The sequence below is a fragment of the Coenobita brevimanus genome, chromosome 52 (genome assembly GCF_032717465.1).
Source record: "Coenobita brevimanus isolate Jiangsu-jjx chromosome 52, ASM3271746v2, whole genome shotgun sequence".
Lineage (NCBI taxonomy): Eukaryota > Metazoa > Arthropoda > Malacostraca > Decapoda > Coenobitidae > Coenobita > Coenobita brevimanus.
Window position 1 is genome coordinate 879,249 of NC_137005.1, and position 144,179 is coordinate 1,023,427.

The 144,179-nt window shown below is 45.5% G+C and overlaps 1 protein-coding gene across 1 annotated transcript; it reads left to right on the forward strand.

Annotated features, from left to right (window-relative positions):
• The first annotated feature begins 62,326 nt into the window (after nt 1-62,326).
• jing (AE binding protein 2 jing) lies at nt 62,327-112,918 on the forward strand. The gene is made up of 7 exons (XM_080272868.1): nt 62,327-63,430; nt 84,568-84,747; nt 103,697-103,838; nt 104,095-104,118; nt 106,364-106,494; nt 112,184-112,251; nt 112,717-112,918. The coding sequence occupies exons 1-7, from the start codon at nt 62,342-62,344 to the stop codon at nt 112,907-112,909; spliced, it is 1,827 nt and encodes a 608-aa protein (XP_080128994.1). The 5' UTR covers nt 62,327-62,341; the 3' UTR covers nt 112,910-112,918.
• The last annotated feature ends 31,261 nt before the right edge of the window (nt 112,919-144,179 follow it).

Here is a 144,179-nt window from a genome sequence, read left to right on the forward strand (position 1 = left end):
AGCTGAGAGAGAGAGAGAGAGAGAGAGAGAGAGAGAGCGTTTTTACCTCATACGCGGCTTATTCCAATTTTCTGGCTGATTAACTCAAATTTATCTCATATATATATTTTTTCTCTTCTCGGGTCTTAGAAAAAAAAAATATTCCAGCCGACACATTTATTTTCATTATTATTTTTTGTCTTGTTATTTTTTGTGGTCATTAGCCTAGTTTATTATTATTATTATTATTATTATTATTATTATTATTATTATTATGTAGCCACCTCTCATTCGAACTTTTACAGCTCACTAAGCCAAATGTAATTATATATTCTCAGATGGGATGAAATTCCAGACTTATCCCGATCATGAGAGGGTTAATGGTTGATAGTGTTAGATGTGTGGCACCTGTCGCTCCCTAACATTTTGCCTATTACACCTTCCCGTCCTCCGTATCCAAAACTAAATCGCCATGGGAGAGGTGTTAGGGAGCTTCATAGACCGCTAGGAATTAAGTGCAAGGAAATAGAAGCGTTTTTAATATTTCTCTCTCTCTCTCTCTCTCTCTCTCTCTCTCTCTCTCTCTCTCTCTCAGTAATTTCGTCGACTCAGCCTTGTTTTCTTTTTTCTTTCCTCATCGGTAATTATCTTTCTTTTTCACGCGTCATTATTTTTTTTTATATTTACCTGTTCTTTCTCCTCACTCACTTTCTTTCTTTCTTTCTTTCTAGCTTTTTAATTCTGCCTTTACTCACCTAAGTTTGTCTGTCTGTTTCACCCATTTATACATATATATTCTCTTTCTTGTTCCTTATGATTTTATTTTTACCGATTCAGTTAAGCTGTAATTTATTCTCTTGCTTTACTCCTTTGTCTCATTCCGTCGCTCTCTCTCTCTCTCTCTCTCTCTCTCTCTCTCTCTCTCTCTAATTACTCGTTTTTATCACACGCTGCTTTGGGTACTTTCTTTAACACACTCGGACATGTAAAACAAAATCACTCTTTATAAACTCACAGATTACTAGAGTTGACCCCACCACGAGAGGGCTAGTGAGCACAATCGCGTGTCTGTACTAGAAAAAGAAATGAGATTAGCAAATTAACCCATACCTCCTTATTGTACCTTAGTCTTACGTATTACAGGTAGGACGAGGTACCTTGTTCTGCCTTTCCTTTCTCCTCCTTTCCCCTACCGTTTAAAACATATCTTAGCTACGACGGTGAAATGATCGCAAGCTTGTGAGTCCGTGAGCTGGAGTGTCGTAAGTTTATCTCAGCCTCTTCCCTGCGATGATGTGTGTTTTGGTGTTTTATTATCGTGATTGTGTTTAGTTAGAGAGGCTTTAGTTAGAGAGAGGCTTTAGTTAGAGAGAGGCCTTAGTTAGAGAGAGGCCTTAGTTAGAGAGAGGCTTTAGTTAGAGAGAGGCTTTAGTTAGAGAGAGGCCTTAGTTAGAGAGAGGCCTTAGTTAGAGAGAGGCTTTAGTTAGAGAGAGGCCTTAGTTAGAGAGAGGCTGTAGTTGGAGAGAGGTCGTAGTTAGAGAGAAGCTTTAGTTAGAGGGAGGGTTTTATTAGAGAGAGGCTGTAAGATAGGGAAAATAGTCTATAGGTAGTAGGGAGAGAATAGAGAAAGTGTCATCGTTGTGAAAGGGTTAGTGTAAGGCTGAAGCTAATTTACACACACACACACACACACACACACACACACACACACACACACACAGTCATTACTAACCTAAAATACCCCCCCCCCCCCGGAAATAATGAGAATAAAAGCAAAAATAAATGTATGTGTGTGTGTGTGTGTGTGTGTGTGTGTGTGTGTGTGTGTGTGTGTGTGAGAGAGAGAGAGAGAGAGAGAGAAAGTAGGATATTGTGTAAGCAGTTTTTTCTGTCCTCCCCAAACCTACTTCTTCCTCTTTTCCCTCTTTCCTCTTCCTCCTCTTGTTTTCTTGGTCTTCTTGCCTCTTCTCCTCTTACCTCCACATGCCAGTTTCTTCCTCCTCCTCCTCCTCTTCCTCCTCCTTCTCCTACTCCCTCCTCCTCCTCTTCCTCTTCTGTTTGTTTGTGTGTTTGTCATTCTCTCTCTCTCTCTCTCTCTCTCTCTCTCTCTCTCTCTCAACCCACCCACCTACCTACCTACCTACCCACCCACCAATACCTTTCCATCTCCCTCACCCTTCCTCTTCTCCCTCACCATATCTATATCGAATCTGTCTATCTGTCCTGTCTGGCTGTCTGTCTGTCTGTCTGCATGTATACCTGTTATCTATCTATCTATCTATCTATCTATCTGTTAATGTATCTGCCAGTCTTTATATCTTTCCCACTTCCTTTCCCTTCCTCTCCTTTTTCACCTCTCACTCCTTTTCCCTCTTTCCTCTCCTCTTCTCCCCCTTCCCCCTCCTCTTCTCCCCCTTCCCCCTCCCCCTCCCCACACGGTCTAGCCTTACTCCTGGCGGCCCATAATTCTCTCTCACTCATCCCTCCATCTCTCTCTCTCACTCCTTTTATTGTCTCTCCTCTCTCTCTCTCTCTCACTCTCTTCATTTTCTCTCCTCTCTCTCTCTCTCACTTCACTCAAGGTAAGACAGGGTTGGATATTCAGTCCCCCAGCTTCATGTATCTATCTATCTTTGTCTGCCTGTCTGTCTATCGGTCTGTCTAATTGTATCTCTCTCTTCTGTGTACATCCATATACATATATTAATCTATTTGGCTATCTATCCCTCATTTAGCATTTTCTTTACCGATATGATCTGAATGTTTTTATCTGTTTGTCTAGTTATCTCTTTATCTATCCATCTGTGTCTGTATGTCTGTCTGTCTGTCTATCTACCTGGCTGTATATCTATCTGTGTCCAGCAGTCTATTTATCAGAGTCTCTATCTCCATATCTTCATATATTTTCGCCTTATTCGAGGAACCTTCTGCTTTAACCTCGCTCTCAGTCGTTCCTCATCCCTCCCCCTCGCCTCCCCTCCCTCTCATCCTCCCCTCCCCTCTAACCCCCACCCTGCCTCTCATGTCTCTTTACGTATTCCACTACTTCCCCCATCCCCCTTCCCTTCCCTGCTCCTTCCCATCCCCACTACTTCTCTTCCTCTCTTCCCTTCCTCATCTTATGTCCTCTTCAATCTTTCCTTTTCACTCATACTGACTTCTTATTTCCCCGTTTTTTCACTTCCTCTCGCGTCACTTCCCCTTTTTGTGACCCCTCTTCCCCTTTCCTCTGTTTTCTCCTTTGTTTCATTTCCCCTCGTGTCACTTCCCCCTCTTCCTCTTTCACCCTTTCTCTCCTCACTGTACCATTCCTCCTTACTCCTCCCCTCTCTTTTTCATGGCATCCACTCCCTCTTTCCTCTTCCCCCCCACCTCTCTGACCAGCCCATTCTCTTCCCCACACTGATTTGTCTTTCTCTCTCCCCATTTTCCACACTTACTCTTCTCTCCTCCCCTCTTTTACCCCTTTCCGCCCCACTTTCTCCCCTCTTCCCCTGGTTTCTCCATGCTTCTCGTCCAGTTCCTTCCTCTTTCTCCCCGGTCTCCTCTCCCATTCTTCCCTTTCTGTCTCCTCTCTCCCCCTCTCTTACTCCCCCCCACTCACTCCCTCCTTCTCTCGTCTCTCCCGTGTCACTCTAATTAACACCCACTCCTCCCCCCTCCCCCCGCGTCACACAGGGGTCGTAACACACCCGCCACGTAACCCATCCGCGGGTCTGCGCGAGTTACGTCACATGCAATCAAAATACTCGCGCTATGTGTGTGTGTGTGTGTGTGTGTGTGTGTGTGTGTGTGTGTGAGAGAGATCATGGTAGTGGAGGGTGTATGTAGGCAAGAAAATAGTCACAGAACGAACTTGGCTCTCCCCCACCCTCCGAAACCACCTACTAGCCCATACAGTTCTCACATCAAGTAAAAATCCTATGTCATTGAAGTAAGAGAATAAAGAATAACATTAACAGAGACAGGGAGAAAAAAAAAAATGTTCCAGACAGGAGTATTTTTTGTTTTTGTGTCCCATTTTCGATTTTAATGGGACACGTAGTTATTTAGATATTAAAGGTATGTTAATTGTTCATCGAGGGGAGTGCCAACTGACGCTGATGCTCTTTGGAATAAATTTTGTGTGTGCAAGTTTGAATGTTTATTTTGTGCGTGGATGGTAGAGATGAGCACCTTAATGATTTCCCCTTCCATGGCATTCACGATTGATTGAGAGAGTGATTGATGGATTGATTGAGAATATTAAGCATTAGTTTATTGTATTTGCTTCAGCTGTAGATAATAATGATACTGGAACTGAAATCGCCAATCGTGCAGTGTAGGAGTTATGTCGTGCTGGTTTGTGTGCTTCGTAAATCCAGCGAGTTTACGGGCTGGGAGGGGAAAGAAGGGGAGAGGGAGTGAGGGGAAGATGAGGGGAGGAGAGGTAACAAGAACAAGGGATGTACTGAGGTGAGATGGGGAGGGAAGAGAGAGTTTAGGGAGGAGAAGAGGGGTGGAAAAGGAAAGGAATTGTTGAGACGATTATAAAAAGCTGAGGAGAGGAAAGGAGAGACGAAGATGAAAGAACGTTACGACTAGAGATGGGGAGAAGAGTGTTTTGGTGGGGAGGGGAGAGGAGAGAGGAGAGGAGTGGTTGTGTGGTGTGGTGTGCTGGGTAGGGAAGGGAAGGGAGGTGGAGAGGGGAGAGGAGGGAAAAAATAGGGATGACTGGTTTAGAGGATGTGAGATTAGGGGAGGGGAGTGAGCTGGGAAGGGGAGGAGGTGGAGAGAGGGATAGAAGAGGAAAGAGTTAGGAAGGGAAAAAAAGATATATGACGATGGTGAATTGAAGAGGAGGGGGAGTGAGGTGAGGAAAGGTAGGGAAGGGGAGGGAAGAGTAAAATAGAGGGGAGGAAGGGGGAGGAGAAAAGAGGGAAGGGGAGAGGAGGATAAAGATATAAGAAAGGAGGAGAAGGAAGAGGGAACAGAGGAGAGGAGAGGGAAAGGGAATCGAGGGGCAAGGTAAAGGGAGGAGAGGGAAGGGAAAGGGACGGTGAAAAGAGGAGGATAAGGTGAGTGGAGGAGAGTGAAGGGGTAGAGAAGAGGGGGTAGACCAAGGACTGACCCACTGCTGTTATATTTTCTAACGTGTGTAAAGTTGGTTTGCCTGTAATATTTGTGGCCCAGGTAATTGATATGTCATTAAAACTCATCGGCCCTTAGGTTTTTATTGCCCTATTTGTGGCTGCGTAATGGAGAGTGATGGCAGGGGGTGCTGGTGGCAGGGTAGGACAATGGCAGAGATGATGGTGGCAGGGTAGGACTGTGGCAGCGGTGGTGGTGGCAGGGTAGGACTGTGGCAGCGGTGGTGGTGGCAGGGCAGGACAGTGGGAGGGGTGGTGGTGGCAGGATATGGCTGGCAGGGGTGGTGGTAGCAGGGTAGGACAGTGGCAAGGGGTGGTGGTGGCAGGGTAGGACAGTGGCAGGAGTGGTGGTGGCAGGGTAGGACAGTGGTAGTGGTGGGACAGTGGCAGGGGTGGTGGTGGCAGGGTAGGACAGTGGCAGGGGTGGTGGTGGCAGGGTAGGACAGTGGCAGGGGTGGTGGTGGCAGGGTAGGACAGTGGCAAGGGGTGGTGATGGCAGGGCAGGACAGTGGCTGGGGTGGTGATGGCAGGGCAGGACAGTGGCAGGGGTGGTGGTAGCAGGGTAGGACAGTGGCAGGGGTGGTGGTGGCAGGGTAGGAAAGTGGCAGGAGTGGTGGTGGCAGGGTAGGACAGTGGCAGGGGTGGTGGTGGCAGGGTAGGACAGTGGGAGGGGTGGTGGTGGCAGGGTAGGAAAGTGGCAGGAGTGGTGGTGGCAGGGTAGGAAAGTGGCAGGGGTGGTGGTGGCAGGATAGGACAGTGGCAGGGGTGGTGGTGGTGGCGGCAGTGTAGGCAGTGGTAAGGGTGTTGGTGGCAGGGTGGGACAGTGGCAGGGGTGGTGGTGGCAGGGTAGGACAGTGGCAGGGTGGTGGTGGCAGGATATGGCTGGCAGGGGTGGTGGTGGGAGGGTAGGACAGTGGCAGAGTTGGTGGTGGCAGGGTAGGACAGTGGTAGGGGTTGTGATGGCAGGGTAGGACAGTGGCAGAGTTGGTGGTGACAGGGTAGGACAGTGGCAGGGGTGGTGGTGGCAGGGTAGGACAGTTGCAGAGTTGGTGGTGGCAGGGTAGGACAGCGGCAGTGGTGGTGATGGCAGGGTAGGATAGTGGCAGGGGTGATGTTGGCAGGATATGGCTGGCAGGGGTGTTGGTGGTGGTGGTGGCAGAGGTGGTGGTGGTGGTGGTGATGGCATGGATGGTGGTTGTGATGGTGGTGGTGGCAGGGGTGGTGGTGGTAGAGGCAGGGGTGGTATGGTAGTGGCAGGGGTGGTGGTGGTGGTGGTGGCAGGGGTGGTGGTGGTGGCAGGGGTAGTGGTGGTGGTGGTGGCTGGGGTGGTGGCAAGGGTGATGGTGGTGGTGGTGGTGGCAGGGGTGGTGGTGGTGGCAGGGGTGGTGGTGGTGGTGGTGGTGGTGGCAGGGGTAGTGGTGGTGGTGGTGGCAGGGGTGGTGGTGGTGGTGGCAGGGGTGGTGGTGGTGGTGGCAGGGGTGTTGGTGGTGGTGGCAGGGGTGGTGGTGGTGGTGGCAGGGGTGGTGACAGGGGTAGTGGTGGTGGTGGTGACAGGGGTAGTGGTGGTGGTGGTGGCAGGGGTAGTGGTGGTGGTGGTGGCAGGGGTAGTGGTGGTGGTGGTGGCAGGGGTAGTGGTGGTGGTGGTGGCAGGGGTAGTAGTGGTGGTGGTGGTGGTGGCAGGAGTGGTGGTGGTGGTGGTGACAGGGGTAGTGGTGGTGGTGGTGGCAGGGGTAGTGGTGGTGGTGGTGGAAGGGGTAGTGGTGGTGGCAGGGGTGGTGGTGGTGGTGGTGGCAGGGGTAGTGGTGGTGGCAGGGGTAGTGGTGGTGACAGGGGTAGTGGTGGTGGCAGGGGTAGTGGTGGTGGTGGTGGCAGGGGTGGTGGTGGTGGTGGTGGTGGCAGGGGTGGTGGTGGTGGTGGTGGTGGCTGGGGTGGTGGTGGTGGTGGTGGCAGGGGTAGTGGTGGTGGCAGGGGTAGTGATGGTGGCAGGGGTGGTGGTGGTGGCAGGGGTAGTGGTGGTGGTGGTGGCAGGGGTGGTGGTGGCAGGGGTAGTGGTGGTGGCAGGGGTAGTGGTGGTGGTGGTGGCAGGGGTAGTGGTGGTGGTGGTGGCAGGGGTAGTGGTGGTGGTGGTGGCAGGGGTGGTGGTGGTGGCAGGGGTAGTGGTGGTGGTGGTGGCAGGGGTAGTGGTGGTGGTGGTGGCAGGGGTAGTGGTGGTGGTGGTGGCAGGGGTAGTGGTGGTGGTGGTGGCAGGGGTAGTGGTGGTGGTGGTGGCAGGGGTAGTGGTGGTGGTGGTGGCAGGGGTAGTGGTGGTGGTGGTGGCAGGGGTAGTGGTGGTGGTGGTGGCAGGGGTGGTGGTGGTGGTGGTGGTGGTGGTGGACGTGGTAGTGGTGGTGGTGGTGGCAGGGGTAGTGGTGGTGGTGGTGGCAGGGGTGGTGGTGGGGGGGGTGGCAGGGGTTGTGGTGGTGGTGGTGGCAGGGGTAGTGGTGGTGGTGGTGGCAGGGGTAGTGGTGGTGGTGGTGGCAGGGGTAGTGGTGGTGGTGGTGGCAGGGGTGGTGGTGGTGGTGGTGGTGGTGGCAGGGGTAGTGGTGGTGGTGGTGGCAGGGGTCGTGGTGGTGGTGGTGGCAGGGGTTGTGGTGTTGGTGGTGGCTGGGGTTGTGGTGGTGGTGGTGGCAGGGGTAGTGGTGGTGGTGGTGGCAGGGGTAGTGGTGGTGGTGGTGGCAGGGGTAGTGGTGGTGGTGGTGGCAGGGGTGGTGGTGGCAGGGGTAGTGGTGGTGGTGGTGGCAGGGGTAGTGGTGGTGGTGGTGGCAGGGGTTGTGGTGGTGGTGGTGGCAGGGGTAGTGGTGGTGGTGGTGGTGGTGGCAGGGGTAGTGGTGGTGGTGGTGGCAGGGGTAGTGGTGGTGGTGGTGGTGGTGGCAGGGGTAGTGGTGGTGGTGGTGGCAGGGGTGGTGGTGGTGGTGGTGGCAGGGGTGGTGGTGGTGGTGGTAGCAGAGGAACAGCTGGAGGTGGAAGAGTACCTTGTGGTGGTGGCAGGGGTTGTGGTGGTGGTGGTGGCAGGGGTGGTGGTGGTGGTGGCAGGGGTGGTGGTGGTGGTGGCAGGGGTGGTGGTGGTGGTGGCAGGGGTAGTGGTGGTGGTGGCAGGGGTAGTGGTGGTGGTGGCAGGGGTGGTGGTGGTGGTGGCAGGGGTAGTGGTGGTGGCAGGGGTGGTGGTGGTGGTGGTGGCAGGGGTAGTGGTGGTGGCAGGGGTAGTGGTGGTGGTGGTGGCAGGGGTAGTGGTGGTGGTGGTGGCAGGGGTAGTGGTGGTGGTGGTGGCAGGGGTAGTGGTGGTGGTGGCAGGGGTGGTGGAGTTGGGAGTGTATTGATTCTTGGGCCCACCTCCCCAATGGCGTCTTGCTCGGCTAGGCTAGGTCTACCCTGCCCTCCCTCTCTACCTCCCTTCTTTCCTCCCTCCCTTCCTCCTTACCTCCCTTTTTTATTCCTCCCTCCCTTCCTCCTTACCTCACGTTTTTGTACCTCCCTCCATCCTGTCTTCCTCTCTTTCCTCCGTCCTTACTTCCATTCTTTTCCACTTCCTTCCAGTCTTTCCTCCTCTCGTGTCTGTTCTTTCTCTTTCCTTTCTCCTTTTCTCCCTTCAATAATCTTCCCCTCATGCTTTCCTCCGGTCTCTTCTTTCCTCACTCCTTGCCTCTACTTCCCCCCCCCCCTTCCATTGCTCTTCACTCCTTCCCTCCAGTCTTCTCTCCTTCCTTCTCTCCTCCCCCTTTTCCTCAAATCTTTCCTATTCATAATTCTTTTCCCTTTCCTTTTCTTTCAGTCTCTTTCTCCTCCTTTCATGCCTCCTTCCCACCAGTCTGTTCTTTCCTTCCTTCTCTCCTCATTTCCTCCAATGTCTCCTTCCTCTCCTTCTTCCTCCCTCCTACCTTCAGGTCTTCCTTCCTCTCCTCCAACTTCCCTATTTCCTTCCCGCCCACTCATTCCTTTTTATCCTCATTTCCTACCTAAGTCCCCTCCTTCCTTTCTCCTCCTTGCGTCACTTCTTCCTTCCTTCCTTATTTCCTTCCTTCAGCCATCTCTTTCTTCTCTTCATTATTCTTCTCTCTTATATCTCTCTCTAATGTCTCCTACTTTCATCCATTTTCTCTTCTCATTACTCTTCATGTTCTCATTACGTCATTATTTTTCTCTTCAATGTCCTGTCTCTCTTTCTCATCCTTTTTATTCTCCCTTCCCTTCATTTCCTCCTTTTCATTTTCGTTTCCCCCCTCTTGCCTTCCCTTATCCTCTCTCCCTCTTCCTCCCCACTCATCCACTCTCTCTTTCTCTCCCCGTCTTCCTCCTCCCCTTCTTTTCCTATCTATGTCCCCTCTTCCACCCCCATCTTCAACAGTCAGTTTTGTCAAGTTTACCGTAATGCTCTTCGTATTTCCCCTCTTCCTCTCCTACTTCCTCTCTCCCTCCCTCCCTCCCACGCCTCTTCTCCCCCTTCTCCCTCTTCCTCTTCCTCCCTACCTCCCTCCTCCTCCTCCTCCCTCCCTCCTTTCCTTCTCCCTCTTTTTCTTTCCGTTTTCCTCTCCTTCTTCATCTCTCCCTCCCTCCCTCCCTTTTCCCCTCTCCTTCTCCCTCCCTTTTTCTACAATGCTGCTGAAATTTCCCCTCCCCCTCTCTCCCCTCTCCCCGTCCCCTCCATTTTCATCTCCCTCGCTTCTCCTCCATCCCTCTTCCTCTCTCCCTCTTCTTTTTCCTCTTCCCCTTCCTTTCCCCCCGCCTCTTCCTCTCTCCCCATCCACTGTCTTCTCAGATCAATTTTTTTAGTTTTTTATAATGCTGCTCCGAATTGCCTTCTTCTTTATTTCCTCCCCTTCTTTTCTCCCCTTAAGTCTCCTCTCTCTCTCTCTCTCTCTCTCTCTCTCTCTCTCATCACATCTTTTTCTCGCACTGTCTTTCAATAACAAATATTGATAGATTTTCAGTAATGCTTCCTTGATTTCCTCTGTCCCCCTTTTCCTCCAGCATTTTTCTCCCTCCCACCCTCCCTCCCTTCTCTTCCCCTCCCTCCTTCCCTCTTCTCTCCCTCCCTCTCTCCCTCTCAGTCCCGCCCCTCTCCACCCTCTCTTCTTCAACACCCAGTTTTGTCAAGTTTTCTGTAATGGTGGTGGTGGCATCTCGAATGATTTTTTTTTTTCATTTTTTAGGAGGCTGGCTGTGGTGGTGATGTGGTGCCCCTAACACTGCCACACACCTGCACACACCACACACCTGCACACACCACACCTGCACACACCACACACCTGCACACACCATACCTGCACACACCATATACCTGCACACACCACACACACCACACACCATATTCCTGCACACACCATACACCTGCACACACCACACACCTGCACACACCATATACCTGCACACACAACACACCTGCACACACCATACACCTGCACACACCATACACCTGCACACGCCACACACCTGCACACACCACACACCTGCACACACCACACACCTGCACACACCACACACCTGCACACATCACACACCTGCACACACACACACACACACACACACACACACACACACACACACACACACACACACACACACACACACACACACACACAAAACCTCCCTCAATTTTCCTTCAGCCTCCCTGCACCTTAATCAACTTTTCCTCGCTCCCTCCATCTTGTCCTACCCAGCTTTCCCCTCCTCCCTCTTCCTTCCCCTCCTCCCTCTTCCTTCCCCTCCTCCCTTTTCCTTCCCCTCCTCCCTCTTCCTTCCCTCCCCTCCTCGCCCGCTTTCCTCCTCTTCCCACTCCTTCCTTTTCCCCCGTCTTCCTCCCTTCCTTCCTTCCTTTCTCCGTCTTTCCTCCTTATGAGTCTTTCCGTTCTCCTTTACCTGTCTCACCCACCTATTGCGACCCTTCTGTGTGTGTGTGTGTGTGTGTGTGTGTGTGTGTGTGTGTGTGCGTGTTCCTTACCTTCATAATCCCGCCATTCTTCTTGCGTTTATTCATCCCTGTAAAATCTGTTATTCATTCTTTTATGCCTCTGCTTCTCTCGTTCCTTCCCTCTGTTTCCTCTCTTCCTTCCTTCATTCCTTCATTCATTCATGTATTTGTTTTTCCTTCCTCAGCTGCTTCTTCATGCATTCATTCATGACCTAGTCGAGTCTGTGCCTCCCATATTTCTTCATTCACTTTCATTCACTTCGTTTATTCACTCATCCATCCATCCATCAGTTCGGCCATTCATTCATTCATTCATTCATTCATTCTTCCTTTCAGTCCCGTCATTCATTCATTCTTTCAGCCCTTCAGTCTTTCCCTCCTCCTCCGTTCCATCTTTCTTTCCTTCTTTCTCCCGTTCTTTCATCTCGTTCATCCTTTCTCCCTGTCTCCATCCTTTCTCCTTCCCTCTCCTTCTCCCCCCTCCTTCCTTTCTCCCTCCTTCGTCCCTGGCTTTCCTCCCTCCCTTCTTCGTCCCTGGCTTTCCTCCCTCCCTCCTTCTTCCCTCCTTCTTCCCTGTGTCTTTCCTCCCTGCTCCTTGTCTGCAGTCGTGTGTATGAACTGTCTGTGGTTCTGATACTGTTACACTAATCTACATGATAATCACACACACCCTCATCCTCTCATTCCTTTACCCCTCCCCCTCCTCAACCTCATACCCCTCCCTTCCCTTCCTCTCCTCAACCTCATACCCATCCCTTCCCTTCCCCTCCCCAACCTCATACCCCTCCCTTCCCTCCCCCTCCCCAATCTCATACCCTCCCTCCCCTTCCTGAACCTCATACCCCTTCCTTCCCTTCCTCTCCCTAACCTCATACCCCTCCCTTCCCTCCCCCTCCTCAACCTCATACCCCTCCCTTCCCTCCCCCTCCTCAACCTCATACCCGTCCCTTCCCTCCCCTCCCCCTCCTCAACCTCATTCCCCTCCCTTCCCTCCCCCTCCTCAACCTCATTCCCCTCCCTTCCCTCCCCCTCCTCAACCTCATACCCCTCCCTTCCCTCCCCCTCATCAACCTCATACCCCTCCCTTCCCTCCCCCTTCTTACATTTTTACTTCCCTGTTTCCTCCTCCTCCTCCCTTACTCTCCTCCCTTCCCTCTCTCCACCTTCCCACCCTACCCGTAATACCCCTCCCTCCTCTGTTCTCGCCCTTATTCCCTTCCCTTCCCAGACCATTCACCCTCCCCTATCCTGCCCCATCCTTCACCCCCCATCCTCTTCTCCCCTCCCTTCGTTCCCCTCTCCCTTTTCACAGTCCTCATTCCTCTGCATCCCCCTCCCATCCCCTCCTTTTACCCCTCCCATCCCCATGCCTCTCCACATCCCTCACCCCTCACTTCCTTCAGCCCCCGCCCCTCCCCTTACATCCTCCCCTCCCATACCTCCCCTTACCACCTCCCTGTATATCACATTCCCCTATCCGTCTTCCCCTCCCCTCCCCTCCCCTCTTTTGTGTCCGTCTCTCTCTCTCTCTCTCTCTCTCTCTGCCAGTCAGGGGGTTTCAAGGTGGTTTTTCCTTGGTGTTACTCACTGGGGAAGCCTTGCACACCTAACAACCCCCCCTGAATCCCCCGCCCCCCGCGTTGTGTATTAGTGTATTCTTGCTCCTCTCACACATTTATTCATCCTCGTACCTGGACGTTCAGATGTGCCGCCTGGCGTGTGGTGGTCAGCCAGGCACGTTCTGCCACCCACTCATTGGTGAACGGTAACGCTCACCGTGGCTCTCCAAAACTCCGTAGTGTCTTTCCTGTCAAGAGTTTATGCCCTGCAATATGCGTCGTGTGTCACCTTGAACTTGGCAGTCAGAAGGTGTACTGTATTCAGAATTTTCATGGTTATTTTATTACCTCAAGTAAATTTTGTATAATCTTTTGTTATACAACTTTTATTATGTGTTCTTGGTGAGGCATCTTTATCTTCCTTCAGGGTGAGGACTGCCATAGCCATTGCTAAGCCATTACCTGGTTCACGTCCATTGTTGATAAACATGTCGTCTGCCAGGGAGGCGGGACAGGTGACCTTGGCTGTGGCCAGCCAAGTGAGTGAACATGATAAGAGGGTGGCCGTCGATGCACACCATGTAATAGAGAACATTATTTTTGGACGTCCATTCTGTTGTGCACACTGTGTATAATAGTGTCCCGTGTGATGGCAGCATAAGGTAGTGGCAGGAATACATCCAATATAACCCCCACCCCCGCGTGCTAATACTAATTCCATCAGTACGGTCTAGGCTAACACTACGGCTGGACGTGTAACACACCGCCAGTCAACTTTATCACACGATACGGGAAACCTGTGTTGTAAATCCCCGATGCTGGAACTTCCCATGTCGTACCTAGGAAAAAACTAGACCTGGGAAGATTCTGCACTCTCCTAACTCTCCTTAAAAAGTAAATGAATGAATAAAGTCATGCATACAACAGGGAAGTAATTGCTACCTTGTTACGAGTCCCGGCCCCTAGATCAGTATTGTGGTCGTGACATTAGTGTAGCAGCGTGTAGGAGTTTTATGCGTGTTTGGAAAGGCTGTTTTATGGAGCAAACACAGTATCTGCCCAGTAAACAACCTTTCCGAATGACGATGATCGTAATGATGATGATGGTGGTGGTGGTGGAGGTAATGATGATGATGATGGTGGTGGTGATGGTGATGGTGATTGTGGTGGTGGTGGGTGATGATGATGATGATGATGATGGATATATTTCCTTTAAACAATTCAGGACGCGTTCATATCAAAACACATCATCACCATCTTTAGGCCCATATCCCCCCAGGTAAACCAAAGGACTCAAGCACCCCTTCGTTATTAACTTTATTACTGTATGTGAATCTTTACTATATTCCCTTATGGTGCCGTATTTATCTGTGTCAGTAAAGGAAGCATCATAAACGTACCAGGGAATAATAAAGAGTATGATAATAAAAATGAATCGTGCAAGAAAGGGCGTCAAGAACATAATCCGGATCTGTTAGTTCTCCCGGTCATAGTAAGCGATGCGTCATTATTACCACCGTAGTGTTATTTTTTGAGCGATTTATCTGACATATCACACCTCTTCACCCTATTATTCACTGCTGAGAGAAACTGTTGATACTGGAAATACTGGTTATCGAAAAAAAAAAAAAAACGGAGAATCAGGTTGTAATAAGCATGATCAACGTCTCAAGACAGCATGATAAACGCCTTAAAGAAATACCACCAAGCCTACCATGCCACCTCGAGCGCCGTCCTTAGTCGTCCTTGTGCGTGTGTGTGTGTGTGTGTGTGTGTGTGTTAGAGAGAGAGAGAGAGAGAGGCGGGATGAGGGTCGTGTGTTATCAAGCCGCCTCTTATCTCTCCGGAAATCCTAGTAATGCTGTGTTTTCCTGTGCTTGGCCAGGATGTGTGTTAGAAAATTCGTGTATAAACCAGTGAGTCAGGCAGACGGGCTTAGTTGGCTAGGGAGTGAGAGGGTGGGTGAGAGGTGGTTGTTTGAGAGAGTGAGTGTTGGGGGTTGTAGAGAGAGTGAGTGAGTGTTGGGTGTTTTAGAGAGAGTGAGCGAGAGTTGAGTGTTTTAGAGACGGAGAGTGAGCGAGTGAGTGTGATGTTAGTGAGCGTGAATGAGAGTTGGTTGTTTTAGAGAGTGAGTGGTTGAGTGAGTTGCTTTAGAGATTTAGTGAGTGAAGAGGTGTGAGGATTTGTGGTTTGGCGAGGGTGTGAGATAGTAGGTTAGGGAGTGGGAGAGTGTGTGTTGTTTTAAAGTGGGTTATAAACACTCATGCTCAGGATAACTCTAGTACTCTCTTCCAGTTAGTGCCAGACGAATTTGTGTGTCTGTGAGTGAGTCACAGGAGCCTGAGAACATCGAGTGAGTGGATGGGTAAGCTCATGGATTGGTGGGTGAGCGAGGAGGTTTGGTTAGAGTGGTTGAGTGTATGAGTGGGTCGTTGATTGAGTGTATGAGTGAATGGGAGTGAGAGAAGTGATGCGAGTGATTGTATGGAAGGGAGATGAGTAAGAGTAAATAAAGTGAGTTTTGTAAGTGTATTGGCAAGTGTGTGTTCATCATCATCATCATTATCCCAACCCTTATTCTTGCCTCAAAAGATAAATTGAGTTAGTATGTGCAAAGAAAGAAAGAGAAAGCATAAAAGTAGGAGCTGTCAACAATGTCCAGTGAAATTGGCCACGCCGTCCCTCACTTATGCCACCCCCTCACCCTCTATATATACACACAAATATTCCCTCTCTATTCTTAACTGGAGTCCTAGTGGCTGAACTCATTATTCCTTACCTTTGAACTAGTTATAATTTGTTACATTTGGACACTTTCCCCCACTGTGAATTCAGGAGCTACTCACACATCATTGAAGCTTTTGGGAATCCTGGCTCATACGGTCAGTTATTTTAGGGGAGGGAAAGCATAGGTAAGCTGTTAATTTCTCTCACTTACATTCACACCTGTACACAAAGCAGGGACGAGTGTGGCAGATAGTGGATGTGGCACAGAACTAAGTGACAGGCATTCGTAGCTGCGGCGGATGAGTGAAAGAACTGAGAAGACGAGTAGGAGGACGAGAGGGGACGAGTGTGTGAGTGAAGAGGACGACAACTGTACGAGACGCATCAGGGGATCTTTGCTGAGGGACGAGAGGAGGATCTCTAGGGAATAACTAGTTTAGGATGGGTATGGAGGAGATGGAGGAGAGTAGGAGGAAGGTGTGCATAGACTGAGGAGCACAGGTAGGGGGACGAAAGGAAGATAGGTGAAGGGGACGAGAGGAAGCAAGAGTGTGGCACGAATGTGGAGAAATTTTAGTGGTCAGAAGGAAATGGAAGAAGCAATACAGGAGTGACGATTGTAGGGGCTTATATGCCTATAGAGAGAAGTGAAGGTGGACGAGGGGAAAGACGAGAACTTATATGGGACGAGTGTAGGGGACGAGTGAAGGGGACGAGTGTGGGAGGAGCGGCTCTTCACGTCGATACTGCGGCACTAAGAATGACTCCCTCCTCCCTCCCTCTCCCCTCTTCTCTCCCTCTCTCCTTCCCTTCCTTCATTCCCTCACTTCCATTTTCCTTTACTTCCGTCTCCTATTCCTCCTCCCTCACTCTTCTATCCTTCTTTCCTTTTCTCCCCCCCCCCACTCACCTTCTTTCCTTCCCTTCCCTCTCATCTCACCATCGTAATTATTATCCTCCTTCCTTCCTCATCTCTCCCTTTCTAACTACCCCCTCCTCTCCTTCCTATATCCTTCTCTTCTCCCTCCTCTGACCTTGCCCTCCTCCTTCCGCTCTCCCTCTCTCGTCTTACATTCCTTCTGCCTCTCTTCTCCCTCCGTCATCTTTCCTTTCTCCCTCCTCTCCCTTCCCCCTTCCCTCACCCTTCTTATATTTTCACTCCCCCTCTCTATCTCCTCATCCTTTTCCTCCATCTCATCTCTCCTTCACCTTCCTTCTTCCATCCTCCATCACCGCCACACTTCTCTCTCTTTTCCCTCTTAGTCTTCCCATTTCATTCCTTTCCATTCCACTTGTCAATTTCCCTCTCACCTTCCTCCTCTGCTTCCACCTTTCCTCTCTTTCCCCTCCATCCCTTTCTCCGTCTTCCATTTCCTCTCTTCCTCATCCTCCCTCCTCCCTCCCTTCCTCCTTTTCCCTTCCTTCGCCCCCTCCTCATTCCATATTTTCCCCTCAGCCTCCTTCGATGTATTTACCTTCCTAATTCCCCCTCCCTCCCTCCCTCCCTCCTTCCCTCCTTCCTCATAGTGTTCCTCTGCCTCGCCCCTCCTGTCCTGTTTTCGTCTCACCGTCACTCATTCCTTTCCTGCAGCCTCAGCTCATCCATTTTTCCTTCTCCTTTTCATTTTTCCTCCCTCTTTCCTTTTCCTATAACATTTTTGCCGCTCCTGTCTTCTCATCTTCCTCGTCCTCTTCCTGTTTATGTCCTCTTCACTCCTTCGTATTCCTCATATTCCTTTTTTCCATACTTTTCTTTCCACTTTCCTCCACATGCATATTTTTCTGGTATGTGTAAAGGTATATGTAGAGAATAGATAGATAGATAGGTAGGTAGATAGATAGATAGATAGGTAGGTAGATAGATAGATAGATAGGTACGGTATATGGATTGACAGACCTTTAGACATCCGTAGAAAGATAGGCAGATATTGATTGATGGATGGATGGATGGATAGATAGATAGACATAGCTAGATAGATAGATAAATAGGTTATATCTGATATGTATAGATAGATAAGAGATAAATTGATAGACATAAGACATCGGTAGACGGGTAGGCAGATAGATAGTTAGATAGATAAAGTTAATCAGCTACATATCCATTCATAAATCCAATCATCACAACACAACACAGATACAATTACAAACCCAAGTGTACCCCTCCAGTGCCATGAATGAGAGGGGCAGTGGGGGCAAGGCTGGGTAGTAGCAGTGGGCACGTGAGAGAGAGAGAGAGAGAGAGAGAGTTCCTGCCCCGTCATGCCCTTGCCCTTATCATTGCACCTTCAGTCGTCGAGTACCACGGGGGAAGAGGGAGGGAGATAGGGAGGGAAGGGAGGTGGGATGAGTGACTATCAGGGAGAGGAAGAGGGGGAGTATTGGTGGGGGGAAAGGGAGCAGGTGAGGTTAAGGAGGGAGGAGAAGGAAGGAAGGGAAGGAGAGAAACGATGAAGGAATGAGATGGTGAAGGAAGGAAGAGGGAAGAAGATGAGAGGGAAGGAAGTGAAGACAGGAAAGGGAAGGAAGTAGTAGGGAGAGAGAGAGAGAGAGAGAGAGAGAGAGAGAGAGAATGAAGGGAGAGAGGAAGAATAAAATAATAGGATAATTATTAGGGTGAAAGGTGATAAGGAGTGGGGGGGGGGAAGGAAAATGGAAGAAGTGGGGAAGGGGGGAAAATGAAGAAGAATTTGGAGAGGGGAGGGGAGGGGGGAGGAAGGTCGGGTACACTTATCTATGGTTATCATTCTATCAGTCGTTTCGCGTCTATCAGTGTAGAGGGCAGGTGTGAGGCGTGATGCAGGCCAGTGTGCACCTGAGAGAGAGAGAGAGAGAGAGAGAGAGAGAGAGAGAGAGGAGGGTAAAAAAAAGATAGGTGGGGGAGAGGGGAGAAAGGGAGACTGTGGGGAAAGTCGGAGGGGAGGGGAGAGTGACTGGTTAGAGGGGAAGGAGCGGGGAGAGAGAGGCGGAGGAAGAAGCAACAGGTAGTGGGGGCGAGGGGAGAGAGAGAGAGAGAGAGAGAGGGAAGAGAGGAGAGGAGAGTATGTATGTATGGATGTATTTGTTTGAGGTTGTGTGAGGTAGAAGACTTAATTTTTGTGTTTTTGTACTGTGTGTGTGTGTGTGTGTGTGTGTGTGTGTGTGTGTGTGTGTGTGTGTGAGAGAGAGAGAGAGAGTTAGAGGGGGGCGGGACTGCAAGCCAATCTAGTCGCAATTACTTTCCTCATTTGAGTGTTAAGACCTTGGTAGTGGCGGGGTAGTAACACACACACACACACACACACACACACACACACACACACACACACACACACACACACACACACACTTTCCCCCTTCTTTCTTCACATTTACCAACACTGTGCACTCTGACCGTAAGTGTGAACTGTTCAGCGTAGTCTGCTCCTTTACACTCTCTGTATGGATGGATGGATTGTGTTTGTGTGTGTGTGTGTGTGTGTGTGTGTGTGTGGTGAGTATGTGTGTGTGTGTGTGTGTGTGTGTGTGTGTGTGTGTGTGTGTGTGTGTGTGTGTGTGTGTGTGGTGAGTTATGGCGTCGCTGCACTGTATCATCCTACCACCACTTCATCACCATCTCACCACCTCTTCATCACCATCTCACCACCTCTTCATCACCATCTCACCACCTCTTCATCACCATCTCACCACCTCTTCATCATCATCTCACCACCTCTTCTCTTCATCTCCTGTCCTCTTTGCAGTGTTTTGAGTGAATCTGAAATGTTTTTTTAACATTGCTATAATAGGCTAATATACCTCTTTATTGAGCCATCTCCAGGCCACTCTTTATTTAGCATTATTAATTTTACTGAAGGCTTTAGCTATAGCCATGATGAGGCCTTTCAGTACTATAGCCCTCTTCTCCTTCAAGTCGAGTATAACGTCTTGAAACAGGTAAATTTTAATACAATGAGACGTCGCCGAATTGAAGGGTCCCAGAGGTGAAAGATAGAGATGATGGAAATTGACGTGGGAAAATGGAGGGTGTTTTTTTAATGTAGGGAATTGATGGAGAAGATATGGGTTGACGGGCAAGGCCGAGAGTTGATGGAGAAGGGAAGAAAATTGATTGTTTGTTGATGGCAGGTGGGGTTGACGGAAGTTGGGAGTTGACGGTAATTGATGAGAGGGCGGAAATTGATGGGACCATACGGGAATTGATGGGAGTTGACGGTAATTGATGAGAGGGCGGAAATTGATGGGACCATACGGGAATTGATGGGAGTTGACGGAAATTGATGGGAGTTGAGGGAAAATTGATGGGAGTTGGCGGATATTGATGGGAGTTGACGGAAATTGATGAGAGTTGACGGAAATTGATGAGAGTTGACGGAAATTGATGGGAGTTGACGGAAATTGATGGGAGTTGACGGAAATTGATGGGAGTTGAAGGATATTGATGGGAGTTGACGGATACTGATGGAAATTGATGGGAGTTGAAGAGAAGTACAAGTGTTCACAAAAATGTCGTGATGGAAAAGATAGAGATTGATGGAAAGTGGTGGAAAGGGAAGTTTTAAAAGAGCTCCGAGTTGGGTGCAATAAAAGTTGATGGAGGGAAATGGCGGGCTTTTTGAAACGTTGGAGTTGATTGTGGAGTTGAAGGGAGTCGAGAGGAAAGTTTTCGTATATATATATTTTTTCGACTACCACTTACTACCACTACGACAACCACTTATTACCACTACCACTTACTACCACATATCACCTCCATCACCACCCTCCAGACCTTGAAAATAACCATCCGCCACCACAACAACCACTCTCTCCACTACCACAGCAACCACTCCCACCACCACCACAACAATCACTCTCCACCACCACCACAACAACCACTCTCCACCACCACAACAACCACTCTCCACCACCACAACAACCACTCTCCACCACCACCACAACAACCACTCTCCACCACCACAACAATCACTCTCTCCACCACCCACTACAGACCTCCACCAGCCACCTCCACTTCTACCACCTCCACCTCCACAATCGCCACCACCTCCACCTCCACTTACCTCCACCTCCACCTACCTCATCCTCCACCTCCACCTGCCACCTGTTGCCGGGCTCAGCCACCCCACCCAAACATCATTCACTCCACAGACTATTAATTCCACACCTCGACTTTGCTTTCTCTCTCTCTCTCTCTCTCTCTCTCTCTCTCTCTCTCTCTCTCTCTCTCTCTCTCTCTCGTGTGTGTGCGTGTGTGTGTGTGTGTAGCAACAGACCTTCACGTTCTTCACTTCACTTATATCTTTACTAAAATATTCTCGTCTGTCGCTTCGGTATTTTGTCCTTACTCAATTTTCTTCCATATTTTTTTCAACATCGCACCATAAAATGTATCATGTTTTGCTATCTTCCATTTCTTTTTGGCAAATCTCAGGGAAAGGTCATGCAGTCATACATTTGGTTCACATTTTCTTTTTCTTGTTTTTTCGTTCTCTTTTTGTGTGTGTGTATTTTTGTCTGCTGGAAGTTGAGGGTAAGGTTTTGTCGGGAAGTTTTTGCGTGGTTGGAGAAACAGTGCTTGTTAGGGGTTGTGGGAAGTGGTGTTATTGTGCCCTGCCCTGCCCTGCCCTGCCCTGCCCTTCCCTGCTCTGCCTTTCTCTGCTCTGCTTTGCCCTGCCTTTTCCAGCTTTCCTTTTCTTTCCCTCTCTAGTCCTACATTGCCTTCTCAGCCTTTGCCATAGCCTCCGTCTTACTTGCCTTACCCTGCTCTTCCCTGCCGTCCAACCCTTCCTTCCTTTCTGGTAAGTCCTGTCATGTCTTACCCTACCCTACCCTACCCTACCCTGCCCTGCCCTGCTTTGCCCTACCCTACCCAACCCTACCCTACCCTATACTTACCCTTCCCTTCCCTTCTCTTCGTGCCCTTCCCTGTCTTGCCCAGCCTTGTCCTCCTCGCTGTTCTATTCAGTGTGTGTTGCTGATGCCTGGAGTTGCTTTTATGGTGGTCAGTGTATTGCTAATGGTGATGGTGATGATGATGGTGATGAGGCCTTACAGATTAGGGTGATGTTATAGTGTGTGTGTGTGTGTGTGTGTGTGGTGAAAGTCAGTGTTGTGTCCTTGTGTAGTAATTATGGTAAGTTAGAGAGAGAGAGAGAGAGAGAGAGAGAAGGAATGATAGGAGTCAAGAGTGAGTGAGGGAAGGAAGACGGGAGAGTGGGGAGAAGAAAGAGACGGGGGAGGGGGGGGAGGCGAGACTGTAAGATCGATATTGGTGGGTGAGGAGAGGGAGGGGGGGGAGGGATGCAAACACACCGCCCCCTCCTCCCTTCCCCTCCCCTCCTCCCTCCCCTTCCCTCTTCTCCCCTCCTCTTCTTCCTTGTCACCAGCATCTTCTTCAAACTATCCCACTGCTTCCTCCCTCTTCTGCTGCTGTTGCTTCTTTCTCCTCCCTACTTCTTTCCTCCTCCTCCTCTTCCTCCACCACCACCACCACCACCTCCTCCTCCTCCTCCTCCTCCTCCTCTTCCTCCACCACCACCTCCTCCTCCTCCTCCTCCTCCTCCTCCTCCTCCATCTTATCTCTCTCTATTTCCCTTTTCGTCTCCTCCCTCAAGCCCCCATCTCTCAGTATCTCTCTCCATATCGATCAGTCTGTCTCTATATTTCTCTCCTGATTTTCTTTACTATCTCAACTTTCTTCCTTTCTCTAACTCTCATTTATCTCCAGCCTCTTCAGTACGAGGGGGTCCTTAAGCTGAATAGAAGGGTAGTTTGCCAGAGTGAAGCTTGTCCCATCCTGTTAAGTAATTTCCATCTTTACCCTCTCTCTCTCTCTCTCTCTCTCTCTCTCTCTCTCTCTCTAACTCTAACTGGAGGGGTTGGATACAGCCTTCATAATCTCCACTACTACAGATCTCATCTCAGTTGAATAAAATCGTCTGAAAGAAGAAATAAATAAAGTCATGGGGTTTTATTTGAGCTAGTTAAACCCCCCCAGAAATTCTAAACCCCTTCCCTTTTTCCATATATATTTCTTCACCTACCCAGACGATTTTCATTATAGGCTTGAGAACAGGAGGGGTTAGGTCTTGATAAACCCCCTCAGTACGAGAGGCCTATAGGGAGCTGAGGGAAAGCGTCTGGAGGGAGGGAGGAGGAGCTCAAAGACGTCACCCGGATGGAAGGGGTTAATAATAGCGTCCGTCGGCAGCAAGAATAAATAGCAAAAGTGACGGCAACAAGTATAAACAAAAAAACAAAAACAAACAAAACAATATATTCATTTTTTTTTCCTTGTGATTTTCCCCCCACTCTTTTCCTCGTGATTTTTCCCTCTCTTTTCCTCGTGATTTTCCCTCTTTTCCTCGTGATTTTTCCCTCTCTTTTCCTCGTGATTTTTCCCCTCTCTTTTCCTCGTGATTTTTCCCCTCTCTTTTCCTCGTGATTTTCCCTCTTTTCCTCGTGATTTTTCCCTCTCTTTTCCTCGTGATTTTTCCCCTCTTTTCCCTGTGATTTTTCTCTCTCTTCTTTCGTTGTGATTTTTTCCTGTCTTTTCCTCGTGATTTTTCCCCACCCTTTTCCTCGTGATTTTTTCCCCACCCTTTTCCTCGTGATTTTTCCCCACCCTTTTCCTCGTGATTTTTCCCCACCCTTTTCCTCGTGTTTCCTCTTCTCCCCCCCCCCTTTTTCCCTCCTGCAACTTGTTACCTCATTCTGGCTATCAGTCTGTTGCCTGACGCTGCATCCTGTGAGGTGGGGGGGGCGTAGACAAGAAGGGGGGGGCTCTCTAGGTGTGTGTTTCGTCCCCACTCACTAACACCATGGCTTCTCACATCGTCGTTCTCAGTGATTTTCCTGTGAGGTGCTACTGTTTTCCCTTTTCCTCGTCTCGTATGTACTGTTATGTTTTCGCCTCCACCCTCTCACCCAGCTTGACCCCTCCGTGCGTCGAGTCCGCAAGGTATATGGGTGCCCTGTGCTTCTTCTTCTTGTTATTTAGATGAAGGTGTTGCGTTGAGAATGAGAGGAGTTTTTTCGAGTTCTCGTTTTGTGTGTGTGTGTGTGTGTGGATAGAAAAAAACTTGGTAGCCACACACACACACACACACACACACACACACACACACACACACACACACACACACATTCAGCCTACTAATTTTAACCACTTTCAGAAAAAAACAAATTCACCTAAATGGCAACTTTTTATCTTTCTTTCTTCCATCACAAAAAAAAATAAATAATAATAATAATAATAATTTTTCCCGAAGAGTAAATGAGTATTGGGTTTTAAAAATGGGTGCTGATTTCTCGTGATATCTCGTCATTTCCGGTAATTTGCGTGATTCGGCCTTGACCTGATAAATGAATGGATAAATCAGCCTGTTAATCCCTTTACTACATTTTAATCCTTTATTGCCGGGTGATTACACGGGATTGAATGTATTTTTAGGTATTTATTTCACTTCCTGTAGTGGGTTGTATTAAATTTAGGAAATGGTTTTACTGATAAAGGAATTGGTGAAGTCCGTATCTAACCTGCCTGGTGCGGAAAATAAAATACACACACACACACACACACACACACACACACACACACACACACACACACACACACACACAATGTTAATCAAGTCTCTGTGTGTAATTTGTAACGTTGAATCATACTGCGTGGCGATAGAAGGAATAAGAGAAGTATGTTAAGGTGCACCGTAATGATTGATAAAGCCTGCATGTGGAGTGAATGGATGTGCTTCCCATTTTAGCTGGGCTCTGGTGGTAATTCTGTTTGTCTTTTCCTTTAATCTTGCTTGTGTGTTTCGTGTGCCGTGTGTGTAAGTGGGAATTGTTAGGGTGATGATGATGGTGATGGTGGTGGTAATTCTGATGATAATGATGGTGATAGTAATGACGATGGCTGTGATGATGTTAAGGACGATGGTGATGATAATGATGGTGATTTTTTTTGTTAAATAATGTATCTTTTGCTGTAATCTTGGTTCACCGCTGTGATTTATTGTCCGACGCTGCATTCTGTGAGTGACGGCCCCCAAACGACGTCCAGGCATATCTGTCCCTCCTCAGTGACGATCCCCTCCCCACAACGCCCATCCCATCCTTCGTACAGGCTACTTCTGTTTCTCGAGATCCTTTCCTTCGTTCCTCCAACTCTTCTTTCCTCCAACTCTTCTTTCCTCCAACTCTTCTTTCCTCCAACTCTTCTTTCCTCCAGCTCATCTTTCCTCCAACTCGTCTTTCCTCCAACTCGTCTTTCCTCCAACTCGTCTTTCCTCCAGCTCATCTTTCCTCCAACTCTTCTTTCCTCCAACTCTTCTTTCCTCCAACTCGTCTTTCCTCCAACTGTTCCCTGAGTCACTTCTCTCACAGTTCATCTTCCTTCCTGCTCCTCTTGCCCAGTTCTTTCCTCCGCCTCTTTCCCTCCACCCTTTCTCTCTTCAACCTCATCTCTTCTTCACCTCCCCTCTCTCTTCCAACTCCTGCTTCTCCTCCCAACTCTTATTTCCTCCACCCCTTCTCTCCTCTGCCTCATCTCCCCTCTAACTCCCCTCTTCTCCCCGCCTCCCCATTCACTCTGTCTCCCCTCACCCACCCCACTCGTTCCAGCCTCTAATGGTATAACACAGCATCCTTATAATCAACACAGCATCCTTATACTTAACACAGCATCCTTATAATAAACACAGCATCCTTATACTTATCATAGCATCCTTATACTTAACACAGCATCCTTATACTTAACACAGCATCCTTATACTTAACGCAGCATCCTTATACTTAACACAACATCCTTATAATAAACACAGCATCCTTATACTTATCACAGCATCCTTATAATCAACACAGCATCCTTATAATCAACACAGCATCCTTATAATCAACACAGCATCCTTATAATCAACACAGCATCCTTATAATCAACACAGCATCCTTATAATTAACACAGCATCCTTATAATCAACACAGCATCCTTATAATCAACACAGCATCCTTATAATCAACACAGCATCCTTATAATCAACACAGCATCCTTATAATCAACACAGCATCCTTATAATCAACACAGCATCCTTATAATCAACACAGCATCCTTATAATCAACACAGCATCCTTATAATAAACACAGCATCCTTATAATTAACACAGCATCCTTATAATTAACACAGCATCCTTATAATCAACACAGCATCCTTATAATCAACACAGCATCCTTATAATAAACACAGCATCCTTATAATCAACACAGCATCCTTATAATAAACAGCATCCTTATAATCAACACAGCATCAAAACTCCTCTTCTCGTCGGGTAAAGAGGTTCCCAAACACCTCTTCCGTAGCGATTTATTTTTTGGATATGGGTGGTTAATATCCCTTTGTACGTTATGTGTGGAAAGTATAACGATATTGGAATTATTTATGTAACACGGAGATGGAGACTAAGGGGAAACAAGCAAAATAAATCGCATAGGAAAAAGTGTTAGGGAGCTTCCTTTAGCAGGCAAGAATATAGACCTAAGACACACCGCTGGATGTACAAAGCTTCTTAAGATTATGGCAAAGAAGCCCGTAATCGTTTAACTAATTACACAGGACGCTCTTAACACCTTTTCCTAAGCGATTTATTTTGCATATCACAACTTTATATATATATATATATATATATATATATATATATATATATATATATATATATATATATATATATATATATATATATATATATATATATATATATATATATATATATATTTTATTGACCTACTTTGCCTCACATGAGGATATTGGGGATGTAAAATGTAGAATAATTCGCTGGTAAAAAGATGTTACGGATCTCTTATAGCCACTTGGAATATGGCTCTTAATTATGCAGAGAGAGAGAGAGAGAGTGTGTGTGTGTGTGTGTGTGTGTGTGTGTGTGTGTGTGTGTGTGCTCCAGGCGTGATTGACTAGGAAGGGCAGTCAGACATACTCCCACACCACGCACACGCAACCATTGATTTCCGTTCAAGGTCCCTGTTTTAGTGCCAGGAGCAAGGAACACCCTAATTCCTGTCCACGTGACCCCCTGATTTGACCCCGATTGACCCCTTACCCCTAAGTGACCTCCCCCGCCACCCCTCGTCACTCACCCACCCCCTCTTACTCACCATCCATCTCCCCCGAAAAAAGTCGAACCCAGAACTCCTCGGTTGCGGATCCTACCTTTCCCCATCCACCTGACCCCCATAATTAGACTGGTACTGACCCCTGACCCCGTAAATGACCCCCCCTCGCCCCCCCTCACCTCCCTCCACCCCACCCCCGCCGCGTGACATCGATCTTTGCGTGTTAAAGGTGGGAGACGTGAAGGGATGGTTGGGTACTGCCGCCCGCAGCACACACACACACACACACACACACACACCGCCCCCCGTGTGTGTGTGTGTGTGTGTGTGGGAGAGAGAGAGAGAGAGGATAACAATGCAAACTCCCATGCAACCAATGCTCTCTCTCTCTCTCTCTCTCTCTCTCTCTGGGTATATATATTTTTTCTTGTGTCGTTCCATAGGCTGTAACTTTGAATTTATTATGCAAGGATTGTTTGTTCTCGTCATTCATAATTCCTGTTTTCTTACATTCCTTCCTTCCATCCTCTATTCTCATCTTTCCTTCCTGCCTTCCTTTCTTTTCATCCTGCCATCCTCTTCTCTCCCTTCTTCCTTCATCTTCCTTCCATCTCATCTTTCCTTCCTTTCTTTCTTTCTCCATCTCTTCTGCACTGATTTCCTTCTCTTCCTTCCTCCCTTCCTTCCTTCCCTCCCTCCCTCCCTCCCTCCCTCCCTCCCTCCCTCCCTCCCTCCCTCCCTCCCTCCCTCCCTCCAGCTTCCTTCCATCTCATCTTTCCTTCCTTTCTTTTTTCTCTTCCTTCCGTCCTTTCTTCTTTCCTCCATCCCTTTCTTCTGCACTGATTTCCTTCCTTCTCTTCCTTCATTCCCTCCTTCCTCTTCTTCCTCCATCTTCCATCCTATCTTCCCTTCGTTCCTTCCTTTCTTTTTATAATTCCTTTCCGTCCTCATTTCCACCTTCCATCGACGCATTATTTTCTTTCTTTCCTGTTTCCCTTATCTTTTTCCTGTATTTTTTTTCCACATGTAACTGACCTCGATTCCTTCTTTTTCCTCTATTCGTTTTTACATCGTTTTTTTTGTCAAGTTTTATCACACGTATTTCCTCTCGGTTTATATTTTCTTCTTTTGCTCGTTCAGTTTCTCGTTCGTTTATTCTCAGTTACTTTCCATCCTCCTTTCCCGTCTGTCTTTGCGTGTTTTCCTCTTGTTTCCTGTTTCCCTTCCATTCCTCCCTCCTTCCCTTCCACTGTCTCTTTCCCTCCCCTTCCCTTCCCTTCCCTTCCTTTCCTTTCCTTTCCATTCGCTTCCTTTCCTTCCCATTCACTTCCCTTCCCCTCCTGACTTTCCTTCTCATCCTCACTTCCTTTCCCTTCTTTCCTTCCATCTTCCTTCCATCTTCCTTTCCCTTTCCTCCTTCCCCCTCCATCCCTTCCCTTCCTTTCCATCCGCTTCCTTTCCTTCCCATTTACTTCCCTTCCCCTCCTCACTTCCTTTCCCTTCTCTCCTTCCATCCTCCCTTCCCTTCCCTTCCATTCCCCTCCATTCTTAATATCTTCCAGTGATAACCTCTTTTCCAGCCTGGTCACCGAAAGCAATGATGTTTATTTGATTGTTATTATTATTATTAGTTGTTGTTGTTGTATTATTATTATTATTATTTTCATTATTATTATTAGTAGTAGTAGTAGTAGAAGTAGTATTTATCTTTTATTATTATTATTATTATTATTATTTTATTATCCCTTATATTATCAGGACATACAAGGTTCGAAATTATGGTGGGTATGGTTATAATGGTAGTCCACTGCGATTATGGTAGGGCTTGATATGGTATGGTGGTGCCGTGGGAGCAAGTATAAGATGTAGCACTATTGAAAGGGTTAAGTTATGGGAGCGGGTTGAGTATGGTAGCGGTGGTCATGGTGGTTATGGTAGTGGCGTGGGAAAGGTGATGGTGATGGTGGTAGGGATGATGTTAGCTGCCATGTTAGGTAGTTGTGGTGTTCATGGTAGTTGTAGTGGTCATGGTAGTTGTGGTGTTTATGGTAGTTGTGGTGTTTATGGTAGTTGTGGTGGTCATGGTAGTTGTGGTGGTCTTTGTAGTCAAGTGGCCATGGTAGTTATGGTGTTCATGGTCGTTGTGGTGGTATTCATGGTAGTTGTGGTGTTCATGGTAATTTTGGTGGTGTTCATGGTAGTTGTGGTGTCATGGTAGTTGTAGTGAAAGGTATGGTGGCAGGGAAAGGAAGGGAGTGTACAGGAAATAATCATGGTAGGTGTTCCGTAATCCTGGTGGTGGTATGGTAGCGGATGGTCGGTAGGATGTGATGGTGGGGTAGTAGATATGGTGTGAAGAGGGGTGATCATGGTAGTTGTGTGCAGCATGGTGGTTATGGTCGCGTCATGGGAGCCTTTATGGGGTATGGTAGTGGCAGGTGGTTGGTGTGGTAGTAGGAATAGTGGATGGCATGGTGTTTATGGTAGTAGGGGCAGGTGGATGGTATGGTACTGGTTCTTATGGTAGGAGTGTATGGTGGTCATGGTAGTGTCATGGGAGGGTAAAAGCGGAGCCTGTTGGGGTTGAGTATTGATTGCAGAGAGAGAGAGAGAGAGAGAGAGTAGCTGACGGTACTGCACTTCCCTCCCTCCTCTCCTCCTGCTCCCTTCTGCTGCGCCTGCTGCTGCGTTCCTCTCCTTCCTCTTCCGCTTTTCCCTCCTCTTCCTCTTTCTCTCTTTCTTTCTCTTCCCTCTCTTCTCATTGTGCTTCCTCTTGGCCTTTTCCTGCCTTGTTTACGTTTGTTCCTCCTCCTCCTTCTCCTCCACCACCACCACCACTCCAATTTCCTCCTCCTCCTCCTCCTCCTCCTCCTCCTCTTTCCTGTTCTTTTTCCTGCCTTCTGCGGTACTGCAACTTATTTCTCAGTCTATTTTTACTTCCATCTTTGTTTTCTTTTTCCTGTACTTCTGTTTCTTCATCCCTCCCCTCCACCCGTCCACTCCTCCTTCTTGTCTTCCTCCCTCTGCTATCCTTCCTCCCCATCTTCTTGTTCATCTTCCCCAGGCCTTTCCTTGTCTTCTTTCTTCCCCCTTCCCCTGTATCCTTTCCTTCTTCATTCCTACTCTGTTTTTCTAATCCCTCCCCTTCTTCCTCCTCTCCTTACTTTCCTTCCTCCCTTGCCATGTCTTCCTTCTGCTCCCTCTCCTTCCTGCTTTGAATATTTCTGCTCCTGCTCTGGTACTGTGTGTCCGCCTCCACCCCCACTCCACCCATCCCCACCCCCGCCACCCACTCCTGCCCTCCACACCCCCACCCACTGTCACCCTTCAGCCACACCCTCTTCAGCCTCCACCATCCCTCTGCACTCTGTCTTTCACCACCCACCTCTCCTCCACCCACCAGCTGAATCTGTCCTCTCTCCTTCCTCCACTCTTCCACCTCTCTCTCCTCTTCCACTCTTCTGTTTATTTCCCTCATTGCGCGTTTCCATTCTCCTTACTCACCCATGTTTCCAGGCACACAAATCACTTCTCTTTTCCTCCTGTTTTTTCCTACATTTTCTTGTCTCCTTTCTTTTTCCTCCAGCCTTCTCTCCATTCCATCTTCCACCCTTTCCTGCCCTTCTGCCTCTCCCCATCCACCTCTCCGCTCCACATCTTTCCCCTCCCTATATTTTTCAACGTTCATCATTCCTCCCCCATACCTCTCTCACCCTCTTCTGTCAGCCACCCTTCTCGCCCCACCTTCACCCTTCCTTCATCGCCATTCCCTTTTCATCTACCGCCCTTTCGGACTGTCTCTGTCACCTTCCCCTCTTCACCTTACCCTCACCACCTTGCCTCCACTCTCACCACCCATCCCTCCACTCTCACCACCCATCCCTCCACCTCCACCACCCTTCCTCCCCACCTCCCCCACCTCGACCTCCACCCCAGGCAGCCTCCACATTCCATTCACCATCAAACATCGTCATAGGGAACACTTACCAAATAAACCTGTTTCATTCCTCACTCCACCCTCTGCCCCGCTCCACTCTCTTCCCCGCTCCACTCTCTTCCCCGCTCCATCCTCTCTCTCTCTCCACCCTCATCCCCGCTCCACCCTCACCCCCGCTTCACCCTCTCTTCCGCCCCACCCTCTCCCTCCGCGTCGGCTACTGCTGCTTAGTGACCTTGTGTGGTAGGGCAGCTCAATGGGTGGGTCAGTTTGGGGTTGCCCGTATCTTTCGGGGACGCTCTGATGTGGGTTCGAGCACCATTGATTGCCACAGAATTTTTTGAGTGAACCCTCGCAAACTAAAGCCTGTACACAATAAATGGTCAACACGGCCTGCGCCACACCATTGTCCTCCATCATTGTCTCGTGTTTCACTGTTTGTTTCCTGTGTATGTCCCTGTCCTCCTCTTCTACTACCATCTGTTTTATCATGCGCCTTGTATCTCTCCTGACCTACACCATACTACTGTGTACTGCTTGGCTTCTGTGTCACCGTATGTGCACTGTATCTGTCCTAACGTCAACCATACCACTGTCTTGTTACGACTGTCTCTTGCTTCATCGTCTGTGCCTGTCTTCCCCTCCCGTTATCCCGTGAATGGCTTACCTGTGCCACCTCGTTTGTTATGGTGTGCATTGCCCTGCTGCCTTGCCTGTGGTGATGCTGTTACGGCCATCCACCTGTACCGTGGTTAACCCCAAGGTGATCTGGTGTTCGTTGTTGGAGCTATTCAGATGCTTAATCACACATACACCCCATCCTGCTCCTTTGCCTACATACAGACGCACTGGTAGTTATTATATCACATCGAGTTGCAAGTGGATCACCAATTATTTCCTGGTCACGGAAGCTGAACGTATATATGTATTTTTAAACGGCTCTTTCTTTACTTCATACCAGTCTGTTTACCTTGTGCCTTTTCCTACCAACCTGCTTTTATCATGTGGTTATCTGAGTATTATAAGTCTTCCAATATTTCCTGTACGTCCGTAGCTTTACTCATTTAATATACTCTGCAGTTATTTTTAGCAATCCAGACAAAAGTAATTAAAAAATATTCCTGATGTGGGTGGGTGTGTGCCGTCTGCGACCCACTCTTACCCTCCTTTGTGACCTTGTATGACCTTGTGTGCTCTGTGAGGGGTACTGTAGGCAGCCACCCTTTCTGTGGTGACGTTAGGGACAATCAGTTACTTGCTTTTTTGCGCCATTACGTTGATCAGGTGTTCAGTGTAGAAACTAATCAAAGACATTAATATCCTCAACCCTTTTAAGCACAGTGGCGACTTTTTCAATTTATTTTTGTTCCTCTTGGCTGAGGTTACACACGTACTTGAGAGGTTACGCAAACTGAGAGGTTAAATGTAGACTTCTTAAACCTACCTTTTCACGGTAAGAGTTCTTCCATTAGGTCATTAAATCGCCCAGAGGTAGTGCTTGCAGTTAAGATTATACAGCTAATTAGTCTCCGTTCGTGGCAGTATTATTATTATTATAACCCCCTTTTATTATTATTATTATTATTATTAGGGGATCTCCCATCTCAACTTCCAACCAGCCTATTTCGGGCATATGGTCATCCTTGGGTTTTCACATCCCAAAATGTCTCACATCCCTGTCGTTTTGTGTAGCTGTTGATTTTACACTGTTTTTGCTTTTTTTCAATAATCCAGACACAGAAATTAACCCTTTAATCCGTGGACGTCTTTTCCATTTGGGTTTACCTGACGTCAAATTTTATGCATCTTAATTAACACCTGTTCGTGGAGAAGTGGTGAATGAAAGGTGTCTCGCATACTCTACGTTGAATAGTCTATCGTAAGCTGAATAGATGAAATAGATACAACGTCCTGGGGCTGAAGGGGTCTGTGTTGCTTTTATAGATGCTTTGGGTCGGATTCTGTGTGACTTTATTCCCTAACACGTTTTCTTTTGCGAATTATTTAGGACGTTACACCACAGTATCCCCTGCCACGACTCTGATACAAACCGTTTCTGTGTTACAACTGTATTAATAACATGTGGGAAATGTTAAAGAATATACAGAATAAATCGCAGAGGAAGAGTTGCTTGGAAACCTCCCAGTGCCGCCTCAAGTAACTGGTAGACCTTCGCCTGGATCGTGTTGTGCCGCTGGTCGCTAAATTATCCTCCCGTGTTGGACGCTAAAATATTTCCCCCTCTGTGCTGCCTCGACCCGCACAAGCCTCATCTGCGTGCGGTTGCGGTCGGGAATAGCGTTGATGTGTACACTTGCGGTCAGGAATATCGGCGTAATGTACACTTGCGGTCGGAAATATTTATCGTTATGGAGTGGATCAGTGTTTACGCCCGTAGCTGTGTAATTACGGTTAGAAATATCGCTTTCTCTCTCTCTCTCTCTCTCTCTCTCTCTCTCTCTCAAACATTATAAACTCAATAACCTGAAAAAGTTGGTATATGATTCTCCTGACGTGTTTTGATGAGTGGCGTGAAGTGTGTGTGTGGAAATATTATACACTGATGTTTATATGCTGTTTATATTGAAGGGAGAGCTGTTTCCGCCCGACTTGGACCCTTCAGTATGTGGTATGGTCTGCGTGGGGCCGAATCTGTCCTAGTATACCTAGTTTCAGTATACGAGTTAGCGTAATTCATTCATGTTTTTCATACTTCAACGTTTCACGGTCCCGTAGGCTGAGATGGTGGTGGTGGTGGTGGTGGTGGTGGTGGTGGTGATGATGATGATGATGATGATGGTTATGGTGGTGCTGGGGGTGGTGATGATGATGGTTATGGTGGGGGTGATGGTGGTGGTGGTGGTGGTGGTGGTGATGATGATGATGGTGGTGGTGGTGGTGATGATGATGATGATGATGATGGTGCAAAGGAAGTACCGTCAGCGGCTTAAATCACGTACAGTCCTTGAGTGTGGGCCGTATATGAGCTCCCATAACGCATTTCTCTGAGCGACTTATCCTCACATTACACGTCATTATCCCTTTATGTTTGTGATGCAGAGAATCTTGATGTTAAAACTGCATGAGTAACTAGGAGGATGTGAAGGTGTACGGTGTAAAATAAATCGCTTAGGAAGGGGTGTTAGGAAGCTGGTTGGTGTTGTGTTCAGTGCGGGTCACAACCACTGCCGCGTTTGCTACACTGGATCGCGTTTGGGGTCGTGTGTGTGTGTGTGTGTGTGTGTGTGTGTGTGTGTGTGTGAGAGAGAGAGGGGGGGAGGAGGGGGTGTTTATTAAATGTGGAGGCGGGGCTTAATAATGGTAATAAAGTTAGTGGGGAGGGGAGGGGAGAGAGAAACAGAGGGAGGGGAGGTAGGCATGACGAGGGAGGGGAGGGGAGGGAGAAATTGAATGGGGAAAGAGACGAAGGAGGGGAGGGGAGGGGAGAGGAGTAAGGAGAGAGAGTGATGTAGGTCGGAAGTAAGAATGAAAGGGGAATGGGGAGAATGAACAGGGAAGGGGAGAGTGAAGAGCGTAGGGAAAGAAATGGGGAGAATGGGGGAAGGCTGAAAGGAAAGAGGTAAATGGGGAGGAAAGATAGAGAGAAAGAGAAGATCAGTAATTGAAAGTGGGGAGGGAAATTGGGAGACTGGGGGAGGAAAAAATGAGAGAGAGCGAGAGAGGTGGGGAGTGGGGAGAGGAGTAGTAGTATGTGATGGGAGGGGAAGGGAACGTGTAAAGGGAAGGGGGAGAGGAGCTGAAATGAAGAGTGGGCGGAGGAATTGTGAGGAGGGGAGGCTAGGGATGGGGAGAGGAGGGGAGGAGACGGGAGTGGAGGGGATGTAAGGGAAAGATAGGAGGCGAGGGGAGGCTGGGATGGGATGGAAGGAAAGGAGAAGGAGATGCCAGAATGAGGAATTGATGTGGGATGGAAGGGGTGGGGGGAAAGGAAGGGAATGGGGAGGAGAGTGGGGAGGGGAAGGGAAGGTGAGGGGAGAGTAGAGAGAGAGAGAGAGAGAGAGAGAGAGAGAGAGAGAGAGAATTAGAGTGAGTGGGTCGGTGGCAATAAGACAAAAGAGGTCAGTCCAGTAAAATAGATATCAAGAAACAAGAAAAAGTGAATGAAGGGAAAGAAAAAGACGAGATGAAAGAGGGAGGCGGAAAGTGAGAAGGGAGAGGGGGAGGGAGGGGAAGAGAGGGGGGGGAAAGGGGACAAAGGAAGATGATGAAGAGGATGAGGGTAAAGAGGGGAGGAGGGTAAGAGGGGAGGGAGGTAGAGGTTGAAGTGACGAAGGGTGAAAAGGGAAGGAGGGAGAGAGGAAGTTTGAGAGTGGGGTGCATAAGGAAGGGAAGGAAGGAGATATAGATGATTGGGGAGAGAGAGAGAGAGAGAGAGAGGACAAAGGAAGAGAGGGGGGGGCGTCGGGAGGGGAGACAGGGGGCCATGAGGGGAGTAATGATGCTGGGGGGAGGGGAGTAGAGGGGGAAGAGGAAGGAAAGAAAAGGGAACAGGAGGGACGAAGAGGAAGGAAGATTAGAGTTGGGGGAGGTAAAAAAGATGAAGAGAGGGAGAGGAAGAGGGGAGGGGGAAGAAGGGGAGGTGGCAGTAAAGGAAAGAGCGGAAGGAGGAAAATGAATGCGGATGAGAGGGAAGCGGAAGGAGAGAGGGAAGTGAGAAGTAGAGGAGGGTGAGAGGGAAAAGGAAGGGAGGAAGAGAAGGGGTAGGGGAGAAAGAACGATGAAAGGGGAGGAAAAAGAGAAGGAGAAGGGGGAAGGGGAGGGGAAAAGATGTGGGAGGAAAGGGAGTGGAGGATAGGAGGAAGGAAGAGGGGAGGGAGGAGGAAAAAGAAGCAAAGGAAGGGGAGAGAGACAGAGAGAGAGAGAGAGAGTAAAGACTGTAGTGGTAATGATGATGATGATGATGGTGGTGGTGATGATGATGATGATGATGATGATGATGATGGTGACTATCAAGATGCTAATGTGAGTGATAATGGTGGTGTTAATGGTGACGTAATGGTAATGGAAATGCCTACCCTTCCCCCCATCTCCTCCCCTCCCCTCCCCTCCCCAACATTGTGTTCGGACCGTAATCTCATTTATTGTCGTTTCGGAAGGGGAGGGGAGGGGGAGGAAGGGTAAATAGGGAGGAAAAGGAAGGAAGGAGAGAGAGAGAGAGGAGAGGAAGAGGGAGAAAGGGGAGAGGGAAGGAAAAAAGGGAGAGAAATAGCTGAGGTAGGGGAGGAGTGTGAGAGGGAAAGGAGAGAGGAAATAAGAGGAACAGAAAATGAGAGAGAGAGAGAGAGAGAAAAAAAGAGAGAGAGAGAAAGAGTCAGCCAGCATCTCCCCTCCCCCCCTACACTAAGATCTATGACAAAGACTCGTAAAGACTAATGCATTTATTGACCCTGTTGTTGTTGTTGCTGTTGTTGTTTTCGGTAATTGGATGTGTGTCTGATTTTGTGATGATGATGGTGATGATGATAATAATGTTGATGATGATGATGATGATTTAATGCTAGTCTTTTACTGCCATTATAGGTCTTTGTTATTATTATTATTATTATTATTATTGTTATTATTATTATTATTATTATTATTATTGTCACTTGTTTTTGTTATGTTGTTAAGTGTTTTGTTGTTGTTGTTACTGTTATTGCTCCCTGGTGTAAAGGATGCGAATGAGGAGCAGGTGGCTGGGGGGGAGGGGAGGGGGGAGATAAATTCTATGGAGGGGGGAGGAGAGGGGTGGGGAGTAGGTCGTGAGAGTAGAAGGGTTTTATGGGGGTGTAGTGGGTCGAGAGAGAGAGAGGGAGGGGGGAGAGAGAGAGAGAGTTACAGCTTTGGAAGGGAAGGGAAGAACATGTGAGAGAGGGGGGGGGGGAGGAAAGAAAGAGGAAAATGAGGAAAAATTTGGTAACTGACTTGTGGAGCTGTGTGGTTGCTGTGGTTGTGTGGTAGTTGTGGTGTGGTGAGTGGTTCTGCCTTTGTTTGTGGTAGTTGCGGTAGGTTGGTTGTGTGGTAGTTGTAATAGTGTGATGGGTTGTTTGTGTGGTGGCTGTGGGTGAGTGGTTGTGTGGTAGTTGTGGTTGTGGTGAGTGATTGTGTGGTAGTTGTGGATGTGGTTGTGTGGTAGTTGTGGATGTGGTTGAGTGGTAGTTGTGGTTGTGGTTGAATGGTTGTGTGGTAGTTGTGGTTGAGTGGTTGTGTGTGTAGTTGTGGTTGAGTGGTTGTGTGTAGTTGTGGTTGAGTGGTTGTGTGTGTAGTTGTGGTTGTGGTTGAGTGGTTGTGTAGTAGTTGTGGTTGTGTGGTAGTTGTGGTTGTGTGGTAGTTGTGGTTGAGTGGTTGTGTAGTAGTTGTGGTTGTGTGGTAGTTGTGGTTGAGTGGTTGTGTGGTAGTTGTTGTTAGGGTTGAATGATTGTGTGGTAGTTGTGGTTGTGGTTGAGTGGTAGTTGTGGTTGTGGTTGAATGGTTGTGTGGTAGTTGTGGTTGAGTGGTTGTGTGTGTAGTTGTGGTTGAGTGGTTGTGTGTGTAGTTGTGGTTGAGTGGTTGTGTAGTAGTTGTGGTTGTGTGGTAGTTGTGGTTGTGTGGTAGTTGTTGTTGGGGTTGAATGATTGTGTGGTAGTTGTGGTTGTGGTTGAGTGGTTGTGTGGTAGTGGTGGTGGAGTGGTTGTGTGGTAGTGGTGGTGGAGTGGTTGTGTGGTAGTGGTTGAGTGGTTGTGTGGTAGTTGTGGTTGTGGTTGAATGATTGTGGTAGTTGCGGTTGTGGGTGTGTGGTAGTTGTGGTTGTGTGGTAGTTGTGGTTGTGTGGTAGTTGTGGTTGAGTGGTAGTTGTGGTTGTGAGTGTATGGTAGTTGTGGCTGTGGTTGTGAGTGATTGTATGGTAGTTGTGGTTGTGGGTGTGAGTGATTGTGTGGTGTTCTGCGATGGTTGTGTGGTTGGTGTGGTGGTTGGAAGGGCTATGTGGTAATTGTGGTTCTTCGTGTGGTGGTAGAAATGGCTATGTGGTAGTTGTGGTTCTGTGTGTAGCCTAGTTGTGTGGTTTATTTGATTGTGGGAGTGGTTGTGTCTTGTGGTTTATGTGGTAGTGTGGTATGGGTAGTTATGTGGTAGTTGTGGTTGTGTAGTAGTTGTGGTCTGGTGCTGCGTGTGTGTGTGTGTGTGTGTGTGTGTGTGTGTGTGTGTGTGTGATTTTGGCGTGGAAGTTTGAGACAAGAGTATTGATGTGTGGTGGTGGTGGTGGTGGAGTCTGGTGTGGAGGAGGTGGAAGAGTACCTGAGCAGAGGCTGGTGAGTGGAGGGACGGGGAAGGGAAGTGGAGGAAAAGTGGAGGGTAGTGGATGAAAAAAAGTGGAGGGTAGTGGATGAAAAGTGGAGGGTAGTGGATGAAAAGTGGAGGGTAGTGGAGGAAAAGTGGAGAATAGTGGAGAAGTGGAGGGAAGGTGGAGAATGGAATAGGAGGAGGTGGGTAAACAAATAGAAGTAAGGAAGAATAGAAACAGTGGAAGACCATGAATAAGATAGGAAGAGCAGTGGAAGGGTGGACTGGCGGAGGAATGCGGGGAGGGAGGCAGAAAGGTTGAAAGGGCAATAGAAAGGGTGGAAGAGGAGTGGAAGGGCAGCAGAAAGGCTAAAAGGGCAGTAGAAGAGTTGACAGGGCAACGGAAAGGGTGGAAGGGCGGGAGAAAGGGTGGAAGAAGAGAAATAGAGTTGAATGTAAGGGTATGAAATGGCTCTGAGCGTCTAATTTATCAACACCGCAAAGTGATAAGATAAAGAGATTGCGAGAGGGATTGGAGTGGCCGCATAAGTGCGTGGGTGAGTCACGGCTGAGTGCGTGCGTGAGGGAATGAGTGAGTGCATAGTGGGAGGGGTGCGTGCGTGAGTGACCCTAATAACAAACGGTTTATTGATGAAGTAAGCGGGTGAAACTATGCATGCTTGAGAAGGTACAGTTTGAGTCAATATTATCTACAACTTCTTCACCCAAACCAACTTCCTTACCTTCAGATAAAAGGTTGTCTGCCCAAACGGGGATATGCAAGCAGATAGGAAAGGGTTGTGGGGGTAGAATCATCTCAACAAACTTCTAAATATATCCTCGACCATACCCCCAATCATACCCGGAATTAGCACGGCCATATACCCGGTTTATAAGACGGTTATTTAAGTTTATATATATAAGTGTTAAGTGTCGGGTGTCGTGGAGTAAAGGGGACTGATGCTGCACCCTTTTTTTCCATTGTCCCTTTTATTCATAATTCGATTTTGCTTTGAATGAAAAATATATGACCATTTACCCTCCCCCTTCCTGATCTGTTGCATATAAACTCGTCTTAAATAAATAAATTAATTAATGTCAGTTTCATGCCCTCGATCAGCTTAATTATGTCGTGTTGTAGTATCGGTTAATAGGCCTAATTAAATGCATAATTATGGTGTTAATGACGTAGATGTGAGTGTAAAGACGGAGAAAAGGGTATGAGTTAATGACCCACTGTAGTTGGTTTTAGTGTGTGTGTGTGTGTGCATGGGTGTGAATGTGGTAGTGTAATAAGGTTAAGAGTGTGGGTAAGGGGCAAGGATGAGGAGTGTGGCTGTGGGTGCATTGTTAATAGAGTGTGACTGAAAGAGTGAGTGGGGCCTAGAATGTGTGTTGGGATGAGAATGTTATTAGAACTGGAATGTGAGTGTGTGTGTGTGTGTGGACTGGGGAAAGTGAGAGGGAGTGTGAGAGTCAGGCATGAAAGAGTGTGTGTGGTGAGAAAGTGAAAATGAGAGGGGGTGGAAAGGATGAAGAAAGTAAATGCGAGAGACGCGAAAGGTGAAAGTTAGACGGAATGTAAATGTGATGGAAAGGGAATACAGAGCTGGCAAATAGAGGTGGAGTGTGGGTGTGATACGGTGAGAGAGAATGGGAAAGGTGAGGGAGGAGGGAGTGTGGGAGGGAGGGGGAGTGTGTGGGAGGGAGAGAGAGTGATATGGGAAAAGAGCAGATGGGAGTTAGTGTCTGCTCTCCCCTCATCCACATACTCACCCCCTCTCTCTCTCGCTCCCCCCTCCCCACACACACTTCGCTTACCCACGTACTCATTCACTCGACTCCCACAGTCTCTCTCCCACTCACCCCTCTCACTCTCTCTCTCCTTTCCACTCACAGTACACCTTCCCATCATCATCAGTCATGTCATTCACTCCGGGACAAAGGAATTTCTCTCCTCGCCTTATCCACTTTCTCTAGTCGGATGTGGATTTTCTCAACTCTGTAGCTCTTAACTTGACGCTCCCGTCCCCTCTCCACTCCCGTCCCCTCCCCTTGTCAATCCTCTCCCCCCGTACTCCCATCTCCTCCCCACTCTCATCTCCCCTCACTTGAGTCGTTACATCATCTACTCTCTTCCCCTCTTGCACTCTCTTCCCCTCCCCACCCCTCATCCTTTCCACTCCCACCTCCCCATTCCGCTTCTCCCCCTCCCAGTCCCACTCTACTTCCCTCTCCACTTGGCTACATCATCCCCTCTCCAGCCCCATATCCTCCCCACTCTGGTGCCTTCCTCTGCCTACTCCACTCCCTGGCCACGCTTCCCCACCCTCCCCATCGCAGTGCCTCAAGGTTCGTACCCTTATCTGCTGCCTGGCGTGTCGGGGCAGTGTTGGGGAAGGTCAGAGCCGTGGGGAAGCACTGGATCACGTGTGTGTGTGTGTGTGTGTGTGTGTGTGTGTGTGTGTGTGTGTGTGTGTGTGTGAGGGGGGGAATTTGACGTGATAGTGTGTGTGTAGGTATGGGATGATTGTATGATTACGTGTGTGTTTGTGAAAGTGTTTATAGTATGGGTGATTGTTTAAGGATGGGGGAGTGGCCAGGATGTGTGTGTGTGTGTCTCGTTGGTAGTGCTACGTGAGGATGGTGTGGGTGGAGTGTGAATATAGCTGTAGAGTTGAATTAGGAGTGTAGGTGGAGTGAACTTTGACGTGGTGGCATTTGGGTGTGGATGTGAGTGTGGGTGAATGGTTAAGTCAGCTTACATTGGGGTAGGGATGAAGATGGGGTGGTATTAAGGGGCGCTGAGGGCGGGTGGAAGTGAAGGTGGTGTTATCTGGGTGTGGGTGGATGTAGGCGAGTTGAGGGCGGGTGTGGGCGTGGATAGATGAGGCTGGGTTGAAGAAAGGTGATTATGAAATGAAAGTAGGGTGCGTTTGATGTGGTGATGATGGTGTAAGGAAATGGTAGTGTGTGTGTGTGTGTGTGTGTGTGTGTGTGTGAGGGTGTAAGAATGTATTGGTGTATGATAGTTGGAAGGATGTTTGAAGGTGGATGGGTGTGGATGAGAGTAGCTAAGTGTGTGTGTGTGTGTGTGTGTGTGTGTGTGTGTGTGTGTGTGTGTGTGGTAACTGTGGTATTGATGCTTGAGGGGTTGGGGTAAAGACCACGATAAATCATGTACGTTCCCTGAATGGCACCCGGGGAGACTTTTGCCCCGCCACGCCCCATCCCGACCCCCCCCCCCGTCCCACCCTATCCACACCCGCCCCGCCTCACCCTATCCACACCCGTCCTGCCCCGTCCCCTTCCATTGATATTGTGTTCCATTTCATTCACTCCTTCTCATCCCATCCCATCCCATTCCTGCCTCGTGCTTTGCCTGTCATCTTTCTCAACATCTCATCTCTACTATCACGCCATCCTGCCCCTCCTCCCCCTCTCCCCTCCTCCGCCCTGCCTTCCCCGCCCTGCCCCTCCCACTGTGAAGGATGGAAGAGGTTGTTCTTGACCCACCTTTTCTTTCTCACATCCACTTCCACTCTCTCAGTCTCTCTAACACACTCCTTTCCCAACCTCCTCTCCCTCTCCTTCCCGACCCTTCCCTCTCCCTCTATTCCTTTCCCGACCCTTCCCATTCCCTCTCCTCCCTTCCCGACCCTTCCCATTCCCTCTCCTCCCTTCCCGACCCTGTATCTAGCCTCCCTTCCTCTTTCACACATTCTTTTTAATCCTTTGTACTCCCCTTCCTTTCTTATTCATTCCTTTCCTTTCCATTCAGTTATTTCTCTTCCTCTCCCGTCCGCATTATTTCTTTCCTTCCTTTCTCATCGTATTCTCTCCCTTCCCCTCCCCTTCTTTCCCCTCCCCACCCTTCCCCTCCCCTCCCCTCCCCTCCTCGATCCTCCATTAGTTTCCCCCCCTCTTATTCCTCTTCCATTCCACGTTTTTCTCCTCTTCGTTTATCTTTTTCCAGTCTTTTCCTTCGTATTATTATCCATTCTCCCATTTTCCTTCCCTTCCTCTTCCTCCTCATTTTTCCCCTATACTCCTCTTTCCTCTCCTGACTTCCTCTTGTGTCTCCTCTCCTCCCTTCCTCTTTCCTCCCTTCCCTTCACTTCGCCTCTCACATTTCTGCTTCTTTCATTGTTTCTCCATTAGCTCTTTTTTCCCTCCTCCTCCTCCTCCTCCTCCTCCTCCTCCTCCTCCTCCTCTGCTACCACTCTCCCCTCCCTCCTCCCCATTTTTACTTCTTCCTGCCTTTCATTCCTCCTAATCCTCTCCTCCCCCCCTTCCTCCCTCCCCCTCCCCTCCCTTCCTCTCCCTCCACACTCCTTCCCCTCCCATCACCTCTCCATCCCTACTCCTACTCCTCCTCTTCCTTCTCCCTCCCCTTTTCCTTCTCCCTCCCCTTTTCCTTCTCCCTCCCCTTTTCCTCCTCCCTCCCCTTTTCCTCCTCCCTCCCCTTTTCCTCCTCTCCCTTCCATTACTTCTCTTCCACTTCTCCTTCACACTCTCCTCCTCCTCCTCCTCCTCCTCCTCCTCCTCCTCTCCCATATAAAGTGTACCCAACGCTACATTTTCCTTGCCTCCCTCCCTCCCTCCCTCCCTCCCTCCCTCCCTCCCTCGTGCATGCCTCTCCCACCTCCCCCTCCCCTCCCCCTCCCTTCCTTATGAGCCTTCCCCTTTATTCCACGCTGCTCTCTCTCTCTCTCTCTCTCTCTCTCTCTCTCTCTCTCTCTCTCTCCACACACACACACACACACACACACACACACACACACACACACACACACACACACACACACACACACTCTCTCTCTCTCTCTCTCTCTCTCTCTCTCTCTCTCCACACACACACACACACACACACACACACACACACACACACACACACACACACAGTAGCTGGGGACTGACTTTTCTTTTCCGCAGAGTTAAGGTAGAACTCTCCACAGGACTCTCTCTCTCTCTCTCTCTCTCTCTCATTTCCACGCACCACCTCCGTTCTTTCATACAGTCATTCTCTCTCTTTCATACATTCTTAGTGTCCCTCACGTGTATTCTCACTCTCCCACTCTCACTCTCTTTCTTCCTCAATCTACTACTTTCACACATTCTCCTGCCCACTTCCACACACTCTCCCTACCACACTATCCCTCTCCGCGCACTTCTTCCCCCACACTGCACACCTCTTCCTCCCTCCCTCCCTTCCTTCCTTCCCCTCACTATACCACTCCTATTGCCTTCCTTCCACTCATTTTCCACTCATTCCCCCTCGTTCCCTCTCCCTTGTTTCATCTTGCTTTCACTTCAGCATCCCTCTCATTCCCTCTCCACTCCTATCTCTTTTAATTTTCTCTCCTTTCCCCTCCCTTCCTATCCCATCCCCTCCCCTCTTCTCTCTCTCTATCCTTTTACTTGTCCTCCTCCTCCCTCCCGCCCCCTTTCCGTCCCTCCCTCTCCCTCTCCCTCTCTCCCTCTCCCCATCCTCCCTTTCCTTTTCTTTCCCCTCCCCTCCTCTCATCTCCTGTTCTTCCCCATCCTTTCTCCCTCCTCCTTCTCCCCCTCACATCCCTGCCACATCTACAATAATCCTCTCTCTCTCTCTCTCTCTCTCTCTCTCTCTCTCTCTCTCTCTCTCTCTCTCTCTCTCTCTCTCTCTCTCTCTCTCTCTCTCTCTCTCTCACTCGTCGACCTTCAGACACAGACAGACGCACGGGACAAGCACCTCGAGAGAGAGAGCGAGAGAAACACACACACACACACACACACACACACACACACACACACACACGCACACACACGCACACACACACACACACACGCACACACACACACACACACACACACACACACACACACACACACACACACACACATCCAGGTGCACTCCTTCGAACAAGCTTCCAAACATCTTCAAACTTAGGTCCAAACATAGTCATAGAATTTCCGTGAAGCAGATGTGTGTGTTTGTGTGTGTGTGTGTGTGTGTGTGTGTGTGTATGGATGGGTAGGTGGGTGAGTGTGTGTGTGTGTGTGTGTGTGTGTGTGTGTGTGTGTGTGGGTGTGGATGGGTGTTTGTTCGAGAGAGAAAGGGAGAGGAGAACTGCTGTGAGTGTGGAGGAGGTGGCGTAGAAGAGGAGAGAGAAGTTTGAGGGTAAGAGGAAGTGAGAGGAAGACAGAAGGAAGACAGGAAGAAGGCAGATGGAGTGAGGAGAATAGAGGAAAGAGAAGAATAGATGGAAGAAATAAGCGTGAAAGGCTTGAGGTTAAGAGGAAAACAAGAGAGTATGAGTCAAGAGGAAGACAGTAGGAGATAAGAGTATGAGAATATGAGAGGAAGAGGAAGAGAAGAGGAAAGAGGGGGCGGTGAAGGTGAGATATAACGGTGAAAGGGGGAAGGAAGAAGAGGAGAGAGAAAGAGAGAGAGGAAACGGAAGAGTATGAACGAGGAGGAAGGGAAGAGGAAAGAGAGAGATAAGAAGAGGAGAGTAGGAAAGAGGAAACCAAGAGGAGAAGAGTAGTAACGAGGCGGGTAAGAAGAACTAAAAAAAAAAAAAAAAGAGGAGGAGGAAGAGGCGAACAGAGGATAAAGAGGAGGAAGTGACGTAGCAGCCAGGAGGAAGAGACGAGAAAGAATACGAACTAGGAAGACAGCAAGAGGAAGAGTGTGAGGCAAGGGGAAGAGTGTGAGGCAAGAGGAAGAGTGTGAGGCAAGGGGAAGAATGTGAGGCAAGGGGAAGAGTGTGAGGCAAGGGGAAGAGTGTGAGGCAAGGGGAAGAATGTGAGGCAAGAGGGAGAGCGTGAGGCAAGGGGAGGAGTGTGAGGCAAGGGGAAGAGTGTGAGGCAAGGGGAAGAGTGTGAGGCAAGGGGAAGAGTGTGAGGCAAGGGGAAGAGTGTGAGGCAAGGGGAAGAGTGTGAGGCAAGGGGAAGAGTGTGAGGCAAGGGGAAGAGCGTGAGGCAAGGGGAAGAGCGTGAAGCAAGGGGAAGAGTGTGAGGCAAGGGGAAGAGTGTGAGGCAAGGGGAAGAGTGTGAGGCAAGGGGAAGAGTGTGAGGCAAGGGGAAGAGTGTGAGGCAAGGGGAGGAGTGTGAGGCAAGGGGAAGGGAGGTTAAGCTAGCAGATAATGCAGAGTATGTGTGAGTGCAGCCGTCATATCCAGCCAGGGGTACCAGATGATCCTGGACGCTGCACTTACTTCACCCCTCTCCCCTCCCCTTCTCCCCTTTCCCCTCCCCTTCTCCCCCTTCCCTCCCCTTCTCCCCCTTCCCCTCCCCTCCCCTTCCCTCTCATCTCCTTCCCGTTCCTATCCTCCATTTCACCTCATCTTATCTCCCCTTCTCCCACCCATCCTGTCCTCCTCTCTTCCACATTCCCCCTCACCCCATTCTCTCTCCTCATCCTTCCCCTCCTTTTCTTCCCTATAACCTCTTTCTCTTCCCTGACCCCTCTACTCTCCCTCTTTGTTCCATTGCTCCACTCCCCTCCCCTCTCTCTTCCATATCCCTTCCCTTTGCTCCCCTTCTCACTTCCATAGCTTCCCTGCCCCCCCCCCTCATCCCCCTCATCCTCAACTCACGCCTTCTGTCCTCCCCTCCCTTTACTCCCTTTCTCCTCCCTATGCACCCTTAACCAAGTAGAGAAAGAGAAGGAGGGAAGGAAGGAAGAGAGGAGGAGGAGGAGGGGGAGGAGCCACGTGAAGAGGTGGAGGAAGAGAGTAATAAAATAAAGAAAAGACAGGAAGATCAAACGGAAATAAACCTGGAAAAGACCTGGAAAGAGTAGGTAAGAGGGGAAAGAGGAAGAGGAAAAAAGAGGACGTGAGATGCGAAAGGATGATGCATAGGAATGTAAGGAGGAGAAAGACGTGGAAAAGGAGGTGAGTAAGGAAGAAACAAATAGCGGAGGGTGAACGAAGCATGGAAAAAGTAAGGAGAGATAGAGAGAGCGGAAGAGAGAGACAGACAGACAGAGAGGGGGGGCTGGAAATAAGGAAGAAAAGAAGTCAGGATGGAATGAATGAGACTTAGGAGAGGGGGAGGAGGGGAGAGGTTGAGGATGGGGGAGGGGATCAGTTAGCGCAAAAAGAAGACGAGGAGGAGGAGGAGGAGGAGGGGAAGAGGAAGGAAAGGATTGAGATGATTTTATGTTTTGATGTTGAGAGTGACAGTAATTAGGCACCTGGGAGGAGAAGGAAGAGGAGGAAGAAGAGGAGGAGGAGGGGGAGGAAGAAGAGGAGTTGGTGGTGAGAGCATTGGTATGTTTGAGGGTACCAAGAATAAGATGCAGGAGGAGGAGGAGAAGGAGGAGGAGGATGCACTTATACGGTAGCATATGGACGCATGGAGGAATAGGAGAAAGAAAAGGGGTAAGGTTGGGGATGGGGGAATTAGGAGAAAGAGAAGAGACCACTAATTCTCGACAGACATCTACAGAGGAAAAAGGAAGGCAAACAGGAAGGGACGGAAGAAGGAAGAGGGAAGGAGGGAGTGGAAAGAGACAGTGAAGGATAAAGGGAAGGAAGAAGCGATGGTTGGTGTGAGAAGAAAGGATAAAGGGAAGGAGGAAAGAAAGATTGAAGATAAAACGATGAAGAAAGGGAAGAGAGATCAACCAACGGTGCATGGGCGAAGTGAGGAAATGGGAAGAAAGATGAAGAAACGAGACAAAGGACAAAGGAAGGAAAAGGAAGGAAGAAAGAAGGAAGGCGCACGGGAAAGACGAAGTGTAGTAAAGGAAGGAAGGAAAGAGGGTGAAGAAAAAGGAGGTGAAAGACGAAGTGAGGGAAGCGAAGGAGCGAAAAGGAAGGAAGAAGTAAAGGAAAAAGGTTTGGCTCCACGGCGATCCCGAGTGAAAAGAGGAAGAAAGGAGAAGAAAATGAAGACGTATATGCCAGCCAAGCACAGACGAAGAGGGGGAAAGCGAGGGGAGAAGAGTAGAGGGGAGGGAAATAAGATACCCATCCCACGGCGACCTTGGGAGAAAGGAAGAGGAAAGAGGATGAAGAGAGAAGTTGCAGAATTCAGTAAGGGCAGTGAGAAGGTGGAAGAAAAGGAGGAAAAAGAGGAAAAGACCCCGATGACGGAAGGAACAAGGAAAGAAAAAAAGAGGAAAGAGGAGAGAATTTCGCCAGTCATGATGGAAGAAAAGGAAGAAGAGGGAAGATCCTTGACTTTGAAGACACGTAGAGGAAAGAAAGAACGATGTAATGAAGAAAAGGAAGAAGAGAAAGGAAGCGAGGAGGAGGAGGAGGAAGTCAGATCAGTAACACTTATAACAGGGAGAGAGAAACGAGGGAGAAAGAGAAAACTGTGTGAAATTGAAGAGGAAGAAAAGGGGGGAAATGAGGAGGAAGAGGCGACAATACGAAATCAAGATGGATCAACAGAAGAGGGAAGCAGGAAGAGAGCAAAGAGGGAAGAGGAAGGAGGAGGGAAGGAAGAGGTGGAGGTGGAGGCAGCGAAGGGAGAGAAGAGCAAATGGGGAAGGCCGGTAGCAAAGAGGGAAAGGAAGGACGGGATGATAAAGGCGGAAGATGAAAGGAATCCGCGAACGCCAGACGCAGCCGAGACAGCAAATGAAACGACGAGCAAGACGGCAAAAACCATAACACAAACTCGCCAGCAGGGACGCACAAAGAAGACAAAGAATGGCGAAAAGGTAAAGGATGGAGGGAAAGGAAAGGAGAAGAATGGAGAGAAAGGAGAGAAGAGAAAGGAGAAGGAAACTAAACAGAAGGAGGAAGAGAAGGGAAAGGAGAAAAATGGAGAGGAGAGGAAGAAGAAAAATGAGCTGAAAGAGGAGAAAAACGAGAATAAAGGGATGGGGACAGAAATGAAAAACGAAAAGAAGGGGAAGTGGAAGAGGAAGGAAGAGAAGGTAGAAGAGAAAGACAATAAGAAGGAACAGAAGAGGAAGAATATAAAAAATGATGAGCGAAGGGAGAAGAAGGGAGAGCAGGGAGAGGAGGACCATCAAGAAAAGGGGAAGAAGAACGAGGAGGGGAAGGATACGAGGAAGAAAGATAAGGGGAAGAAGAAAGAAGAGATGATGCTTAGAGAAAAGGGGGAGGAGAAAGAGACGAAGGGGGAGAGGAAGAATGAATGGAAACAGGATAAAGGAGAGAAAAACCGAGAAGTGAAAGGAGAAGAGGTGAGTGAAGAGAGAAGGGAAAAGGAAAAGGAAGAATTGATTAAAGGAAAGGAAAATAAAAGCAAAGAGAAGGAATGGGGGAAGGAAAAACGGAACAGAGAGAAGAAAAGAGGAAAGGGAAAGAGCACAGAGAGGAGGGAGGGGATGAAGAGAAGAAATGAAGATAGAAAGAAGGAAAAGAAAGTTAGAGAGGAAGAGGAGAGCAAGAACCAGACCAAGAAGGAACGAGGAGAACCAAGAAGAGAAAAGAATGGAGGTCCCTCAGGAGAGAAACGTAAGGAGAGAAGAGAAAAGGAAGGACAAGAGAGAGGGGAAGAGGGAAGGAGAAGAGGAAGAACACGAAACAGGGAACAGGGAGCCACAGGAGAGAATGGGGAAGAGAAATTTAGAGGAAAGAGAGTAAGGGAAGTGAGAGGGAGAGAAAAAGGAGAAGGACCGAACGTAGAGAAAGGAGAGAAACTCAAGAAGGCAGATGCAACCCAACCCACCCAATCACCCACGCCGTTGAAGGGGATCCGCAAGTTACCCCTCTCCCCCCACTCGTGCCCCCCCACCCCCTACGTCTGCCCAGGGGGGGAAGGGGGGCGGCCCAGGAAGCGCGTGAGATTGTGAGTGCGTGTGCGTGTGTGTGTGTGCCTGCTTTGTTGGCTTGTGGTAGTATTAGCGGGCCTTTGAGTGAGCGGGTCGTGTGTGTGTGTGTGTGTGTGTGTGTGTGTGTGTGTGTGTGTGTGTGTGTGTGTGTGTGTGTGTGTTGAAGGGAGCTTTTTGGTGAATATGCTACAACTAACTACGCTTTGGCTTATAAAGTTATTCACACACACACACACACACACACACACACACACACACACACACACACACACACACACACACTCAACGAACGCAACACACTCTCGGTTAAGACACATGCACTCCTGCCCACACTAACACTTGCACCCACACAAACGCACGCACTTAGGCAAACAAACACACTTGTACGGGTGTGACTGCGAGAGAGAGAGAGAGAGAGAGAGAGAGAGAGCGGGGGGGGGGTGCTTCTCAGAATACGCATGAGTGTTCAAGGAAGTGAGCATACCGGTAAGAGACACCAGTTTGTGTGTGTGTGTGTGTGTGTGTGTGTGTGTGTGTAGAGAGAGAGGGCAGTGGGCAGCTGGTGTGTGTGCCTGTGTAGGTGTATGTACGGGTATCTGTGTGCGTTTGTTGTGCTTGCATGTGCTGTGTGTGTGTACTAGGTTTGTGGGGGCGAGCTGATACGTGCGTGTGTAGGTGTGGGTGTAGAGGGGGTACTAATCTACACCCTTTTGATCGCCACTAACACGCAGCTGCTTATTTCATTATTTACGCCCACGCCCTCACCCTCACTCACGCACACCCTTCACACACACACACACACACACACACACACACACACACACACACACACACACACACACACACACACTGATGCCTTAAGCTTGTGTTTGTTTAGAAGCAAAGCAGATCCCCTCACCAAACAGCATAACTTCCCTCGCCAAACAGTAGCCAGGCTGTATTGTTTTCCTAGTTCGTTTTTTTGGTGTGTGTTTTTCATGCTTCTGTTTTTCGTGTTTGGTGTTTTTGTCGCTAATATATAACGCAGTCTGGCTTATGACTTTAGATATTGCTTCACTTAGGTCGTTCGTGAGCCAATAATAATAATAATAATAATGATAATAATAGCTAGTAATTAAAAGACACTGCTGCGGCTGCACATCCTTTCCACAGCAATTCTTCGTGACTGGTATCATATTCTAAAAGTTAATCTATTGTTACAACTCAGCATTCAGGATGGGGAGAGAGTAGTTTTGGGCCAAGTTAGGATAAAAGGAGTGTAGTAAACCAACTCTCCTCCCTTCTTGTCCATACCTTACCATCAATAGTTCCTGGGGTCAGCTAGAAATCGTCTGTAGGAGTATTGTAAAGGTAGACGATTTGACGGATCTTAACTCTCCGTCGTGAAGAGGTTAGACACGATCCACCATAGCCTCTCAGAACTACGCTGTCTTGTGCTTTATTGATTTATTAGTGTGTGGCTTTATTTAACGTAGGCAGAAAGCAGGCGTTTCGTAGTGAAGAGGTTATCACAGACATTTCTTTTATTATTATTATTATTATTATATTACTACTACTACTACTACCGGTACTACTACTATCATCATCATTCATCATTATTATTATTATTACTATTATTATTTAATTACTGAGGGTCATTTAGGGAACACCTGTGATTATTAGGTATGGTTAGCCTGCATCCCATATTTCAGAACGCAGTCAGCAGCCATGTAGGAAGACCAAGTACACTCCATCATCATCACTTACCAAAAATATTAAGAATTTCAGGGTCCTAATTCCACTCAAAATCACATCTTTTTTTTTACCCTCAGCTCAGCAAAGTCATGTGGCATTTATAGGAGCAGAAGAAGGTGCTAGAGTTGCGTGTATCGTGAGAGGGGTAATCTTGCAATAAAGTTCAGGCGCTTTTCTTTATCTCATCGCCTTCATTTTGCTCTTTTTAATAACACGTGCTTCATTTTATAGCCTGGGTTTTTTTCCTTCTCGTGTTCTTTATCCGCTGTCTGCTCTCTTTCTTCTCTCTCCGCTCTCTTTATCCACTCCCCCCTCTCTTCTCCATTCTGACCTCTTCCTTTCTTTGTTAGTGCCCTTTCATAATCACCCTTCCTCCCTCCCTCCCTCCCCCTTCGCTCCCCCTCCTTCTGTCCCCTTCTCCTTCATCCCTTCCTCCTTTCCTCCTCCTCTTTCTCCTCCATCCCCCTCTCCCCCTCGCCCTCCCCCTTCCCTTTGCCTTCTCTCTTCTCCCTTTCCCTTCTCTCTTCTCCCTTTCTCTTCTCTCTTCCCCTTCTCCCTTCTCTCTCTCGTACCCCTTTACCTTCCCTTCCCCCTCCCTAGCCCGTCTCGCTCTCCCTCTCCCTCCTCATCGCATTCTCCCTCACTCCCCCACCCTGTATAATTTATTCTCCACATTTCCTCCCTCCCTACATTACCCCTTTCTCTTCTCGCAAAATCCACCCTCTCCTTCTCTCTCTCTTCCACTCCCTCCCGCTCTCATTCTCTTACTCTTCTCTTTCTCCCCCTCTCCCCTCCCCTCCCCCCTTCCCCCTCCCCCTCACCTCCCCCGTGTTCATTCTCTTTTCCCCTCTCCGCCTCGTCTTTCACGTCAGTCACTCGTCTCTGCTCTTCGTCCGGTTTTATCACCACCTCCTCTGTTCATTCCTCTTCTCGCTTCTTTCCTTCCGTTCCCTTCCCTTCCCTTCCCTTCCCTTCCCTTCCCTTACTACTGTTCTTTTCCCTCATCGTCAATCCTTTCAGCACATTCTCCTCCTCTCTCTTCCCTCCCTCTTCATCTCTCTTCTCTCTCCCCTCCTTATTCTCCCCTCCTTATTCTCCCCTCTCCTCTCCAATCTCTTCTCTCCTCTCCTCTCCTCTCCCCTCCCTCTCCTCTCCTTTCCACTCCTCTCCTCTCCGCTCCTCTCGTTTCATCTTCTTTAATCTAATTTTCTCTCTCCACCCATTTTCCTCTCTCTTTTCCCTCCACTCCCTGCCCCCCCTCTCTTTCCTTTTTATTGGGGGGGATCCTACTCTCTCCACCACGCTCTCTTCCCCACACCCCCACTCCTCTCTCTCTCTCTCTCCATCCCACCCTCGCATCTTTCCTCTGTTTTCTCCCTCTCTCCACGCCTCCCCACTCCTCCCCACTCCCCTCTCCCCCTCCAGTTTCCTCCCCTCGCTGAGTACGTCGTCATCAGCAGATTCTTAAAGCTCCCTCTCCCCTCCTTTATCCCCTCTTCCTCTCTTTTTTCCATTCTACCCTCACTCTCCTCTTTATTCTTTCTCCTCTTTCTGCTGTCTTTCTCTTTTCTCTTTCTCCTCTTTTTACTGTCTTTCTCTTTTCTTACTCTTTCTTCTGTCTCTCTCTTTTTCTTACTCTCTTTTCTCTCTTTTTTCTTTCTCCTCTCTTTTTTCTTTCTCCTCTCTTTTTTCTTTCTCTCCTTTCTTCTGCCTTTCTCTTCTTTTGTCTTTCTCTTTTTTCTTTTCCTTCTTTCGTCTGTCTTTCTCTTCTTTCTCCAATCTTTCCCCTTTCTTTCTTCTCCATTTTCTCTTCCCTTTTCCTCCTCCTCTTTTCCTCCTTGATTTTCCTCTCTCTCCCTTCTCCCTTCCCTCACCTCTTCTCCTCCTCTTACCCCCTCTTCATACCATCCCCTCTTCTTTTTTTCCCCTCTTATTTACCTCCTCTTTCTCCCCCTCTCTTCCTCCTCTTTTCCTCTTATTTCTCTTCTTTTCTAGTCTTCCTCTTTTTTTTGCATATTTTTTTCCTTATAGATCCTAATAATCGGCTTCAAAATTTTCCCTGTTATTCTCTCTCTCTCTCTCTCTCTCTCTCTCTCTCTCTCTCTCTCTCTCTCCCTCTCTCCCCCCCTCCTTCCCTCCCTTTCTCTCGCATTTCCCCCTCTTCTCTCTTCCTCTCTCCCCTTCTCTTTCCTCCCTCCTCTCTTTTTCTCTCTTCTTCTTTCCTCCTCCTGTCTGTCTCCTTTCCCCTCTTCTCTTTTTTTCTCTCCACCTCTCCTTTCTTTTTCCCTCCGTCCTCCCTTCCCCATCTATCTCTTTCCTACTCTCTTCATCTCCTCCTCCTCCTCCTCCTCCTCCTCCTCCTCCTGCTTTCATTTCTTCCCTTTCCATCGATCCATCCCGAACATTTCCATTTTGCTCTCTCTCTCTCTCTCTCTCTCTCTCTCTCTCTCTCTCTCTCTCTCTCTCTCTCTCTCTCTCTCTCTCCCCTGATTCCTCCTAATTCTTTGTATAGACAGTAAATTAGAGAGGGGGAGGGGGTTGGTAAGTCTCTCTCTCTCTCTCTCTCATTCATTTTCCTTCCCTCTTTTCTTTGTCTCCCCTCCCCTCCCCTCCCCTCCCCTCCCCTCCCCTCCCCACCATTCTTCAATCACTCACTCTCATGTTCACTCTATTTTCTTGTTACTGCCTTCCACCCATCTCTTATATCACTCTTTCTTTCTTTCCTTCTATCCTTCCTTCCTGCTTGCCTTTCTTCCCTCCTTCCTGTCTTCCTTGCTGCTTGCCTTTCTTCCATCCTTCCTCCCTGCTGGCCATTCTTCCTTCCTATCTTCTTGCTTCCCTTTCTTTCTTCTATCCCTCCATCTTTCCTACCTTCCTTCCTTCTTTCCGTCCTTCCTTCCTTCCTTCTTTCCGTCCTTCCTTCCTTCCTGTTTGCCATTTTCTTCCGTCCTTCCTTCCTTCCTTCACCTGGTCTCCGAGGCCTCTTCAGACATGATCACTCCTTTATAGCGCTCACTTTAATTTGAGAGAGAGAGAGAGAGAGAGAGAGAGAGAGAAAGAGAGAGAGAGAGAGAGAAATGCTAAGTTAATTTACTGCTCCGGTGTTCATGCCCCCTCCCCCCCGTCTCTCTCTCTCTCTCTCTCTCTCTCTTTCCAGTTATCGTTCATATTAAGTCTGACTCACATTCCTCAGTTTTGCTCACCAGTTGAAGAATATGAGAGAGAGAGAGAGAGAGAGAGAATGATGATGGCGATAGTGAATGTGTGTGTCTAGTGGTGTAGTGATGATGATGAAGGTGATTTGGTGATGAAGGCATGCGTGAGAGTGGACGTGATGGGATGGTGATGACTGGGAACGATACAGAATGAGTGATGATGATGATGATGATGGGTGGTAGGTTGTGGTGAGTAGTGATGATGGTGATGATGATGATGATGATGGGTGGTGGTTTGTGGTGAGTAGTGATGATGATGATGATGATGGCTGGTGATGTGCTAGTGGTGAAAATGAGTGTTGTGATGGCATTGTGTTATAAGGTGTGGTGCGGTGTGGTGTGGTGTGAGTGCAGATGTGGCGGAGGTCTTGATTGGTTCAACTTTATCCCATTTTTTCATTCCTCCTCCTCCTCCTCCTCCACACACACACACACACACACACACACACACACACACACACACACACACACACACACACACACAAAACATTCTCCATCACCCTTTGCTCGCTCTCTCCCATTGCTCCCCCTCCCCCTCCCCTCACCTTCCCTCTTTCGTTCCCCTCTTTGTTTTTTCATTCATCAGCCAACCATTCCCCTCACTTCCTTCTCTCTCTCTCTCTCTCTCTCTCTCTCTCTCTCTCTCACCTCACACCTCTTTTTACCTCCACTTCATTTCGAGTCTTTCTTCCTGTGTCTTCCTTAGTATTCCTTTCCTTCTTCCCCCGCCACCATCCCTCTTTTCCTCCCCTCCCCCTCCCTTTTCCCTCCCCCTTCTCCATACTCCCCCCCCTTCCCCTTTTATCCCCTCTTTTCAACGCCTCATTTTCCCTTTCCCTTTCCACCGCCTTTCCCCTACCTTCCCCCCCACCCCCCTTTCCTCCCTCCCCCCTCCCCCCCCTCATACCATTTTCCTCCCAATATATCTCCCTCGTTTCCCGTCTCCCTGGCTCCCTTTCTCCCTCCCTCCCTCTTCCTTATCTCTCTCCCTCCCCCCCTTATCTCCCCCTCCCCCCACTAACAGGAAGGCGGGGTGTTTAGAGAGAGGCTTTTGCCATTCCTGTCTGGGTGGAAAGTTGTTATTATTATTATTATTATTATTATTATTATTATTAATTATTATTCGGTATTGTTATTTTCATTATTATTATTATTATCATTTATCTTAGTGTCTTGTCATTGTCGTTGTTGTTGGTATTTAGAGAGAGAGGGAGAGAGAATTGTGTGTGTGTGTGTGTGTGTATGTGTGTGTGTGTGTGTGTGTGTGTGTGTGTGTGTGTGTGTGTGTGTGTGTGTGTCCCATTGTTCACCGCTACCCCTGATAGATACGATTCCTTAACTACCATAGCCTCTCTGTCGCTACCATTACAGCGACAACTACCACCACCCCCACAACTACCACAATCATCACTACCACGACCACCACGTATGTTCCTACTACCACCACCACAGTCACCACAGCCATCACCACCATCACCATCACTGCTAAAACTGCCACAGGAACCTCCCAGATCATCACACTTGCACCATCACCACCCCAGCCACAACTATAATCACCAACACCACAACTACCCCAACTAAAACCAATAGCACATCATTTACCACCACCATAACCACAACCACCACCACACAGCTGCCTAAACAATTATCATCCCCACCACTACCACCACCACAGCCACCACTAGAACCATCACCACATCAGTTACCACCAGCCTCACCACAGCTACCACCACCACCACCACCACCACCACGACAACTATCACCCCCACCACCCCCACTCCACCCCTTCCTGACCTTGTCCTGTTTGGCTGTGTTGACACCAGAGCGACCTAGTTGCCTGGCGACCCCTAAACCTATTCTTACCCCCACCCCCACCCCCGCCATCCCACCGGCTCCTCCACCACCCCCACCACACCACCACACCCAGCCATTCCCCTCCCCCCATCTCCCCCGCCCCCCCTCCCCCTCGACACACAGGCACCATCCCTTCTCCCCTCACCCGCCAAGCCCCTTCCACCCCTCCCGTCCCCTCCCCTCCCCTCTTCTGTCAGGCCTTCCTCACCACAGTCTTATTTTTTTATGCAGAGCAGGAACCAAAAGCTTGACGCCCGTGCCCCTCTCCCCTGGTGCCCCCTCCCCTCTTCCCCTACCCAGCCCCCTCCTTCCTGTCCCCACCAACGTCCCCAGCTTCTTTATTATTCATGTCCAGGTGTCGTTGCATTACCGACGGGTGGGGCGGGGCGGGGCGTGGTGGGGGTGCGGCACGAAGATGTCACGCAGGGTGGGGCGGGGCGGGGCAGGAGGAAAATTCGGGCGGGGTGGGGAAAAAAAGACTTGGAATGGGACTCTGCGGGGGACGGGGGGGGGGGCGGAGGGCGGGAGCTGATTGACGGCTAGGAGGGGTGGGATGGGGACAGGGTACGTTGGAATGGGATGGGGCAGGAAAGTTGTTGGATGGGATGGGATGGGGCAGGGCGGTGGATGGGATGGGATGGGGCAGGGCGGTGGATGGGGGATAGTTTAGTAGGAACAGTGGTACTTGAGGGGGATTGGAGGAGGGACGGGGATGGGGGGGAGGGAGGGAATAGAATGCATGTGACTTTTGATGGAGTGAAGAGGAGAGGAGGGGCAGGGGGGGGAGGGGGAGAGAAAGAGTGAAATAAAGGAAACAAAGAGTAATACGATGCAGGAAGAGGGGAGGGGGAAGAATGAGCGAGGGGTAGGGGGAGGAGGGAGGGATGTGAGGAGCAATGGAGGGAAGGGAGGGAAAGAGGGAGGAAGGGAGTGGTGGGAGGGCGTTGGTGGACCAGTAAAGGGAGGTGTGTAAGATGAAAGACGAAGAGATAGAAAGAAAACGGGTGAATATATAAGAAGATCAAGATACACACACACACACACACACACACACACACACACACACACACACACAAACCCCCCCTCGTATAAAAAACCATATAAAAACAGATTTTGCTAATTATAATTTTAGGAAAAGAACTTAAGAACATTTTTAGGGGTGTACTTACGAATCTTCTAACATTTTTTTACTTACGAATGTTATTGTTAGGATACAGATGAATTTCGTTTGAGGTGAAAGCCTACTATGAATTTATTAGTTACGAATATTGAGTTAAAAACGAATATTATTTTAAGATGTGCGTACGAGTGGCTGTTCTTCTTAGCTTCTCCTGAATCATGTTTCTTTGGGGTACTTACGGGATTGTTAGTATCGATTACGTGGGTTCGATAGGTAGGTAGGCAGGTACGGTAGGTAGGTACAGGTAAGTAGGTAGGTGTGGGCGTCGATGTGATGGTATTCAGAGTCCCCGCTCGAGTAGAGGGTGCATATTGAGGGTGGGGGGAGTTGAAGAGATAAGGGCAGAAGCGGACAGACGAGAGAGAGAGAGAGAGAGAGTCACACCATCCATCACCACCCCACTTATCATGTTATGGACTTGTTAGTGAAATTTGGGTATTACATTCCGTAGATTTCACTGTACTCAAAATTTACACCTAGAATGTATACACAGAGCTAGACACCGGATTTACACACTGCCAGTTCTTGTGATTGTGTGTGTGTGTGTGTGTGTGTGTGTGTGTGTGTGTTTCTTATTTTTGCAGGAAGGACAGAGTGTGTGTCTGTACCAAAACGCCGGTAAAAGTTTAAATGAAAGAAGTGTGCTCGCGTGTGGATAGGTTTACCGCGAAGAGGCAACGATTTCTGCCCGACTTAGACCCGCCTCTTTTAACAGGGTCCATACTTGATAATTGTCCGAGGTGGGAATTATTACATCTTTCCACCAAGCAGTATTTCTACAAGGACAATGCTGAATCTTACACCGTTGGAACACGAGGGAATTTGTCAGTTTGTGAATAGGTGTGGTGATGCTAGGAAGGCTTGTGGTGAGTGTTGTGGTGTTGGGGATGGTGGAGGTGTAAGGAAGGTCAGTGAGTTTAGTGGTGATAATTGAGATGACTGAATGGTGGTGGTGATGGTGATTGTGATGGTTGTTGTGGTGGTGATGGTGATTGTGATGGTTGTTGTGGTGGTGATGGTTGTGGTGATAATGGTTGTTGTGATGGTGATGGTGGTTGTTGTGGTGATTGTTTTAGTGGTGATGGTTGTGATGGTGATTGTTGTGGTGGTGATGGTGATTGTGGCTGTTGTGGTGGTGATGGTTGTGGTGGTGGTAATGGTTGTTGTGGTGATGATGGTTGTTGTGGTGATGATGGTTGTTGTGGTGGTAATGGTTGTGGTGGTGATGATTGTTGTGGTGATGATGGTTGTTGTGGTGATGATGGTTGTTGTGTTGATGGTTGTGGTGGTGGTGATGGTTGTAATAGTGATGGTGGTTGTTGTGGCATTGATGGTCGTTGTGGTGGTGATGGTTGTTGTGGTGATGATGGTTGTGGTGGTCATGGATGTTGTGGTGGTCATGGTTGTTATGGTGGTGATGGTGGTTGTGTTGGTGATGGTTGTCGTTGTGATGGTGATGGTTGTTGTTGTGGTGATGGTTGTCGTTGTGATGGTGATGGTTGTTGTGGTGGTCATGGTGGTTGTGGTGGTGATGGTTGTCGTTGTGATGGTGGTTGTTGTGGTGGTGGTGATGGTGGTTGTTATGGTGGTAGTGATGGTGGTTGTTGTGGTGGTGTTGGTGGTTGTTGTGGTGGTGATGGTGGTTGTTGTGGTTGTGGTGATGGTGGTTGTTGTGGTTGTGGTGATGGTGGTTGTTGTGGTGGTGGTGATGGTTGTGGTGGTGGTGATGATTGTTGTGGTGGTGATTGTTGTAGTGGTGATGGTTGTGGTGGTGGTGATGGTGGTTGTTATGGTGGTAGTGATGGTGGTTGTTGTGGTGGTGATGGTGGTTGTTGTGGTGGTGATGGTGGTTGTTGTGATGATGGTGGTTGTTGTGGTTGTGGTGATGGTGGTTGTTGTGGTGGTGATGGTTGTGGTGGTGGTGGTGATTGTTGTAGTGGTGATGGTTGTTGTGGTGGTGATTGTTGTAGTGGTAATGGTTGTTGTGGTGGTGGTAATGGTTGTTGTGATGGTGATAGTTGTTGTGGTGGTGATGATTGTTGTGATGGTGATGGGTGTTGTGGTGGTGATGGTTGTTGTGGTGGTGATAGTTGTTGTGGTGGTGTTGGTTGTTATGATGGTGATGGTTGTTATGGTGGTAATGGTGGTTGTGGTGGTGATGGTGGTTGTGGTGGTGATGGTGGTTGTGGTGATGATATTGACTGTGATAATGGTGGTGATAGTGATGTGTGCCGATTATGCGAGTGTGATGATAGTGATGATAATGGTGATTACTACCCTGTTTATCTTTCAGTCTATCAGATTATTTAGTGTAGCAAAGACCACTCGTATTGAAAGGGTTAATGGAGAGAGAGAGAGAGAGAGAGAGAGAGAGAGAGAGAGAGAGAGGTTAATGGTGGTGGTGGTGAATTTGATAGTAATAATAGTGATGAGGTGTTGTGAGGTGATGATAATGGTTTAGGCTTGATAAAAATAGTGGTGATAGTGTCTAGTGATGATGTTTGGCTGTAGGTAGTTATTGTGATGATGTTTGTGGTGATGGTGGTGATCATTGATGATATTGTGATGACTGTGATAGCGGTAGTAATATAACAGTGATGCGGGTGATGATGATAGTGATGGTGGTGGTGATGTGTGTCTTGGTAATGGTGGTGATAGTGGTGTTTGTGATGATAGGCTGGTGTTTGCGGTGATGATGGTGATTTGCGTTGATGGTGATGATAGTGAGCGCTAATGATGATGGTAGTGGTGATGATATACAAATACATAATTTTGTGCTTGTGATATTGATGATGATGATTGTGATGGTGATAGTGGTGATATTTGTGGTGATGGTGATGCATGTGATGGTGGTAATACTGATGATGATGATGATGATGGTAACAATGATGAGTGTGATGATGTTTGTGATGGTGATAGTGATGCTATTTGTGATGATGATAGTGATGATATTTGTGTTGGTGGTGATAGTGATGATATTTGTGGTTGTGATAGTGATGATATTTGTGGTGGTGATAGTGATGATATTTGTGATGATAGTGATGATATTTGTGGTTGTGATAGTGATGATATTTGTGATGATAGTGATGATATTTGTGTTGTTGGTGATGATATTTGTGGTGATGATAGTGATGATATTTGAGGTGATGATAGTGATGATATTTGTGGTGGTGATAGTGATGATATTTGTGGTGGTGATTGTGATGATATTTGTGATGATAGTGATGATATTTGTGGTGATGATAGTGATGATATTTGAGGTGATGATAGTGATGATATTTGTGGTGGTGATAGTGATGATATTTGTGGTGGTGATAGTGATAATATTTGTGGTGATGATAGTGATGATATTTGTGGTGATGATAGTGATGATATTTGTGATGATAGTGATGATATTTGTGTTGTTGGTGATAGTGATGATATTTGTGGTGATAGTGATGATATTTGGGATGATAGTGATGATAATTGTGGTGGTGATAGTGATGATATTTGTGATGATGATAGTGATATTTGTGGTGATAGTGATGATATTTGGGATGATAGTGATGATATTTGTGGTGGTGATAATGATGATATATGTGGTGGTGATAGTGATGATATATGTGGTGTTAGTGATGATTGTGGTGATGTTTGTGATGACGTGGGAGAGTTTGGGGTGTGCGTGAGAGCGACGGAGAGAACAGTACAGCGTTGCCTGGGGTGGGGGGGAGTAGGGGTAATTGTTCACTTCCTTCCCCTCCCTCTTCTTCCTACCCCCACCCCCTCCCCTCCTTCTACGTACCCCCTCCCTACCCCCCCACACTACTCTACTTCCTCCCTTACTCTCTCCAGCCATTCTCTCCCTCTCCCCACCCCTTCCCTCACTCTTTTCTCCAGCCTCTCACCCTTTCTCCTCACCTCTCTCCCCACTTTCATTCATTCCCCCTCCTCCCGTCTCTCACCCTTCCTACTTCTCCCTTCTTTCACATTTTATTCACCCCCTCCCTCTCCGTTTCTCCTCCCTCTCACCCTTTCTTCTCCACCCTGTCTTTCTTTCCTCCTCCCTTCTCACACTCTTTCCTCCTCCCTTCTCTCACTCTTTCCTCCTCCCTTCTCTCACTCTTTCTTCCTCCCTTCTCTCACTCTTTCCTCCTCCCTTCTCTCACTCTTTCCTCCTCCCCTCTCTCACTCTTTCCTCCTCCCCTCTCTCACTCTTTCCTCCACTCTCTTATCTTTTTTTCTTCCCTATTCTCCCTGCCTCGTCCTCCCTTCTCACCCTTTCTGCTTCCTCCCTTTCACCCTCTCATCCTCACCCCAGTCTCCTTCCCTCACTCTTTCTCTTACCCTTTTAATTCGCCTCTCCTCTCTCACCCTCGCTCCCACCCCCTGCATTTCTGACCCTTCTTCCTTTTTTCAGTCCTCTCTCCCTCCATCACCTCCACACTTTCATCTCATCTTTCCTCTCCCTCACTCATTCTCCTCCATCTTCATTTATTGTCTCTCCTCTTCTCTCCCTCCCTCCCTCCATCATCTCCATTCCCTTCCTCTTCACTTATCTCCCTCTCTCCCTCTCTCCAGTAGTCCTTCTCCCTTCCTCCTCTTCCCTCACTTAACCTCCCTCCTTCTAATGCCATCCTCTCCCAGTTTCACTTTTCCTTCCCTTCCCTCCCTCCCTCTCATTATCCCTCTCCCTTCCTTTTCCTCCACCCACCTCGTACACATAGGGCGTGCCTCTCTCTCTCTCTCTCTTTTATACCCTCGTTTGTCTGTTTGTTTGCGAAATTGCTGGTAAATTACTGAACAGGAGACAGGGTTGAATGTTGGGATGTGGCAGGGCCGCCCTTTTTCCATTCTTTTTTTTTGTCAACCCTAAATGTAGTCCACTATTCCGCCATCAGGTTTCTCTCTCTCTCTCTCTCTCTCTCTCTCTCTCTCTCTCTCTCTCTCTCTCTCTCTTTCTCTCTCATAAATAAAAAAATAGATAGATAGATAGATAAATTACATCGCTATTACTCCCTTCATGGTGTTTTTTTTTAGTGTATGTGTTATTGCTTTTTTCCTTTGACAGTTTTGCGTGTCCATTAAAAAAAAAAGGAAAGTCAGTAGTCAGGATAGAATACGGTACAGCTGTGGAAATATGTATTAAAATATATATATACAGGAGAAAGTATAGATGTTATTTATAGACAGGTGGTTGAAAAGTCAAAATGATGATGGTTGTTGATGATGATGATGATGGTGATGGGATGTGCATTTACGTATAAGCGAGACTTTCATTGACGTGGCACATACAGGAGCCTGCGTGACAGAATCATGACATGGGTAGAGGTGACATGTGTGGAGGTGACATGGGTAAAGGTGACATGGGTGGAGGTGACATGGGTGGAGGTGACATGGGTAAAGGTGACATGGGTAAAGGTGACATGGGTAAAGGTGACATGGGTGGAGGTGACATGGGTAAAGGTGACATGGGTAAAGGTGACATGGGTGGAGGTGACATGGGTAGAGGTGACATGGGTAGAGGTGACATGTGTAAAGGTGATGCCTGTAGACAGTTGACACGGAGCCTGAGAATACAGAGTACATGTTGTAATGATACTAATATTGTGGCTTTGTGTGTGTTACAGCGGCGTGGTAGGGGTTAGGTGTAATGTAATGTAATGTAATGTAATGTAATGTAATGTGCTGTGTGGTGATGTAATGTGCTGTGTGGTGATGTAATGTGCTGTGTGGTGATGTAATGTGCTGTGTGGTGATGTAATGTGTAGTGATGTAATGCTGTGCTGTGGGTATACGTCTAACCCTGCCTCTCTCTCCCCCACAGTGGCGTTGGTGGGGAGTGGAGCGCGTCGTCGCCGTGCTCGTCACTGACCAGTTCTCCGCCGCCCCGCCCCGAGGACCTCGAGGACTGCTGCCCCCCGCGCCCCCCAACGCCCACGGCCGCGGCCCCGCCCACCACGCCCCCGCCGCCTGCCTGTCATGGGGCCTCGGTGACGTGCATGGCGCCCAATGATGGCTCGGGCGTGCGGGTGGGGCGGAAGGGCGGGCACGAGGGCGACCAGCTGATGGGCCGGTTCAGCCCCGGGGGCGGCGGCCAGATGGGCCACTCGCCACACAAGGACCGCCCGCCTGACCACCACGCCCTGCCGCTGCGCACCACACGCCGGTCAGCGCCGCACGATCCCGCGCTGCGCCGCCGCCGCGTCCAGACCGCCCATGACCGTAAGCGGGCGGGGGAGGACAGCAGCGTGGGCGGCGACCGGCGCCCTAAACTGGCCCGGGCCTCGTCGCCGCCTCCCGTCAACGGCGTGACCCACCTCAACGGCTGCGTCAACGGCGAGGCGGCCGACCTGCTGCACCGCCTTACCGGGCTGGCCGCGGCGGAGGCGGGGGAGCGGCGCCCCCCACACAGAAACAACGGTGTAGTGAAGGACGCGGTGCAGAACGGCGTGGGGCACCTAGTAGGAAAGAACGGTGTGAAGGTGTTCAACGGGGGCGTGAAGGGGCGGGTGAACGGCGCGGTGCGGGTCAACGGATTGCGGGTGCGGACGGCCAGCGGGGAGGAACGGCGGAAGGCAGAGCTGCACACCAACAATAATGTGGTGGACACCATCACACCACCACCACCACCATCGCCATCACCAGCATCACCGTCATCACCACGCCTCGCCCTCACCCTGCCGCACGCCTGCCCCCCCAACCACACCCACACCCACGCCCATGCCCACGCCCACACCGCCGCCAAGCGTGCCACTCAGGGATTCCCTCACCCAACTCAGGACTTATCTTGGAGCTGTGATGTGGGGGCGCCGCCCCTCTCCCCCCGGGGCGGCCAGCAGCCCCCTCTGTCCCCCACGGCGGCCCGCTGCTCCGCCAAGTCCTCGCCGACTCCCGCCCCCATCACCCCCGCTCCCAGCAAGAGTCGGAGCAGCTCCGTCGGGTCCTCCGCTCCCTCCTCCGGCACCTCAACGCCAACGCCCACGGTACGGTTCCCCGCGCCTGAGAAGAAGGAGCCGAGTGACGTGTGCCGCTGGCGGGACTGTAACCTGGTACTGGACCCCGCCACCTCACTGCTGGAACACATACAGGTACAGTACACGCACCGCCGTACATCATCACGCCAGCCTTGTCCTTCACAGTCGTCCTCACACCCTCTCTCACACGACCTCTTTGCCCTGAATCCACACACTGTACCCCCCACCCCCCTGGTCGATGATATGCAGGGTAAGCCTCACTGCCTCCCCTTCCTTATCCTCTCTTTCTCTCGCTCACACCTTTTGTCCCGCGACCTGCTGTCATCTAACTCACACCGTCACTCCCTCACCTGGACCCCTGCCACACCACCCCTGTCACACCACATCCAGGCCAGCCGCCACCCCTACCCTGTCGCTCTTCCTGTCCCGTCGCAAACCATTCACTCACCCACCGTCAGGCCCTCACCATTCCTCACCCTTGCCAACGCCCTCACCCTCCTCTACGTCCCCACCCTCCCCTGCGTCCTCTCCCTCACCCAGACCCCGTAACTCCCTCATCAGCCGCGTTTCTCTGTCTCCCCACCCAGTTTTGTTGGGAAGGATGGTCTCCAGTGAGTTTGGTCGCATTCCCAGCTGCCTCCAACGTTTAAACTGGGCAAAAAAATAATCGCGTTACTCAGGACGAAGAGGCAAGTCACCCTTAGCTACGATCAAGGTAACGCCTGTCCTTTCCTCTTCAAAAAAAAAAAAAATAAATAAATAAATAACATCCCTCATGTACGTATTTTGCGAAGATATCATGTATTTTTCCATAACAAAGTAATGGTCAAATGCTTCAAGAAAAAACGATGTATTCAGACCGACGAGTAACAAAAAAGGCAATAGTTGTGCATTGGAGCGGGATCAACAAAGGCGACCCAGTTCTGTGCTTCCGCGTGTGCGTTGCGTCAGTGCGTGTGTGACCTTGATATTAAACGAGCCCGTAGTAGCCACGTGTTTTGATGTCCAGGAGGCTGCGAAGTATTTTGATGTCCACCGCTCCCCGTTATGAACCGCTCCCCCCCCAAAATACCGTCTGTAATGTTTAAAATTTTGGTAGTCACTCAGGAAACATTGGAGGAATGATTAAGTGAAAATTTGATGGGTTAACTTGCATATAATTTTTGCTAAAGTATTTTAAAATGGTCACAGGTCAGGCTCTCCGAAAATGCTAAATCTCGCTTCTCCGTCTCCCTGTTTTCAAAGTTATTCTGCTTTGGCGCTGGCAGGCTTGAGATACTGGGAGCGACCAGGCAAGGCTTCACATGCACCCGTTGATAACATTGTCGCGGTTTATATTTGGCGTAGGAGTGGATGCGATCAGGGAAAAATTGAATAGGTTCGAGTCGAGATTCTTACATGGACACTTATCAGCTCCCCGTCCTAAATATTACTGGCTTTTATGGAGGCAGGAGAGTGTAGAATCGTCCCACGTTTATTGTTTTGAGTGTAGAATCGTACATATTTATTGTTTGAGTGTAGAATCGTACATGTTTATTGTTTTGAGTGTAGAATCGTCCACGTTTATTGATTCTTTTGGCGGGATCTTGAAAATCTTAGCTGCGAGAGAAGTGCTAAGAATTGTTTTGTTTTGCAGGAAGGAGCGTCCACATGTAGGCTTCCCTCGTGTATTGTGCCGCCTGCAAAAAGACAGCGTACTTACGACATGGTGGTTTGTGAATCATAGCCCCAGTGCTTCGCGAATTTATATGTTTATTTATGTATCTTTCTTTATTCGAGGGACAAGAAAAGAAATCTGTTTGTTATTTCGGCAAAAACAAATGCTGGTGTGTGGATCTGTCTGTCTGTGTTGTGGTACTTGGGAAATAACACCAGAGTCAAGAGTGTTTATGACGCATACAGGAAACCGTAACCCCTTTACTGCGAGAGGACCATCATGTGCTTAATCGTCTAGTGTACCAAATATGCAACACAATACAAAAGGAAGGGGTTGATGAAAATTGCTCCTATAGTCTCTCTAATCCGAGAACGCCGCGACTTAAGGATGATCGGAACAAAGTAGGAATGTCGTCATCGTAGTGAAAGGGTTGTAAGAACGAGATTACATTCGTGAGGTGTTATGCAAATGTTACTTGTTCAGCAGCGTATTTATCAGTCAGGTGCTTCCATGGCTGACACTATGTACCGCAGGCGTTTTGTTAATGTCACACAAAGTGGTTGACGGTCGTGTAAACGGAAGTAATACTCGATCCGCAGCCCAGCGCCTCGGCCGACCAGGAGTGAGACCTTTGGGTAATGTGTCCGTACCTCTCGCCTGTTTGCTCCGAGAACTGCAGTAGGGTTATAGGGGTACATATGAGTGCGTAGAAAGGGATGAAACATTCTAATAAAGATCCAAACAGCGTGTATGAGAAAAGGATAGCAATGAGAAAGGTCTAAAGTTCGCCAGCCGCGTGTCGTAGAATTGGGCGATGTTTGTTGGGTGCATATTCTTGTCATCCAGGCAAATTAAGCACCGCAGTTGCAATTTTGGCTGTGGTAGATGTGTGGACTAATCTGCCTTGTCGAAATCAGTAGGAATTAGCACCAGAAAGAGGGGATCAACAGTGCGGATTGATTTAGACCAGCTTCAGAGTAATATTGAGCCGATGATTTTGCACACGGTCATCAATAATACGATAAATGTAAAGACCCATAAAGGTGAATGTTAAAAATTCCCATTATTTTTGTAGTGGTGCAGTGATGGCGTGGAGTCCCAACAACCAGTTTCTGCAGGAACAGGTTGGTCGGCTGGGTGTACTGTACAGAGAAAATGATGTTCTGGGTAATATAATCACTGGGGACGGGTGTAAAGCGTGTTCAACCTCTATTATCGTGGCTGACCGCTTTTTGTGCTATAAGATGCAGGCTAATCAGATCTAATATCAATAGGCGTTCCACAAGTATCCGCAGTCAACGAGGGCTTGCCGTCTGTTCTACCCCGCGATTATCATAATTGCCTTTTTGAGCGTTTTGCAGCGGGAAGGATTAGATACAGTCTTCATTTGCCCCATCACTGCAAGAGATCCCACCCAAGCTAAATAAAATAGAATAAAAGAAAACACTGCGTCACCTGATTCACTGGCTGAAGCACAAGGATGTTAAAATTACGTGTGTGCCAAAATGAGTCACCCCGTCCGCACACACGAATAGTTACATCCCTGCACCGACAAGGCTCGATACGTTAACCCGTAGACCCGACATGCATGTTGGAGACATCTTCGTCTCGGTTACGTTATATATTATGTGAGTGGTTTAGTATGAGATAAATTAAATGAGATAAGTAATATTGATAACCATATCACAACGCCTGTTCTTAGTTTGTGATGATGTAACAGTGTCAGTATCAGTTATGAGAAAATTCTGCGCTACAGGATGGCATAATGTACGGAACTTGATGTAGTTGTTGGCTGCTGGGACCGGAATCCTATTAGTCATATAGTGAATGCAATGTATTCGACATTAACAGAGATGATACTGCGTGCGTAACACACGTCACATGCAGACCTTGGAAGAGATAGTTGCCAGAGAGAGAGAGACGGGAGAGAGAGAGAGTATAGGTGTATGCAAAGTGTGTGTAATATATATATATATATATATATATATATTAATATATATATATATATATATATATATATATATAATATGTATGCATTTATACACACAAATACAACGTGTACGAGTGTGACGTGATGTGGTGTGAGGGTGTCAGGTGGGGTAGTAGTGACCCTGGCATCACACACACACAGACGGTAGGTTGTGGACGTGCAGTGGGCAGGGGGCCAGGCACAGTATGCACAGGGGAAGGATATGATAGAGGCAAAGGCAAGGGACGGGGGGATGGCAGGGACAGGGACGTAAGGTACTGTTAACACAATAAGTATATTATATTATTATACTTAACTCCTTCACCCCGAGGGCTGTTTAGCTCGCAGAGGTCAGTAAGATGGGTGAAAATGGGTGTATGGCGTGTGTCTGCGTGTGTTTAGTGATGTTTGGTAATTTCCAGTACCCACGCATTCATAATGATGGCAAAATTGAAAATGTACGGGTATTTAAGCAAGGCACAGTACTTTCAAAATGCTTCGTCTGGCTCTTTCCGAATGTATAGCTCAGACATACGTTTTTTTCCCGTTGGAAGTGTGTCGTGGGGTAGGGTAGGGTAGGGCAGGAGTCCAGGTAGGGTAGAGGTAAGGCAGGGTAGGCTAGGGTAAGGTAGAGGGCAGCAGGCCAAGTAGGGTAGAGGGGGGAAGGGCGGGCTGTGTTTAGAAGGCAGGGGAGGGGAGGGCAGGCTGGGGTTTGTGGAGTCAGGGTTGAGTAGGGAGGGTAAGGTAGGGTAGGGTAGGGTGTGTGTGGTGCGGTGGCCGAGCTGTTAGGTGGCACAAACCCTGGCGGCAAACAGCTGGCTTACTCTTCCTCCCTTCCTCTCCCTCCCCCATCCCTCCCTTCCTCTCCCTCCCCCATCCCTCCCTTCCTCTCCCTCCTCCATCCCTCCCTTCCTCTCCCTCCCCCATCCCTCCCTTCCTCTCCCTCCCCTTCATACATCACCCCTCTCCGCCTTCCACCTCTCCTCGCTCAACCTCCATACCTTCTCATTCTATCTCACCTCTCACTGCCCTTTAGTTCCCCAACCTTCTCTGCTATTATCTTTCACTGCCCTCCATATTTTACCCCTCTCGTCTCCCTATCGCTCCGTATCTCACTTTCTCTCCCTTCTCCCTTCATCCCTCCCTGTGTCTCCTCTTCCCACTCCACCTCCGTATGTATCAGTTTCTCCATTCATCCTCGCATCTCCAGTCTCTCCTCCTCCCTCCCCTCCCCTCATACGTACCATACTTGCTTCTCCCTGCATAACCTCCCTTCCTCATGTCCGTGTGTCATCCCTCTTCACCGCCGCACGTCTCTCTCTCCGTATCTTCCCTCCTCCTCACCTCTCCTCTCCTCCATTCCTTTCACAGCTATATAATGCAGCGATCAGGATCAACAGTTTGTCAAATAGCGTGTATCTGGCGGCGTTGCAAAAGAATGAGGATTGCAGTCGGGAGAGTCGTGAACTGAACTGAAAAATGTTTGGCCTGGAGGGAGCTGAAAAGGAAGGATCTTGGGATGGCAACGAGTACCATCTTTCTCCCTCTCCGCAGTTTCATTAAATATTCACCAGGTCCCTGCGCTGCCCGGCAAGTCCTCAATTAAGGCCTCCTTTTGTTTGTCCTGCCACGTCATAAGAACTTAACCGTCCCATTCATAGAAAAACCGGATAATGTTTGTACTAGTGCAGGAAGCGTAGCACATTCTCCCGTCTGGCCAATGTGGTAGTGGCGGCGCGTCCCCAGCCCGTCTCTCTGGCCTCTCGTCCCCAGCCACTCCGCGCTCACCATCCCCCTCCCCCTACCCCTCCCTTCCCTCTCTTTCTCCCTCACTCTCACCCTCACAACTTACCATAAGCTTTTTGTCGGAATTTCTTCTGGTGAGGGGAGGAAGATATATGTCGTTTGTATAGCTTAATGGGTAATAAATACTTAAGAAGCCGCAAGTGTAAGCGCGGACTGGGCTGGATCCAAAATGGCGCCTTTTACGTGAGAGACCGCGGGGTTATTTTATTAATTATTATTTTTTCTTTCTTTTTAGGGGATGCGGTGGAGTCGGCGGATTTTTAAAAGTGAATTCTTGGTGATTGTGGCATTATGTTTACACGGTGTGCCAGGTGTGTGTGTGTGGGGCGGGGTTATTGCCATTGCCAGTATTTGTGCGTGTGTGTGTGTGTGTGTGTGTGTGGTAATATCGTTGGCGTGGATGTGGTTAGTTGTGGTGGTGGTGACGTTGATTTAAGTGTTAGCGTTGAGTTTTGCGAGTTTGCTTGTTGTGGTGGTGTTGATGCAAGTGTAGCAGCGACGAGTGTTAGTACTAGATTAACTGGTAGGAGCGTTGATGTGTGGTAGGAGGGTTGATGTGTAGTAGACGCGTTGATGTGTGGTAGACGCGTTGATGTGGGAGGAGCGTTGATGTGTAGTAGACGCGTTGATGTGGTAGAAGCGTTGATGCGTGGTAGACGCGTTGATGTGTGGTAGGAGCGCTGAAGTGTGGTAGAAGCGTTGATGTGTGATAGGAGCGTTGATGTGAGGTAGACGCGTTAATGTGTGGTAGAAGTGTTGATGTGTGGTAGGAGCGCTGATGTGTGGTAGACGCGTTAATGTGTGGTAGAAGCGTTGATGTGTGGTAGGAGCGTTGATGTGTGGTAGACGCGTTAATGTGTGGTAGAAGCGTTGATGTGTGGTAGACGCGTTGATGTGAGGTAGACGCGTTAATGTGTGGTAGAAGCGTTGATGTGTGGTAGGAGCGCTGATGTGTGGTAGACGCGTTAATGTGTGGTAGGAGCGTTGATGTGTGGTAGGAGCGCTGATGTGTGGTAGGAGCGTTGATGTGTGGGAGAAGCTTTGATGTGGTAGAAGCGTTGATGTGTGGTAGACGCGTTGATGTGTGGTAGACGCGTTGATATGGCAGAAGCGTTGATGTGTGGTAGGAGCGTTGATGTGGCAGAAGCGTTGATGTGTGGTAGGAGCGTTGATGTGTGGTAGAAGCGTTGATGTGTGGTAGACGCGTTGATGTGTGGTAGAAGCGTTGATGTGTGGTAGACGCGTTGATGTGTGGTAGGAGCGTTGATGTGGCAGAAGCGTTGATGTGTGGTAGGAGCGTTGATGTGTGGTAGGAGCGCTGATGTGTGGTAGGAGCGCTGATGTGTGGTAGAAGCGTTGATGTGTGGTAGAAAGGTTGTCTTAGCGTTGAAGTAAGTGGTAGAAGCGTTGTCTTAGCGTTGAAGTAAGTGGTAGAAGGGTTGTCTTAGCGTTGAAGTAAGTGGTAGAAGCGTTGTCTTAGCGTTGAAGTAAGTGGTGTAGACCAAGAGGCAGACTTTTAAGAGTGGCGACAATGCCTCGGCAAGGGAGACCCCGCTTTGATCTTAGAGAGAGAGAGAGAGAGAGAGAGAGAGAGAGAGAGAGAGAGAGAGAGAGAGAGAGAGAGAATATCGCTTGAAATAGCAGGCTACGTAGATAAGAATATTTAGAGAGAGAGAGAGGTTAAGATAGAGTGGCAGGTAGAGGAGAGGAGGAGGGGAGGGCCAGGAATGGAGGAGGAGGAGGAGGAGGAGGTGGAGAAATGAGGGGAGGGAGAGGAGGAGGAGGAGGAGGAGGAGGAGGGTTCACTTTTCCGTACCCAGACTCCACCTCCCTCCCTCCCTCCCTCCAATGGCGGCTGTCTGTATGGTGTTCGTTCTTTGTCTTCCTTTACTGAAACTTCGAACGCAAATATATTACCGAGGATTCCGTGGCCTTAATAGATTGCGCACATTGATGTTTCGTTGTACCCTCGGCTGTAGGTACGCGTGATGTCGACCATAGTGTGTTATTTCGATGTTTATATGCACAGTCCCTTTTCCCGCCGCGTACCTTCCCGGGGCCGAGATAGTCCCTGTGTTACTGTCGTTTGTGCCGTAATTATTGGTTCGTTCGGGGATTATTGTTTATTTTGTTATATTTATGGTTATTTCCTGTTTTTTTTTAGGCAACAGCGTATTTCTTTGATTTGTACCGTGCTTAGTTGGTCCCTGTCCGCGTTTAGTTCATTTCTAACATTAGTATTGACTTATTGGGAATATTTGTTGGCTCTCTTTCTGTATATAATTCAGTACTAATCCCATTTTATTCTTTTACCGTCCCAGCCTAAGAGTAATCGAGTCAGTCATTTGTTTGTGGTTTACGTTGGGTTATATAGTGTCCTTAGTAGTATTCGTTATTTGCTCTCATCATACGTTTGGCCATGTAAGTGACTGCAATTTTTCTCTATAAACACTCGCCATCCCTTCGTCAGCTTCCCAACGCAAGCCAATGTAAACAACTCGGGCCACTTTTTTTGGTTTTAACACTCTCTTGCTAATATCATGACTTACTCTGTTTATGGTGGCTTAAGCAATTGCCTTAATAAACTTGTTAGTGTGTGAGTTTGTGCATAAGTGAAGTATGTGCGTGTGAATATATATGAGAACGACTCGTGAATTGTGATGCTATACGCGAACCGGGTTAGGACCAGAGAGGAAGGAGGGAGGAAAAAGGGAAAAGGGAAGAGGGAGGAGGAAGAGGAAGGGCGAGAGAAAAGGGACGAAGAAAGGAAGGGAAGGGAACAGTCGAATAGGCCACAAGGCAGGGAAGAGAAAGGGGAAGGGAAGAGGAAAATGAAAGAGGGAGGGTATTGAAGAGGGATGAAGGTGAATGGTCATAGTGAATACTGATAGGTAGACAGAAAAGTAGGTACGTGTAGGTAATAGGTAGATTGTATACGGTAGGTAGTCGGATGGATACAGATTAAGAATATAAGGAAAATGAAGGGAGACAGTTGAACAGAGAGCCAAGTCAAAATCAGAGCCATCACGAAACTAACATCTTTAATTTGCCATTCTTCTTATCCTCACACAAGTTTGTTCGACGTATGGTTATTGCTTTCCTTTACCCCTTTACTAGAACGAGCCTGACCCAAGAAAAATAATCTAGTAAAACAGAATTAAAGGACGAGAAGGCATATTCCTCTTCACCAGTCGTCCTCTCATCCTCTGGTCTCCTTGCCTCAGCCTTGCTTCTCCTCCCCTCATCCTCTTCTCTTCCCTCATTCCCTCTTCTTTCCCCCCCTCCCCCCCTGTTCTTCCCTTTCCGTATTTTTCTTCCGCCTTTCCCTCATTTCCATTCCCTTCTCATCCGCTCCTCTTCTCTCCTCATACATTGTCTTTCTCATTTTCTTCCCTCTCTTTCTCTCTTCCATTCCTCAGCTTCTTTCTATCCCTGTCGACCTTTCCTCCTCTTCCTCCTCCTCCTCCTCCTCCTCCTCCTCCCGCCCCCCCACACCGTCCTCTTCATTTCCTTCTTTTATCTTTCTTGGTCACCCCATCTGATTTATTTTCACCATTTCCGCCCACACCCAGCCAGCACCCCCACCCACGCCATCTCCCCCACCCCCGCCCTCACCATCTCCCTTACCATTTACAGTTCATTTAATACTCCCCCTCTCCTCTCCTCTCCTCTCCTCTCCTCTTTTCTCTTTTCATTCTTTCTCTTTAACCATACAGTCTTTACTTTTGTCCCTGCCTTACCACCACCCCCTTCACCCTATCCACTCTCTTTGCTTTCTTCTTCCCTTTCCACTTCCTCTTTCTTTCTACTCCTCTCCCTCCTTTCTTCTCCTTCCCCCTCTCTCACTCCTTCCCCTTCATTCCTTCCCTCTCTTCTGTGCATTAAGTTGCACACCTACGAAGGGTTCATAGGAAGGTTAAAAAAGAAAAAAGAGTGAGACAGACACAGGCCACAGACGTTGAAAAAGAAGATATGTATTGGCAGTGCCGTGCGAACTTTCATTTTACAAACTCTTTGGTAGTCAGTGGGGCTCGAACCCACTCAAGAGCCTCCCCCACACCTGAGGTCAGTGCCAAACCAGCCAAGTCGCCCGCCCCATCTACGCGTTTTCCGTCCCCTCCCCTTCTTAACCCGTTCACTCAGTTTTTCCGCCTTCCTCCCCTCCCCTTCCCCTCCCCCCACCCTCCTCCCTCCCCTCTTATCTTAGCAACGCCCACCTGCATCGCAACCTTTTCCCTTCCCTCCCCTCCTCCCTTCCCTCCCCTCCTCCCTTCCCCTCCCCTGCCTCATCTACCCTGTCTATTTCTACACACCGTCTACACTCCTTCCCTCTCACTGCAGTCTCTCCGTACCTCTCTTGATCTTTTTCACCTCTTTCTTCACCTCCTTCCATCACTTTATTCATATTCTCTCCATGTCCCATTCCTTACCTCCATTTCCCTCCTATCTGTCTCCATCTCACCTCATTTTCCTTCCCCTCCCTCATCCCCCACCCTACACCTCCCTTCTCCCTTCTCACCTCCCTTCTTCCCGTCATTACCTCCATCATCTCCCTTCTCACCACCGTCACCTCCCTTCTCCCTCTCACCACCATCACCTCCCTTCTCCCTTCTCACCACCATCACCTCCCTTCTCCCTTCTCACCACCATCACCTCCCTTCTCCCTTCTCACCACCATCACCTCCCTTCTCCCTTCTCACCTCCCTTCTTCCCGTCATTACCTCCATCATCTCCCTTCTCACCACCGTCACCTCCCTTCTCCCTCCTCACCACCATCACCTCCCTTCTCCCTCCTCACCACCATCACCTCCCTTCTCCCTTCTCACCACCATCACCTCCCTTCTCCCTTCACACCACCATCACCTCCCTTCTCACCTCCCTTCTTCCCGTCATTACCTCCATCATCTCCCTTCTCACCACCGTCACCTCCCTTCTCCCTCTCACCACCATCACCTCCCTTCTCCCTTCTCACCACCATCACCCCCCTTCTCCCTTCACACCACCATCACCTCCCTTCTCCCTTCTCACCACCATCACCCCCCTTCTCCCTTCTCACCACCATCACCTCCCTTCTCACCACCATCACCCCCCTTCTCCCTTCACACCACCATCACCTCCCTTCTCCCTTCTCACCACCATCACCCCCCTTCTCCCTTCACACCACCATCACCTCCCTTCTCCCTCTCACCACCACCTCCCTTCTCCCTTCTCACCACCATCACTTCCCTTCTCCCTTCACACCACCATCACCTCCCTTCTCCCTTCACACCACCATCACCTCCCTTCTCCCTTCACACCACCATCACCTCCCTTCTCCCTTCTCACCACCATCACCTCCCTTCTCCCTTCTCACCACCATCACCTCCCTTCTCCCTTCTCACCACCATCACCTCCCTTCTCCCTCTCATCACCATCACCCCCCTTCTCCCTTCTCACCACCATCACCTCGGGCAAGTCTGTGGTGTAGTGGTTAGCTCATCCACCCGGCAACCAAAAGAACCAGAGTTTGTTTCTCGGGCCGGTCAGAATAGTGAACATTTTTACGTACTTCCTCTTCACCCAGCAGTATAAATGGGGCTTAAATCCACTGGTAATACTTGAGGGTGGCGTTGTAGAGGAAGACTGCGACTGAGCCAAAGTTAAATGGCAGCCTTGTTGACCCTCGTAGAGTTGGTAGTCATTAATCTTAGCCACCTTCATCCTTCACCTCCCCTCCACGTTCTCTTCACCTCCTCCGTATCTCCACCTACATCATCATCCTCTCCCTCGTCTCCCCACCGCCACCTCCTCCGCAGTCTCCTGTTTCCACTTCCTTGGGAGCCTTCTTGCTCTTCCATCCTTGTCCTTAACTCAGAGAATAGTTTTTGTTAGTTATAACCTTCCCTATAACAAACAACCACGAAAGGATCAACAGGTTTGTTGCTGTTTGCTTTCTTTTGTACTCCTTTAGTTTCTCCCTCCCACCACCGCCTACCCCACGGCCTCCTTCCTCCACCTTCCTGTCCCCTTCCATCTTCCTTTCCACTTATTCCCATCTTCACCTCCTTCTCCCACCTTTGTCTTCTCCCATGTCTCCTAGTCACAATTACCCACACTTTCTGTCCTGTTCCTTACTCCCCACCCCTCCCCCGAACGCCCCTCCCTTTCTCCCCATTTCCCCCCCTCCCCAACCGGCGTCGTTCCCCCTGTCCCTTCCCTTTCTTGCCCCTTCCCACTCATACCATTAGCTTTCCTTCCTCTGTCTTCTCTCCCTTCTTCTCTTCTCCCTCCACCCTCATCTCTCTCCCCTCCATTCTTTCTCCCTTGTATCTCCTACTTGCAGCCTCTTCCTCCTCCTCCTCCTTCCAGCTCCTCCCTTTCTCCCTCCTCCCCCTCCCTGCTGTGGCGTCCCAGGGGGTGACGGGAGTGGAGTCCTGTGTTGGTTGGGGTAATTGTGATTTGTTTACTTTTCTCACTCCTCTCACCCACCCAACTTGTCCCCTCTCCCCGTCTCTCTTGTCCCCTCTCCGTCTCTCTTGCCCCTTTCCACAGATCCCCACCCCCTTTTACCCTGTCTCTTCCGTCTCTCTCTAGCTCCGTCTCTTCCTCGTTTGCTCCGTTCCACAAATACCCTGTGTCTCCCTGACTTGCATTCCCCGTTCCATAGCCATCCCGTTTTGCCCCGTATCCTCTGCCTTGCATGGCTGGCGTTACCCCGTCTTTCCCGCCCCACCCTTCATATGCCCCGTCTCTTTGTCTCGCATGCCCCATCTCTCCTCGTCTCTCTTGCCTCGCCCCACCCAGCTCCCTTCTCAACCAAGCCCCACTTAATGCCGTCTCACCCTGCCTCTCTTGCTTCGCCCCGCAAATGCCTCGTGTCTCCCCATGTCACTTTCCCTGCCTTATCTTTTTCCCCGTTTCCTTATCTCCCTAACCCCGTCCCGCCCCGCCCCGCCCCGTCTCTCCCTGTCTCCTTTGATTCATCACTCAAATTGTTCGCCGCTTCTTTGCCTCACTTGCCCCTTCTTGCCTCACCCCCGATGCATCTTTCCTTCTCCACCCTGCTAATGCCCTGTCCTTCTATGCCCAGTTAATGCCCGGTTCCCGCCCTGCCCCGCCCCGCCCCAGCACGAGGCGAGGCGGAGCGGGGGTGGTGTGGGTGTATGGTGGGGCGGGAAAGGTAGTGGGGGACCTACGGCAGCGGTATCGATTGTTCACTTTAGGGGCAGGCAGGCAGCAGCACCAGCAGCAGCAGCAGCAGGTAGAGCAAGAGGAGGAAGAGAGGAGAGAAGGTGCATGAGCTGTGATGGAGGAAGAAGAGGAGTGATGGAGAAAGAGGAGGAGTGATGGAGAAAGAAGAGGAGGAGCAGGAGGAGAGATGGATTTGGAGGAGAAGAGAGGAGAGGTTAATGGGGAGGAGGAGGAAGATGAAGAGCAGGAGAGGTGCATAAGAAGGGTAGGAGGAGGTAAGGGAAGAACAGGAAAGGTAAGGGACAAGGAGAAAGACAAGGAACATAAGAAAGAGGCGGAAGAGAAGAGTAATGGCGGAAGAACAAGAGGAATAGGAGTAGGAGGAAATGTGAATTAGAAGGAGGGGAACTAAAAAGATGGCGAGGAAAAAAAAAGAGGAGTAAGGAAGAGAGGAAAGGAGTGATAGACGTGGAAGAACAGGAGTGGAGGCGGATAGGAGGAAGAAGAAAGCAGAGGTGAAGGAGGAAGAAGAGTAAGAGCAGAAGGGAGTTGGAGGGAGAGAAGTAGAAAGAGGACGAGAAGCAGAAGCAAGAGGGGAACCAATTATAAGTAATCATGGCAAGATAAGAGAAGTGAGCGACGATGCTGAAGTTTGAAGATGAGAAAAACTGAAGGTAGAAGATTGATTGTGCAATTATGAACGAGGAGGTGGTGGTGTGGTGGTGGTTTGTGTGGTGTGGAAGTTGTGGTGGATGTTGGGGGTTTGTGTGGTGTGGTGGTGGTGGAAGGTTGTGTGGTGTGATGATTCTGTAATGGTTGAGTGTTGTGGTAGTGATGGAGCGGTGTGTGGTGTGGTGTGGTAATTGTAGATAGTAACGATTTTGTGTTGGAGCGTTGCGGGATGGTTGTGTGGTGTGATGGGATTGTGTGGTGATGGAAGGTTAAGTCATTTAGTGGAGTGTTTTAAAGAGAGTTGGATGGTGTGAGAGAGTACGTAGTTGTAGAGATTGTTTGGTGTGGTGTGGTGATGGCAGTGGATTGTGGGGGAGGGTTGAGTGATGTGGTGGTGTGGTTGAGGAGGGTGGTGGTGGTGGAGGGTGGTAGTGATGCAGGGTAGAGGGGTGTGGTAGTTATGAGGTTTGATGGTGGACAATTGTGGTGAGTCAGGGATGTGTGATGAGTTATAACGAAAATTACTACGTGGTCTGAGTGTGTGATGAGGCGAGGTGGTGATGTCTGCAGTGATGAAACTTGAGACTTCAGACATAGTGTTTTTAGCCCCTGAGTGTGATGAGGACGGTGATAACGCGTGTGTGGTGAATTAAGATGATGTCGGTAAAGTGATGACACGGGACTGGGGACTCGCAAGATAGTGAGACCTTTATAGTGATGAAAATAACACACACACACACACACACACACACACACACACACACACACACACACACACACACACACTGAAGTAAGCAGTATGTGATGAACCAAAAGTGATGATATGACAAGTGATGCAGCAACAACCTCACACTCAGAATTTTCTTGAGTTCATTTCGCCCTCCCCCCGATGCACGCGTGGTGAAGCAGACCAGTAGTAATACAAGGCGTCAAATAAATAAATAAATAAATAAGAATAGAGTAGTAAGCATGTGTGGTGAGTCTTAACGATGGCAGTACGAAGGCAGGATATTTTGAGCCAGCCTCCCCCCCTGCGTGTGTGATGAGGCAGTGTGATGAGCAACGATGACAAAAACACCCGCACACAAAGTCGTATGTGTGTGTGGTGGGGTGGAAGGGTGACGGCAGAGTGTGATCGTGTGTCCAGTAAAAATCTGAGGCAACTGCACTTCGAACGTGGGATATTTTTGAGCTCGTTTCCCTCCCAAGGTTTGTCAGTGGGTGGCAAGACGTGGACGAGGAAGGTCGCTGTGGGTACGTTAAGGTCAGAGGGGAGGAACTGCAGCCACACTGAAAACCCTGACGAGGCGACGTGAGGGTGGAAGGGAGCTTGTGAAGGAGAGGAGCGTAGGGTGAGGGAGTAAAATAAGGGGGAGGGAGACAAGGGGAGTAACCTGCGGGTGAGAGAGGAGGCAGGGATGTATGGGTGAGGGCAGGGTGGAAGGGACTCAAGAATGGAAGGGGATTGTAGGAATGAAGGACGTGGGGTGAGGAAATAACGTAGGAGTAAGGCAGAAACATTAAGGGTGGCAGGGACTTTGCGGTAGGGGTGCGAGGAGGAGGAATGGGGTTATAGGGGCGTAAGGGAAGGAAGAGGGGTGTGTACGAAGGTGGAGAAAGGGGCGGAAGATACGTTGCGAAGGAGGAAGATGATTGCTGGGGTGAGGAACGTAAAAAAAGGGGAGGGGGTGAACGTGGGATGGTACAGCCGGAACGTGTGGGATGCGGTGAGAACGAAAACGCTATAAGGAGCAGGGAAATGAATGTAGAGAGGCAAGGGAGTGACAACAGACTTATTGGTCCTTGTGAGACTGTCTTTATAGGTTGCAACGAAAGTAACTTCAGTTATTAAGACAAAGACAACAAAACGGGAAGGTAGGAATGGAAGAGGAGAAAGAAAAGGAACACAAGGGAAAGAGACACTGGAAAGGAGGGACGAAGGGAGGAAAAGGAAGGTAGAAATGGGAGGGACGGAGAGGAAGAGAATGAAAGTTTGAGAGAGGGACGGAGAGGGAAAGATAACAAGAAAGTAGGGATGAAAAGGATGAAAAGGAAGGAAGTTGTGGGAGGGATTAAGGGGGAGGAGGAAGAAAGCAGGGAAGAGAGGAGGAGGAGGAGAAAAGAAATATGATTAGAAGGTAGTGACGATAAAGAAGAAAAGGAATGAAGGAGTGGAAAGGAGGAAGGAACATTAGAAGGGGGGTAGCCTGAATGCAGTAGAGAGAGAGAGAGAGGAATGAGGTTACGAGTGGAAGGAGAGGAATAAAGGGAAGGGAGGAGGGAAGAGGAAGGTTGGATAAATGGGGAAGGGAAGGAAAAGAGGTAGGCCTATATACAGTAAGGGGATAAGGTTCGGAGGAGTGAGGTGGAAAAGGAGGAACAGAAAGGTTGGAGGGGGGGGGGGAAGAATGGTCAAGAGTGGTTGGAAGGGGAGAGACTTGGAGAGAAAAACAATATATGGAGAGGGGGAACGAAGGGGGAAAAAGGGACGGTTGGCGAGAGGGGGAGACCAGAGGAAATAAAGGAAAAGATCAGTACGAAAGGGGATGAAAAGAAGGAAGGGGAGGCGAACCCATGTAGAAATAGGAAGGATTGAAGTAGAGAAAAAAGAAGTTAGAGGAAGAATGGGAGGGTAACAGGTAGGAGAGGAAATACAGAAGTGGAGAGGGATGGGAGGAAAGGTAGAGGGAAGGATGGAGAGGGACAGCAGGGAGGGGTGAGGGCAAGGCGAGCATCGGATATCAAAACAAGCAAGGGCTCACAACATCCTTCTCCCTCCCCTCCTCCGCTCTCCCTCCCTCTCCCCACCACTTCCTTCTTCCCCGTATGACCGGTCCGGGATGCCAACCACCCCGGAGAGTGCTGGGTTGACGGACTAACTTCTCGCCCTGTCATTTACCGCTGTCGTTTAGGTTAATTAAGCCTGCGAAATTACTGTGGGTTTAGGTGGCTATGTTTTGGCGTGAAGACACAGGATGGAAGTGTGTGCTGTGGGTAGGTTCCTTTGTGTGGGTAAAGTAGAAGGGTGGATGTGCAAGGTTGGGGGTGCGTGTACTCGACTTGGGGGTAGTGACCGTACTCGTAACACTGTCTGGCCGCACCGTGGTAGATGAATACCCTTATGTTCACTCTAAAGGCTGCCAAACCTACGCCGCAGAGGTATGGTTATTGCAAGATGTGTCATTGGTGAGGGCGAGGGTAGGGTGCAGGTCTTGAGGAGCGAGCGGAGAACGTCTAACCATCCCCACTCCTGGCTTGCGTCTGACTAGTGTCCCAGAGTTGCCAGCTGAGCTTCTAGCCAACTCTCACTCTGAAAGTAGCCCAAGACGGAGCCCAGTCTTACGTGTTTCTTATCATTCTCCTGTTCGTAAAGCTTTGGCACTGAATTAGCTCAAAGACTAAATAAACCTAATTGTACTTTTGAATCCTCTGATCATCTTCTGTTTTCATGCCGATGTGAATAGTTTACATGGATGGATTTTGCCCACATTGTGTTTGTTGCGAGAATACAAGTTTTAGCCCGACTTAGACTCAATAGGGGCCATAGCCGGGCCGAAATTGCTGTATTCCCACACTGAGCACAAGGTATTCGTAGGTGATGGTCACTTGCTGATTACTGCCATGTGCTGACCCCAGGATTATCGTTCTGTGCACCGCCTTCCAAACCTTGTGTCAAATGTGAAGTAAATACTGGAGTGTGGTGTTGGTGATGGAGTGGTGTGTGGTGGTGAGTTGGAAGTGTGGTGTGTGGTGGTGTGTGGCGCCTTCACGTGGAGCCCTATTCTTATTCATTCATTACCTGTTTGTTTCGGTTTAAATGACAAAAATAACATAAAAGAGTGCAGAAAGGGGTAGTATGCAGAATAAATCGACAAGATAAAAGTGCCCCGTGGTCTGGCCTGTCTGGGTTTTGAGGCTGTCAGACCCTAAGTGACTGGCTGAGGCGACACGTTAACCCCTTCTGTCCGAGTACCTGTTTTTTTTTTTTATTTTTTTTTTTTTATTTTTTTTTTTTTTTTAGCTTCCTTCAGGATCTTTTATTTCGTTTTGGAGACACCGGTATACCCTTCATTAATGCCCTAAGTACGAGAGAAATTTCTTGCCTTTAACAGCCCTGGGAAAATAATGATAATAATAATAATAATAATAACAATAATAATATGATAAGGCTTCAGATCAGGTTCGTATTGTGAGTAGCGCTGGAGGCTTCGTGACGCCTTATTCCCAGCGATTCATTATTCATTTGCGCCCTAACATTCACCTTTTCATGTTATTTATAGACTGATGTTTATCGAAGAGGTGTAGAAAGCAGCAGAAACCGGTGCAGCAAGAATGGCTACGAAGTCTGCAGTGACACCTCTGAAATATTATGCCTGGATGGATGAAGGAAAAAACAAACACCTCTTCCTTATAAATTTACAGGTGGCACACTTTAATATATTCTTTTACTCTGTGGATGCAGGCCGTGTTGATGTGAAGATATAAAATCCAATGCCAGTTTTCGAAAAATCGCATGAAGCCAAAATCGACGCACTTACGGTCGCTGGAGCCTTATTCGTAGGGAAACTTCTGAAGTTTTGTCACGGCTCTCCCACAAAGCTGACACCTTAATCTTTGTGTATGATACTGGCGCAGAGTGTACCCGTGTTCAGCCGATGTACAGGCAAGGCAAGGGAAAGTAATGTTTAAGTTTGATTTTTTTCCCCGTAAAGGAATGTACACCCGTAAATTTGCCGTTTTCTATACCAAGAGTGAGAACGCAGCAATTAATGTAACAGTGCCGTGAGTCATCAGACAGGTCAGTTATAATCACGTATGGGCTGAAACGTTGCATAGGTTGCGTTTCAGCCCGACATGAGACCTAGTCAGTTGTCGAAATTGTAGTATCGCTTCAGTAGGACACATTCCGTATGTGGTTGTAACCAGTGATGCTGAACAGTTCACGACACGTTCACTACTAACGTGTTGAGGTGAAGGCTTCGTGAGTGAGCAATGAATAAAACTAAATCCGCTAAATCCGCCTTGCTCAAGGGAAAATTCCCCCACCTCTCTCTCTCTCTCTCTCTCTCTCTCACACACACACACACACACACACACACACACACACACACTAGCTGGGGTACCTGGCGTTGCCGGGGCAAAAAGGTGAACACTCGAATCATTTTTTTCAATTCCATGAAGAGCATGTATCTCATATGCTTTTGAAGAGGGCTTATAGCAGGTCCAGGAACTTTCTATTTCAGCTTTCGCAGATTAACGCGCAGTATTTGTGCCCACTTGTTTACTGTTACCGGTGACCTTAAATGACCTCCGACCAGTGACAAATGACCTCGGAGGTCAACGTCACGTAGCCTATATCCGAACTGGAAGTCATGTGAGTCTACATACTAAAAATTGGGTTGCAGGGGTAGGCCTACCCGACGTTGCCCGGGCCAAAAAGGCGAACACTCTACCGGTGACCTCAAATGACCCAGATCTGAATTTTGACCTCCCAAAAAACTCCTTGGGTCACCCCGATTCAGAATATATATGGGTCTGGGGATCTCTAGCCCTTGGTGTGGGCGTGACTGTAGGACAAACAAGCAAACAACGCGGCTATTTTGTGTGTGTGTGTGTGTGTGTGTGTGTGTGTGTGTGTGTGTGTGTGTATGTGTGTGTGTACTGTTTATGATGGAGATTTAATATTATATAATATTATAATATCAGTCACATACGAGACCCTCACCCCGACAGCGGAGCATTGAACGTCCCCTTGTAACAAGTTATGGTTCTTATTAATATAGTGACAGGATGCAAGGGCGGGGAGAGGGAATTCCATACAACGATTTACACCAGCACTGTGGCACTTCTGGGATTTGAACCTGCCCTCGATGGCAGGGGTAGTGTGGTGTGGCTGCCGTGTGTGTTGTGACTGAGTCTCATCTATTATTGGATTCACTGACATCATTAAACATTGTTATTATTTCACAAGTCAAGTCCTCCCAAATTATGCACCGGAAATTGATAACACCGTGACGCCACGCAGTGCCAGCCGCCGGGTACCCGCTGCACCACCACCATCTGACACTCAACCATTAACACACTGGACCGTTTTTTTTTTTTTTTTTTCATACAGACGATAATATATATATATTAGAGAAGACCTTGTGTAGTGAAAAGGTCAATGAAAGCTGCTGTATATTTAACCCCATGAAAAAGATTCCATAAATGAAATAAATCTTGTGAACATTACGAGAATGGAATAAAGTAGCGGGTGTAAGAGGTAAAGCATTATGTCAGTCCACAGCCCTTCTGGGTCTTTAGATTCAGTGTCGTCACATTGGAAACTTATGCCTTGTGTGTATGTTCCCTTAACCTAGCATATGTTATATTAGCATGATAGTAAATTGTCGTTCGTTACTTTTCATTAAGAACATTAAACTGTTCCACGACATTTAGTGACGGTTAAACTGGTCCATAAGCCATGATATTTGAAACATAATGAATTATATCATTATTCCAAAGTTACACAACATGTTGGCTTTCGTATACCGTGAACACTCCATCCTGCTGCTGCAACCTATTACCGTACTTCATCCTTGCTCCAGTTCTTACCCCGCATATGCCATAGCTATTGTAATTATGTTACTAAATGAAAATAATTGAAATACCAGCCCAGTACCCTCGGCCCTGAACTCCAAAGTAGCCCAGTGTGGCGCATAAGCCTTGGACTTGGCAACTCCAACCTCGGCGCGCGTCCTCTGGCTCTCAAGGTCACATGATGCGCGGTTGACGTCACTACTTGTCTGCCAGCCCCGCCTATCACAAGAGAGAGGACGTTAGGGGGCGGAGCCACTTGAACCTATCAGCGAGGCCAGCTCTTATGACGTAACACAACCACGAGAGAAACCCACCAATACACTAGTCATACGGCACTGAAGGCTATTGGGACAAACGGCTACACACGTAATAGTTGCGAAATCTCCCGCCGTAAGACATGAATTGAATAAGCGACGACACGATGTAGCCTAGTAACTCTGTCATGTTGTTAACTTTAGCCGCCCACACTTTCTCTTGGGGGTCGCGCGGGAAAAGTTTATCGTGTGTTTTACATGAAATGTGTTTTTGGTTCGTCGTAGAGACTCCGTACTGGGTAGGTAATGTGTACTTGGAAACTGACAGTCCGTTTGGATTAGTTTTCCTTGTGCGGGAGGACTTACTCTTCCTACCACCATACTACTTTAGTGTTAAGGTTTTTCAAAATTAATGAAGCTTTCTCAGAATGGTCAATATAGTCCATGCGCGTTGAGGGGACGCTGTAACGCCTAATGAAATCGCATAGCAGTGGCAAGAATTAAAGATCCTGCTGCCAAACAGTTTAGCTGAATTTCAAAGGAAACTATTTCTCGAGTACTTTCACTCATGCATTCCTTATCATCCCATTCATTGGTTCTAAGCCGTGTTGCATCCCTGTATATTTCATTTTTTGAGTCGTTTTCCCGTAGCCGACAGTGTAGCCTATAGAGTGGCACCTGCGTCTTAATATGTCAGCTATATAAGCGGCGTGTAATACCTTCTTGATCTTGGCGTGTTTCTCATTCTGTATGCTTATTGCAGCTTATTAACGTGCATCTGATAGTAAGCATTCTGAAGGAACTGATGTTTCTGTACGAGTTCGCCTTGTAAACCGTGCGCGAGTCATTTATGTTCATTACTGACAAACACGAATGTGCATCTCATCACAAAGTATTCATCACTCAGACCGGTCCACCAAAGCTCATCCTTCTTTGGTTGAGTAGCCAGGCTTGTTATTTCGTTTTTTTTTTTTTTTTTATAACTTTCTTCGTCCGTGTAGCTGGGAGAGTTTTATATATATATATATAAATATATATATATATATATATATATATATATATATATATATATATATATATATATAAATGTGTGTGTGTGTAGGGCTCCTCTTGAGCGGTGTAGTCACTTGTGTGTTTGTTTCAGGCTGTGCACGTTGAGGGTCAGCTGGAGGCAGAGAGTTTCCGGTGCCTGTGGGTGGGATGCAAGGTGTACGACAAGGCTTCTTGTTCGGTGTCATGGCTGGAGCGTCACGTCCTCACCCATGGTGGACACAAGCCCTTCAAGTGCATCGTAGACGGCTGTGGACAGAGGTTTACATCACAGGTCAGTATTGCCAACACAATTCACATTAGCGGAAGTGGCGACACTGGTTCTTGTGTCAGCTGCATTTACTTGTCATAACAGATTTTGTACCACGTCTTCCTTGACAATTTATCTTGTATATTTCGCCTTCATGCACTTGTAGGCCTAGGGCCTATATGCTTTTGTATAATTTTAATATCGACATAGTTTTTGCCATTAACATAAAGGGGGACATTAGGTACCTTCTTTACCACCGCATAGTTGTTGGTTTTATAGAGGTATACCTGTAAAGGAAAGAAAAGCAATAAGTGACATCTTTCCTGTCACTTCTTATTGCTTTTCTTTCCTTTACAGGTGGCTTTACATTGAGTGACAAGCCTAATGGTTTCCTTTAAGCCAAGAAACCATTTACAACGCTGGGTGGTAACCATAGAACCAAACCATACGTGCTTCCTACGTGTCAACAAGTGGGTTGGTGGAGGGTTAGTGCCCCTCCCCGTAAAACAACTAACTCAAAGTCAAATGGCCACCCCTTACGGGATTATGGCGTCTAACAATAGATAGATAGATTATTCGCCCCTGTGTACAGTGCAGTGCTTGTGTGTGTGGGGGGGGGGTACCCGCATACAGCTCGTTTCAACAGGGTGGAGTCACAAGTTTCTCGTGATTTAACTCACGTCCTCTTACTGACTTCCTTCAGCATCTGTCTGTTCTCCACACTGTCTCATTTTCATATTTTCTATCGCCTCATCAGTGGTCACTGCGCTTCTGAACTTCATTACTGTGAGCGCGTAGCATCCATCTGGCTGCAAACTCTCACCGCTTTTCTCTCCAGCTCTGATGCAAGAATTAACCGATACTCCCGGTTCTTCATGTGTGTATCGTCAACTGTCAGCTCTAGAACTTTTCTCTTCTGTCTCCATTTCTTTCTGCTATGACCTCCAGTCTTTTCTTCTCAGTGTCAAGGAATCTCGAAATAAACGATTTTGAATTTGGCTCTCATCCCTCCCCTCCCGCCTCCACGGAGGAAATAATCTTGCCGGATTCTAGCCTGTAGTTCTTTCGTCTATTAATATATGTACACACACACACACTCACATACATAAATACAGACAGACAGGTAGATAGATATATAGATGCAGAATAAATCGGTCAGGTACTGCTGCGACTATTTACAACGCAGGCTGGAATATACGGCGGTTACACAGTACTCTGATTCTAAAATCGTAACCAGTGCCAGATGTAGATTATATTTGTTTGCTAATGTAAGAAAAAGCATGGAATTGCAGCAATAAAATTCAAATTATCAAGTACATTGATTTTGGTAGTTAGGTTCAATCATGCACAGTATTGGCCTGGTGTGTGTACAGGAAAATTACATTTATAGCATACAAAATACAGGTACCATTTTAAGCCTGCCAAATATGCCAGTTGTATCAGGTGAGAGTTACTGCTTGCCTACTGACTTAACCTCTTGGCACACAAAGGATCCCTATGGTTCCAGTGAACTCGTTCAACAAATCTCTCCTGTGCCGTCTCACCAGGTGAGCCAACTCACCTCTCGGTCATGTTTCCGTATCCACGTCTCCTTTTGGTCCCAATCTCCTTCTACCCTCCAGTGAACAATAAAACATTTTATATTGTTATTTTTTAAAATATGCTCTGGAATCAAAAATATTCTTGATACTTCTAAATCAGTTGAGTGGATGGTGGGTGCCCCAGCATTCCATATGACTGTGCCATCTAAGTACACACACTTCATGTCTGTTGTCAGCAGACTTCCTGTCTACACATCTTTTTTGCATCACATTTCTTATTCTATCCACTCTGTGCACTCCACACACTTGTAGTTCCATTTATGCTCATCCCTGTCTTGACCTTTCATTCGCATGCGACACCAAAGTCACATCCGTATGTTAATGTGGGTTCAAAAACACCACCATGCAAACCTCTTGCAGCAGCATCCACACTCAGAGCTGTGCTGTGTCAAGGCCTTAATTACACCAACCACTTTCCTTCCCTGTGTCACTATGCTTTCTGCTTCCTTTGCATATTTACCTCTCATTTGTACTACTGCACTAAGGTACCTAAATTCCATCACCACTTCAAGACCATCACATCTCACTGAGAGCTGTAGTAATAACTAACTGAATATATTAATGAACAAAAATATTCATTCTTCTATTCCCAATCTGTCTATAGCCAGAAACCTTAAACCTGGAGGGAGTGACCATTTGTAAACCACCTCCATTTCACCGTGTCATCTGTCATCAGTTGGCCTACACCACTTCTGTTCATGTATCTCACCCCTCCATCCTTCCACCTGATTCCCAGTCTCCCACTCCACACTTCCCCTTCACTTCACTCACTTGCAGTTATCAGTCTCTCTCTCTCTCTCTCTCTCTCTCTCTCTCTCTCTCTCTCTCTCTCTCTCTCTCTCTCTCACCTCACTTCATGTCGGAGTAGTTCTCCTGACACTTGCTAGCACATGAAGTTCAATGCCACAACACTTCCAAACTTCATTTGTTTGTCTGTTCACATATGCTGTCACGTAACATCATGACATTTCCACTTTTTCACCTATAACGTGGGTCCTTTCAGCAAAGTCCAAGTTTCACTTTCATAAATTAATATGGGGCTCACCATACTTGTACAGTAGAACGTCGAATTAGCGTGAGATAGGGTCCATGGGAGTTCGCTTTAAATCGAAGTGCTGTTTTAGTGGAATGGTGCTTGAGAAAAACACTATGTTTATATACTGTATATGTGTTTTATTAACTAATAAACATAAGAAGATATATGGAATAATATTGGAATGTGTAGTCACCATTCCCTGTAGCTGCAGTTGAGAAGAGTCATATGGCAGAGGCAGGATGCGGCACTGATCATATCAAAGAACAGTACTGTACAGCATACACTATTGTAGCACTCTATCTCATCCCCTGTCCAGACTGTCTGAATCACCACATCCCATCTAGAAAAAACAGAACAATGTTTTTTTTTTAACATTATGCTAAAACAAGCACTCATAAATCAACACAGCTAAAATTATGGAATGTGAAAGTGTTTACAAGCGATCAGCTGATGCAGCAGTGCATTGTGTTGGTCTTGGTCCACACATGCACATATATTTCACTATGCTTCCCACACTTGTTATCCACTTTCACTTTTACTCTCAATTTTCACATTCATTACGGTACTGTACTGCGTTTTTAAGCTATTCAAAATAGATTTTCACTCACCTTTACTGAGGCAAGCCTTCCTCTGAAGAAGCAGATCCAGCCTCGGCCAGATCACAATCCACGTCATCTGGTAAATTACAGTACAGGTTTCTCTCTACAATCCACGTCACTGGTGGTGAATCAGACACGTGGGAAGCACGGGACGATGCCTGCTCCCCAGACGTACATGAGCTAGCTTCACCAGGTGCTGAATCAATGGCATATAATCAGCTTGTTAAATTTTTAGCACATTAGGCTACACTGCATATCTGACACAGTTTAATGTTCATTTTTCCATATTGTACAATAAACAGCTTACAGTTTCATAACAAACTCACCTGATAACGAATGAAAGAATGGAGTGATTTTCTTCTGTTGCTGGGACATGATCATCTGTTCCAGCAGCTGAGAATACGTTGATGCAGCCCTATTCAATGCCTCGATCACGTTCATACTGCATTCCATATCAGGGTGGCAGAAGTGATGTGCTGCATAAACTCCCTGAGCATAGGAATTGTTCATTTCTTTCTTGGATGTCTGGGGCATATCTGGTGACGCTTCTTCCTCGTGCATCTTTGCAGTCTCCACCATCTGTACGGCTTCTTCAGGAGTGAGAGGTTCCTCCATACTGTCGAGCAGCTCTTGCACATCACTCATTTCTAAGTTAGTAAAACCGGAATCACCTCTCACTTCCTTACTCAGCCTCAGGATTGTCTTGCACGTCCCTGTCTTCAGCAAAGCCTTTGAAATCATTGACGGCTTCAGGCCACCAATTACTCCACACTCAATTTAGTGCACTTTCTGGCACATTATTCCAAGCAAGGGAAATGTTTGCAATGGTATCTTTAACAGTGTAGGTCTTCCAAAACTTAAATGCAGTCATTTCCACGTCTTTATTCATGGATCCAGCCGTTTGCTTCGTTGTATACTTTAGGTAATTTTGTTTGAACAACGCAATAACACCTTGATCTAGTGGCTGAATCAGTGAGGTCACGTTCGGAGGGTAGAAGACCAACTGCACGTGCTTACTTATGGTGCACAAGTGTTTGGAGTGGCTGGATGGATTGTCCACCAGAATCAAAGCTTTGTTACTTTGGTTATGTTTTTTGTTAGTATTTTCAATTAATGGAATAGCATGGCTGAGGTACCACTCATCAGAAATTTCTGATGTCATCCATGCCTTCTTATTAGACCTCCAAAGCACAGGAAGTTTGGGAAGGAGCACATTTTTTAGAGCACGTGGTCTAGCTGAGTGGTGGATGGCGAGTGGTTTCAGTGCCTGATCCATTGGCCATGAGGAGAGTAGTGAGCCTGTCCTAACTTGCTTTAAATCCAGGTGCCTTTTCTTCATTTTTCATTAAATATGTTTTTGGGGGCATCCTTTTCCAGTAGTCCCATTAGATCACAGTTCCACACTTGGCACTTTGAATATTCATTTTTCTTCACTAGCTCACTCAGCACTTTTTTCATTTCCTCGGCGGCCTGAGCATCGGCAGATGCAGCTTCACTCATCAGTGTTACATTTCTTAGCCCCGTTCTCTTGATAAATTTATAAAGCCAACCGGTACTTGCACTGAAATTGCTATCTTTAATGGATATGCCTTCCTTTTCAAGTAGCCGAGTCTGTATTTCGTAGGCTTGTGTTTGCAGCATAGGGCCCGTGAGAGGAAGTTTGTAGGTGGTGGCGACCATCATCCACTCACTTGATGTAGAGCTGCCTACTTCTTCCTTAGCCTTTATCATTCTTTTTCTGTGTCAGCCCTCCTCCCTTCATATTTCTTCCATCTTTCCTGTCACTTCTTATTGCTTTTCTTTCCTTTACAGATGGCTTTACATTGAGTGACAAGCCAAATGGTTTCCTGTAAGCCAAGAAACCATTTACTATGCTGGGTGGTAACCATATAACCAAACCATATGTGCTCCCTACGTGTCAGCAAGTGGGTTGGTGGAGGGTTAGTGCCCCTCCCCATAAAACAAATAACTCAGAGTCAAATGACCACCCCTTACGGGATTGTGGCATCTGGCAATAGATAGATAGATAGATAGATATCTTCCACCCATAACTTTAGTGCATCTTCCATCTCACCATTCATGCACAACTTCAGGTGGAGTTTTCCCTTTGAAATGTCTGGTGAAACATAGGCTTCTCTAATTTTCTTCTCGTTGAGCTTGATAGAGCGAACAGAGCTCTCCTACAATCCAAACTTCCGCCCTACCGTCGACGCTCCATTTCCATTCCTCAGGGCATCCAACACTTTTATTTTGTGTTCACTTGTAATAGACTGCCTTGATTTCTTGGCAAGCGTAGATAATGATGTTGTGGATTACCTCTTAGACATAGTGGTGGTGAGTAATGCACACGAGGCAGAAGAAAGTCGCAGAGTAGTTTAGGTGTGTCTGCTCTCTGTAGTTCACCACATGAAATGAGGAGAAACAACAGGTGGCGGGTAGCCTTGTGGAAGCATAGAGAGACTTTCAGCGGGAAACAGTACAGATGTTCGCGAGAGGAAAAAAAAAGATGCGCCAGATTCAACTATCTTAAAATCGGAAGGATTCGCTTTAAATTGATATAGCCCTAATTGTAGGTACCATTTTAAATCTACGTTCCACTGTACTGTTATCCAGTGACTTCGGTATTTCCATGCTCACCTGTCTGTTGTATATCACATCCTCACAGTACACTTCCTCTAAACTCATATTTGATGATCATGCTTCCTATATACCAAAAGACACTCAAACATTGTCCAGTTTCTGATCATTCTTGAGTGCTGTGCACTCCATGACTGCCTTATTCTCACTTCTCAACAGACACATTTGGTGACTGGACGACCTGCATCTTGCCATAATACAGTAAAAATAAGCATGGTGAGCAAAGGAATGGATGGGATAGGCTGGAATTTTATTATTGCTGGGATGATTGGCAGGAAAGTAGAGTGTTGTAGGATTAGTTATGTGAAGCAGTGAAAATTTTTCAGATATTGTCCAAAAATGAAAGCCTCATGGGGGGGGGGAGTTGTGGGGAAACAATAAAATTGGTGAGAAGCTGGAATGATGAGGGTGGGGAAGGAAATGGATGCTATAGGATTAATAGTTTGAGTGCAATCAAGATTTCTTTAGCAGTTGTCTCCAGCAACAACAGGTACAAGATGAACTCGTTTTGCACTCCTACCAGTCCTGTATGAGACAGCCCTAGCATGTATTCAGTGTGGACGGTGGGTGTTAGCGCCAAAGTGGTGACATGTAGAGAGGTGTATTGTATGCAGGAGGACTACTGGGCCTTGAGAGCAGGCAGTGAAGCCTATGCCCATTGTTGGACACATTAAAAAAAAGTAAATAAATAAAAATAATGCAATGTAGGTAAAAACCTTAACTCTGCCTCACAAGCATAACAAAGCTGCCTCTTTCTCCAACCTCACCTTATAACAGTTCAAGCTACCTGGAGAGTACTCTGTGACCTTATGTTTAATCACCTTCCAATTATCATGTCTCACAGTCAGAGCAAGCAAAGTATGCTGTGCACTGTTCACACAATATCTGTCTTACATACAACATGAACTTCCTCTCAGTCTGAACTCCTCTCCATCCATTGACAAAACGATCACCACCGTCAGTCATGGATGCAACCAAAGAAGGGGCCCAAAGGGCTCAGGTTCCCCCCTTTCTAATAAAGTACGATGAATGGGAAGGTAGTCGTTTCATCATTTATTTATATTTTTATTTAATCGTTCAGATGTTAATTATTTTTTATTGGATTGCTTTCTTTATTATTTAACACTAGAGAAGAAGGCTGGGACTGGAGTGTATTGTTGTTGTGATGAGGAGAGGTAGATTGAGATGATTTGGGCATGTGGAGAGGATGGGGGATGACAGTCGGGTGCAGAAAAAGAGAAATGCGAACATTGGGGGTGGGGTTGTATGAGGACCCAGAACAAGGTTATAGGGTGTGACCTCAGGGATTTGGGACTGATTAGAGAGGCTGCCAGAGAGTGAGCAGCATGGAGAGTTGCCATTAGGAGACCAAGGCCGATGCATGCATGTTGGATCCTTTAAAAATGAAACAAAATGAAATATATATTTTTCTCTAGTGGTAAGATTAAAAACTTCTGCACAAATGTCTTTCATCAAACAAAACAGCTCATTATGATGAGAAACAGAGAAAAGAGAAGAAAGAAAGCTAACTCCAACAGAAACAGTTCCATGAACACCATAAACAGTACCATTAACAAACTGGTTGGAACTCACAAAAAAGGCAACAGTAAAAACATTGTGGATTCCCTTGATCATAGCAGAATAAATAGCAAATTTTGGAAGACAGTACTGCAGTAAACATCCATGCATCCAAAAACTTGCCCCTCCAACCCATAAAGCCTTACAGAACAGTGATGGAACCATCCCCAGCATGAAGGATCGAGCAGACAACCTAATAAATAATATATTTTGAAAGCAGAATGTGACTAGCGTAGATGTTATGGTGAATGTGTGAGAAAATTAGGTACAGAAATCAAGGATGTAAGAAAATCTACATGATAGAATCAGGTGAATTACAAAAAGATGTATATGACCAGTGTTTCACCCACACCCTAGTTGATGGTCAGCAATCTACCCTATCCTCTTGGATGCCTATGAAGGACTTATTAGCCTCTGAGATGGAGCCATTAATTTTGAAGGCTTGATTGAGAAATAAGTGAAAATGTGTCTGTTTCTTTTAAATGTTCTGAAAATAGCTTTTTGTATGTACAATTAATTCTCAGTTATCCATCGTCGCAATATCCTGCCCGATGCAATACAGGTAGGTCGTCCCATTATACGACCACTCGTCATACAAAAAACCAATGGTACAACCTGGGTAAATTAGGGACTACAGTATTTTTGTTATACGATCTCGAAAATCCAATGATACGGCATTCAGTCTGGAGCGAGGTGGGAGGATTCTGACTCAGTCATCCCAGCAAATGCAGTCACTGCTGTTTTCTCTCAACCTTGGATAGAAATAGCAGGACTGCTCAGTTGCAACATTGCCAAACGTGGGATAATTGTTGCAGAATGCGATGTTTTGTCACACTTTGTGATATGCGATAGCATGCATATGATAATGTGATAACTTCATAATTTCATAATCTGAAAAATAAATTGAGGACTGCAAAATTAACAAGTCTACTGTAAGACTAGTACAGCAGTAGAATGTAGTAACTTACAATAACTAGTATTATAATATGGTAGGTACTTAACAGTTAAACAAATTCAATAATGCAAATTAATCTCTCCACATATAAATATATTAATGCCACAGTAATTACAAGTTTATATGAAGAAATGCCTTTATTTATGAGTGTGATAATTTTTTATCAAAATGCAGCTAATTTTAACGTGCCAGGTACGATAATATGGGTTCTGGAATCTGGCACGGCTGCTCAGCTGGCGACCGCCAGCTTGCTGCCTCCAACACAACATTACCACCCATAGATGAGTGTTATGCATGTTTTATATGTTTAATTAATGTGCAGTCATGTTATTTGCATACTATTTGCTCTTTCAGGTTGCTTTCTGTACAGTTCAGTAATACAGATATGTTTGTTGCGTTTGGTATCGTATATTTTAGCTTGAAAACTTGCCTTTGATGGGGTCCTTGAACTCAACCGATATTTTACCATTAGTTATGAGTTTCGTTTTACGAGAATTCATTATATGACTAAGCCAAATGGAACCTAACTGCTCGTATCCTCGGGACCTCCCTGTATCTGGTGCAGCTATCTTGGCTTTGTTAAAGCAACATCTGGCAGAATTATGCAACATCTGGCACTGAAACATGCTGTAACTGGTGGTTCAGTGCAATATCCAGCATTTAGGTGTCTCAACCGGCTTGTAAGCAGTAATCAACCAGCATCAGGGGAAATCTCAAAGCTCGGGAGCCAATGAAAACTCCTGCTACGTGCCAGCGAATCAGAATCCATCGTGGGCATGGCTCATGTGGTGTACCAAGAGTACTGCTGTGCTCTCATCCTCATCTGCAGATGCCGTAAAGTCAAGACATGCCTGTGCACTCCGCTCCTCTGACCACATAGTTGCAAAACCTTGATGTTTTGACCAACTCTGTGGTGTCCTGTGTTCAAGCTTCTGTATTGTATTGCAAAGCTGATGATCTGTCAGTGCTTCTGTTTTAGTGCTCTGTTGTGATTGTTAAACGACTCCTGTGCTGTAATGTGTACTGTACTGTTTACAAGTGTGAACATCCCAGTGCTGTTTCTCCCCATTGATGCCAACACTTGGTGAGTACATACAATAGTTCACTATATACAGTACTGTATTACTGTACTGTATCATTACTGTATTGTTTTTATATGCTTAGTGAAGCTTGGACATTGTTGGAAGGACACAAGTCAAGAGTGAGAGCAGTGGAAATGAGTTATTTAAGAGGAGCCTGTGGAGTCACGTGGAGAGACGGGCTGACGAATGAGGATATAAAGGAGCTTTGTGGTGTTGAAGTGGATGTGATAGGAAGCGTTATGAGGAACACACTGAGGTGGTTTGGCCATGTGGAGAGGATGGAGGGTGAAAGACTGACGAAGAGAGTGTATGTGAGTGAGCTGGAGGGGGGAAGAGGGAGGGGGAGGCCGAGGATGAGATGGAGGGATGGGGTGGAGAGGTATATGAGAGAGGGGGGTGTGAGTTGGGAGCAGGGCAGTGAAATGGCAGGGGACAGGGCGATGTGGAGGCGATTTGTTTGTGGCCACCCCAAACGGGATTGAGGCGTCTGGCAATAGATAGATAGATAGTTTTCATCTTTTACTCATGGTAAAGTTTTTAGGTGCGAGCACTCACCATCCATTCGCTTGATGTAGTGCTGCTTTGGGTGTCTGCCCTTTCCTCTCTTCCTTTCTTCCTCTTCTGTCTTTCTTTCCTTCATTCTTTCCTCTTCCTTCTACCTACAATTGACTTTAGCCTACACTCCTTCATCTGTCTTTCATTCCTTCATTCTTTCCTCTTCCTTCTGCCTATGGGCAACTCTACATTGAGTGACAAGACAAATGGTTTCCTGTACACCAGGAAACCATTTCTTGTGCTGGGTGGTAACCATATAACCAGATTTTAGTGCCTGGTGGTTTAGTGAGTAATTACGATGCTCCAGTCGGATTGAGCCAGTGTAGGTTTATATCCAAGTGGTGGTTGGGGTTTATTTGCTCTCGTAATGCCACTCAGGGATGAATGAGGCTGGCCACTCTCGTCTTGAATGTCAGGACCAACTTGCCTAGCCTCGGTCTCCTACGCTCCTCATGGGGCAACATAGGATTGGATGGTGGATGGATGGATAAAGTTTTTAGGATCGAGTGTCGAGACGGCTAGAATCACAATATCCAGCTCAAAGCCAAATGTTGAGCTGGATATGCAATACCCGTAGTTTCACATTATTCGCCATAGTGATTGTCTGAATTACAGCAGATAATAGAGAGTTTACTGGATTAGTTTTAAAGCAGTGGACTGGCCAGGCTCATCCCATCAAAGATAATGGGATTATATCGTTCCTTATACTGTTACATTTGTACACTACATCACCTGCTGTTAGTACATTCTGTTGCATGAGCTATGAATGTTGCAGTGTGTCATCTTTACTCTTGACTCCAACTTAATCAGAGAAAACGTATGATGCTCAGCAGGGCCAGTCTGACAGGACAACAAGTTCACCAGTTAACGTTTATGATTTTTATCCCAAACACAGGTTTAATATGTTTTCTACTTGGCTGTTACTTCCTGCAAAATACCAGTATGTTTTCCCCCAAGATAACATTCAGTCTCTATCTTTCCATCTCACTGATACTTTTCCCCTTCAGGGAATTTTTCTACAGGGGATGGTCAGATAACATAATTTTCCAAAATACTTTGTCCTCACATGACATTTACTAATCCACCATTCTTCTCTTTCATACAAACAGCCCTATTTTCTCATGTGGCTGGTGATTTTCATATTCTTTCACTATGTACAGTCACACCTCTGAGTTGCACTGGCAAATGAACAGTGCCTCCCATTATCCTGGCCACACGTCCTTACTACATCGTGCCATAATGAGTTTCCATTCCTTCACACTCCACAGGATAACCTGGTAGCCTGACTCCATTCATTACCCGTTCTCATAAACATACAATGACCTACTTCATGTACAGTATTATTTTTGGGTCATTTACAGCACTTAAAACTGATATTTGCAGCCTGTGCCTTTGACATTTCTCCTTCATTCATTGACCAGGTATCACTCATATGATAGTGTTCTGAATAGAAACCCACTACCTCTCATCCCCTCTATCTGCTATTTCTTTCTTTTCCAATAATATTCAGTTCCCAGCAAACCTCCACCCCCAGTATTTTTTTCCCTTTAATTAATAATCTAAGCAGTGAAGATTTTTTTTTTTTTTTCCTGTATATCATTGCTCTTAATAATCAAAAGTAAATGTTTCTCAATATTTGCTTTTCCTTGTTGACTTTCATTTTGTCAGATTTATTTTGTGTATATTGTGTGTCGAGGTTGATTTAGTGAGCTGCTTCATTTTGTCATGTAAGGATTGTGACAGCTGTTAATTGCATGTGTATTTGAGTTTATTCTCCATTAACCCCTGCTTCTGACTCTGAGCATAGACTAAGTAGTTCTGTGCCAGAGGTCCACCAGTCCTACTTGTCACACACCTTTGATGTGCCACCATATTGATGCTGGTACAGTACCTACCATCCATATAGAATGCATTCTAGAGCCATCTCATTTTGGACTGGTGTGATGGTATTAGTGATATATATATATATATATATATTTTTTTTTTTTTTTTTTTTTTTAAACACAGTCGGCCTTGCAGAAGATCAGTTAACCTGTGAATTGCGAGCCAGAGCTTAGGCTTGGAAGCGTTGCATTGCGAGCCACAGCTCAGGCTGTGCTAACCTTCCAGTGGTCGTGCATCATTGCAAACTACACCCATATGCAAACTTATGCATTACATTACGCAAAGACGGAGATATATGTGTATATATATATATATATATATATATATATATTATATATATTCATTCATTCATTGCCAGACGCTATGTATCCCAAACGGGGTGGCCAAGGGCTTAGAGTTGATTGTTTTACAGGGAGGGGCACTAATCCTCCACCAACCCCACTTGACACGTAGGGAGAACGTTATGCCAGCAGCATCTGGTGTTCCCAGGCGGTCACCCATCCAAGTACTAACCAGACCCATCGTTGCTTAACTTCGCTGATCGGACGGGAAGCGGTGTACTCAGTGTATATATGTATATATACTGTATTACGTGTCAACAAGTGGGTTGGTGGAGGGTTGGTGCCCCTCCCTGTAAAACAACTAACTCAGTGTCAAAAGGCCACCCTTTGCGGGATTATGGTGTCTGGCAATAGAAAAATATATATATATATATATATATATATATATATGTATTTATATATATATATATATATATATTTATATATATATATATATATATATATATATATGTATTTATATATATATATATTGTACCAGGTGATGTCCTGGATGTTTATCTTCAAGCTTGTAATAAATTTTTTTTTTTTTTCCCCCTCTCCCACTACTCCCCTACACAAACTTATGCATGGCGCTACACAGAGATGAAGAGAGACAGATTTTTTTTTTTAACAGATGATGCCCTGGATGTTTATCTTCAAGTTTATAATAAAAACTAAAAAAAGAAAAAAAATCATTTTTTGCGTACCACGGGGTGCAATAAAGAAAAGGTAATTGCGCAATCCACAGGTTGAGAGTGTTTTAATGAATTTAAAATCCATGGACTATTTTCTGCCCCAGTGTGGGATCTGTCTTGCATACAGTACATAGATTTAGCCACCTACTGTTTTGTCCAACCCACCACAACCTCTCCTTACAGTTTTTGCAGGAGTGTCCAACCATTAGTCAGCACTGAACAGTCATGTCTTCATTAAACAGACCTATGTGATTCAGGTCAACTCTTCACTGTGATGGTTGAGCATAATTATGAGTTATTTTATTCAGGCTGTAGACAAACAAAACCTGGTGATCTAGTGGTAGAATGCTTAGGTTTGGAGTGAAGGCTAGTTCTTACACACAGTGGTTTAAGACCTCCAGAGGTGACTGGAGGGTGATTTGTCATGTACCTGTATAATGTTCCCAGGAGCTTAGGTTGGCCTCCTGCCCTTAAGTGATCATGGCTGTGATAGTCTAGCATAGTTCGAAGTGAAGTCCCCCCTCGGATCCTCTGATCATTGTCTGATTCAAGCCACCAGTTTCACACCTACCACACCCTCCTGCACTGAACCTGTCATGATGACTAAATGGCACTACGACAGGGCAGACTGGGAGGGACTTCAAAATTTTCTCATAGATGTTCCTTGGACCTCCTTTTTCTCCCATGATGCAAATTCCACATTGGGCCACATACAGGATTTCATTAAAGTCTGTATGGAAACATTCATTCCCCATCATAGTTACAGAAAAAGATGTAATTCTCCTAAATGGTTTGACCACAATTGTGCTAGAGTAACAGAACATAAAACAATAGCCTATAACACTTATACAAGGACCAAAACCAAAGAAGCCTTTAACTATTATAAAAATATCAGAAACCACGCCAAAACTATTATCAGTCTTTCTAAATCAAACTTTCTACATAGACAAGATAACAAACTACTAAACAGTCCAAATGATAACACAATATTCTGGTCAGCCCTTAATTCATTCAAAACTAACTTCACTACCACCTTTTCCATTCCACCGTTACAGTCTCCCAATGGAAATCTAGTAAGTGACCCACACGGAAAAGCCAACCTTCTTGTTGACATTTTTTCAACAAACTCAACCCTAAATTCAGAAAATCATAATATTCCCATACTTGATTTTGATTCCCCTCAAATACCTCCTTTCATGATTCACGCCGGATACGTACAAAGCGTATTACACAATCTATCAGCCGACAAAGCCACTGGTCCAGATTAAATTCCTTCAATAGTACTTAAAAATTGCTCCTCAGTGTTGGCTACTGTATTAGCAAAATTTTGACGCTTATGCATCCGTTCCTCAAGTTTTCCAGCCCCATGGAAAGAAGCAAATATCCATCCTGTTCCTAAAAAGGGGGCAACTTCTGATCCATCAAATTATAGACCAATTGCAATAACTTTTGTTCTCGGTAAAATTTTTCTGTCTATCTATCAATCTATTGCCAGACGCCTCAATCCCATTTGGGGTGGCCACAAACAAATCGTCTCCATGTCACCCTGTCCTCCGCCATTTCACTGCCATGCTCCCAACTCACACCCCCCTCTCTCATATACCTCTCCATCCCATCTCATCTTCAGCCTCCCCCTCCCTCTTCCCCCCTCCACCTCACTCACATACACTCTCTTCGTCAGTCTTTCACCCTCCATCCTCTCCACATGGCCAAACCACCTCAGTGTGTTCCTCATAATACGTCCTATCACATCCACATCCACACCACAACGCTCCTTTATATCCTCATTTGTCAGCCTGTCTCTCCATGTGACTCCACAGGCTCCTCTTAAATAACTCATTTCCACTGCTCTCACTCTTGACTTGTGTCCTTCCAACAACGTCCAAGCTTCACTTCCATACGTTAGAGTTGGTATCACAATGCTGTCATGGAGTAACTTTTTCACTTCCATGCTCACTTCCTGTTTCTTATCACTGCTTTCAAAGAACCAGCAACCTTTCTTCCCTGCTGTACCCTTTCAAGCACTTCACCCTCCAAACCTCCATCCTTACTCATCACACTACCCAAGTACTTAAACGTACTCACATTTTCCAATTCCTCACCATCGAACCTCGCTGTACATTCACTGACTTCACCTCTCTCAAAGACCATCACTTTACTCTTCCCTACATTCACCTTTAGAATCCGTTTCTTACACACTCTCCCAAACTCATCCACCAAGCCTTGCAGCTCCCCTTCGTCTTCACTCAACAACACAGTATCATCTGCAAACAACAGTACAGGGAGTTTCCAAACACTATCCTCTCTCACCAGGGCCACTCCAACATCCACTACCCTACCTTGTACCTCTTTTATTACCCCATCCATGTACAGATTGAACAACCATGGAGACATGACACATCCCTGTTTCAACCCAACCTTCAAAGAGAAAAATTCACTTTGTTCACCAACCACACCCACTGCAGCCTTAGCACCATCATACATACTCTTCACAGCATTCAACAACTTCCCATCTACTCCATATATTCTTAATACTTTCCAAAATCCTTATCTGTCCACCCTGTCATATGCTTTCTCCAAATCCATGAACGCTGCATACAACTTCATTCCCTTCTCTAGAAACTTTTCCACTAAAGATCTAAGAATGAATATCTGATCTACACAACCTCTTCCCTTCGTAAAGCCTCCCTGTTCTTCTCCAACTAATTCCTCTATTCTTTCTCTAACTCTGTCAGTAAGTATCCTACCATACACTTTTCCTATTATACTAAGAAGACAAATGCTCATATGATTACCACACACTTCTTTTTCCCCTTTTCCTTTGTACAAGAGAATAATTGTACCTGACTTCCAGTCCTCCGGGACTCTACCTACCTCCCAGGCCAATCTGCACATCTTCCACATCCATTGTACTACTATCTCTCCCCCATACTTCAGCATTTCACCACACACTCCATCAATTCTTGGGGCTTTCCCTAATTTAACTTTCTTCATTGCATCCACAACTTCTATCCTACTGATTTCTTCCTGTCTTCTCACCTCCCTCCTTCTCCCAGCCATTCCCTAGCCACTTATACTTGCATTACTTCCATCCTGTATGTTCAACAATTCCTTAAAATGTTCTCTCCATCTGCTCACTTTTTCTCCCTTTTCCACTAGTAATCTACCATTTTTATCTTTCACTCCCCTGCTAACCTCACTTCTACCCTGTCTTACTCTCTTCACCTCTTTCCAGAACATTTTCTTACAGTCCCTCCCTCCACTTTACACTCAAATTCCTTCCAAATTCCTCATCCACTTTCTTCTTACTTTCTCTTACTAATCTTTTCACCTCTCTCTTCCTTTCTACATATAACTCTCTCTTCCACCTCTCAACTTCTTCCACACCCCTATTTCTCATGCATTCATTGTATGCTTTCTTCTTTTATGCCACAGCCTGTCTCACCTCTTCAGTCCACCACGTTGTTCCTTGCACACCCCTCCGTCTTCTCTTCCTCCCACACATCACATCACATGTTGCACATATTTCTTCTGTAAATATCCTGCACACACCTTCCACGTCCCCCATCTTCTCCAATTCATATTTGCCCAATCGTTCCTCCACTTCTCTCTTATACTCTGCCTTTTTCTCATCCTCTTGTAACCTTTCCACTCTCCTTGCAACTACTCCTTCCTCTCGTCTTTCCCGTCCTCTATTTCTCCATCTTACTTGGATCCTAATTCTGGCCACCACCAAGTAGTGGTCAGAAAGTCCACTCCCCCAACCGCTATAAGCTCTTGCATCCATTACACATCTTCGCTTCCTTTCATTCACACACACATAATCAATCATTGCCTTCCTTTCATTCAGTTCACCACCCACCTTTCTCATGACTCGCCATGTATACCTGTGGATCATTTTATGCCTGAAGAGGGTATTGGCTATCACCAACCCCCTCCCAGGACAAATGTCCACTAACTACCACTAATTAACAAACACATAGTCAAGCATCTAGAAATCAATAAATTGATCAATGATCGGCAGTATGGATTTAAACAGGAACATTCAACTGTAGATATTCTTTGCCTTCTTACCCATCAGATTAACAAAACAATAGACCAACACGGTGAAACACACACAATAGCACTTGATATATCAAAGGCATTTGACAGAGTATGGCACCAGGCCTTATTGTCTAAGATGTCACACTATGGCCTTGCATCACTGGTTCCTCTGATTTCTTCATACCTTCATAGTACAAAAATACGGGTCGTGGTAGATGGAATTTATTCTCAGTTTCACTCCATAAATGCTGGCGTACCTCAGGGATCAGTTTTGGCGCCAACCCTCTTTCTCATTCATATAAATGACCTCCTATCTGTCACTCACAACCCAATACACTCTTGTGCTGATGACTCGACCCTTCATAGTTCTTTCACATTTAGTACCTCCTTTACACAATTTGATATTATAAATTCCCAAATAAACACAGCAATTTCTCTGAACCAGGACCTTCTAAAATTAATCAATGGCAACAAAAAAATCTGGTCTCATTTAATGCTCAGAAAACTAAATAGATTAATTTCTCTAATAGAAAGAATCCCTCAGACTCTCACATAATTTTAAATGATGTCAGTATTCCCATATCCACTACAATTGATATCCCAGGTGTTACTCTAAATCCCAACCTAAGCTGGACAGCCTAGTTAAATCACTTGCTAAAAATGCTGCTAAAAAACTGGGACTTATGTACAGAGTTCGTGAGTTCTTCACTGAGAAGCAGATGGCCACAATATACAAAAGTCATGTGCATTCTCAGATTGAATACTGTTCACCACTGTGGAGTGGATGTGGAGCGGTTGCATTGAGGCAGTTGGACAAAATTCAAAATAAAGCCATAAATTAATCAGTAATCCTGCCATAACACAGGACCTTCCTCCGTTATCAGTATGTAGAGATGTTGCTTCTTTAGCACTATTTTATCGATATTTTTACCGTAAGTGCTCTAACGAACTGGCTTCAATTGTGCCTGCCCTTCACATTTTCTCCCGAAATACTCGGGCAGCTGGGAGCGCCCATGAACTCACACTCTCTCCCCCACAATGCAGAACCACTGCTTATCAAAATTCATTTATCCACAGAACTACTACTACTCTGGAATTCTCTTCCTGGGAGTTGCTTCCCACATACGTTTAATTCTCTCGATTTTAAATCCAATTGTTATAAGTATTTTATGAATGGAGGATGCCTTTAGGCACATGGACTTATTTTTTTTTCCTTTGTTTTTCCTTCCTCCATTCTCTATTTAAAAAAAAAAAAAAAAAAAAAAAAAGACTACTGTGCCTCAAAATGGGTTATGTGGCATTGTTTGTTTTACCATTATTGAACCCTTCACTGCCATGGACCCACTTAGGTATTTCATTTAGGCCAACTCCAGATGATTTTACAGTGGGTCTTATGTTCTTCCTTGGTGCCTTGTCTGGTGTGTATTGGTCAGGTATGCCAATCAACTCTCTCAGATTTCAAAGTACACTTCCTGCATGGTGGTAGAGTAGTGGTTGGCAACCATAGGCATACATGCCAGGGTTGGTACGTGAAGTTGTTCTGCAAGGCAGCCCACTTGGTCCCCCTAAAACTGCCTAAAAGGATATAACTACAGTATGTCCCTTTGACTTGCACCTACACTGTTCATTCATACAAGAACAAAATGCATATTGCTGATAGAAGTTTAACAATGGATATATTTTGGCAGATATTTCTAACTAATGTAGAATCTTAATTTTAGAATATTATAAAGGACATTGTTGAAATCAGTTTAATGTGTATTTCTGACTCCAGTACATCATTTATTGAATGAAGTGTGCATTGATTTGCATGCTGACATTTAAATATTGTGACCCATTCTATGAAACATGTAGAGTATATGAATAAAATACTGCATACAGTAGTTGGCATGCAGGACCACAAAATGTTTGTATAAATAGTAAACTGGCACACTGTATGGAAAAGGTTGCCAAGCCTTGTGACAAGAGTTTGACTCCTTTATTTCAGAATGCATTGGGCCGACATGTGAACCATCACTTCAGCACTGCAGCCACCACACCTTCCCCTCGACCCCCAACGCAGCCCTCACCCACCAAGCTTATACGTAAAAATGGACGCAAGTGCCGCTATAGAAAGAAACCATGGTCAGGTAGGTTTGCAGTGCTGGTATATAATTTCTTGGTGATGCAGAAAGTAGTTTAGAAATTTAAACTATGACCCATATGATGTTATGCATAAATTTTATACCATTACTTCATATAGGGTTTGTGAGTGTATGACATACTGTTTTTATTATCTTTTTTTTTTAACTATATGGATCTACAGAAATACATGATAAACATATATAGTGTGAGATATTATTCACTGTCATCACACGACTTTCCTCCTTCCTTTTTCTATGCCAGACTCAAGAGCTAAGGCTCCAGCCCGTAAGTAAAGTTACTCTTGTAGACAAAATGGTTTACTAGACTGCACTGCTTTTGTGTTCATTTGACACCCTTTGAGCACTTCGTTCCCAGTTGCTGCATTATTTCTGTTCCCACACATATTATTTGGTGTTATGGGTTCCTTTGCATTTTGAGCAGAATGAAACACAGAGCTGCTTATTTGTGGACATTGCCGGTGATTATAATATAGGTTGAAGGGGAGATGGAGGATAATTCTTGTTGCCTTTTTGCTGATGTCTGTGCGGTGGATGGACTGATTCTTAACCCCTGCCAGGTTTTTTCTTTGTAAAGTAGCTTATATACCCTGTATCATTGTTTTATAACCATTATAAATTTTACCTCATATGAGACTTGCAGCTTGACCTGTGCAGACCTTCATTGTGCCTCATATGAGGTCTTCAGATCAGCAAGGGTTAATTGACTGTCTGCTAAATCCATCACTTTCTTTTCAATTTTTATTAGCCAAATTATTTTATTCCGCTTAGGAAAAGCCTCTCTTATTGAAGGTACAGGTATTCATTAAAGCTACAGTACAGGTATGTCTAACCTCTTCATTTCAAAAAGGATATCCTAAGCTGAATAAGATTGTCAGGAGATAGCACAAATAAAATGGAAAAACAAAAATCCCTGGGCTCAGTAGCCATTCCCCCCCCCCCCCCCCACAGCACTGTCATCATTTCAGGTGAATAGAAACAGTGAACTAGTTACATCAGAATACCTGTATTATTGAATCATCATCATCATTATCCTACTGTCCCAGTTCCCTTAATCACATGGGGTGCAGAGATCCCAGCAGAAGTCTTTGATTTCAGGGTGGACATGACTTAGAGGAGGAAAGAAGCTTAGTAATTCCCCACAGTCCCTTCTCCTCCCAGCATTCTTATGTTGTTGAAGATAAAATCCTGTGCAGTGTAATGATGAGTGGTTGAGTTACTATATCCCTCTGCAGACAATGCTCATAATTTAGTGATGTGTGCTGAAATATCACAGCATCTCCCATACAGTTGATAACGGGGAAACAGGCAAATCAACCTTATACATAGCTTAGAAACTTTTAACAGGCAAATTTTCCACAGGTTACTATGAACTTGATACAGTAGGAAAAAAAAAAGGTGGGAGGCATAATGAGGACTTTCATTACCATTTTGAAGGGGATGGTCTTCCAGTCCCACATCTTTTATTTATCTTTAGAACTTGTAGGGAATATTTGAGTGTATATACTGTACAGTATCTTTGTCCTCATACCTAAGAATAACAACTTGAAAGTATTTACAGTATTCCCATTGTAAGCTTGTGTATTGAGGGGGAAGGAGAGGGTATCACCATATAATTAACAGAGTATGCCATTACTAATGTTCCTAATTCTGAAACTAGCCATCCTAGTCAAAAACTCAATAGACTTCAGATTGCAAAGAGGACCAGAATCCTTCTTCTCCCTTACAATGCTGTATTATCCTTAATATTGATGGTATTGTGTTGTTTTACCAGTTCATGCTCATAATTCTTTTGTGGATGTTATTCGTTGTAACAACTTCTTTTTCTTTATTCTGAATTGCTTTTCAAACTACACAGCTTTGAGAGCTATGGTGATTATTGTCTTTGCCACTTTGGTGTATGGTACTGCATACTTTATGTTCAAATATTATATCTGTGTCTTAAAATGGGAATGTTATTGTATGTGGATGTTATAATCAGCATTAAAAGTTGCTATGGATTATTCTGTTGGGTACATTATTTTTATTTGCTGCCCTATTCTTCCAGTGCAGCACTGCAGTATGATAAATTACATAACTCTAATGATGCAGATAATACTAAATTAGATACTTTATGATACTTAGTTTTTATTCATAGCTGTATTGTGGTTTATTTGTTTATCTAGCACAGTTTTATGACCTGTGGACTCATGGTTAAAGCAAATTAAGAAGATGGTGGTTTTAAATAAAATGGACAAATACAGCCAAGATACCAGTATATATAAATCTCTGACTATGGAATGGAATAACTCGTGTGATTTTTTAGTACAGTAATGTGTGGTATTATTTAATTATTTTATCAGTTAGGCAGTGTTTGTGGATTATCCATTGTAGCTACAGCAGCATTCATTGTAGCTGTGGTTATGTTTGGGGGTAGCATTTAATATTTAATTTACACTGACATAGTACTGTAGATATACAGGTATGTTTTGACTAGTGACAACTATAAGTACGGTATTGGTATATTTTCACAGCTGCTCGAATGTTTGACATGTTCGATGTTGGAGTGATGGAGTGTCTGCGGTGGCGGCTGCTATGTGTCACTAATGTGCAGAACAATGGTACGCCGGTGGCAGCAGGACAGACCTTCACACTGAACCCCCAGGTTGGTTGTCAAGTATTTCCTGTATATTGTGACAGTAAAAAATTTGCTGACATTCTCTCCTGGCTGTGATGATGAAAAGTATTAATTTAATATTTATATATGTGTGATGAGAGGAGTGAGAGAGAGGAAGACAGGTTTGGGGATGAGTTGAATGAAGCAGCGGGAGAAATGCCCTGGAGCTGTAAAGTGATCGTAATGGGTGATATGAATGGAAGAGTAGGCACTGGTCCTGAGGATGACATAATGGGTTGTAATGGAGTACCAGGAGAAAATGATAATGGGAAGAGACTGACGGATATGTGTCAGGAAAGGAGGTTGTGTATTGTAACTTGTATTTCAAACACAAAGATGCACATAAATATACATGGTATAGAGGGAAAGGGGATTGTGTTGAAAGGAGCCTGATTGATTACGTACTCGTAGAGAGGTCAATGCTGGGAATGGTTGCTGGTACGAGGGGCGTGAGAGGACGATATGTAGGTTTGTCAGATCACATGATTGTGGTATGGTATGTGGGAGGGCAATGAGGTGGTGAGGGACAGGGTGACATGGAGGTGATTTGTTTGTGGCCACCCCTAATGGGGTTAAGGCTTCTGGTAATAGATAGATAAATAGATAATTCTTCACCTCATATTACCCATTCTTTAATACCAAAATATGTGAATGTTTCTCTCTTTGCTTTATCCATCTTACTTATGCTTACAGCTGTTCTGAAAAGGGTAATTTCTGCAGGTTGTAACCTAGAAAGTTCTGTCATTCACTGCCTGGGTTTTGCTTCCATATGAGAGTGTTGACTTTTAAACATGCTTATACAGGCCTGGTTAAATTCCGGACTAATCATCCTACCCTTCAAAATACAGTGAAGTCCTCCGATTACTCTTTGTCCTTGAAGTAATCTCTCGTAACTTCACACTCCACCTTGCCATGTTTGCACAATATAAGTCTATGGCATGCAATAAAGTTGTAAAGCAGAGCTATCAGTCTCATTTAATAAAGTATGTAAAACTGTCTACCTCCTCTAGTATATTACTTTACCTCCATTTTTACCCTGGAACCCATTTTGATTCCTTCTTTCCTATACTGCATGCCAAAACCTATTGTGTCAGAGTCATTTCATTTTAGCTTATCTTTTATTTGTTTATGTTCTCTTTCAGTATTATTCTTATGCAAACTCTGTTTGACTCATTCACTATCATTTGCAAATTTGTTTCACTTTCTGCCATCAAAACATTATTGTCAGCATACGGCAAGTTAGCAGATTCCATACATTGCTGTTTAACTTCAGTTTCTTCCCATATAGATGTATGTATGTATTGAACAACCAAGGTGACAACAACATCCTTAAACCTATATTAATGATGAAAGGATCACCAAGCTACCCCTCCATCACACATGCAGTGCTACCCTCACAAGAGGAATTTGTTGTCTTCAATAAACTCCTTCCTACACTGTATATGTCTAACACACTTCATAAGCCCTTCCAGTCAAAGTTTCTGTAATAAGCTGTCTCCAAATGTGTAAATGCATTATACATATCAACTAATGTTCTGTTAATTACCTTTATAATCTTCTGTAATGCTACACATCCCTTGCATAAGCAGTTCAGCATAAACCCTTCCCTAGTATGCTTGATAAACTAATACCCCTTGATTATTACACTCTTTCTTTTTACCTTTTCCTGTATACAAAGGAACTATAACTGCCTTTCCCCAGCCTTTTGATACTGATACTCTCCCTGCATCCCCTTACAGTCTGTGTACACACTGTGCACTATGTTCACTGCCTTGTCACAATACCTCACCACTTCTCCACAAATACCATCCACTTCTGGTCCTTATTTAAATAAAGCTAAATAATTTCATTAAATGTGCTGTCAAAGGTATGTATGAAGACATATGAGCAGCAGTGTATTTGGAGGATGAGCTGAGTGAGTTCATTCTCTCTGCCAATGAAGTTTGAGGTGGTTATGTATTAACCTGTGTTTGTTTGTTTGTCCACATGATATTTCAAAAGCTCTCAATGAATTTCAGTGAAAATTTGTGGAAGAGTGGGTCAAGAAAGAATTGATTAAATTTGGGGGTGGATCTGGATTGTGCAGTGGCATTGACGGAGGTATGCACTCTGTTAGTGCTTTCTAGTTTATTTTAATGTTGGTCTGAAAAAGACATATGCCATGTCTCCATGGTTATTCATATTGAATGTGGATAGTGTCATAAAAGAAATACATGGTTGGGCAGTGGATGCTGAGATGTCTTTAGTGAGAGAGGGTATGTTTGGGAATTACCACTGCTGTTGCTTGCTGATGATAATGCAGAAGAAGAATGGATGTTCCAAGGCTTAGCGATTGATTTGAGAAGTTTGTGTAAGGGGCAAAAATCCAACAATGAATATAACAAAGAATAAGGTTATGGTCTTTAAGAGATATGAAATAATGGAGTGCTAGTGAGGCTGAATGGTCAGATAACAGATTGTGAGTGTATTCAAATATTTATGTAGTGTTATGACCTAGGACAAAAGTTTGGAGGATGAAGTGCATGCATGATTACAGCAGGAAAGAAGGGCTTCAGGTTCGCTGAGAGCAGCAATAAAGGGAAAGGAAATAGGCATGAAAGTAGAAAAGTTGCTGCATAACTGTATTGTGCTCCTCACAGTAACATATGAAAGCAAAGCTTGGCTTCTGTTGGAAAGACAGAAGTCAAGAATATGAAGAGTGGCAATGAGTTATATCATGGGAGCATGTGAAGTAATGTGGAGAGACTGATAGACAAATGAGGGAGTGAAGGAGCATTTAGGTATTGATGTTGCTGTGCTAGAAAACATATAAATACTTAGATGATTTGGCCTTGAGAAAGAGATAATGGCTAGGAGCATGTGCAGTGAGAGAGAGAGAGAGAGAGAGAGGGAGGGGAAGGGGGAGACCAAGGATATGATGGAGGGATGGATTGGAGAGAAATATGTGTGATGGGGATGTGAGTTGGAAAAAGGACAGCCTGATGGCAAAGAACAGAGTGGGATGGAAGAGATTCGTTTGTGGCCATCCCTTCGAGGGTAAAGGCATCTTTAAAGGTGGATAAGTTTCCTCTCGGTTAATAGATCACAGTCATCCATATTCCCGCTTCAACAAGTAATTATTGCTCTTTTCTTGTATGTTGCTGCCAGAGAGCTAAATTATTCTCTCAGTCTCTCAGGTACATAATCTTCATTGTCTGGCACACGATCATCCTCTCACTGAACTTTATCCCCCACTCTTCCCTTCACATTCAGGCCTCTGGTCTCCTTCACTGCCTCATAGTATTTTTTTTTTTTCCCCTTATCATCCACCCTTATTCTTACATCTTTCATCTTTTTTTTTTGCTCCTTTCTCCTAAGCACCCTGTCACTCTCTGGGAACACACTGAGGTGGTTTGGCCATGTGGAGAGGATGGAGGGTGAAAGACTGACGAAGAGAGTGTATGTGAGTGAGGTGGAGGGGGGGAGAGAGAAAGGGAGGCCGAGGATGAGATGGAGGGATGGGGTGGAGAGGTATATGAGAGAGGGGGGTGTGAGTTGGGAGCAGGGCAGTGAAATGGCGGGGAACAGGGCGATGTGGAGGCGATTTGTTTGTGGCCACCCCAAACGGGATTGAGGCGTCTGGCAATAGATAGATAGATAGATAGTCTTCCATTCTTCTTTTTCACCTCAATTACCATACCTTTATCTTCCTTAAACCATAAATTATCTCTTTTTGTACCTCTGTCCACTATTTTATAACCACTTACAGTACTACTTTACTGCATCTGTCATACCCTTCTTCACATTATTCCACACCTCACCTGACTGTATTCTTCTCATGTACTTCCACACTTAAATTTTCTTTCAAGTATCTCGAGCAATTGTATTTTAGGATTAAACATGTTATAGCATGTCAGCAGCAATACTTTTCTTCGGTCAGTTGACTACACTGTGTAATATGAATCATCACCATCATTATCATCATCCAGACCTCCTTTCCCACCCTAGGGCAGGATGAGGAGTAGCAGTGCCCAGACAGCCCAAATTTGCCCAATCCAATGGTCCACGCTTCCATTCATTCACCATTCAAGCCCCCTGAATCCTGGCTGTATTAGATAGGCCAAAAACATTCACCACGTTCTGTAGCTTCACATAAATGTATCCGATAGAGTCATTCCAGACGCTGTCACGTTAAAAAGGGATGCCAAATCCCTGATCGTGTACTTCTCACAATATTCATCCAGCCAGCTCGATCTCTTGTCAGTCCCCTAGCCTCACCGACTTCCATTAAGGCATATTCTAAGTGAAAAGTGCAGGCCGTCCATACAATTTCATTACCTGACAAGGAGGCTGCATATAGTGGTGCTCTGTACTCTGAGTGGAGCTAAGCAGGTGCGGCTTCAGTGAGTCGAATCTCTTCATACTTGTCTTCACCTCGCTGTGGGGAAGGACAAACCTTTGTCCAGCTCTGGTTAGGCACTTGTCTCCCACAAGGGGACATCAGTTTCCTACATGATTTATGTACTGTACTGTCCCTGTAGGACACTCCCTGAGAAACATTTGCTTACTTGTGGTCATTGGCTTTGCTTAACCAGACAGATTGGGATTAAGCAACAACAACATTCATAATATATAGTACCTATAAAGTGGACCCATGTACTGTATGGTATTTACCAGAATGGATTCACTGTAATGTGGTTGGACCTAAATTCAGTACAGTATCTGAAATGCTGCCAACATGCCGAGAAGTACTGTATGTGATGCTCTCAAGATGTTTACCCCTACTGTCTGGAAAGTAATTCAGTACATGTCAGTCCTTAGTACCTTTTCTTATTGGTTTGTATACAGATTCCTGTTAAATAGTAATGAGGGGTCATTAGTGAAGTCCTAATAAAATTTCTTTATGGGTTCTACTTAGCCCTATTGGGAAAAGAATATTAGGTGACTATATGTTACTGAAATACTGTACAGGTATAGGGTATTAATTTTTCAGCATGTATCAGAGTCACAATTTGGACTTTAAGCAGACACATATATTTCATTCCGTGGGTTTCAAATGCCTTGTCTTTAGCATTGCATAATAATGCAAACAAAATAAGATGAACTGGAAACTGAACCCAACCAGTTTGTTCATGAAAGTAACATTACATTACATCATCTAATCCTGTGTTGCCCATTTAGGAGCGTAGAAGCCCTGGGCTGGGCAAGTTGGTCCTGACAATTTAAGATGAGAGTGACCAGCCTCACTCATCCCTGAGTGGCATTATGTGAGCAGTAAACCACAACCACCGCTTAGATATAAACCTACAGAGGCTCAATCTGGCTGGAGCGCCTTTACTACCCACTAAGCTACCAGGTCCCATAGCTTGGTATATGGTTTCCCGGTGAACAAGAAACCATCTGGCTTGTCACTCAGTGTAGAGTCACCCCATAGACAGAAGGAAGAGAAAAGAAAGAAGGAAAGAAAGACAGAAGAGGAAAGCAGGAAAGAAGGAAGGAAGAGAGGAAAGGACAGTCACCCGAGAGCAGCACTACATCGAATGAGTGAATGGTGAGCGCTTCAACCTACCAGCAATAAACCATTCTTGTTATAATATTATGGGTTGTTTTCCAAGTACAGCAATACAGATTTTTATTTTTTTCAGAGATTATTAAACCAAATGGTATACCAGTACTGTAGAGGCATGTTTTACCACAGATTCTTGCTAGACGAACCTGCTCCAAGGGGACCAAAGAAGTGCTCGTGAGATGGTCACCCCCTGGCGTGTAAGTACTTTATTCAAAATTGATCTTTATTATTTTTTAAAGTAGTTTGTTGTGTTTAATCTAAAATGCTTTATGCTTAATGTCATTTAATGTTTGCAACTCTGTTTCAGTGATAATATTCATCTGAAATGACGTTATAGTTAGGTACTGTATATTGTTCAGTAAAGTCAGCTTTTGTCTGAAGTTGTCTTGTGTAAAGTTGTTTATCAGGTCACTGATGACTTACTGGATGTTACTCATGGATAGTTTCTTGTGAGTGACTATAAAATTGCACTAGTCAGAAATGAGTGGTTTTATGCTTTTAACCTCTCAATCATGAATCATGTTCTAGTCTCTTGAGTTAGGACTGACTGCACCAGTTTCTCAGTGTTTCCCATGTCGGCACAAGATAGGACATGAATAAGGAAATAGGATAGTTGTGGATAAGGTAACATTCTCTTGATACAGTGTTATGATCTCTTGCAGGCTGCCAGACGACTGGGTTCCGATGGATGAGGTTGAATCGATGAGGAAGGTTGCATTGGAGAAACTGTCAGATGAGGCCAAGCAGACAGTGTCTCAACTTTGCTACCCCAGCCGCCCACGCCCACATAAACACAGACGCAAACAACCTTCATGTCCAAAATCTCTATCTTTAGAATTAACTAAACCTGTGTGATCTTAGGGAAAGCTGTTATTTTTTAAAGACAAAGTTAGGTCTTGATCTCATTCCATTACGGAGTAACACACAGTGTGTGTGTGGTATGAGCATTCCTCGCGCAGAGTGATGGGGGATGCCATCGTGCACATTGCTGGAGCTCAGAATGTTGAACTTGTGGATTATATGAAACCAAGTGAATGGACCAAATACTGGACCAAAAATGATATTCTGTGCTAATTAAAAAAAAGAAGCATGTATCTTTGTGTACAGTTGCATATGTATATTTGTAAATAGTGTGAGAGTTGAACAACCAGCATAGTTTGTCCACTGCCAGGAGCTCTTATTCTATTACTGCGTGTAAGATGGTCGAGTGACCAGTGATAGGAACTAATCTTCATCTTTGTGAGCCAACATTGCTGCTCCCAGAATGATATTTGGCATCTCATTTACGTACACTAAAGAGTTTTTTTTAATTATTGTTGTTAGACAAAGCAAAGTGTATTTATAAAGAATACCTACTTTATTACTAGTGAGGATTTAATAGTGACCCATAGACTGATTCCCGACTGTAGACTAGCTGCCATTTATCGACGGAGTGGCGATGGTGATAGGCGGCCACTCCAGAACCCACCACTGCCAGACATCAGGAACATCTCGGCCAGACCTGCCACGTACAACAAAACGGGTGCCCCATTATGTGTGTTTGTCTGTCTCGTGTGTTTTTAGTGACAAAGAGTGTATACTTTGCCACATGTTTATTCCTCTGGTAGTGAGTGTTTGTTTTCTACATGCTCTTTCTACTATGCTGTATAGTTGATCTGTAAAGGAGCCCTCTCTGTGGGCAGATATTTCTGTGTGAATGTCTTCTTGTTTTTGTTATTTATGAGTCCTTGAAGCTTTGGACTGCTGTGGGGTCTGGCTCAAGATAGTTCCTAGAATGCCAACACTGCCCATAAGATAAGATTATTATGATTATTATTTTATTGTGTTTCATATTGTCATTTATATTTTATTTTTGTCCTTTCTAAGTTCTCTTGTTAGTTTCCTTCCTAGAATGTCCTGTGTTTTACTACACTATAGTCTTTAAAGTCAACTATTACCAGGCCATGGTAGCTGCAACTAAGATTCATAATGTCATTGGTTTTCCCTGTAACATGTTTTCTTTAATGCTATTTGTTAACATGGTTTGTTTTCATTGTTTGTGTTATTGATATTGAATTAGTTGCTTCTGACTGCTGTTTGTATCTTGCCCATTTCCTGTGCTATAAATACTCGGAGAGAGGGATGGTGAATACCTGTTGCTTCCCATGCCCAAGATTGGTGCCATATATTATCAAAAAATTACCCACCCATCATCTCGTCCCTCACCAAGTAACAGACTTCAGATACGCTCAATGTGATCTCTCTGGAGGCAGCAGTAACAATTGGCTCTGCTGCTTGCATGTGATTTGGTGGAAGATGACTGACTGCCTCAGTGGACCTAACCTCTCTGTGCAAGTGAGGTGTTGTTAGCGCCATATTTCCCACAGCTCAATATGTTTTTAGTGCTTTGGAATACCATAAAGTTTTCTAAGTAGTACAAAATTTTATTAAACTTTGGATGTACATATTACAGTCCCATGTATCTTTTATAATGATTTTGAAAAAGGCATCTGTAATCTTCTACCCATCCACAAAAATTATTATATGCGAATTGGTTCCATGCTGAGTCGCACCTTTTGTACTAGTCACTGTTGGGTGTGAAGGGTTTGGGAAGTAGTACAGAATCTAGTTGCTTTAAGAACATCAACAATATTGGAAGAGCTTAGCAGAAGAGTGACTTTACCTAGGACCAGTCTCAAGTCATGGATCTCACCTGCCGCACTCTCATGATAAACAATTTCATTAACCCTGTCACTGCCATGTGTATACTCTGGTTGTACGTCCTTCTGAAACCAGATGATTTTGTTCATTTGAGAGGAATCTTAGTAATCAAAGGGTTAAAAGCTGTCTTGACTAACCCTTTGACTGCTGTGGCTACTGTGCTGTTTTATTTAGGGTAACAGCAAAGTATTTTGCCCAGCTGAGAGGAATTCAAGCAGTCAAAGGGGTAAGAATAACAAAGAGTATTGGAAGTGCTTGGCAGAAGAGTGACTTTACTTAGTACCAGTCACAGTCATGGATCTCACCTGCTGCACTGTTATGGTCAACAGTTTCTATAGGTTTCTGCTGTTCAGTATTTTTTTCTGATTGACACCTGTAATCATTTGCGGAAAACCCAAGTAGTCAAGTGATTAATCCAGGGTTTTATGCTTTGGAAATGAAACACTTAACTTCTCCAGGCCATTCCTGTGGACTGTTAGTAGTTAACTGGAATGATCAGATGCAGATTGGAAGCAAGGTGATGTTAGTGAAAAGGAACTGTTAATCACGAGTGCACAAATACATTTCAGTTGAATAACAGAAATAAAGACAGTAGAACTCTTATTATCCAGAAGTCTGATAAAACATCATTGTTATTCTGGTTTTGCATATTTTAAAAACGTGTCAAATATTTTAAATATACACATTGTCTTGCTTTCTTTATTGACAGTACAATATAGTACTGTACTCTGTTTCTCCCCTGGTTCCACATTTACCAGGACTTGTAATGAAGCTGTACAGTACTGTATAGGGAATAATAAGAAATAACAAAAAAGGGCATTGTGGTTATGCAGAATCCAAGTAATTTGAAAGACTCGGGAGCACTTCAGTATGGATAAAGATGAGCTCTGCTGTTTATGCCAGTTTTAAATTGTTTTGTTAGTAGTGAAGTTTTACCCTCAGGTTTTTATGTGATATGCATTACCTCAGCTGTTTTAATTAATTTATTGTTTTTGACAGAACTGGGCATTTGGTATATTGTATTTACAATCAAATCTAGGATGCTTTACTGCCCCACTAACCACAACCTGGACTTTTGTCTGCTTGAACTGATAAAGGTCAATAGTTGCTTCATTATTTATTTAGCTATTAACTCACTGCCAAAGCTCTTCCAATATATGACACTGAAGTAGTGTTTGACAAGAGTTCCAAGGTCTCAGAATTGTTTAAGCCTCTAATTGTATACCATTGATAAGCAGTTAATGTTTTATCATGCAAGAGCAAGCACAGAAAAGGTAAATCCACCCTTAGATTGTCATATCCAGTAAAATTTAGGGAAAAAAAAAAAGTCATTAAAAGTATTTTGAATGTTTGTATAGTGTATGTAGTATCTATATCTGTGTGTATTAAAAGAAAAAAAAATGGTTGCTAAGACAGTGCTGCTTCCCAACCCTGCCCCAACCACTCCCCAGCCCAGCCCACCCTACCCCCAGACCTCAGGACCTGCATACACATATACACAGATGCACCACTCACATGAGTGCTTGCATAACCAGAGGCATTTTAGAGGAAACTAAACTTTGTTTCATATGCCTCCCAGAAGTTAGAGATGAAAGGAAGGGATTTCATGGATCTGTAAAATTTAAGATTCTATTTGACTTTGAATGATGAGTACCTTTTATTTACTTTTAAATTTATGTGGGCTATGTTTACTTTACCGGCATCACCAGAAGAAGCCTTTCAGGAGAATTACTTTTGTCATGACAGTGTGTTATATTATTCTACATTGTAAGAAAATGATTTACTTCCTGGTGTTATTGCTTCCCTGATTGCCGTGGTCACCAACTACGGAGTAATTTCGTCTCAAGATTGTGACTGTATAGATGATACATCAGGAAAAGGAAAACCATTCCAGCCTCCAAACCAGAGTTCCCCTTTTTTTCCCACAATATCCCATTCTATCCCACCCCCAGTATATGCCTCCAGTAATCAGAATGTTACCGAAAATCACCAAAAATGGTTTGGCATCGGACATTATGTTCTGTACCACCTACAGTTTTTGACAGAACAACTGCATATATCACCACCTCCTCCACACCATCACAGTAACTCACAGCCACACCAAAGCGTATTACTGAAGGCAGGGAATAAAACACAGCTATGTAATTATATGATAAGCACAACAAAGCTAGCTTGTGTGAGAATACAAGGGAAGAGCTATAAGTATGTAGGGGGAACGATGTGAGTTGCTGCTGAGATTATGGACAAGCATGTAACTCATCATGCATCTTCACATTAACAGTTCCCTTCTAGATATATGGTTTTCTTATGATTCAGAAACCATATTCATGTAGATCAGGTTTGCATAAATTGTGACCACTGTAGTTTCCATTTTCTGTTGATGCACCCTTTTGTGCATGTGTGTGTGTGTGTGTGTGTGTGTGTGTGTGTGTGTGTGTGTTATAATGAAGGAATCCTATTAAAACCAGCCTGAATCTTTTTATCAGGTAACTTAATTTGAATAAATTAACCAGGCCTGGCTTGGATTAAATTATGCTGAATTAGGTCAGATTATACTTGCTTAGGTCTACAGTAGTTTAAATTAGGATTGATGAGTTTCAGTAATACTCCTCTGCAACTGTGGATGAGAAAGAATGTATGCAAACAGAGTGGTAAAAAAATGGGAAGACAAAAAAAAAAAAAAAATCAAAACAGGAAGCAATCATTATAATCATAATCTAATCTTGTCAATAAAACAATTAGAACAATGTAGGACACAATCAGGAAATGACCTAATCTTGGTGTAAAAACCGTCTGGTGATGCCCCTAGGGTAAAACTTGATCACTTTCATAATGTAATTCCTTACTTGAATATAACTTGTAATTCTCATCATATGTAGTGCTTAAAACCATGTACTGTGTCTCATATACAGTACAGTAGCTGTTTCTGTCCATGATTGTAATTTCACTTAGCCTGGATTTTAGGTTTAGTATAAGCTAATGTAGTTCTTTACTAAATGTGGTGGGAGGTGTTGAGTATATATGCCATTTATGTTTTGTATGTTATGTCATTGAGTCATTACTCCAGGTTTTGCAAGAGAAGTTGCTACTTTGCCAGTCTTCAAGGATGCTTTCATTTTATCTTGCTATGATATGGTGATAGTTGCGGTAGTAATCGGCTTTTCAAATTATTAATACTACATACCTGCATATTGGAGTGTATCACAACTACAATACTGTTATTAGCAAGTTCATATAATTGGTGATGAATAAGTAGTTGATAATGTTCAAGATCAACAGAATATATTAGCAAAACAGATGGAGCCAGTCAAAGTGTGTTTATATGCCTGTGTGTATGTGTATGTTTGGGTCCCCTTGAACTAAAGTTATGCCCGCAGTATTCCCTCAAGTTCATAATTCATTATAAGTTAAGTCAGAGCAGATGGCTGATCTGCCAGATGCATAATGTTCATTCCTGTTTTGTCTTTAAATATTATAAACCATATCATTTAGGATTTGGTTATATTTATTGATTTGCTCTATATGTCGTCAGGACTGTGAGGCATCAGGCTGCATTCAGAAGAGATTAAAGGATTTTCTGTTTTCTTTTACACTACAATAATGCAGTCATTAATTTCTTACAGTTAATGGTGTTTTATTAATTCTGACTATTTGCATGTGTTCAAAAAGAGACTTGACATAATGCATTAGTTTTCATATTGTCTCCATTTAGCATTGTCCTTCTGAATCCATCCTAGTCATGTCTGTAGGCAGTTTACCATTTATGCAACTGTTGCATTATTATTACTGTAACTTTTTTTTTTTTGTACTTTTTTACTGTATGAAAAGTTTAAAGTGTCCATTGCACAAGGAGAAACAAGGCAGACTTATGAATCCTGATACGAGCACGAAAGACAGGAATAGTGTGGCATTAAACTGAGGCATATGAGTACTGAGAAATGTTGTGAGATGAGTGCCACAGTCTTGGTCATTAGGATTGTGTTTCTTGAGAATATTCAGTAGCACAGGTTGTAAGTAAGGATTAGGGTTCCTTTCAGGGCTTCTTCCCTGTTTAATAGTGGAAGCAATGCCAAAGCCTTTAGTTTTTTGGTATCAGTTTGTCTAGATGATGGTAAGGAGCCTCATCCCTAGTTATACTAACTTATTTACTGTAATGTGTTTGTGTGGGAACTAAGTTCAGAGGGCAGAAGTTATCGTTAGTATTACCAGTTACAGTGCTCACTTTACTTTGATTCTCATAGTTTTTTCAACATAGGCTGTGCTTGTATTGAAATTGCCAGGGATTTATTTTATGAAAAAACCTTTGTTACAATTCCATTATATGTTTAGAAACAATACTTCTGTTCATTGTAGTTGTAATCACTGGATGCATCATTAATTTGTGGACTTAGTGATAACCTGCTTCACCATAAGGAACTTAGAGTCAAATACTGCATGCTTGAAAAAGAGTGAACTCTCATTTTAGAATGTACCAAGAAGACAGTAGGCTTTCCCATCTTATCCCAGGATGATATTATGCTTAGAATATCACATAACTGTGATCTTTATGAAAGTATTGCTGGCACAGGGCTGCTCTGAGACTGGAATGTTTGGGAGCTTCAGTTTTTTGGATGTGTCTTAGCAGAGCTGGAAGTTGTTAATGTTCAGCAGTCTGATGTGAGTACAGTAATGGGGTAGGTGTCATGTTCTGTCCTGGATGATAATTAACATTGCTGCATTAAAGTATAATGATGTTCTAAGATCATGATGAAACAATAATAGTATGGTTATAAAGTATTATTTGGTTTTAGCCTCAGTGAACCAGTCATATTAATGATAATTTGGATCCATAGAAATTACTTGTTCAGATTTGTCAAAACAGTTTAGACTTACAATTAACTACTGTACTGTCTTATGTGTCATTCCCTTTACTGCCTTGTGAAAAATACAAACTTACCAATTCTTGGTATAATACTACAGGTAGTTGCAACATGAAGCTCTGGTCACAGCAGTTCCAGTGCCTTTCCTCTGCAGTAGGGAACATATCACAGCATCAGTCATAAGAGTCCCTGCTAACTGTGTAGGGAAGGAAAATTTTTATCAGTGTTACATTGTGGATGCTGTAGTGAACTCAAGAAGAAATGTTTAGATTACTAACCTTGATTACAATGTTAGGTGCAGCCCAATGACACAAATATGTTGATTAATTTGAGCAAATGCCATGTACTTGCAAGTACAGTAGTGACTCACTTGTTTTCTGAGCCAGTTTAGGTTTTATGTAGCAACACTGGCAGCACATCACCGCCAGAGATTATCATTACTTGTGTGTATATCATGTAAGCAATCAATGTCACTTTTACATCACATTAGTAATTTGAAACTGTCGATACCAGAAGTAGGTGTTCTCTAAAGTAGATATTCATTGGTCTAATGATTTTATGGTTTGTACTTTGGGGTGGGTTTTGTGTATAGGGTATTACTCCAGATAACTTTGTTGTTTTAGTGAGACCAGAAACTAGCACTGCCAGTACCAGTCAGGTTATTAACAATAAGAGTGTGTCAGTACCATATATGTCAGCTACAGTTACTGCCTGTGTTAACAAATGATAACCATTTGTATTGCTGTATCATACAACTCACGGTGCTTGTATGTGTGTGGAGAACTGAATTAACTGTAATGTGGAGGCCAGTGATCACTGCCACATCATAAGACACCAATATGCACTTTGTTGGAGGTCCGCCAGGGCTAATCATTGAAACACCAAATACATTTATTGCCAGTTCAACATCTACTTGCATGAGCTTCTACTTCCTGCACAGATGTTGTTACGCCCTTGTTTTGTGAAGGTTTTAACTGTCATGGCGCGCTGGTGATGTCGTTGATCTCTTACACTGATGATTACCGTGAGGCTCGAAGGAGCTTCGTCACTGCCAAGGTTAGGAAGCCAATAGTGTACCCACTGCCTTGCATACAAGTGAAACTAATGTTAATTAATATTAATTTATTTTGCTGGACCATGATGTGAGAAAACGCGTGTTCCTTCAACACAGGGCCAGAGGGGGAGTGTTGTGTATTTTACAATCTAACCACAGCAGATTAAAACTCTTAAATATAAGTAGGTAATTCATCCGTCATATGGATTTTTTTTTTTTTTTAATCAGTTTTATGCACTATCCCACATCAGCCACTGTGCAGTCGATGGGGCAGTTTGTGATTTATTGAGTGTTGTTTAAAGGTTGATCCTGTTTTAGAGCAATGAAGTGTGGCTGGAAGCAAAGGCATAACCCCAACGGCCCTGTGATACAGTGTGTAGAATAAATGTGACAAGAAAAATGTGCTTTTCATTTAGTATTTGATCCTCTAGTATTGGCTTATGCTACAAAGATTCTGTGGTGGCTTAATGCTTTATTACTATTCCAGGACTTTCCGTTGGCTGGATAATAATCTTGCAGTAACAGTAATTTTAACAGCTGATGGCATATTTCTCACAAAATAGCATGAGGGTGGTAGGTGGTGGCGACCATCATCAACACAACTGATGTAATGCTGCCTACCTCTTCCTTTGCCTTTATCATTGTTTTTCTGTGTCTGCCCTCCTTTCATCCCATTTCTCCTATCTTTCCTGTCCCTGTATTAATTGTATACTTTTCAGGTGGCTTTACATTGAGTGACAAGCCTAAGGTTTCCTGTAAGCCAGGAAACCATTAATAATTGCTATACTAGGACTTTTATAGTCTGAAGGGGTTCTTGCAAACAGGGAGGAACACCAAAGCAGGATATGACACACTTTAAGAGTACGGAGTAGGCACTGAAACTCCAGATGGCAAGGTGAAAGATTTATTATTTCACTAGCCTTTACATAAGCTTTACATCCAAGACTGTGAGGTATATCTATAGGAAATGGTAAATTAGGGCAAAGGGAATTGGGAGATCTGGAGGTAGGTGTCCTGGATATTAAACTTGCACTCACCGTTGGGCTACTCTCTGGAAAAGGAAGGGGGCCAGGGTTTAGCTCTACGTCTGTAACGGGCTTTGTGGTGTAGTGGATCAGTGACAATAGGGCTAAGGGGGGTATAGGCTATGACTCAGGATCCAGAAAGTGGAGGCCCGACGTGTGGCTCCTCTCTCTCTCTCTGCCTGGCAATAGGGTTGAGCAGTTTGTGCCCCGAGTGGGTCTAGTGGTGAAGTTAGATGGGAACCGAGACAGTCGGGACAACAAGTAATGCTACTAAGCCCAGGACTCCTCTTCCAGGGGTAGGAGGGCACTTTCTACCTGCAGGAGGGGATGTGTGTGTGTGGGGAGGGGGGGAGTTGCTCCAGCTGCAGCGTTATGTTAGGGAAACCTGCTCGACTCCGGGGAGTGCATGGTCTGGAATTCCTTCTGCATTGCCAAGCTGCCTCTAGCAAGCTCGGTCGTGTTGCATCAAGCAAGCACATTGGAACACCTGTGTTGCCAAGCTGCCTCTAGCAAGCTCAGTTGTGCCGCATCTAGCAAGCGCACTGGAACTCCTTCTGTGTTGTCCGGCCTCCTCTAGCAAGCTTGGTTAGGTATTATTTTACTTTAATCCCACCCGGTCGCTGGAAAATGTGACTTATCTCTATATGTCGGGTGTATTGAGTACATCATTTTCTTCTCAGTAAACATCCGTCGCAAATAAATACTTTCCGAGATAAATGTTATTTTTCTTAATTTTTTGAAGGATCCAGCGAGTAAACATATTTGCTGGTGCGGGCACGTTCACTCGGTATAAGTCGGCTGGACTCGAGTGTACTCGTCTGGTAATTTCGTATATGTGAGCTTTAAAAACAGCCCATCATGCGTCGCAAAGGAAGAGGGACTTTTGAAACCAGCCAGTCACAACAGTCGTAAGTAAAACCAGCCAATCAGCTTGAAGTATTTGTGGGTGACGCAAGTACGCCCGAGATTTGAAAGTCAGTCACAGTCATGGCCTCCGGTGCTGAAGGACGTGTTGTCGATTTCAAAGCTTGTATCGGGTGTAAGACGGACTACTGCAGATTATCAAGGACTGTCACAGTAATAACGAAACATCTATTGAACTACTAAGAAAACACGGGGTTTTGCCAAGTGCAGTGCAGTGTAAAGAGTGTGATTTGCCCTGCAAATATCGGGAAGACAGACATCAGTGGTACTGTGCCCGGTGGGAAAAAAAGTAGGAAGAGTAAGGGGAAGGTGCAGTGCAAATTCACCGTTTCTGATCTCTAGGTAAGCATTCCCCTAGGATAGGTTAGGTTAGGTTAGGTTAATGTAATGGGGGGTCTGGGAGGCGAAGCCCCCTAGTTAGGAAACACGGCCAGGGCTGGGGGGTCGGGGGCAAAGCCCCCCAGTTAGGAAACACGGACTCAAGAAGCTGAAAATTATGTTTTTCCGAAGGATTTTAGTGTTTTTCGTTTGATTTGGATACCAGTTCCAGTCGGAAATCACTCGATTTTCCGTGTTTCCCCCACCCAAAACCACGCTTTCCCACAGGTCCCCCATTATTCTTTCTCAGGAGTTTCAGAATGCAATGTTTTAGTGTTATGTGATTCTGGTGGTCATTTTCAGTGAAAATTACTCGTTTTCGTCGTATTCCCCCAATAACCTTGGTACAGTGGGAGGGGGGGTTACGCAAAACGAGTGATTTGCGACAGAAGACTATCAGATTCACATGAGAAACACTATAAAACATTGCATTCTGAAACTCGAGAAAATATGGCAAGGTGGGGCTAAAGTAAAAATTCACCAATGATTGGCCTGCAGGATATTAATGAAAATGTCAAAACATGGCCAACCTGATTAATGAACATTGTAGCCTATCATACACGAAATGTAAGTTAGATGTTTGAACGCCTGGGCTGGCAGAACATTATTGGAATGCCAAACTGAGTGTGTGTTTTCGTTTCGGATGGTGTATAAACAGCTACAGTTTGTTTAAAGCATTACGTAAGTTTACTTTTGTTGTAGTTCACATCTCATTCACCATATTTGTAATGCCAGACGCCAGGCAGGTGCAGTTCGAAAAATAATAACTATTTACTTTACGTACATACAACTCTTCACACCACTATCATGATCTCCAAAAAGTAGCGACGGACCCTTCTTCATACCTTACGTTGCTGATGCTCGGTAAGCTACATATATTTAGATTTTGTTCAGGTATTTTAATATGATGACATTATAGATACTGGTGCACAGAGAAGTGTTAATTGTCAGCCACATCTGTACCAGGAATGGAAGAAGCTTGACTTACCAGATGAGTAAGAACTGGGGAGTTTGTGTTCGAGGAGCAGAAGGAGCAAGGAAGAAAAACGGGAGGTAAAACAACGCGGGTCCGGCAATTCCACGCGTTTGAACAGTGTCATCTTTTTAAGGAAGGTAATTTTAGTACAGTATGCGAAACGGATAACTGCTTGTTGATTTTAGACTACATTTTTTTTTTTTTTTTTTTTTTTTTTTTTAATATAACATACCAAGGCTAATAAGGAGGCTGTTTGGACTCGCTGCAGTTTGTTCGCTGACGATCTCGTCAGTCGGACCAAACGATGGTTAACAACCGTCCTAGGTAAGATTTCCACTAAACCTAACGATGGAAGCCCCCAGGTCCTATCAGAACAAAACCTCTAACCCAGTCAACCATATTCAACCTGTGAAAGACCCATGTGAATAGGAAATTTGACAGACCTTTGCCTTCGCAGTGAAGTATTAAACTAAACTGGCACTTAACTGGAGTGTTTTCGACCAAACATGTAAACTTTTTTTTTTTTTGTATTAGCATTTATTTGCACTTGGCACAGTCAGGTGGTGTTTTCAAACTAGGCTGATCAAATCAGCCAAAATTAAGTCTACCTAAACATATACTGTAATTTATCCAACTTAACTAATCAACCCACCAAACCTGTCTATCTGTTGCCAGACGCCTCAATCCCGTTTGGGGTGGCCACAAACAAATCGCCTCCAAGTCGCCCTGTCCCCCGCCATTTCACTGCCCTGCTCCCAACTCACACCCTCCTCTCTCATATACCTCTCACCCCATCCCTCCATCTCATCCTCGGCCTCCCCCTCCCTCTTCCCCCCTCCACCTCACTCACATACACTCTCTTCGTCAGTCTTTCACCCTCCATCCTCTCCACATGGCCAAACCACCTCAGTGTGTTCCTCATAACGCTTCCTATCACATCCACACCACAATGCTCCTTTATATTCTCATTCGTCAGCCTGTCTCTCCATGTGACTCCACAGGCTCCTCTTAAATAACTCATTTCCACTGCTCTCACTCTTGACTTGTTTCCCTCCAACAACGTCCAAGCTTCACTTCCGTATGTTAGAGTTGGTATCACAATACTGTCATGTAGTAACTTTTTCACTTCCATGCTCACTTCCCTGTTTCTTATCACTGCTTTCAAAGAACCAGCAACCTTTCTTCCCTGCTGTACCCTTTCAAGCACTTCACCCTCCAAACTTCCATCCTTACTCATCACACTACCCAAGTACTTAAACGTACTCACATTTTCCAATTCCTCACCATCGAACCTCGCTGTACATTCACTGACTTCACCTCTCTCAAAGACCATCACTTTACTCTTTCCTACATTCACCGTTAGATTCCGTTTCTTACACACTCCCCTAAACTCATCCACCAAGCCTTGCAGCTTCCCTTCTTCGTCTTCACTCAACAACACAGTATCATCTGCAAACAACAGTACAGGGAGTTTCCAAACACTATCCTCTCTCACCAGGGCCACTCCAACATCCACTACCCTACCTTGTACCTCTTTTATTACCCCATCCATGTACAGATTGAACAACCATGGAGACATGACACATCCCTGTTTCAACCCAACTTTCAAAGAGAAAAATTCATTTAGTTCACCATCGACACGCACTGCAGCCTTCGCACCATCATACATACTCTTCACAGCATTCAACAACTTCCCATCTACTCCATATATTCTTAACACTTTCCACAATCCTTGTCTATCCACCCTGTCATATGCTTTCTCCAAATCCATGAAAGCCGTATACAACTCTCCCTTCTCTAGAAACTTTTCCACTAAAGATCTAAGAATGAATATCTGATCTACACAACCTCTTCCCTTCCTAAAGCCTCCCTGTTCTTCTCCAACTAATTTCTCTGTTCTTTCTCTAACTCTGTCAATAAGTATCCTACCATACACTTTTCCTATTATACTAAGAAGACAAATGCCCCTATGATTACCACACACTTCTTTTTCCCCTTTTCCTTTGTACAAGGGAATAATTATACCTGACTTCCAATCCTCCGGGACTCTACCTTCCTCCCAGGCCAATCTGCACATCTTCCACGTCCATTCTACTACTATCTCTCCCCCATGCTTCAGCATTTCACCACACACTCCATCAATTCCTGGGGCTTTCGCCGATTTAACTTTCTTCATTGGTTCCACAACTTCTATCCTGCTGATTTCTTCCTGTCTTCTCACCTCCCTCCTTCTCCCAGCCACTTTCACATTACTTCCATCCTCTATGTTCAACAATTCCTTAAAGTGTTCTCTCCATCTGCTCACTTTTTCTCCCTTCTCCACTAGTAATCTACCATTTTTATCTCACTCCCCTGCTAACTTCACTTCCACCCTGTCTTACTCTTTTCACCTCTTTCCAGAACATTTTCTTACAGTCCCTCCACATTACACTCAAATTCCTTCCAAATTCCTCATCCACTCTCTTCTTACTCTCTCTTACTAATCTTTTCACCTCTCTCTTTCTTTCTACATATAACTCTCTCTTCTGCCTCTCAACTTCTTCCATGCCCCTATTTCTCATCCATTCATTGTATGCTTTCTTCTTTTGTGCCACAGCCTGTTTCACCTCTTCAGTCCACCACGCTGTTCCTTGCACCCCCCTCCATCTTCTCTTCCTTCCACACACCACATCACATGCTGCACTTATTTCTTCTGTAAATATCCCTCACACACCTTCCACGTCTCCCATCTGCTCCAATTCATATTTGCCCAATCGTTCCTCCACTTCTCTCTTATACTGTGCCTTTTTCTCATCCTCTTGTAACCTTTCCACTCTCCTTGCAACTACTCCTTCCTCTCATCTTTCCCTTCTTCTGTTCCTCCATCTTACTTGAAATCTAATTCTGGCCACCACCAAGTAGTGGTCAGAAAGTCCACTCCCCCAACCTTTATAAACTCTTGCATCCATTACACATCTTCGCATCCTTTCATCCACACACACATAATCAATCATTGCCTTCCTTTCATTCAGTTCACCACCCACCCTTCTCATCACTCGCCATGTATACCTGTGGATCATTTTATGCCTGAAGAGGGTATTGGCTATCACCAACCCCCTCCCAGCACAAATGTCCACTAACGCACTCCCATTCTCATCGATCTCAGCAGGCACACCCCACTCACCAACTATTCCATCCACCTTCACATTCCCAACTTTACCATTCATATCACCGATCAAAAACACTCTCTCATTCCTTCCAAACTTTTCCATGCACACTTCTACATTTGTCCAGAACTCTTCTCTCACTCTTCTAGCACGATCTTGCGTTGACGCATACACACACACAAGCGCCCACTGAGGGTCATGATTCAGAAACTGCAGAGTTATTGATTTGTTTTATATATGATAAACTGGAAGACAGTATTTACTTTCTGATGCTGTCTTACAGAAGGTTTGAAGTTGTGGAACCAGTCATTAAAGATACCCTGGGTAAACCAGGCAGACTTGTTCCCATGGTACACCACAGGAAGCTTAGCCATGATGTCCTTCAGTGACCTGGGTAACTGGCTGTAGGCAGTGAGGGCCATTGGCATTGGAACAGGTCAGAATAGAGGGCTGCTTGTTCATTGTTATATGCCCTGAAGTGCTGCTAATATCTGTAGAAGCCTGGGTATTTTAGGGAGGAGTACACCAGAAGAGCCCAGTTGCATGTGAGTAGTAAATTTGAAACTCATGCAGGCCCTATTCCTCCATCAGCTTCCGAAGACGCTGAACGAACGGCTCCACAGCAACAACATCAGCAACTGAGTATCTCCCCATATATGACCTCGTTACCTCCATCAACGAAGTTGAAGAGTGGGCCATGGGCCAGGAAAGAAGTGATTAAATTTGGGGGCAGATCTAGATCCTGCAGTGGCATTGGCGGAGGTATGCGCCCTCTGAGTGCTCTCTAGTGAACAGTGCCATGACACTTGAACCTCTACAGCCAGCCATCACTACACTCGAGATCTTCAATTCTAAGATGTTCACCAAGCCTCTGTGCTTGTTGGATGTCCAGGCCATGCACAGGGACACCCTCAACTCAGTCCTGCATGTACCACTTATACATAGCTTTGTCCAGCTTCGTGGTGGGCAGCTTGCTGACCCTGAACACATCCTTCCCCGTCCTCCCACTTTCCATTTTCTTCATTGCTTCCTTTGTTTTATCATTAGCCCTTCAGGATGTCGCGAAGGGTCGTCTTTCTAAGGCCATACTTGTGCTTGAGTTTACCCCTGATCTCCAACCTAGTCCAGGTGGGTGGGAATAACCATTGCCAGCTTTGGCAACTGTGTTCTTAGTCACCCCGCAAGTGGAGAGTGGTTTGTAATGGCTGCATAATACACCCCATTTAACAACCATTGTTTGGTATAACCGAAAAACAGTTCAGTGGATTCAGAGGCGTTCAGAAGGGCTGTGTGATGTGCCCCATATAATGACCATTGTTTGGTACAGGTGAAAAGAGTTTAGTGGACTTTGTGGCATTTAGTGAATCCAATATTTGTTTGATATGGGTTTGTTATAGTGAGGGTCTGCTGTATCTCCTATGTTAATATGATAGCTTATTCTCTGTGCAGTTGAATGTTAACATCTGTGAAAGTTCCATTTAGCTACCGTACTGGAAATATATGTGAGAGGATGTTGTGGGATGTCATAGTGTTTTTTCAGTTGGTGGAATAATTTGTTAAGTGTTAAATTCAGTGTACATGATGTGAGGTGATTATAACTGATAGGGGGATCTCGGGGGTTGAAGCCTTTCCTGGTGTAGGTAACCTAACTGGGAGCACATCCTTCGCCCAAGCCCCCCCTGACTATTAAAATTACTTTGTGCACACTATCATGGTGGCTTACCTGAGTATCCTCTTACCAACATGGCATTTCAGTGGAATTTTCACCATTGTTAAAATTCAGTTGTGACAATGTTCCATACCGGTACATAATAAAAGCAAAAGTGAGGTATAATGACTGACAAAATGAGATGGAGGGATGGGATAGAAAGGTTTATAAGAGAGGGGGAGTGTGAGTTGCAGAGTGGGCAGCCAGATGGCAGAGGACAGGGTGACATGGAGACAGTTTTTTTTTGTAGGCACCCCTCATTGTAATATGGTGTTTGTTGATAGAAAGATATTACCTAATTTTAACCCCATCATTGCAGTGACACATTTTAAACTTCGTTATCTTAGTCTCTAGAAGTTTTTATTCAGTCTGATGATGTTTTGTTCATGCCATGTCAGAAGATTTCAAGTCACCAGTTTTATTCAGCTTCGGTATTGAAAGAGTTTAGTATGGTCACAACTAACCCCTCCATTTTGAAGTCTCCTTAAGCTGAATAAGGTCATCTTGAGGTAGAAAATTAAGGGGAAAAAAAAAAAATTGTTTTGGAGGATTAACTTCTGACAGTGAAGGGGTTAGAAACAATTTCCACTTAACTCCTCCTCAGTGGAAGCTCTCAGAGTTGAAGATTTTTCTGTGTAGCATGATTAAAATGAATATGTTATCAGATTGAAGAGGATAACACTGGTATAGTTTATATAAACATGAAGGTCCTGATGATACAAGTAGGGTAAGGTGGGGTAGATCGTACCGTTAGTGGAAAAATATTCACAAAAAATCAGGAAAACAACTCTACTGAAAAATATTGGTCTGAAAATAAACTTTAGGTAAAGGGCTACCTTGGTGATTTTTGCCATTATTCCTAATATGATATATATAAGGTACACTTACTGCCATTTTCCCTGAGGGTACCCCTTTTTCAGATCACACCCTATATGGGGGCGATCTGTACAATGCGTGGGGGTGATCCATACATCACATTCTTCATGAACATAAAATGTACTGACAATGTATTAAAGGCCATTCTGTAATAAACTGGATCAAGAATAATGAGCAGTGAAAATTATTGCCCACTTGATCTTGAAATAAACACACATTCATTACTTACACTTCACTTACTGTGTTATCACCTCTTGTATAAAAAAAAAAATAAACGGTTTTAGTCTTGAGAGCCAAACAGGCCCCATAAATCATTACATAACTAAGGTATTTAAACTCATTAAGTTGCAACATACTTAACTGGCTACATTACACACCTGGAAAGTCTGTTCTGTCTGTCTCAAATTGAAATTGTTTATAGGGTGCTTGAATTTCACAAGTCTAGCAAACCTCTGGGTTTTGGGTTTCGTAGGTTCACACAAGACTCCCTTCAGTTTATCCCCACTCACCTTACTAACATCCTCCATCTCTGGAAAGTAGAATGTGTCTTTGTGACCTACTTTTGAGCTCATTCATAAGAAGGAAACATTATACTATATTCAAAACTGTCCTTGACACTTAAAATTTTGCCGATATTATGCACCTTATCCTATGTTGCTGTGCATCATCTACATGTATTGGGCTATTTGTTTCTTTGTGCTTGTTTTCTGTTTCTCCTTGTGTATGGCTAGTAGGCTGTGCTAATATTGATTCATCTGGCGATGAACATGGTGCCTTTTTTAAAAATATAATTGTATTGCTCTTTAGATAGCATTAATCATATTTTACGGTTCTGATTGCTCACTAAATAAAAATTATAAAGTATGTATTACATAGCAGTGTAAAGTACTTATTGTGTATCACTGTATAGGAATTTTATATTTATATATATATATATATATATATATATATATATATATCCCTAAGTACTTATTTTATTGTTTAGTTGTTTTCTTGGGGGGAGGGGAGAGGGGGGTTTAAAATGCCATTGAAATAGGGGACACTCCATACAGATACACCCCCCCCCCCTGTATGGTTTACCCCCATCAGACCTTTAGTGTTTACACATTTGTGATGCCAATGGAAGTGTCTAGCAAGTGACATACCTCATCAGATATCATTTAAGACAGATGGTTTTCAGCATTAAGCATCAAACAGCCAGAATCAGCAGATATTCAGGGTCATGAAACACCATAGCAGACATGAGAAATATTACAAAAAAAAAAAAATAAAAAAAAAAAAATGAAAATCTTACCTGATGGCCCCATCCATTACAATGTAAACATGACTGCTGCCATGTTTATGCGTCCCATTTTCTTCATCTGCCATTAAGGGGAAGCTATTTTATCTCATAGGGTGGGAATTATTGCTTCTGTACGGTTTATACCCCTGTACAATACCCCCTCACCTTACTCTAGTTATGTCCCCCCAAAATCATGTTAAGTGAATGGTTGTACAGCAAAGTTAGAAACTGTGGGAAAAGAGGGATTTGGTTCCTGAACATCACCCACCTATGCTTACAGTGCTGTGTAAGTCCATTTGATACAAGAATAAAGGTTAGTTACACCTAGAACGCACACTGCTTTCGGAAATCAATGTTGTTGTGACCTCGTCAGCAGATAATAGCTGTGTTAAGAATATTTTATGATAATTGAGAGAATTACAGTAAGTTTGAATCTCCTCCCCTCCCCCTCCTACCCTCCTCTCACTATCCCTTCTCTTCCACTCTCAGGCTGCCACTACCTCTTTCCTACCTTCTCTTCCTCTTTACTCTCTCCCTACACCATCGTTTCCTCCTTCCCTCCCTCCTCCGCACCCTTCCATCAGCAGCCTGTCTCTCCGTGTATCAGTTGTTCATGTATGCACAAGCAGTCAAAAGTAGCTGATTATTCTGTGATGAAATTGTTTTTGCCTCTCTTCCCTCACTCAGCCTCATCTCTGCCTCCTTCTTGTGGCGAAAATGTTTCTTCTGTGACTAATGGAAGAATTATTTTTGCTTCTCTTCCCTCCTTCCCTCCATGACCACTGCCTTGTCTTTCCTTCCATGTATTGCGATATTCTTCAACTTCACTTTCAGGAAAAAATTGTCTGCTGTACTGTATGGATCTTCATGCAGCTGTGTGATTAGTGTTGCATTTTGCTACCTTTTTGTATAGTGTTGGCTGCTGTCTGTGATAATCTACCTGCGTTCCTTAGATTTTCGACTGAGCTGTCTGACATTCCAAGGGTATTCGGTACTCATAATATCCAGATTCCTGTATTTGCCAACTTTATAGCACTGGATTCCCATATAATGAATGCTTACATAATGGGACCTTCCTGTATAGCATACAAATACTGATGTGCCATATCCAGAAATAGTTAGGTAAGAGAGAAGTGTTAGGGAGCTTTCTTAGCTGCCAAGAATGTGGACATTTGTCATAATCACCATCAGCATCTTCTATACAGTATGTTGTTACATTCATATACACACACACACATCTTTCATGATATGCTTATCACACTGTAATTCCCTTGTACATTATCATTTTTATGTTCCTCTGCAACCCATCCCTTTGTAAAATTGTTGCACTCCTGTCTTCTGGTACAACCTCTGTGCCCAACACTGCTTGACATACCAATTGTGCATCTCATATTGTGGCACGTTTGGTGTCCTTTTATTCACTTTTGCCTTTCCCAGTTTGAGTCATATAATGCAGCTCTCACTTCCTTTGAACTTCTGGTTTGGTATTCTCTCCACCTTTCATAACTCATCTTCATCCATCACTTCCATCAGTATATTTGTAGATTTTCCTATAGTGTTGTTACCTCTCTCTGTTTGTTTATAAAGGCTCCAGCATGCTTGCATGTGTTGGCCTTGGTCACCTAATGGAAGCTTTCTGGGCTGTACGATCTGTAGCAGCCTTGCTATTGAGTTACTCTTCCCTGAGGTCACACACTGTGACATTGATAAGGATCTTTTTCAGTCTGACTCTTGCAACCCTACCCTCAACATTCACAGCTCATGCCCTCCGCACCCATTTATCATCCTTCATCCTCTCCACATGCCCAAACCATCTTAATCTATCCTGTCTCCTCACAATGTTAATACATTCAATTTCCAAGCTTCCTGTCAGCTCTTCCTTCAGAATCCACTCCCCTCCCTGTCAAAATCCACCCCCCTCCCCAAGCCTCTCATTCAAGAATGCATTACACATCCATCTAATAATTACTGGTATCATCTCTGTATGTTTGAACCTATGAATATCCTCTTCCTTTACAGCCCAGTCTCACTACCTTATGGCATTACATTCCTGACACATGCTCCCTACAATGATCCCTTAGCATGGTGGGCAAGCCTTCTCAGTGTCAGAAGAGGCAACAGTTCCCTGAACCTCCTCCAACAACTCCTTACCATAGCTCCAGGCCCACCTCCAGCACATGTTGGTAACATGTTCCCAAATAGCAGAATGTCTCCACACACTTGAGAGACTCTCCAGCAAGGTCAATCTTTTCCTGCCTCTTTGTCTTAGCATACACTTCCCACACTGCATGCACAAAATCAGCAGTACAGCCGATCCCTTGGTTATCACACATAATTGGTACCACACCTAGTGCGTGATAACGAAATTTTGCAGGAACGAAATCACAAAACCTATGGGATTTATCCTGATTGGTACCAGACACCCCACTTGTAAACCCGAATTTTCCTTCATACAACAGTTTGGACACACTGAATACATACATGCTGTTGTTAAGTACCGGAAACACACGTAGTCATGGTTAGGTTAATAGAAGATTATGAAAAGGGCAGAGTAAGGTAGAACATGTACCATACTGTAATGGGGTCAACAAATGCCCGTTTTGCCCATAGGTCAATTTCTACAGTACAGTGACCTGAGATGGGCATAAGAGGTTCTGAGGCTATGGGATGGAGAGTTAATAGGCTCCTCTACCTGGAATTAACTCCTCAAGTAGGCTCTCTCATTTGAATCCCCCAAAGCCATCAGAAACCACAGCTTTTGCACCATCACTGTTGGCAGAAACTAGCTCAAGTATGCAATAACAGTTTTTTACAGCCAAAGAAATGTGCAGTAATGGCAGGCATGAAGATTATCATCTAGCAGTGATAACATAACTAACTGCACGATAACCATGGGACCACTATTTTGCAGCCTGCCTCTGATACCACTACATCTTTTATGCACCTTTTCACAGACACTGCACAAGGTGGAGGTGCTGTACTTCCCACACCCATGTGTCAAACTGCACATTCCCTCGGTTTTTTCAGTACTGTCACCATCCATAGATATCAATACTCCTGCTGTATCCTTTTAATAGTAAGATCCTATTTCCTCATATATGGCTACATATTGATCTTTTTTCCCATGACACTCTTCATTTGCTTTTTCCATAGAATCCTTTACAGTCTTCTTAACTGTCCTTGGTGTTGTATTTGTTCTCTTATCATCAGAGGTACTGGATGTTCCTTTACCACATCTTTGCCTTTTTCATACTGGTGCCCTAGTTGCTTTATTTGTTTTTCTTTTGTTTTTTCAGTGATAGCCCAAACTCCTAACGTACTGAATCAAGCTCAACCCTTCATTTTCAGATTTCTCTCCTCTCATACTATACTACAACCAATTTGCCATTTACTCATGTGGAGTATCATGTGCACAATATGACAGCAGCTGCTGTCATCATGATATGCTGGATGCAGTTTCCAGTTTCAGAAAAAAGAGAATTGTAAGGAATGTGTTGCAACCACCTTAGAAGTGAGATAGTCAAGGAATATTGGATTGTCATTTGAGTTGGGGAGAGGTAAGCAGCATGGATATACTGTAGTAACAGTAGTTGATTAGAATGGTACCGGAAACTATTTCTGAGTTTAGAAATCAGCTTGGAAGCTTTTCAGGTTTAGGAACACAGAATCCTCAGCATATTGTAATATATTTTTTATTTTACTTTGTTGCAGGACTAACACTATGGACAGACAGAAGCCTTCAAATGTTGACAAAGACCTGATATCTCTAATAGATTTTGCATCACTGTTTCTGTGTGGAGGTAACACAAAACCCTCAACCACCTCACATACCACTGCTGAAAAGGGAAACAATGATGTCATTCAGAAGCAGCAGGGAAAGAAAGAATCAGATGTCTTTGGACTTTGTTTTGCTTCAGGGAGAAATATGGAAGGGATTGCCAGCCTCTCTCAATTTATCCAGTCTCAAGTTGGTAATCAGACTCATTGGGCTCAGTCTGAGATTCCATGTGACCTCAGTTTGAAGGCCCTTACTTCATTTATAAAAGACCAGACAGACCAGCTACTTCCAGGACCTTGTTCTCTGCCATTTTTAAATAAGAAACTACCATTGTCAGAAGCACCTCAACAGAGCTCAGATGCAATATCTGATGCATCCATACAAGTGAAAGATAATTTAGCTCCCAGTTCTTCATATTCAAGCTCATCTAATACAGCATTACCCAAGCAGTCACTGCCCTTAGTAAATTCACCAGGTCCTTCACTGCCAAGCAAAACACCTCCTCCGTCTCTTAGCTGTAACCTGTTAGAAACTAGTTCATCTCCTGTGATGGAAAATGATGATGTACTGAATCTTTTTGCATTGAGCTATTCATTGCTTGATGAAGAGGATGAAAGTGAGGTTAGTGGTGGTGAGGGTGGCACAGGTAAGGCTGTTCCGGAGATGAAAGAAGACTTGAAACATGATCTTCCTTCCCCATCAGCCACAGACAAAAAAACTGAAGATAAAAAGCAAACAAAGGAGCCAGTGAAGTCAGAACCAAGTAAGGGAAAGCAGGACAGGGAAAAGGATGACCAGTCAAATGATGTGGTGGTCTTCAAACCATATATGCTCCCTTTCATAAGTGACAACCCAGAAGAAAACAAGGATAATGAGGTAAGGTTGTGATTCCCCCCCCCCCCCAGGCCAGTATGCACATCTTTCCTATCCATTCTGCTACTATCTACCCCCCATGCTTCAGCATTTCACCACACACTCCATAAAGTTCGGGGGCTTTTCCCATTTTGACTTTCTTCATTGCTTCCACTACTTCCATCCTACCGATCTCTTCGTCCCATCTCTCCTCCCCCCTTCTCTCAGCCATTCCCCAGCCACTTATACTTACATTACTTTCATTCTCTATGTTTAACAGTTCCTTAAAGTGTTCTCTCCATGTGCCCACCTTTGTTCCCTTCTTCACTATCAGTCTACCATTTTTTCCTTTCACTCCCCTACTAATTTCTTAATCACCCTGTCTAACTCTTTACTTCCTTCAAGAGTATTTTCTTACATTCCCTAACTTTACATTCAGATTCCTTCCAAATTTCTCATTCACTCTCTCTCTCTCTCTCTCTGTCTGTCTCTCTCTCACAAATAATTTCACCTCACTCTTCCCTTCTACATATACACTCAAACCTCAATTTAAGGGACCTCCATTTAAGTGATTTCGGATTTAAGGGACTCCATATTCTACATGACAGACGGACAAGACCATTCAAAAGTGATACGTAATGTCTAGGTTATACACGTTACAGTAAAAGTCCAATTCTTCGGCATTCAATTTCCTGGCAAATCTGACATTTCGGCAGTTTTGAGAAATAGTCCCATTTACGAAAATCTCTGATCGTTCGGCAGATTTTCCGATTTTTTTCGTCAGTCTTGAAATTCTCCATGAGGACCCTCTACTGCTGGGGACTTCTTCCAGCAGTAGCAGACTCCAATCAACCCCTTCTATTGTACATATGTAATTAAGGAACCTACTATAAGTTTAGGTAAGTGCATGTGAACTTGTAGGCCTACTGTACCATTACATTTATATACAGTATGTTCACTAATTTCTTTATTTTTCATATTCATGTATAGTACTGTATTCATTACAGTATTGTACAGTATCAAACAGTATACAGTACTCTCTCCAAGCACATTTGTAATGATATGAGTAGTGATGATAGTGTTCATCGAAACATATAAGGTATTGAGTGGGTAGGGTTTTTGATAATTCGGCAATTTTGATTTTTCGGCACTAGCCTGGTCCCATAGATGCCGAAAAATAGGACTTCTACTGTAATATGTTTCGTTATATGGTACCCGTAAAATAATATAATCATATAAATAAGCAACGTTGGGTCTGGTTAGTACTTGGATGGGTGACCGCCTGGGAACACCAGATGCTGTTGGCATCCCTACGTTTCAAGTGGGGTTGGTGGAGGATTAGTGCCCCTCCCTGTAAAACAATTAACTCTAAGCCCTTGACCACCCTGTTTGGGATAAATGGCATCTGGCAATGGATGGATAGATATAAATAAGTAAGAAAAGTGAAACAATCAGTGCATTTCATAATAAGATTGTCTTTATATGTGGTAAAACAATGGACATTTTCAAGTAAGGGACAAGTTGATTCCCCATTTAGTCCCTTAAACCAAGGTTTGAATGCAACTCTCTCTTCCATCTCAACATCCTCCATGCCTCTACTTCCCACCTACTCACTATATGCTTTCTTCTTTTGTGCCACAGCTTGTCTCACCTCTTCATTCCACCATGCTGTTCCTTGTATCCCCTTTCGGTGTCTCTTCACCCCACCGCCTCATATGCTGCACAGATTTTTTCAGTGAATATCTTGCACACACCTTCCACCTCCCCCATCTGCTCCAAATTATATTTACCTAATTGCTCCTGTGGCGGGGGGACACAATCTGGCTGCACTATGGGGTGGTACTACTACTCTGTGGCCAGGTTGTGTTAGGAAGAATACTGCCACCGTATTCCCTGCTTGTCGTAAAAGGCAACTAAAAGGGGCTGGGTGAGGGGACTAGGGACCCCCTCCTCTGTTTTTCAGTTCCTAAAAAGAGACAGGCCAGAGAAAGGGATGAGGGATTGAGTTATCCCTGTACCCTGAAGATTGGGTCTATGAATGTGCGTGGATGTAGTATGATTGAGGCTAAAAGGAAGCAGACATAGGTTAATAGTAATATGTAATTGTAATAGTAATAGACTATTACTGGGTTTTCAGAGTAATAGTAATAGATCACAAGTTCCTGGCTGTAATAGTAATTGTAATAGTAACAGAAGGCAGAGTAATAGATAATTGTATATTACTTTCTCATTACAGACACTTCTTCATTACCGTTTACCATAATCAATAAAAACAGCCTTCTCACCTTGGTTACCTGTTGGTTGCTCTCCAAGCCGCAGGTACGCCACATGAGACCATGCAGAGTGGAGAGTGGTCAACGGGCCATCAGGTGATCTAGACACACTTGTACATTCAGTGGAACAGCCTCCCAACAATAATGAAAATAAAAATCATTTTCAATTTAATACCGTTATCATAAATAATATAGTAATAGTAATAGTAATACTAATAGATGACCAAGTAATAGTAATAGATGATCAGTAAAGTAATTATAATAGTAATATAATAGAGAGCAATTGAAATTAATAGTATTAGTAATAGAAACCCAGTAATAGACCCCGTGTCTGAAAGGGAGGAGACTGGGAGAATGATTGTGAGAAGAAAGTTGGATGTGTTAGCATTGAGTGAAATGAAGATGAAAGGGAAGGGTGAGTCTATGTTTGGAAGTGTGAATGGAAGATTGTCAGGTGTTGAAAGAGGAAGGGCAAGAGAAGGTGTGGCCTTGTTAGTGAGTCTGGAAGTACAGCAGTGTGTGATTGAATGGAAGGAGGTGTCATTGAGACTGATGTGGGTGAATGCGAAGTTTGAACATGAGTTGTGGATGTTTGTGAGTGCATATGGGCCTGGTAGTGAAAGGGATGAAGAAGAGTCGGAGTCTTTCTGGAATGATGCTGATGAGTGTCTGCAGAATTTTGGAGCAAATGTGAATGTGGTATTGATGGGAGATCTGAATGCTAGAGTGGGAAATGTAGCAGTTGAAGGTGTAGTTGGTATGCATGGTGTGCCTGGAAGAAATGAAAATGGGGAACAAATGATAGGGATGTGTGTTGAGCGAGAGATGGTGATTGGAAATATGCTGTTTGAGAAGAAAGATATTTATAAGTATACATGGGTGAGACAGGAGGATGGAATGGTTGTGGATAAAGCATTGATGGACTATGTGGTTGTGTCTAGAAATGTAATAGGAAGATTGTTGGATGTGAGAGTTCTGAGAGGGGAGGGTGGAGGTGTCTGACCACTATCTGGTGGAGGGAAAGTTAAGAGTAGGTAAGAGATGGGTGAGAGCTAGGAGGGTTAGGTGTGGCAGGGAGGTTTTGAAAATGAGTGAGTTGGATAAAAGAGAGAAAATGATAGAGTATCAGGAGAAATTGAAAGATGAGTGGAATGCGGTGAAAGATCAGGAAAATGGCAGTGTGGAGGAGGAATGGCAGTTGTTTAAGAGTGCTATGGTGGGGCATGCAGAAGAGGTGTGTGGTGTGAGACGTGTGGGTGGTGGTGTAAGAAATGGAAGTAAATGGTGGTGTGAGGAAGTAAGTATGGCTGTGGCTGAGAAGAGACATGCATATGAAGTGTGGCTGCAGAGGAAGGATGAGGTGTCACATGAGAGGTATAAGGAAAAGAGGAATAGGGCAAGAAGGGCTGTGCGTGATGCTAAAGTGGCAGCAGATGAGAGGTGGGGTAGGTGGCTGACTGAGAACTTTCAACAGAATAAGAAAATGTTCTGGAAGGAAGTTAAAAGGGTGCGAAAGGGAGAGTCTGGGAAGGAAGAGCGTGTAAAAGCAGAGGATGGAAGGATGTTAGCTGAGATGGATGCAGTAAGGAAGAGATGGGCAGAGTATTTTGAAAGATTGTTAAATGTAGAGGAGGAAAGGGTGGCCGAGATTGTGGCGGATGGAAGGGTGCAATGAATAAATGTGTTGGGAGAGTTGAATGATTCTTTGATCACGAAGGAGGAAGTGGAGAAGGCAGTAAAAGAGATGAAAACAGGGAAAGCTGCAGGTATAGATGGGTGTGCTGTGGAATGCCTGAAGGGTGGTGGAGTGACTATTGTTGACTGGTTAGTAAGATTGTTGAATGTGTGCTTTGTGAAAGGTATGGTGCCGATTGACTGGGCAAGTGCTTGTGTGCTCCCGTTGTATAAAGGCAAGGGTGATAAGTATAAATGTACTAGCTTTAGGGGTATAAGCCTGTTGAGTGTTGTAGGTAAGGTTTATGGTAGAGTGTTAATTATGAGAGTTAGAGAGGGTACAGAGGGAGTGATTGGTGATGAGCAGTGTGGCTTTAGGAGAGAGAGGGGATGCGTGGATCAGGTGTTCGCTGTGAGACAGGTGTGTGAAAAGTATTTAGCGAAAGGCAAGGATGTGTTTTGGGCATTCATGGATTTAGAGAAAGCATTTGATAGAATTGATAGGGAGGCTTTGTGGACTGTTTTAAGATTTGGACTTAATGGTAGGTTACTAAAAGAGGTGAAAAGTTTTTATGTAAATAGTAGAGCATGTGTAAGAGTGGGATATGCTGTGAGTGATTGGTTTCCCGTGAGAATGGGGCTGCGACAGGGATGTGTGATGTCACCTTGGTTGTTTAATATTTATGTGGATGGTGTTGTAAGGGGGGTGAATACAAGAGTTTTAGGTGGAGGTTTGAGTCTGGTGAATGTTGATGGTGGAGAGTGGAATCTGAAGCAGCTGCTGTTTGCAGATGATACTGCACTGGTGGCTGATTCAGAGGAGAGATTGAGACAGTTGGTAGAGGAGTTTGGAAGGGTGTGTAAAAGGAGGAAATTGAAAGTAAATGAGAATAAGAGTAAAGTGATGAAGTGTACGAGGTAGGTAGATGGTAGGGGGGATGAATGTAGTTCTGATTGGTGGGTTGCTTGAGGAGGTAGAGTGTTTTAAATATTTAGGGTCACATGTTGCTGTGGATGGAAGAATAGATGCAAAAGTGAAGTTTAGAATGAATGAAGTAGGTAAGGTGCTGGGAGGAATGAAAAAAGTGTTTAGATGTCGTTCGCTTAGAATGGATGTAAAGAGAAGGCTGTATGAGGGTGTTGTTGTACCGACTGTGTTATATGGGGCTGAAACATGGAATATGGGTGTAGCAGAGAGGAAAAGATTGAATGTAATGGAGATGAGGTGCCTGAGGAGTATGTGTGGAGTGATGCGTATGGATCATGTGCGAAATGATGAAGTGCGAAGGAGAACTAGAGTTGTTCGGGTGATGGCTGGTAGAGTTGACCAGAGGGTGTTGCGATGGTTTGGGCATATGGAGAGAATGGATAATGAGCGATTGGTGAAATAGATAACTAGTCCTGATGTGAGAGGTGTAAGGCTGAGAGGGAGACCACGAATAGGATGGATGGACAATGTGAAGAGAGCACTGGATGCGAGAGGGATGTCCGTTGAGCAAGGAAGAGTGGCTCTGTGTGACAGAAATAAATGGAGAGAAATTGTGAATGAATAAATGATGATGCAGCTCTGAGGGGATATTCTCCCACATTTGGTCTGGTCAGCTAGTCAGGTCAGGTACAGGTAAGGGGATGGGTCTGTTATGATGTGGCAGGGGTAAACCAGCTCTGCTGTTGGGCCCTGCTGCGGATGTCACTGATTGCACTGCGCAGTTGACCCCTGTGTGGTGTGGTGTGATGAGGATCTGTCCCTTCTCCCCTTTGGGGCTAAGATGCAAATGAATGTGTTTGAATGGATGAGTAAATAGGGAGTGTGTCGTCCTGTCTTGGCTACCTCCCTTTCCTTGGGGGAAGCAGCCTAGGTATATAGATAGATAGATAATTGCTCCTCCACAACTCTCTTATATTCTGCCTTTTCTCCATCCTCTTGCAACCTTTCTATCCTCCATGTATGGACTACTTCCTCCTGTCCTTCCCTTCTATTCCTCCACTTCATTTGGACTTGACTTTCACGACCACCAAATGGTGATCAGAAAGTCCATTTCCCCAATGTCTGTATGCTCTTGCATCCATTACATACCTCCTCATTCACACACACACACACACACACACACACACACACACACACACACACACAATCACAATCACAATCAGTCATTGCCTTCTGTTCAGTCAGTTCGCCACCCACCCTTCTCGTCAGTATATCGTTAATGGTTAAAATTTACATAGTTTTTATAAGTTAAAATGTTACGATATGCATTTTCCTATTTGGCTAATGATTGGGTGTTACATACTCTTAGGGATGCACATAAGTTATGTGCTTTATGTTGTTTCCTATCATTTGGCCAGTGGCAAAGGTGCTGCTACTTTTAACAGGTATTAATGCATCTTCTTAACCTTTTAGAATAATAATATTTGTTTTTGGTAGCATTAAAGGCATTGTACAGTAATCAGTTTTAGCTTTTTTAAAATGAAAATGAAGATAAAAGAACCAAGGGAATTGTGATATTTTTATATTACGGTAGTTGTTATCTTAATATATAGTAGACCCTCTCTTTACCGTACCCCGCTAGACCGGGTGTTGGCTTTAACTTACACTCTGAGGGCCCCTGGACAAACCATCGTAAATAGCGGATACTAACCAGTAAGTGGGAAAAAAATATCACATACCTACCAGACAACTCTGAGCCTATTGGACACTTTTTTTGCATTTAATGTGTGCTGTCTGTTACATGGAGCATATTGTGCAGGCCTACTAGATTGTTTCCCTCATGCGGTGTGACTTGGGAAGCAGTTACCAGTGCTGGGAACGGTTTTTTCCTACCCACTTGGGCTAGGGTAGGGAGGAATGGGCCAGAAGCGGCGGCACATTGGGCTGTTTTTGGACTATTTCCAGTAGGCCTGGGCAGAACAAAGGCTGTGGACATTATACTGCATGGTGATCAGCATTGGTCTTGCTGCGTGCTTTGTTGCATTAACATCTCTGCCTCCACATCTCGCATCTTGAGTGTGAAAAGTGTTGCTCAGTGGTGATTGTGAAAAGTGGCTTCTCGTAAGGAATCACCTTTCTCCTCTTCCACTGAAAAAAGCAAAGAGGGAAATTTTTTCCCTTACAGAGAAGATGGAAGTGATCAAGATGCACAAGAAAAGTATGAGCAGGTGCAACCACACTCACAGGTTTAGAATATATATATATATATATATATATGTATATATATATATATATATATATGTATATGTATATATATATATATATATATATATATATATATATATATATATATATGTATGGAGCCTCTGTGGTACAGTGGTAAAGTGTGCGTTTTCATACACTGGAGAGCGAGGTTTCATGCCCAGCCAGGGTAAAAAACTTTGGAAGCGTTCTCCTGGCCATGAACTGCTTTGGTGGACACCAGGGGTGTTGTGGTTGAACCAGTGTCGCATACTGTAAAGTATGTTTGCACCCAGTTGTCTTGCACGGGCCGATTACACTTGGTTCACAGACTACACACACATCCAAAGCCACTACAATACTACAGTCACACTTACAAGCACTTCTTACCCTACATACAGTCTCTACCAGACAGCCTAAGCCACTTGGTAGAGATACAAAGGCTGTATCGTCCCTGCTTCGGTAGGGATAGGCTGGTCCTGCAGTGGACCTCAACGGCTGATGATGATGATGATGATAATGATAATGTATGTGTATATATATATATATATATGTATGTATGAAGCCTTTGTGGCACAGTGGTAAAGTGTGCATTTTCGCACACTGGAGAGCGAGGGTTCTCCCCGCGCCGGGGTAAAAAACTTTGGGAGCGTTCTGGCCACGCACTGCTTGGTGGACATAAAGGGTGCTGTGGGTGAACCAGTGTCGCTTACTATAAAAGTATGTTTGCATCCAGTTGGCTTGCGTGGGCCAGTTACACTTGGTTCACATGTAACGGTAGATTTTTTTTATCCCACCGGTTGACACCAGTGTAACGCCAGATATTTATTCTTACCAGTGTTACCAGTGTAATGCCTGGAAATTGGATTTCCCACCGTTGTTGGTTCCTGTTTAACTTACTCGTTGATAATACAAATGGTACTCAACTTAGTCTCCCCTCAATGACTGATAAAATATTCACCCCAGTAAAACAAAGGGGGGTAACACTTCGACTTTGAATGATAAAGGTTAATTGTTTAACAGATAGTTTTGGTAGCGTTCGTAGTTTTGGCTGAGTTGAGAATAAGTCAGTACCACATGTGTTCGTCGTTCCCAAAGCGGAGGAATCTTGAACTGGAAGGGGAGTGAGTTATGCGTGAGAGGACGTAATTCCCTTGATTGGGTATCAAAATGACATATACTTACTCTACTTTAATAATTCTATACTGGTTAATCAACAGACATTTTTGAATTACATGACCTTTAATTGTATGTAAAAGGGTTGTAAATTAAAGCCATGGTTTGGGCGAACATCTTACAATATTGTTACCAAGCGAAGCACTTTGAATATTCAAGTGCTTTCTGAGGTCATCATACCACACTCTTTATTATCGGTTATTCTTGGGCTCATCAGTAGCCTCAAGACTGGGACATTTATTGGCATGAATTGTCTTTTCGGGCTGGCATAACCT

Coding starts and splice junctions, on each gene's coding strand:
- jing (XM_080272868.1), top strand. CDS start 62,342: ATGGCGCCCAATGATGGCTCGGGCGTGCGGGTGGGGCGGAAGGGCGGG. Junction 84,748..103,696: donor GACAGAGGTTTACATCACAG/GTCAGTATTGCC, acceptor CCTTTATTTCAG/AATGCATTGGGCCGACATGT. Junction 106,495..112,183: donor CCTTCACACTGAACCCCCAG/GTTGGTTGTCAA, acceptor GTTTTACCACAG/ATTCTTGCTAGACGAACCTG.